This window comes from Pinus tabuliformis, chromosome 1_1, assembly GCF_031772625.1.
Source record: "Pinus tabuliformis cultivar Carrire ecotype Pingquan chromosome 1_1, CPIR1, whole genome shotgun sequence".
Lineage (NCBI taxonomy): Eukaryota > Viridiplantae > Streptophyta > Pinopsida > Pinales > Pinaceae > Pinus > Pinus tabuliformis.
This window is the reverse complement of record NC_142297.1, coordinates 202684134-202828312: the sequence shown is the minus strand read 5'-3', so window position 1 is coordinate 202828312 and position 144179 is coordinate 202684134. Positions and strand designations below refer to the sequence as shown.

The 144179-nt window shown below is 38.6% G+C and overlaps 1 protein-coding gene across 2 annotated transcripts; it reads left to right on the top strand.

Annotated features, from left to right (window-relative positions):
- Positions 1-42106: 42106 nt before the first annotated feature.
- LOC149212229 (chaperone protein dnaJ 6-like) lies at positions 42107-125202 on the top strand. Of its 2 annotated transcripts, none has more exons than XM_089391786.1 (8): positions 42107-42422; positions 53302-53400; positions 53507-53608; positions 53710-53769; positions 54021-54127; positions 54253-54335; positions 124066-124156; positions 124286-125202. In XM_089391786.1, exons 1-8 carry the CDS (start codon positions 42327-42329, stop codon positions 124488-124490), a joined length of 843 nt encoding a protein of 280 aa, XP_089247912.1. In that variant the 5' UTR covers positions 42107-42326; the 3' UTR covers positions 124491-125202. The 2 variants fall into 2 exon arrangements, with proteins under 2 accessions (XP_089247912.1, XP_089247911.1); XM_089391785.1 differs by having other exon boundaries at positions 42108-42422; positions 124280-125202.
- The last annotated feature ends 18977 nt before the right edge of the window (positions 125203-144179 follow it).

The following is a 144179-nucleotide window of genomic DNA, read 5'->3' as shown; positions in this document are numbered from 1 at the left end:
ATCCTCCAGATCACACTAAGTGCAAGAGGAGAGCATACTTTGAGAGGTTACCAATTTTCCTTCCTTGAAATTTTCTTGGTTTTTTTTTAAGAAATTGGCTACCTAATTTCACTTCCCCGGCAACGGCGCCAAAATGTTTGGTCAATTTAGTGTATTCTAAATTGCTATTTAAAATGTCAATCCGGGATTCGTAAACTGATGAAGTGAAGTGTACTATATGTACTAGATAACCATTTCCTTAGTCTTTTGTCGTTTTTTAGTTTGTTTTTGGATTTATCTTTTCCTAATGTGTGATAGCGAAAATGAAAATTAAGTGTGGATGGTGATGGTGATTTCTACGGTGATTTCCCCAAACTTAAAATTGATCAAAAAGAAAGCTTTAAAACAACTTTAATGAAATCAATTCTTAAGAGGAAGTAAATGTATCAAACAGTGAACTAATGACAATGGCCCAGTATCCTTGCTGCTGAATGAAAAGAAAATAAAAACTGAACTTAAAGCAACTCAAACTAAAAACAAAGCAACTAATTCACACTACTTCAACTCTTCGGATCCTTTACCCTTCAGCTCAATCTACCTTGTGGGAAGCAATCATGAACAAGTCAAGTAATATGATATCTAAATGGCAAGAAATTAAATTGCATAAAGGAAACTAATCACACTACTTCAACTCTTCAGATCCTTTACCCTTCAGCTCAATCTACCTTGTGGGAAGCAATCATGAATAAGTCTAAGCAATATGATAACTAAGTGGCAAGAAATTAAACTGCATAAAGGAAACTAATCACACTACTTCAACTCTTCAGATCCTTTACCCTTCAGCTCAATCTACCTTGTGGGAAGCAATCATGAATAAGTCTAAGCAATATGATAACTAAATCACACTACAATAAGTAATATTCTGATTCCTTACTAATAGAGTCACTTGACTATAGAAAGAAACCATAAACAAATGAGTAGTATGATGTCTAAGTAGCAGAAAAAGAAATAAGCAAATCACAACTTGAAAAAGGGCAGTGCTGGAATTAAACTTCAGAAAATGGAAATTAGCAGGAAGGACAAGATGATCTCATATGTCAATAGTTATCAAAAGATGAAAATTTTCCTGGGCTGCCTAAGAAAACCTGCAGAAAAACGTTGATCAGCTGACAGCTATAAGGAAACAACAGTGAAAATATAAACAACAGTGAATTAAAAACATCAAAACAACATGGTATATACAAGCTAGTAATTATAAAAACAGAAACATAATAAAATCAAACGACAACTATACAAGGCTTTAGTGCGCAGGGGCCCTCTGCCACCTCAGCTAATCAACGAACAGTCACAAGAACGAGCTCAAGAAAGTAGTCTTCTCATGTATTAAAGCAGCAGCAACATATATAAAACAGAGTACAGTGGGGTGATAATAGAAAACAGTTCAAAAATTACATTCCAAAAAGCCTCTTTACAACGTTCATCAACGCATTATTTACAATGAAAAAGTGTTGAACTGACTAATTGAATCCTATGCTATTAACTGCGTTGCCAAAGACACGTAGATCTCCTCAGCCAAGATCTAGCGTAACTATCATCATGCCTATTAAATCTTCGGAGTGGTAGCTGTTGGATTCAGGTTACGGGGATGATCTCCAGGTGTGCTGATGTCTCCGTGGGCTGAGGACTGGGCCACGTAAACTCTCACGTGCTCCAAACAGAGACATGCCACCGCTAAATACCTTGGTTGGCTTTGCCTTTGACCCTTTTTGACCGTGACCTTCTATGGATGATTTGGCAGATTTGAAGGGACATGTTCCATGTACCCGTCACCTGTAGCTTGCCCATGTGGCTCGTTTCTTCATAGGACACCTGTAGCATAGCTTTTAACAAAATAGCTGCGGAATCTTGTGCTAGCTGCGGAAACTGACAAGTTTCCGCAGCTGCCTGAACAAAAATCTAAACCAAACAACAGTCATAAGCATAGTTAGAAAACCATGTCAGAAGCTCTTTTTAGACTATAATGCAATGATTTAACAACTTGATGGATGAAGTAAGTGGGAAAAAGAAGGCTGAGAGGGTGTATAGGAAGATGCAGGTTTGAGGCTCAACAGGAGTCCCAACAATGGGTCGTACAGTAATGCCTTAACCACGGTTTCACATAGAGCAAGTAAGATGTACCTGTTGGTAATAAGGGTGTGACAGCTACAGTAAGTCAAGGAAGGTGCATGAGAGGTTCTAACACACTGAGGGTGAGGTGAGTGCGCCCCTTGGAAACCTGTAATAGTACGCGGCTTGGAAGGGTACCCACGAGCGAAGATGCATCACAAGTTGGAAAACAAGTTAGCAAGCAATCCAAAGTGATGGTTAAACCAACAACACATTTCAGAAAGATTCATACATGCTTATACAAAATAGTCCATACATGCATGCATAAGCAAACAAATACATATATCATTTACAGTAAACAAGATAGCTGGAATACAATACAACATATGCATGAAACGTGTTGGCTATATTGTATTAAGAAGCGTAAGTTCTAGTCATACAATACATCCATGTCCAACCACTAGTTCCGATAGCAGAATGTTACAGCCACAACCGCCTGCTCCTCCAAAGAGATATACTAGCTCTACGCAGTGGAGAAGCCAAGGCGCGTTACAATACTATCCAAGCTTTCTCTAAGATATTCCTATCGAAGCTTGGCTGACCAAAATCCCTTACAATGATTTATGAGGGACTATTTATTGCAAAGGGTAGGGTGGCCCTTGACATTCTCCTTTGTGACAGTTCATCTACCCTCATGACTCTTCATCTACTCTATGACTATTAAATCCAACTATCGACACTTGAACTTACACTTGACAAGACGTTACATTACAATGCACATGTAACCATGTGAGAATAAAAGGCTTGAGCAAGCCATGTAAGACATCACTAGAACTTAGACCATTATGGTGAGACCAACTCTTTGACATCCTTGTGATGGTCGATGGTGGCGAACTGATGCCACCCCATGATGGTGTCCTTGCACTCAATGGTGACATCTTGTCGAAGCGGATCCTTGCCTTTGTTGCATCCGGGTACATTGATATGGCTCCTCCGTCCAACTCGTCTGATAGCATGCGCATGGTCGTCTTAGGTGCGACCGAACCAGCAACATGTTGATGCATAGTGTCTGCGCTGATCTCCAAGCATGTGCTAGTGGCTATGCGCATCAACTTGTTGCAGTACATGATCAGCTCCAGTCGGACTTGCTTCTTGTCTTCGCTTCGGTGAGTGTGCTGAGTGGGTGGGATCGCATGCGTGCACACAATAACATGCATACTGCTGCATTCCCTTGCATGTGATCAATAACACTGCTCACTTTGTGTCCTCCATGCCAGCTGCTGGGCTGGATCTATAACTTGTACAGGCGCAGTTTCATACGTGAGTGCATGTTTCACCCCCTGTTGTACTTGTTCTTACTACAAATCATTCTCTTGTCTATGCAGCTCTTGTTCTTCCTTGAGTTGCTCCTTCAACACATGCAATTCCTTCTTTGTTTCGTTCTCTGCCTTCGCGCAATATTCATGTCGCATCGTCACCTCATAACCTAAGTCTCCAAAGTTTCTTTCATCACAAGTGGATCTACTTGAGCTTGCAACTTTGTTCCGCCTCTGTGTTATCAACAACCTTCCTCTTGCGTTCGTTGCATCTGGTATGCTGCCTTCAACTGCTATTGATGTTGTTGCATGCTACGATGATGTTGCCATCATATATTTATTTCCTTGTCGACAAACAACTCGATCTCTTCGTGGGTAGGCAAGTTCATAGACACTTCATCGACTGCATCCCCAAGTGTGCTCTGAACGGTGTCTTCAACTCTACTCTCCTGGAAACCATTGTACTTGTGCTGCTGAAAGGCAAATGAACACCTAAGATACCTGGAGACATGGCAACACTCATGGAAAGCAATATGTCAGTTGAAAACCAAAACGAACTTGAGAACTGACTTGCAACATACATGTGTGACTGATCATGAAGGTTGCGCAATTTCCACTGGGAGGTTGGGAGACTGACTGCCAAAACTGCGCCAGGCATAGTTTGGGCTATCAGGAGGCTGACTGACTGCTGGAACTGTGCAATGCATTGTCCAGCATGGCCTATTGAGGATTGAAATTGTGCAATGCACAATTTCAATCAGCAGTGACATGCAACCAACAAACTGCATTTCGCAGTTTTTGGCGCCAACAGGACACTGCCTCCAAGATTTGTACAATGCAAGCTTGAAGTCAGTGTTGCGCTAGACTTGCACAATTTCTGGAGGGAAGGCAGAGCCTTCGCTTCAGGAAATGCGCAGTGCTAGCCGGGCAAGGCACAGTCCGGGCCAAGGTAGCCTAGTCCGGGCGACTAAAAACATGAGAAGTCTAAATGGATGGTGAGATGAGTGCAAACAAGAGTGAATGATCATACTTGCAAACAACAAGTGAAGGATTCAGAAAATGAGAAAGCATGCATGTGTGTGAAGATGGTCGCCATGACAGCGACCGTTCGTGCAAAATAGTGTCATGCATGTGACAACAATGAGATGTGAGCGAAAACTAAAACGGTGCTTCTACAAGCTAACATACATCAAAACGACAGTAAATGCTCACTGAAATCAAGCAGATAACACTCACACAAAGCAAAACACAAAAAGTGACAGAAATGCAACACAAGACATGAAAGGAGGGCTTACCACAAAACAACTAAGTTAAATGTGATGATGACTCCTAAATGTAATGTGGGATGTCAGAGCTATAAGGTCGATGTGAGGAATGAGCTCTGGAGTGTCCAGTCGATGAGTTTTGATAAAATCGAGGTTGCGACGTGCATGCCACAAATATAGGAAAAGCGACACTCGGTGGGATATTTTTGAAATGATCCTTGCATGTAACCTCCAACTACTAAAAGTAGATCCCTGAATCAAGGGATGCCTTTGCATGTTGTCTTGGGAGAAGTATTCCATGCATGCAAATCAGTTTTGCTCGGTCCCTAAGGGAACTGGTCAACCCAACTGCACATGCAATAGTATCCTCAGCTGAGGGGAAAAAATGTACATTTTTGGGAGGGATCTGCGCTGGCTGCCTAAAGGGATTGTGCAATTTCTTGGTAAAGCAGCTGACTGTTTCCTAGAATTGTGAAATTTTTGGGCTAACTAGCCCTGCTGAGAGGAATTACGCAATTTTTCTAGTGAACAGTGATAGGCAGATTTGCGCAATTCTGGAGCCCAACAGGCTGCCAGACAGAATTGCGCAATTTATGGAGGGAAGGCTGGTTCCCCTCCAGAATTGTGCAATTTCTTGAGGGAGCTTCTTAGCCTGCAACTAGACCAATTCTAGACAAACATCTTGCGAGGGGAATGCAATAAGCTCTGATGCAGAGGCTAGAAATCTGCTAGAAAATCACTGAAGCTTGAGTACTTGACAAGGCAAGACATGCTGCTATGAAAGGTTGGTAGGGAGGCTCCAAAACAAAGCTAAGGCAAAATTTTGGAGGGTGGTTGTAGCCACTACAACACTTGGCGACACACTAGTAGAACTCCAGATCTCTGAATGGACCTTGTTCGCGAAAAGCAAGTCTAACACCTCCGAAAGTATTGTTCAGTTCTCAGCTCGTCTTAGTTTCCACACCTGCTTGATTGTAAGATGTAGCATCTGCTAAGTGTTTAGTCAATTCAGTATGTCCTATTGCTACATTAATTATCAATCCGGGAGTCACAAATTGATGAAGTGTGGCACACTATATGTGCAAGACAACCTCTTTCTTACTTTTTTATTGTTTTCAATTTTATCTTGTTTTTGGGGGTTTTATCTTGGTTTGTCTCCTAATGCAAATGGAAATCCTATTCCTAAGTTTTAAGAATACTTTAGAAGGCAAGTATGGGTATAGATCTTAAGGAAATTATGTCATTTATGATGACTTCAAGAACTTAACACTTCAGAGGATCTCAAAACATGCTAATGATGAAATTAATACTTGAACAAGAATTTAAATGTGCATCTATTTGAATCAAACAAGTGATGAACTACTGATCATGAAATATCTATCTTTGTTGCTCATCTAAATACAGAAATAAAAGTTAAGTTATTGCACTCAAACAGATCAAAAACTGCAAACTAATAAAAGGAAAACCAATTCACTTCATTTATAGTCCGATAGCTCGCCAAGTAGCTTTTTGGGGTTAATCCATGTTTCTGGAGATAACATCAATAACATGAGGAATTTGTATCTAAATTATCTTCTTGCAAATGAAAATAAAATCAAGTCTCTTCACTTATAGTCCGATAGCTCGCCAAGTAGCTTTTCCAGGTCAAGCCGTGGCTCTGGAGATAACGTCAATAACATGAAGAATCAAATCACTTCACTCAAAATCCAATAGCTCGCCAAGTAGCTTTTTGGGGTTAAGCCATGGATCTGGAGATAACGTTAAATGACATGAAGAATTTGATATCTAAACTAACTATCAACAACAAATGAATAAGACTGAAATCAAAGCATAACTGAAATTGAAAGCTAAGAAAACAAAGTCAGCAGAGAGGACAATCTCATGTCACTATTTACTGCAAAAATTGTATGAAAATGCCCGGGCCTATCCTAACCTGAAACACATTGATCAGTGTTAGCAAAAATATACAACGCTTGGAAAATCATGTATAGGAATGAAACATTAACACCATAACTGAAATGTGAAATATACACAAGTGAACAAACTACGAAATATCTACAATGGAAATAAAACAACAACATATGAAAACTTTACAGAAATAAAAGAACGAAACCTTAGCCAGCAGGGGCCCTCTGCACGGCCTTGGTTAACACGCTGTCAATCTGAGATTATGCTCACACAGTCATATAAAACAGAGTCTTATTATATTGTAAAACAAAGGAAGGATCCTCTCGTTATCACAGCAAGAATAGTATCACTGCACAATACATAAACTTAACAGCAATATTACATCAACAAAAAACTAGCTACATGCATTTGCAAACCCGTTATTTATAAGGGAAACTACATAACTCTTTTTCCTATGGAACTCCTTCAGCAGAAGACACGTAAAAAGACAGCATCTGTGAGCTTAGCGTGTTGGTTTCAATGATCATTCATTCTACTAAAAGGTGGTTTGTTGGATTTGCGTCGTGGAGGCAGTCTACAGCTGTCAAAATGAATCCACGGATCTAGGAACGGTCTTGGACCCTTTATGTGTTGAAACAGAGACCCGTTTGTCATAGAACTCCTTCGTTTGACCACCGTTTGACCAAGGCTTTCCTTTACGAATCTGGCTAAACCAATAGGACCTGGTCCATGTCTAGATCATTCCTGACCTGCCCGCGTGCCTTGTTTTTCTTGCTAACACCTGCATCCTAGAGATCAACAAAAACAACTGCGGAATCTCAAGTAAGCTCCGAAAAGTGGCTGCATTCTGCAGCTGATGAGAAAAATTGAAGTCAAATAGCAAACACAAAAACATAGTTAGAAAACCACTTAAATGCACTCTCGGAATCAATATGTAATGATTTTTTATAGCTTGTGGGGCACTGGTGAGGGGAAAATATCTAAAAAAGTGTGTAGAAGAGATTAGTTTCAGGGCTCAACATACCCCCACTGTGAAGGTGTTGCATGTCCTCATGCAACCAAAACTGTGACCATCCTCCCTTCAGTTCATGTGTTCTGAGACCTCTGCTAACACATCCAGCCTTCTTTTCTTCTTTCTTGGTACCACTGTCATACTCGGCTTCCTCATTAGGCACTTGAATTTGAGGTTGATGACAACTCTGCTCAACCTTCTGCTCTTTTTCTTCAATTTTCTATTTTTCTTCTGCCACAGCCCAAGATGCAACATGGTGTTGTCGTGAATAATCTTATCCAACCTGCTCTGTTCTTTCAATGTTTCATTTTCTCTTTTGATGTGTCTATTTAGGACCTCCAGTTCAAAAACTTCCTGTTTTAGTGATTGGATTAGAGCTTCCTGGGCTGTATTAGGCTGGGCAGATGAAGTGCCTTGATCTATGGCAGTCTTCTCCAACGACTCAATATAATCATACATTTCTTGCTGGGTTGGATCTATCTCAAGTGTAGTCTTTCTTGGGCTATCCCCAAAATCTGGTTGAGAAGGACTGATCTCAAAATCTGGCTGAGAAGGACTGATCTCAAAATCTGGCTAAGAAATAGGAGTATGGTGTGGGCTACGGCCAGGAGGGATTGTTGGAGGCTGTTCTGGTGTTTCCCCTCCTAAATCAATGAAGTGGGGCCCTTTATTTTGTACTTTCCTCAATTTTCCTTTAAGTCTGGAGCTCCTCCTTAGATTCTGTGAGCTAGTGTCTCCTTTCTCCACACTCTGTTTTTCTTTCTCTTTTCTCTTTACTACAGCTGATCGTTCCTGAAGGTAAACTAGTCTTTCAGAGAGTATTTGGTCCTCTTCTGAGGAAGGTTCTGGGGTTTGATAGACAGCTTCAATATTTCTTTTCCCCTTGAGTTTTCTTTGCTTCCTAACCTCAGTTCTTTCCTTCCTACTTTCAGACAGCTTCTCTTCCTTATTAGTTTCTTTAGCTATGTTAGTAGGAGTGTCCTGAATTTTCACACTTGTTTTCCTTCTCCTACTTTTCCTTACTGAGCTGCTCTCGGGTGTTTCAGGTGGATCCTGAAAGAAGTTTCTAACCAAAAACTATTCCCATGTGTCCCTTTTTTTCCTTCAACTGTTTTTCAATCAAAAATTTTACAAGGCCGTGATGGTACAGGTGGGGTTCTATATCCTCCAGATTCTTTTGAATAGTAATGGACATCTTTTTCAGGCTATTCAATAAAAAGTAAGGCAAATTGATGGTTTGATTTTCTAGAAAATTCATTAGCAACCGGGTATGGTACATATACATGGACCCAAACCGTCCTTCACATGTAATAAACTTTTGGATTATCAATAATAGACTAATCCATTTTTCCTCTAAAGCAGAGACAGGGATTCCACGTTTGAAAATGGTTATATCCATACCTGGATTACATAGGATAATCCTCCAGGCTCTCTCATCAAAGCTTTTGTTTTTGAACCACCGTTCCCCCTCCTATGGGAGTTCCGTTGCTGCTGCAATAGATTCCTCTGTGACTAAAAATTTAAGATCTCCAACCTCAACTTCCATGCCATTAAAAGACCTCACAAATGTCTTCGTAACTTCTTTATTGTAACCTCTGAATTTCTGGATGAACTGTAGCCACCGTGCCTTCCTTAGTATGCTTTTCAATTGTGGATACCCCTCCATGAATTTAGGCCCTTCCAGTTCTGCTCTTAGCAAAAGACCCATTCCTTCCTCCTGCCTTAAAATACGTCTGAGTGAGTAATGGATTGACGTAGGTGAAACGGTTGTGTTAGCAGGGAATGGAGAAGGTTTGTGGAGAAAAACCAGTAGTTGTAAACGAGAGGGTAGAGAATAGTTAATGAGAATGAGTTCACGGGGATGTAAACAAGCTAGAAATAACAAATGCAACTTCAATGGGATAGTATAGAAGTAGAGTGAGCTCGGATTTTGAGATAAAAGGTTGCGAAATAGGCGTGAGCATGTTCTCAAAATGATTGCAGATTTGTGAGGCGGGGAAGAGCCGTGATCAAATAGATTACGTGCTCATAATTACCCGGTTCAGCAGGTGGAATGCCAACGTACAAATAAACACGAGTTAAATTTGGAGGTGGATCATGAGGCCGTTAAAAAATAATGCAAGGTTCGTGGAGGAATCATGTAAAGGCCATGGAGCGGTTATGAAAGCTATCAATGATAATCATTACACATAATGGAGTCGTGGTTTCATAACTATATAGAATGTGCTTTAAAATTCTATTTGAAATGAATTTTGCTTACCTTAGAATTTCACCACTTCCGCTCACTGACCTTCGATTGGCTGCTTCCTGTTGGTACTTTAGGTGTTTTATATCTTCAACATATTTTCCTTTGTCATACCTGCATTTGGTTCCCATAATTATTTGGCTAACATCTTACTGTCAACGCTGAATAACAGAGTGTTAGCTGCGGAATCAGTTTTTAGCTGCGGAAACTGAATTCAGCTGCGAAAACTGACACAGTAAACATATGACTGAATGGAGATGGATGGAAATGAATGATGACTGAGTGAATGATATATGGAAACTGGTCATAAAAGGAATTTTATTGGCGAAATGTGATGATGAAATGAAATGAAGTGAAATGACTTGAAAATATGAATAAAATGAGGAAAGATATTTTTTTGGAAAATATAGGGCATCAAAAGTTTCTGATTTTCACCCTGTATTTTCTGTATAAGACTGCCAATCAATGATTGGTTTTCAGGCTTATACAATTTTATTTTATTTTTTAACAGAAAGAACAAAGACTAGGCTGGTGGAGAAGAAGGATTCTTCTTCACCAGCCTTATTGCAGAATTATCTTGAAAGATTTTGACAAATTCCTCATTTGAGAGTGGCTTATGATAGATCTTTAATCTGTGGCCATTCACAATAAGAGGAGTTTGATGTTCATCAATGGTTTTTATTCTTACCGCTCCATTGCTAAAGACTTTGTCAATCTCATATGGCCCAAGCCAATGAGTCTGAAATTTACCTTTGAAATCTTTAAACTTGGAATCAAATAGCAATGCCCAATCTCCTTCTTGAAACTTTTTTCTCCTTGATGTATTTTTCATGCCACTTAGCTCTTTGATATTGAACTAGATCAGTTCTTAGGATTACTTCTTGTCTGATCTCATCTAGCTCATTCAACTGCTCCATTCTATGCTTTTGGGCTTCTGATAGATCCATTCCCAATTGAACTGCCATCTTGAAGGTTCTAACTTGGAACTCAATGGGGAGCAGAACTTCTTTCCCATAAACCAGTTCATAGGGAGAATGTCCTGTTGTATTCCTCCATGTAGTTTTGTAGGCCCATAAGGCTCCAGGGAGCCTTTCTGCCCAATCTCTTCTGTGTAGATGAGCAGTCTTGGTAATGATGCCTTCAAGAACTTTGTTTGTAGACTCTACTTGACCATTTTCTTGCGGATGGTAAGGAGTAGATTTTCTGTGCTTGACCTTGTACTCTTCCACCAGCTTCTCCACCAATTTGGATGTGAATTGACCTCCCTGATCTGTCACAATTTCTCTTGGAACACCAAAGCGAGTAAAAATATCCCCATAAAGAAAACTAACAACTGAATGCTCAGTAGCAGAAAATAATGCTTTGGCTTCGACCCATTTAGTGACATAATCATTACATACCAATATATACTTTCTTTGTTTAGATGGTGGGTTAATAGGTCCAATGAAATATAAAGCCCATTTTTCAAAGGGTTCAATGAGTACCTGTGGTTGTAATGGAATTTCATTTGAGAGGGTAAGTTTCCCCACTCTTTGGCCGCTGTCACATTTTCTGACATATTATTTTGCATCTTTGAAGAGGGATGGCCAATCCTATCCTAAAGAGAGGATTTTATAGGCTGTCCTTTTGTCAGCAAAGTGTCCGCCGCATGGTTCATCATGACACGCTTTGATAATATCAGGCATCTCATCTTCCCTAACACATCTTCTGATCATAAGATCTGGCCATGTTTTAAACAATTCGTTAGAAATCCATGAATATTTTGAACTCTCCTGAATAATCTTTCTTCTTTCACCAGGAAATAAATGTGGAGGTAGTTACCCTGTAACCAAATAGTTAGCTATATCTGCATACCAAGGAGTCTTAGTAGTTACTGCAAATAAATATTCATCAGGAAACTTGTCCTCTACAGGAGAATCTCCTTTAGTATTATGAATCCCAGAAAAGAAATCAGCTACTGTGTTTTGTTTCCCTGGTCTATCTAACACAGTAATATTGAATTCTTGTAAGAGTAGGAGCCACCTTGTAACTTTGCCATTAATAATGGGTTTGTTCATTAGATATCTAATTGCAGAATGATCAGTATGAATAAAAGTTTCATAGCTTGTTATATAATATTTAAACTTATTGATTGCATGAACAACAGCGAAGAACTCTTTTTCAGTCACAGTATAGTTCAACTCAATAGGAGTTAAATTTTTGCTAGTATAGTAAATGGCCTAAGGAACTAAATCTTTTTGTCCCAATACAGCCCCTAGAGCTGTATCTGAAGCATCTGTAGAAATATGGAAAGGGAGTTTCCAATTTGGTCCTCTCAAGATAGGCGCTTCAGATATTCTTGTTTTCAAAGTTTCAAATGCTGATTGGCAATCAGGACCCCATTTGAATTCACAATCTTTTGTGAGCAGTTTGAAGAGTGGAGATGCTATTTTGGTGAAGTTTTCTATAAATCTTCTATAATATCCAGTAAATCCCATAAAACTTCTAAGATCTTTTTGACAACTTGGAATAGGTAACTTGGAGATGACTTCAACTTTTGATCTATCAACTTTAATCCCATCCCCTGAAATATGATGTCCTAAAACAATACCTTCAGTAAACATCATAAAGCATTTTTCATGGCTCAGTGAAAGGTTTGTTTCTTTACATCTTATAAGGACTTTTTCCAAATTTTCTAATGCCTCTTCAAACGAATCACCATAAACTGTAAAATCATCCATATATACCTCTACACAATCATGGATTAGATTAGAAAAAATTCATAGTACTGCTCTTTGGAATGTTGTGGGTGCATTACATAATCCAAAAGGAAGCACTCGATAAGCAAAAGTTCCCTGTGGACAGGTAAATGTGATCTTATCCTGATCTTCAGGTGCTACCTGAATTTGATTATAACCACTAAAACCATCCAGAAATGAAAAATACATTTTGCTTGCTAATGTATCTAATACTTAATCGATAAAGGGCAAGGGAAAGTGATCCTTCAAGGTTGCTTTATTCAATTCCCTGTAATCAATGCATACCCTCCATTTACCATTCTTTTTTGGTACTAGAACCAAAGGAGAAACCCATCAGCTATCTGAAATTGGGTAAATGAAATTTACATTGAGTAGTTTTTGGAGCTCTTCTTTCACTATCTCCCTAAGATTTGGATTCATCCTTCTCTGAGGTTGTCTGATTGGTCTACTGTTTTCCTCGATATAGATATGATGGATGCAAGTCTTAGGGTCAATACCTTTCATATCAGTATACTCCCATGCAAATGCAGTTGAATGTTTTTGCAAGATTTTGGTTAGCTCTTCCTGTTGTGACTTTTCCAAATTTTTGTTGATATTTAGTGTTTTTCCTGGAAAAATCTCAATGGTAGAGCTACCAAACTCTTCCATAGAGTAAAGAGACATTTGTCTTGATGATAGATATTCAATATCAGAATCTAACTGAAATTGTGTGTGGTCATATTTGAAGATGTTTCAAAATTTTCTAATGTGTTCAAAATTTGATTATCTTCACTAATTTCAGAGACAGTAAAGACAGGTTGTATAATATCTTCATCGTCGACCCATTCATTGTCTCCTACTTCTGTAATTGCCTTTGCTGGAGGATACAATTTAAATTTCTTTGTTGAACTACCATTAGAAATGTACATGTCTCCAGATCTACAACTAATGAAAGCATCAACTGTGGCTAGACAAGGTCTTCCTACGATGAGTGGAAGTCCTCCTAAATTACTCTTGGGAGTCAAAATCATGAAATCTATTGGATATTCCCAAGAATCTAAGGAGACTGGAATATCTTCTAGTACACCATTTGGTTTGATTATTGATCTATCTGCAAGTTGCAGTAAGGTGGGTGTAAAAAGAAGATTAGGAAGTTTAAGTTGTTCCATAGTCTGTCTACTCATAATGTTGATAGCAGCCCCTAAGTCAATCAAAGTGTTTGGAATTTTTATCCCATTTATATGTGTCTTGACAATTGGACTACCTGGATCTACATACTTCTGCATGGTAATTTTTCCCATCATGATATCTGCAATTTTTCCTACCAGGTGGATTCTTCTTGTATCTATTGGTTTCCTTCCTGGTCTTTTAAGACTCAACTCCTTTATTGTTTTCGCTAGAATAGGAATCTCTCTAATGGCTTGTAGCAAGGGAATTTTGATACAAACATTCTTTAATTCATCTAGAAAATCATAGTCAGGCAACAAGATTTATTTTTCCACCCTTTTGTCAATTTGTAATCTTTCAGGGAAAGGAGGCGTGGATGAAGATGCAGGTTGCTCAACTATAGGAGTTGTGTGGGTTGACTCTTTTTCTTTTTCTTTTTGAATGATTGGGTTTTGAAAAGATGCTTCCTCAGAACCCTTATTGCCTTTAAGAGTGATTCGGATTTAAGCAGGAACGCAATAGATTACAGAGATAACCATAAATACAGAGATGCAACGGAAATAATACTTCATTTCATTAATGGAGAATACTGAATTATGCTTACAAATAGAAATAACCCAGCTAGGGCGATGGTAGCTTATCTCTGAGAAGAGATGTGTCGGCTACATGCCTCTGAACTATTTCAAAACTGTGTTACAATGAGGCTCGAAGGCCTATTTATTGTTGAGAAACAATGGAAAACCCTTCACATCCCGAAACCTAACCTTAGAAGATGAAACGCCAAAATGTGGGCCCCGTTTGGGTAAATTGGTACATCAATTTCCTGGGGTCGTAACTTTGGCATACGATCTCCGTTTGACGAGTATGATAGCTCGTTAGAAAGATCTATCCGAGTACTACAACTTTGGGAGGCAACATCGGTCCATGAACCAATGTTGCCCCAGATTACAAAAAAACGTCGTTTAGGGCCTCAAAACGGCTCCGGAAGTTCAAGACCCGAAAACTGCTAAAAATAGTAAATTGTGCTACAATTTAGGAAACTGAAAAAGCTTAAAGAGACAATTGTGGGGGTCCAAGTGGGATAGGTGGGTGGCCACCAACATCCACCTGGATCATTCCTCCCCCCTTAGGAAGCAATGGTCCCCATTGCGTTGAGTTCCTCCATCTGCTGAACTTGTTCTGCAATCTCTGATGTGTCCAGTGATGGTGGGAAGCATGGTTGACGATGGTCCACATTGAACATTTGGTGCCGGCGAAGGAATGGAGGAATGATGTGCTCCAAAGCATTGTTTCCCATAGCCTTGGTACTGTTGTAAGGGCCATGTTGGAGTGGTTTGAGCTTCTGATGGGTCCTGGTAAGGCGTTCTTTCTGTCGATGCAGCCAGACTTTGTTGCCCACCTGAAACTTGTGTGGTACCCCTGTGGGTGAGGATAAGTTGTTCCTGTGTTCTGTCATGACCGTATCGCTTTGCTGTTGCTGCTGTGTAGAGGAACCCTTTGCAGGGGTCATGGATGTAACAACGATCTTCCCCTCACTTTGGGAGCGAACCAAACAGAAAATAAATTTCCTAGTCTGTGAGATGAGCTTGCTGCCTTTCTTAGCAGTGATCAAAGAGGTGGTAGTAGGTGGGGCTACCTCCGGTATCCTGTATAATGAATTATCCAAAGAAATAATGACAGCGCGAGGCCTTGACTCATACACAGCATGTCGCCTCCACAAGTATGGCTGGCCTAATAGTACATCACAAACATCTAGAGGTGTAACATCACATAATACTTCGTCTGTGAAGGGCTTGATGCTGTAGGGAAGGTGACACTGCTGGCGAACTTTGAGATCTCGTCCTTCGTGAAGCCACCCGATACTGTACGGCTGCGGGTGTGGTGTAGTCAGTAGGCCCAACCGCTTCACGACCTCTGCTGAAATGAGGTTCTTTTGGTTGCCACTGTCGACAATGAATTGCAATGGCGAACCCTTCACCCACATTTGTGAGTGGAAAAGACGTTCCCCCTCCTCTGGCTCTTTGGGCTCATTCTTCTGGATCTTGGCAGTGGCAATAGTGGCACTAGGATCCACGTCAATGATCTGCTTCCCTTTGCCATTCCCCTTGTCGGGTTCTAGCTCAGAGTCGGAACATGCATCTGATTCGGAAGCCTTCAACTAGGCCACGAGCGACTGCTTGGTCCGACACTCACTTTTGCTATGAGTGGGACTCTTGTGGAACTCACACCACTTTCCTGTGTCCTTCTTCGGCTTCGTGGTGGTGTTCTTTTCTTGTGGCTTCGAGGGGTTGTCTTGGGTCACCCCGCCTTGGCTTTGTCCTTTAGGCTTCGGATTTGTAGATCTAAAGTCTCGCTTCTTCTATTTGAACTTTTGCTCGATTTTGACATCGTATCGGTATGTTGTGCCGAGTGAGGAGATGTTCAAGAACTCCATCTCTTCCTGGATGTATATGTGTAGGCAGCCGCGGTATTTGAGTACCAGATGCAGCTCAGAATCTTTGATACCCAACTGTGTGCGAAGGGTATGAAAAATATTTGTGAACTCTGGCACATCTTGGTCTCGTCCCTGCTGCAGTGTGGTCCATTTGATGTATTTGTCCTCATAGATTTTGACAGGGTAGTACTGCTCCTTGATGGCATCCTGGAAGTCATTCCAAATGGGGGCGGCTGAAAAAAGTGAGCCTGTACTTTCATCCTTCTGCTCGCAGTATGTTTCCCACCAGTCCTTGACGTGGGGGGCTGCTTTGAGAAGAGCGAAAATAATCTTTTCCCAACTTGAAAATTCATGAACAGAAAAATACCCATCTAGCAGATTTAACCATTTATCTACGACATCTACGTCTATTTGACCCTCGAAGATGGGGATTTCAAAATTAACTTGTACCTTAAACGGTGTGGCGTTTCCAGAGTAGGTGTTGGAAGCTGATGCGTCGCCTCTGGGTAGCCGCTGAAGGATCTGCGCAAAGCTATCCATCATCGCGTTCCTTTGTCGCTCGAGGGCTTCTTCGAGCAATATTCTGATAGGATCTCCTGACCCCTCGTCTTTCTTCTCATCCGCCATGGGAGGTCGTCGAGATTTGCGAGGCTGGTCTTGCAAAGGTTCGACCAATTCAAGCCCTAACTCCTTATACCCCGACCTCGTTGGGGACATGCAAAGAAAAACAAAGAAAAAGCAGACTGCTCTGATACCACTGATCCGGATTTAAGCAGGAACGCAATAGATTACAGAGATAACCATAAATACAGAGATGCGATAACCATAAAAACAGAGATGCAGCGGAAATAATACTTCATTTCATTAATGGAGAATACTGAAATATGCTTACAAATAGAAATAACCCAGCTAGGGCGATGGTAGCTTATCTTTGAGAAGAGATGTGTCGGCTACATGCCTCTGAAGTGTTTCAAAACTGTTTTACAATGAGGCTCGAAGGCCTATTTATTGTTGAGAAACAATGGAAAACCCTTCACATCCCGAAACCTAACCCTAGAAGATGAAACGCCAAATTGTGGGCCCCGTTTGGGTAAATTAGTACATCAATTTCCCGGGGTCGTAACTTTGGCATACGATCTCCGTTTGACGCGTACGATAGCTCATTAGAAAGATCTATTCGAGTACTACCACTTTGGGAGGCAACATCGGTCCATGGACCCATGTTGCCCCAGATTCCCAAAAAAACGTCGTTTAGGGCCTCAAAACGGCTCCGGAAGTTCTGGACCCGAAAACTGCTAAAAATAGTACACTGTACTACAATTTAGGAAACTGAAAAAGCTGAAAGAGACAATTGTGGGGGTCCAAGTGGGATAGGTGGGTGGCCACCAACATCCACCTGGATCAAAGAGATTCCTCCTCAGAGGTACCTTGCTCTTGAACATCTATAGAAGGTTTTTCTAAAACCCTACCAGATCTGAGTTGAACATCATTAAGAGGAACAATCATATAGGTAGGAAATTGTTGTCCTTCTACCATGAAAGCATTCTGAGGATTTTTTTTGTTGGGATTTGGCAATGGCTGGGCTGGTAGTTGATTTGTCTTTTGTTGAAATGGAAGCAAGAGTTGAGAATTTGGATTTTGTTGAGAAGGTTGTTGTTGTGGGAATGGCAATGAAAGTTGTGGGTTTTGATTTGGAATTGGTGGATTTTGTTGATTTGGAAAAGATGGAGGATATTGATAAAATTGAGCAAATCTCCCATAAGGATTTTGCGTCCCTTGTGCCAATGATTGGTATGGATTTTGAGATTGGGGCCAAGGTGGTTGCCAAGAATTCCAATTTGGCTGGAGCTGAAAGTTCATAGGATTGTTAAATCCCTGATTTTTTTGCCCCTGCCACGGTTTTCTTGAAACAAAACAAAGGGACTCTATTGAATTTGGATCTTCTTGAAAGACAGCTTTGAACCCAGGGATTGAAGGACAATCCTTGATCTCGTGACTTTCTGAGCAAATCATACATGTTTCTACAACTTTTGCATCCAAGGGACATTCCCTTAGAGCATGCTTCTTTCTACATTTTGGACAAAAGATGGCCAAGGAATCAGCTTCTACTTTCTGCTTGTTTTGTATTTTAAGGGTGTCTATTTGTTCACTAAGGCTCCCTAGAATATCAGCTTTGAACTCATCAAGCATATTGCCAATCTATACCCTACTTACTGATCCAGTTGCAGATTTGTTTGCTCTAATAAGAGAAGAATCTCTCGGTTCTTTTCCAGTTTTAGATTTTCCCCTTGAGAGATGGACACATAGTTCTGCTATGTCACGAAGTGGAAGTTGAGAAATGTCTCCCTTCCCCATCATGTTTATGATATCTATCCATTCATCTCTAATGGATTTCAATAGAAGGGCTTTCAAGGTTTCCTCATCTAAATTACTCATTTTTGCTCTCTTTAAGTTGTATTGAAATCTTTCAAGTAAATCCTCCAAGTTTTCATCTTCTTTTTGCATCATCTTGAATACCTCATCCTTATGATTGGTGGGCATACAATAATCCAGGTATCTATCCAAAAATGTTTGTTCCATGTCATTCCAAGTCCTGATAGATTGAGTGACTAATCCCATGAACCATTTCAAAGAAGCTCCTTTCAATGTTGAAGGAAACAGTTTGAGTTTTTGAGAGTCTTCCATATAGTCATAGGTTCGGCAAAAGACTTCAAACTCAAATAGAAATGTTTCAGGATCCTCACTTCGCAACCCATAAAAGTTTGTGAGGACAGATGGTGAAATGTTTTTCATTGTTGTATGAGTTTCCTCATCGGCTATAGGGAATCCAAATGAGTTATCTCCATCCCTATTTCCCCCGTTGTTACCTCTACCTCCTCTGTTATTTCCTCTTCCTCTACCTCTACCCTCTCCTCCAAATCCATCTACTACTTCCTCTGTCATGATAGTTTCCCCAGAGTCTTCTGGTTCTTCTATTAATGGTGAACGAGGAAGAGTTTCTCCCTCCTCTTCTTCAGGTGATTCTACTTCTGTGATTACAATATGTTCCCCTGTAGAAGTGAAGAAAGGTTCTTCTCCTAGATCAGATTTAGTAGATAGTGTGGGAGAATCTCCTAATTTGGCTGCTGCCCCTTGAATTCCAGGAATCCTAAGGCTGGGAGTATGAGTCGGAGATGATGGAGGTGTATCTTGTCTATGCCTTGAACTCGCTGCAGTTGTGAAAATTGAACTTTTGGCCCTAGCTATAAACCTTCCCCTAGAATCTCTTGCTCTATGCATGCCATCTTTTTATTTTTATTTTTTTATTTTTAAGTCAGGCTAATATTCTCTTTCTGATCTTCCAAGTGACACTAGGTGCAAGAAGAGAGCATAATTGAACTAATAACTCTCTTTTCTAATCCTCCAGATCACACTAGGTGCAAGAGGAGAGCATACTTCAAGAAGTTATCAATTTTTCCCTTCTTTTTTTTTTGTAAGAGATCGGCTACCTAGTTACACTTCCCCAGCAATAGCGCCAAAATGTTTAGTCAATTTAGTATGTCCTAAATTGCCACATTAATTATTAATCCGGGAGTCGTAAACTAATGAAGTGTGGTGCACTATATGTGCAAGACAACCTCTTTCTTACTTTTTATTGTTTTCAATTTTATCTTGTTTTTGGGGGTTTTATCTTGGTTTGCCTTCTAATGAAAATGGAAATCCTATTCCTAAGTTTTAAGAATACTTTAGAAGGCAAGTATGGGTATAGATTTTAAGGCAATTATGTCCTTTATGATGACTTCCAGAACTTAACACTTCAGAGGATCTCAAAACATGCTAATGATGAAATTAATACTTGAACAAGAATGTAAATGTGCAGCTATTTGAATCAAACAAGTGATGAACTACTGATCATGAAATATCTATCTTTGCTGCTCATCTAAATACAGAAATAAAAGTTAAGCTATTGCACTCAAACAAATCAAAAACTGCAAACTAATAAAAGGAAAACCAATTCACTTCATTTATAGTTTGATAGCTCGCTAAGTAGCTTTTCGGGGTTAAGCCATGGCTCTGGAGATAACGTCAATAACATGAGGAATTGGTATCTAAATTATCTACTTGAAAATGAAAATAAAATCAAGTCTCTTCACTTATATTTTGATAGCTCGCCAAGTAGCTTTTATGGGTTAAGCCATGGCTCTGGAGATAACGTCAATAACATGAAGAATCAAATCACTTCACTCAAAATCCGATAGCTCTCCAAGTAGCTTTTCGGGGTTAAGCCATGGCTCTGGAGATAACATTAAATGACATGAAGAATTTGATATCTAAACTAACTATCAACAGCAAATGAATAAGACTGAAATCAAAGCATAACTGAAATTGAAAGCTAAGAAAACAAAGTCAGTTGAGAGGACAATCTCATGTCACTATTTACTGCAAAAATTGTATGAAAATGCCCAGGCCTATCCTAACCTGAAACACACTGATCAATGTTAGCAAAAATATACAACGCTTGGAAAATCATGTACAGGAATGAAACATTAACACCATAACTGAAATATGAAATATACACAAGTGAATAAAATATGAAATATCTACAATGGAAATAAAACAACAACATATGAAAACTTTACAGAAATAAAAGAACGAAACCTTAGCCAGCAGGGGCCCTCTGCACGGCCTTGGTTAACACGTTGTCAATCCAAGATTATGCTCACACAGTCATATAAAACAGAGTCTTATTATATTGCAAAACAGAGGAAGGATCCTCTCGTTATCACAGCAGGACCAGTGTCACGGCACAGTACATAAACTTAACAACAAGATTACATCAACAAAAAACTAGCTACATGCATTTGCAAATGCGTTATTTATAAGGGAAATTACATAATTGTTTTTCCTATGGAACTCCTTTAGCAGAAGACACGTAAAAAGACAACATTCGTGAGCTTAGCGTGTTGGTTTCCATGATCATTCAATCTACCAAAAGGTGGTTGTTGGATTTGCGTCGTGGAGGCAGTCTACAGCTATCAAAATGAATCCACGGATCTAGGAACGGTCTCGGACCCTTTACGTGTTGAAACAGAGACCTGTTTGCCGTAGAACTCCTTCGTTTGACCACCGTTTGACCAAGGCTTTCCTTTACGAATCTGGCTAAACCAATAGGACCTGGTCCATGTCCAGATCATTTTTGACCTGCCCACGTGCCTTGTTTTGCTTGCTGACACCTGCATCCTAGAGATCAACAAAAACAGCTGCGGAATCTCAAGTCAGCTGCGGAAAGTGGCTGCATTCCGCAGCTGATGAGAAAAATCTAAGTCAAATAGCAAACACAAAAACATAGTTAGAAAACCACTTAAATGCACTCTCAGAATCAATATGTAATGATTTTTGATAGCTTGTGGGGCACTGGTGAGGGGAAAAAGTCTAGAAAATTGTGTAGAAGAGATGTAGTTTCAGGGCTCAACACCAAGTTCTTGGTTAAATGATGCACATTCCAAGCCAAGTCAACACAGTTCTTTCGATTGGGGTTGAGAAGTATATTGGTTCACAAGTAGTGTAGTCGTCAGAGTCTTAGTTTCATCTCTGGTGTTGCTTCGTTTCCAGCAAGCCTGGACAGTACCCCGACGGAGTCATGCAAGAACACAAGCATCACTCCACTGCCAGCGAGCCTGGTCAGTACCCGGTCAGAGTTACTAGCATCACCTCTCTACGTAGGAAGCCTTTCTCTTCTTTCACCTTATTCATTTTTCATTTTTTAAAATTTTCACTTTTCATTTTTGAAATTTTCATTTTCATAACTGTGCATAACACTTATTCATTTCAGAGGCTGGAGAGGGATCCCAACTTATTGAGAGAAAAAGAGGTTGTTCCTTCAGATAAGTAGTTTATTATATATCTCTAACGTGCCTGTTAAGGTTTTCCCCCTCACCTTACTCTACTTGACTGAGCTGAGAAGGATTAACCCAAAAACAGTCGACCATAAAAGGTGACACTAGTTAGCGCACAAGCATTGTGTTTTCACCAAGGTTCACTTCGAACAATACGTATTTTCCATCGACGTATCATGAACTAAAAGTAACAAGTTCATCATACAGAGGCAAGATGACAGATAACCAAGTAGTGATAGCTGCACAAGGCCTCTTGTACTTTTACCCAGCTTGTTTTAAGATTCATGCATGGTTTCATGCGAAACTAACCTACCAACAAAAACAAGCAAACAAACAACAAAGCAAAAGCAGAAGCAGAAGTAAATGCGAAAGAAAAGTGAGTAAGCAAACACATAAAGAAAGAAGCAAACATGCATGCAAGCAAACAACTAAAAAAAACAAACACTACTCCTACTCCTAAGCTAACAATGCATGGGTCTTCTCACGTAAAGTGATACTTCCAATGCAGCCACTAGCGCATTGGTTGACCCATGTCGGTGAAGGCATGGTTCACGAACAACACAACTGCATGAACTAGTAGACGTGAAAGATGCAACAATGAAAACAGACACACTCTGAGCTTACAAGCGTCCACAGAACAAAAATGAGTGAAAGTGCATGACATGCACTCTGTGGGCTTGTCATGGTGTTGTGCTACACTGCGTGTAGATGTTGAGTGTATGCATTCCCTTGACCGTGACATGCAAGAAAACGTGAGAAAGGTAGACCACTTATGTTGTGCAAGTGTGCTTGCTATGTAATATTCCTCCAATGCATGAGCGATGAGATCGCGTAGTTCGCTTGGAGGAAGTGAAATATGAGCGTTGGATTGTTCTTCAGTGCATAAAAATGAGTGATGAGGAGCCTCAAGTGTTTGAACAATTTCTTTATTAGAAGTGAGAACAACCTCAAGACAGTGAGGGCCTCATATAACCATCAGCTCGGGCTGAAGTGCCTCGACAGTCTGGGGGGGTTTGGACTTTGTAAACAGATAGATCATCACAGACCAGTGGTTTAGGCGGATTAACAATGAGTGACCTACATCGTGATTAGATGATGAGGTAAAGAGATCACGACAACCAGGATCAGAAAAATCACGATGTTGGTCAGAATCCTCATGATTTTATGTGTCATGCAGAGGGGTATATGAGAAGAAAGGATGTTCACCCTCTACATTTCTGGAAAAAGCAGATGAAAGATCACATGGATTTTCAATGAATGATTGGTCCTCTTTGTTGTTAGATGATGGACTAATATCCGGTGTGTCCTGCGAATGATCAACAATGGGTGCATCCGTGGATGGAGATGCACATGAAAAATCAAGGATGGCAGGATCATCAAGGATATTAGGAAAAAACAGAGGAGGTACGGACAAACAGGGATGGTCCCTCGCTGCCGGTGGATGTTCAAGCTCCCCATCATGCTCTTCATGAATGCCATTGCATGTTGGTTGTGCAACACCAACTCCGTTGATAGATCGATCCTTGTTCAAAACAATTGTAGAGTCTGGAATGGAAGAACACAAGAGAGTGTCATCCGGAGGATGATTAGAATATGAAGATGGAGGTGGAGGTACAAAATACATGTGACGAGGTATGGAACTGACGACCAAGTCTGTGCAAAAATCGGAAGGAGCGATGGTGGAGTTGTTTGACGAGGGGACGACGGACAATCACTTGTGACAGTGACCGTATCCGTTTGTGATTGCGCAACTCCATCACTAAAGTATGTTGAGCAGGGTTTGAGCTTGAACTTATTCTTGTGATGATCATATTTCTTAAGACAATACTCGAATCTATCCCAAAAATAAGGAAATTTCATCTAGCTCTTTGGAGCTTGAAACTGCAAATCACGGAAGCGCTACCAAAAAACCATAGGCGATTCATGCAGAGCCTTCCATTGTTGTAACAGTTTTTGGTCAATATATTATGGATCAAAACGATAGAAAGTATCTTCAATGACATCACATAAGTGCTGAAGTGAGTGCATGCTGTCAGCCGGTAGGCTGCACAACCAACTATGTGGAGATTTGCGAAGTGTGTATGCAAGAAGCAGACTGGCCTATTCGTCAGAACATCCATCTTCCTCATGAAGCATGGCAAGGAAGTCATGTAAGAACTCAGGCCAAGCCAGTTCGCCTTCACCATCATACATGTATGTGGACAAGAGATCAAAGAACTCCCTCGTGATGGTGATAGATTCAGCATGCAAAAATCATCGTGGAGGGAGGAGAGTGCAAGACTCCATGATAGATGTGCAAAGGTTCAAAACAAGATGAGAGGGCACAACTTGTCATCTGGCCCTCCTTCTAGCGCCAGAAATGTTGACGATGTTGGACGCGCCAACATGTCAGGGGATCTCCTTAGTAAGAAGTCCCAATTAGACCTCAAACCATTTGGTGTAGGAGTCCCAACAGTGGGTCGTACGGTAATTACTTGACTGCGGTTTCGCATAGAGGCAAGTAAGTTGTCCCTGTTGGTAGCAAGGGTGTGACAGCTGCAGTAAGTCAAGGAAGGTGCATGAGAGGTTCTAACACACTAAGGGTGAGGTGAGTGCGCCCCTTGGAAACCTGTAATAATACACGGCTTGGAAGCGAACCCATGAGCGAAGATGCATCACAAGTTGGAAAGCAAGTTAGCAAGCATTCTAAAGTGATGGTTAAACCAACAACACATTTCAGAAAGATTCATACATGCTTATACAAAATAGTCCATACATGCGTGCGTAAGCAAACAAATACATATATCATTTAGAGTAAACAAGATAACTAGAATACAATACAACATATGCATGAAATGTGCCAGATTTGTTATATTAAGAAGTGTAAGTTACAGTCATACAATACATCCATGTCCAACCACTAGTTCCGATAGCGGAACGTTACAACCACAACTGTCTGCTCCTCCAAAGAGATATACTAGCTTTTCGCAGTGGAGAAGCCAAGGCGCGTTACAATACTATCCAAGCTTTGTATAAGATACTCATATCAAAGCTTGGCTGACCAAAAGCCCTTACAATGAGTTATGAGGGACTATTTATCACAAAGGGTGGGGTGGCCCTTGACATTCCCCTTTGTGATAGTTCATCTACCCTCATGACTCTTCATCTACTCTATGACAGTTACATCCAACTATTGACACTTGAACTTACACTTGACAAGACGTTACATTACAATGCACATGTACCCATGTGAGACAAAATGGCTTGAGTAAGCCATGCAAGACATCACTAACACTCAGACCGTTGTGGTGAGACCAACTCTTTGACATCCTTGTGATGGTCGATGTTGGCGAACTGATGCCAAGCTTATTCATCCATGATGGCGTCCGTGCGATCAATGGGGACATCTTGCCGAAGCAGACTCTTGCCTTTATTGCATCTGGGTACACTGATATGGCTCTTCCATCCAACTCATCTGATAGCATGCGCATGGTCATCTTGGGTGCGACCGATCCGGTAACATTTTGATGCATAGTGTATGTGCTAATCTCCATGCATGTGTTGGTGGCCATGCGCATCAACTTGTCGTAGTAGATGTTCAGCTCCAATCGAACTTGCTTCTTGTCTTCGCCTCATTGAGTGTGTCCAATGGGTGGGAACACAATGACATGCATATTGCTGCATTCCCTTGCATGCGATCAACAACAATGCTCACCTTGTCTGCTCCGTGCCAGCCGCTGGGATGGATCTATAACTTGTACAGGCGCAATTTCATATATGAGTGCATGTTGCACCCCCTACTGTACCTATTTTTGATGTAACTCATTTTCTCATCTATGCATCTCCTATTCATCCTTGAGTTGTTGCTTCAACACATGCAACTCCTTCTTTGTTTTGTTATCTACCTTCGCACCATGTTGCGCCATCACCTCATAGCCTGAGTCTCCAAAGTTGCTTTCATCATAAGTGGATCTGCTTGGGCTTGCAACTTTGTTCTGCCTCTGTGTTGTCAACAACCTTCCTCTTGTGTTCGTTGCATCCGATATTCTGCCTTCAACTACTGTTGTTGTCATCATATCTTGATGTCCTTGTCTACGAACAACTTTATGTCTTCGTGGGTAGGTAAGTTCATAAACACTTGATCAATTGCATCCCCAAGTGTGCTCTGAACGGTGTCTTCAACTCTGCTCTCCTGGAAACCATTATACTTGTGCTACTGAGAGGCAGATGAACACCTGCGATACCTGGAGACATGGCAACACTCATGGCAAGCAATCCGTCAGTCAAAAACCAAAACAAACTTGAGAACTGACTTGCAAGATACCTGTGTGACTAATCATGAAGGTTATGCAATTTTTGTCGGGAGGTTAGGAGACTGACTTCCAAAATTGCGCAAGGCACAGTCCGGGCTGTCAGGAGGTTGACTGACTACTGGAACTACGCAATGCACAGTCTCGCCTAGCCTGTTAAGGACTGAAATTGCACAATGCGCAATTTTAGTCAGCGGTGACATGCAACCAACAAAATGCATTGCGCAGTTTCTGGGGCCAGCAGGACACTGCCTCCAAGAATTGTGAAATGCAAGCCTAGAGGTAAGTGCTGGGCCAGACTTGTGCAATTTTTGGAGGGAAGGCAGAGCCTTTGCTTCTGGAAATGCGCAGTGCTAGCCGAGCAAGGCACGGTCCATGCCGAGGCAACCTAGTTTGGCCGAATGACGACTGAAAACATGAGAAGTATGAATGCATGGTGAGATGAGTGCAAACAATAGTGAATGATCGTACATGTAAACAACAAGTGCGGGATTCAGAAAATGGAAAAGCATGCATGTGTGTGAAGCGAGTCGCCGCGACGGCCGCAGATCGTGCAAAACAGTCATGCATGTGACAGTAGTGAGATGCGAGCGAAAATTGAAACAATGCTTCTACAAGCTAACATACATCAAAATGACAGCAAGCGCTCACTGAAATCAAGCAGATAGCACTCACACAAAGCGAAACACAAAAAGCGACAGAAACGTAACACAATATATTAAAGGCGAGCTTACCCCAAAACAGCTGAGATAAATGTGCCAACGAATCCTAGATGCAATGTGGGATGTCAAAGCTACAAGGTTGATGTGAGGAATGAGCTCTACAGTGTCCGATCGATGAGTTCTGATAAAATCAAGGTTGCGACGCGCATGCCACAAATCTAGGAAAAACGACACTTGGTGGGAGGTTTATGAAATGATCCTTGAATGTAACCTCCAGCTACTAAAAGTAGATCCCTAAATCAAGGGATGCCTTTGCATGTTGTCTCGGGAGAAGCATTCCATGCATGCAAATCAATTTTTCTTGGTCTCGAAGGGAACCGATCAACCCAACTGCACATGCAACATTCTCCTCAGCTGAGAGGAAAAATGCGCATTTCTGGGAGGGAGCTGGGTTGGTTGCCTTGAGGGATTACGTAATTTTTGTGCAGAGCAACTGATTGTTTCCCATAATTGTGCAATTTCTGGACTGAGTAGTCCTACTGGGAGGAACTGCGCAATTTTTCTAGTCAACAGTGACAGGCAGATTTGCACAATTCTAGAGCCCAGCACGCTGCCAAATAGAATTGCACAATTTATGGAGGGAAGGTTGGTTCCCCTTCAGAATAGCGCAGTTTCTTGAGGGAGTTTCTCAGTCTGCAGCTAGACCAAGTCTGGAGAAACAACTTGTGAGGGAAATGCAACAAGCTCTAATGCATAGGCTGGAAATCTGCTTGAAAATCACTAAAGCTTGAGTACTTGACAAGGCAAGACATGCTGATGTGAAAGGTTGGTAGGGAGGCTCCAAAATAAAGCTAAGGCAAAATTTTGGAGGGTGGTTGTAGCTGCTACAACAATACCTTATTTTCCATGTTGTAGAAAACTTTACGAAAATCTTGCTCATTCTCGATACGGGCATCATCATCTTCCATTTTCCTTCTTCGTTTTGCATATCCAATCTCTGGGTCAAAAGAATTAAATTTTCCTTCACCCTTTTTGAGTTTGGCCATGGTTATCATCGACATTCAAAATTCACATTAGCAAGAAGACCGTTTTGATACCAAAACATGATTCAAGATCTTTTCTTCGGTGATGTTAGTATAATTGCATAAAAGAGCATGTAAAACAATAAATACAAAACACTTAAAGAAGAAGCAACATATAAGGAGACCCTAAAGACAATGCAGCCAATGTTTGATAACGTAGTTCGTCAAATGTGGACTACGTCCCAGGCCTAGCTTTAATAGTGGAGAGGCCTCTTCATTCATCCCACCAAAAAGAAAGGTAAGTATGTGGCGAAATACATCATTATACCTCAATCCTGTGAGTGACCTGCAAATGGGCTACTTAAATCTCGAATCTGACTACACTAGTGAAATCTTTGCAAATTTATGAGTAAAAGGAGTATAAACTTAGTGATATTCCACCACAGTTATCTCTGAAACCCCCAAATAATCTTAGAGTTTCCACAACATAATTTATAAGGAATATTCTAAGGAATGTACCCTAGGAATATTCCCTTTTCGAAATGCATGCCTACGCAAGGTTCAACCAACAAATTTTCGTCAGCCCTCCTGGTTTTGTCACGGCTCCACGTTTCACTTGTTCCCGTCCCTCCTACGCTCTCGGGTTGCTGCTCTGGTCAAATAAATGAGTCGGGTTTATATACAAGGGCGCCGATGGTCATTCTAAAAACCCGCCCGATGGGCGGTTGGCTAACATGTCTATGTCTAGAGTGTAGGTTACAAGGTTCATGGGTTCCAACCCCACTGACCCCAACCAGTTGTGAAAATTCTTCGAAATTGCAGCAACTGGAAATCTATTCTTCTAATTGATTAATTACGTAGTTTATTTGTTACAACAAATAACGAATAAATCACACTGCAATTTTTTACAATAAAATTACATTGCAAAAAAATAAACTGGAAATCGAGAAATAGATGCATGCATACATAATAAAAATGACACTAATATTTTTGGACAAAAGTCCCTAGAAAAACCCAACTGGGAAAACCAGTGTAGCAGATGAGGATTTATTTTATTATGTCTTCAATAAGGAATGAGAATACAATATATGGATTCCAAATTATTGGCAATCCTCTGACTATGATATCTCCACTGCCTCCCTTGCAATATCCACACCAAAATTGGCTTCATCAGCTACCCACTAAAGCTCCTCTTCCTGGCCATGCACAAGTAATGCACAGATTTGTGCACAAGACACTTTGGGATTAATAAAAACTGACGAAATTGAGTTGTTGCCTCCTGGAAAATAACTCTACCCACCTCCATAAATTATTCTTGACAATTTGGAGCTCAAACTCCCTCTAAAACTGCCAAATTGAACTACTCTCCTTAACCCCCTATGCAGGCTTCTCTAGCCTCTGCGCAACAACTAGAATAGTTGACAAACTATAGAGAATTTCCCCTATAAATTCTCTCCCACGATCCTTTTGTTGACTCTCAAGATGACTCTACCTTGTGAGCTCTGTTGTTGAGCTGAATCATTGCTCTTCCTGCAAATCGAACTCCCTTTGGATATTTTTGTGTCTTCCTCTTGTGCTCAAGTGTGTTCTCTTCATCCCCATCAACCTGATCTTATAATCTCTCGTTGGCTCGCCAAAAACCCTGATTAAATCACTATCAACGACTACGGTCATCTCAAACTCAATTTGTGTGGGTTTGGTAGAAATGCTCAGATTCATTATACATAAGGATCTGGTATTGTTGTGGTTAATATCACATAGTGTTGTTGGCCATGGACTGGCTTGTTATAATGTTTCATAATAGCTGAAATTATCTTTGTAAAATATGTTCCATCACTAGTTAGCACTTGAAATGAATAATGCTTGACCTGAGGATGTATTCGTGTGAATGTACATGTTTTGGATAGAACCAGGCTCTTAGGAGAACCTTGGTTAAATACATAAAACAATTAGAGAAAATCTTGGAAATCTTTTTGAGCTAATAAGGAAAAAATCGCCTTTGTATCTGGGTTGGATTCAGGCTATCCAAATGTATCGAGGAATATAGATATCCAAGAGAAATGGAAAGTGGTATTACATGGTAGGACCGAATCTAGATGGGCTAGATACAATTGAAAATGGATGAGTCAAATATATTTGGGGTGGGTCATATTTTGGGTAATCCCACGAGGTTGGACGAGTGAGCCAAGTTGGACATCCGAGAGGTGACATGTGTGGTTTTTGAGTCAGATGGGCCAAATTAGCAGCCAATTGATTAGTGATTAATCCCGCATTGCGCCCATTGTCAAGCTAAAACATGTTGGAGGAGTGGCGCTATTAACAGAAGGTGCGTGGCATAACACTTTTCCATCACATGACGAGAAGATTGCCATCACGTTGTGACTGATTTAGGTATAGGTCTTCCTCGTGTCTCGACGTGCTAACGTGGAGGAAAGGCATGTGTGTTAAGCATGCACCCCCCAAAAATTCTTATAACATGAAATTATTGATTTACACAAACAACCGAGACTTGATGGGACCTAAGCTTGGGCTAAGGTTGATAAGTGATGTGGATAGACTATTGACGTGTTATGACATGTGGCATGTGGAATTGGGCCAATTCGATAGCCAAATGATTGGTTTTTAGGTGACACATGGCACCCTTAGTGGATGCCATCTGGCACGACGACCTCATCATGACGTTAGTAGGACACAACCTGGGTGTTGGGGCAAGGTTGACAAAAGGCACAATGGGTATTTATCTATTAATTGACGATTTTGCACCCTCCGTCCAGTGGCAAGCTCGGTTGCGCCTTTCCTAGGTTTGGGTACAATTGACAGAGAGTGCATGACAACAATTTGTTCGTCAATTGATGTCGTGCAGTTGATGAGTGTGCCCACACTTGTCCCCCCACCCAAAAAAAATGCATTATCCACCAAAAGGTGGGGGAGGGGGAGGGCACAATATATATAGGTGTTAGTTTAATGAGGTGGCCACATGGATAAGGGCAAGCAAGAGGAATTGCATGACATTTAGTTGCATATGTGATGAAGTATGGAGGGGGACCACACTTAATGGGAGCCATCGGTGTGTTATGTTACATTCAACCTATGCTGCCCTCAGCGAGTAAGTTGTAAGAGGTTTAATCCAACGCTCTTATAAAACAATTATCACGTAAAATGTTGGTTTTACACACTAAGGGTCGGGGTCATGGGGCCCTTGGGGCAAGTAATTTTGCACGTGCCACGTGGGCTTAATCACAACCACGATTCATGCCATGGATGATGTGGAGCCACTTGGTGAGGTGGTGGAACCACATATGTTATGTACCTAGGGGGGATAATATGGGGTACTAAGGGAGGTACCCAAGATAATAATGTAATAATGGGATGGGCCATAGTAATAAATAAGGTGGTTAACCCATGTCATGTAAGGGACCACAAGTAGTTAATAATAATGTAAGGGGCCCATGGTATTAGTTGATGGTATGAGGAAACCATGGTAATGATACATGGTATTGTATGTATGAGGCCTATATAAAGGCTAGAGACTCCACATGGAGGAGATGAAGATGAAGAGAAGTATTCTTGTATGAACAGGCATATGGCTTGTGGAGTGTTCTCCTTCATCCAGACTCCGATTCAACTGATTTTTTTTTGAATTCGACTATTTTTGCACAAAGAATCCAGATATGTAATTATATTTTACAGATCTTGCACCCAAATGTACAGATCTGACCTGCAAAGTCGCCACCCCCGAAACCCTGCAAAAAAAAAAAAAAAAAAATCTCCACTATTTGCCCAAGAAAGTGCTCTGATACCACTTGTTGTAGATCTGATCCAAAAGATATATGAGAATAGAAATAACCCAAGAATAACAAGATCAAAATAGATATAAATGATTCACTTTATTGATATTGTTGTAGCTCTGATACCAATTGTTGTAGCTCTGATACCAATTGTTGTAGATCTAACCCGAAAATACTATAGATCTGATATCAAAACATAATATAATGCAAAGAAACCCAAGAATAAGATGAAATGATTCTTTATTATCAATACCCTTATGGTAGGGCAACACCATACATTCACTCCTTAAGGAAGGAGAACACTCCACAAGCCATATGCCTGTTCATACAAGAATACTTCTCTTCATCTTCATCTCCTCCATGTGGAGTCTCTAGCCTTTATATAGGCCTCATACATACAATACCATGTATCATTACCATGGTTTCCTCATACCATCAACTAATACCATGGGCCCCTTACATTATTATTAACTACTTGTGGTCCCTTACATGACATGGGTTAACCACCTTATTTATTACTATGGCCCATCCCATTATTACATTATTACCTTGGGTACCTCCCTTAGTACCCCATATTATCCCCCCTAGGTACATAACAACATATGTGCCACATGGTAGCTCCTTGCTTATGTGTGATCTAAGATGAAGCAGATCAGTAATGATGTGCTAATTCCCCATTCAGAATAAAACACAAGATGCTTATCCTTTGCTTAACAAGTGCTTAAGGATTCAATACTTTTGCTTAATTAACTGATTCCCATGAGAGTTTCTTATGTAAATGTTATAAAACAATTTAACATAAAAATATATGCTGAAAAGCAGCAAAATAACAACAAAGAACATCAAAATACAACACACAACAAGCACATGATAAAGGAGTTCACCCCTCTAGGGCTACATCTCCTTGGTCCAACTTCCAATGGCTTGGGCTTCTCTATTATGCTCAAATTACAAAAAAAATGTGTTTACAATGCTCAAATACCTCTGAAATTTATCTCAATGAGTTCAAAATATTCAAAAATGGCTATCTAGCCTATTTTTGCATCCCCTTTAGATAAGAACTGAAGAAGTCATGACTTCTCCCAGTTCTTCCACTATTTGTTCCACAAAATGCTCCAAAACCGACAAAAAAACCCCTTTTCTACTCCAAAATCCGCCAATGGAGCGAGAAATTCATCGTCCGGCAGCCTATATCTTGTCGGTCGTATCCAAATCACAATCGGCAAGTTCTGCAAGCTTCCAACACAAAAAAATGTCGTGATTGTCGTATTGCGAACCAATCGGGGATAGTTAACTACAACATATATAATCCCGTGATCGGAACCTCCTGCTCATCGTAATTGGTGAAGTTCAATGGCCAAAGGTCTTGCTAACAGGGGAACACTGCGATTGTGGTATTGCGGACCCACTAGAGTATTAAACTGTGATATATAAAATCCTGCGTCCGGGTCTTATCGCAATTGGCTGCGGGTACATAACTAGTGCAATATGACGGACCCACCGGGACGTTAAATTGTAACACATAAAAGTATCGTGTCCAAAAATCTTATCGCAATCGGAACTTTACCGTTGGTAACAACATAACAACAGGATGTTTGGTGTGATTTGCAGGGGTCGATTCTTAACCTGAGCCTTCTTTTTTTCCCGATATGCAATATGCGATATGCGGGTCCCAGTGGCAACCTGCCACTTGGTGCTTCCCCATTCACTGGGATCCTTGCCATGTCATCCAATCCTGTCACATAAACAAGTCAAACTTGAACTTTGACATGCTCTATCTTTTGCATACGAACTCATATTTGAGTGTTGTTCGCACCTTTGGATTCAGAATGACGAGCCCTTCAATATTAAGCTGAGTTTGACAAGATTTTGACACTTTGATTTTCAAGCATAATTTTGAGCACTTGATCAATGTGGTAGGGATAAAACTACTAAACTTTAAAAGGGTATAACTTCTAATTTGGGTATCGGATTGAGATAAAAGTTATATCATTGAAAATCTCTTGACGAACTCGATTTGACCGTGGTATCAGAATTTGATTTTGAGAACTTTTGGAATTGAGGAATTTTGTAACCCCATTCCCATAATGAGACCATGGAGGTTGGGTTAATTGAAAGTAACACTTCCCATTTAATGGAAGCATGGTGGAAGGGAGCGTTACAACATTTCAGAAGGGGATCCACAAAAACATAAATTTACTTTGGCCTTCTTTCATTGCATTAGTTCCCATATTTTTCTCTCATATATTTATTTCTTCTATTATTGGAATTATCACTACAACTCTCTCTCCTTGCAGTTCCACCCAACCACCCAATATAACCCCCACTGACCTTTTCACAATGAGTGCCTTAACAATGCACCCCATTCACAATTAATCCAGAGAACTTATACATATTGTTGAACAAAAAAACACAAGAATTGCTTATATCACTTTGACCCAATCTAAATGTCTAGATCTACACATCCTACACTTATCCATGAGATCTACATCTGTTCTTCATGTCAATATTATTATTTCTATCATAGTCTAAAAAACATACCACTACCAAATTGCAACTGACTATGAATTGAAAATTCTAGAATTATTAAATACAAATCTACTACCAGAAGGTAGTCATACTTATAACTAGAGCTAATATATTTTCAAATCTACCATTTTATCATAAGGCTAAGGCCTATAGGTCTCAAGGGTTGAAACCCGCTCTAATACCATATGTGATACCATAAAATAAGAAGTCCAAGGTGTATACCTTTATCTAAAGACTTGGATTTTTCAGCTCCTTCCTACTGCTTCAACAAATAACAATTAAGGTATAGGGAATAACTCTCCTTCCAACCGTAGGCTCAGCTCAACTGCTAGCCACCCCTAAGCCTCAATCTATTATTTTCAGTCTTAACATAGTCTTTCCTCTCCCCCAAAAACAATTCCCTCTTCTTACTTCCCCCTTTCTTATATAGAGCCCTTCCAACATAAAGCACTCGATCCCAAGACTCCACTTGTCATACTTTTTTTTTAATTATTCGTTTATTTTTATATTAAGTTGTCTTTCTCCATGTCTTTCCTTGTGTTTTATTTTTTTTTACAATTTGTTAATTTAATTGATTTGGGGCATGACAAAGAGCAAACAAACTCATTGTTGCTATCGTCATTGCCCACTATATTGCTATAAAGGATGTGGCCATGCTAGTAGCAACATATTTTATTAACCTTCAATACAATAACATACATAAGTTTATTGTGAGTCGTAAACTATGTAATTTATATGGTCATGTGAATTTGAATATAAAAAGTGATGTAGAGAAGGAAAACTTTACTATTATACTTGGGGTGCCTTTTGCATCTTGTTGCATCATGAAAGTTGATCAATGAGGATGAACAGGTGAAGACATGTTAAATATTTATAATTCTAACTTTGAATTGGTTATTACAAAATATGAACACATGCGTCAAGCCTTTTGTTAAAACATCCAATAAAGTAAGTGGAAAAACATGCCTTTAAGTAAATATTGGACAATAAGGAACATTGTTTGTCTCAAGCATCTTGGAAATCTCCTCGCTAGAATCTTGTGCCCTTTTAAATTGTTCTTCAATCTCTTTTATAACTTTTTTAGAGGAAAAAAACATAATATATCTTCATTGTAAATGAAGAATGTTTTACATTTGCATGGTTCATTTACATTCACCATATCTTCCTAGGGGCGGGCCTGGATGACCAAAATCCTATTCAAAATTCAAAACAGAGAACCCCACTAGAAATGGGAGCAGTGCAACAACCATTCTGTTAGATCATCACCACAGAATAAAAGCAGACTGTATATGACACCAGAGCACAACAAAAATTAAACCATACAGTCCAAGGAGGGAACTCAGGGGGGAGGCAAAAACTACAGGAAAACCAACTATGAAATCTCAAAAAAGCCATGTCCACAGATCTTACCATCAACAATATATTCAAAAGACATAAACCCAGGGGAAAGAGACAAACCCTATTTGGAGAGGGCATCTGCATCAATATTTTGTTCCTGATATACATGTTGGAAGGAGACATCGATTAAAGCAACCTTTAAATCCTTGATACGAAGCATCCAGTTGCAGAGGGAGGGGACCTCTAAGTTGTACTTGCCTAGAATCCATTGGATCAGGATAAGAGAATCCCCAATGATAGAAATCCGCTCCATGCCCAACCATGAAGAAAATTGCAAAGCACCCCATAAAGCGATCATTTATGCCCTTATGTTGTCTCCCCTGCCTCCAGACCAACAAAATCTGTAATGTGATGAGGGATCAATTCTCAGGAACACACCACAACCACATATGCCTCCAGAAGTAGCCCCATCAAAGTAACAAATGGGAAAGATACCAGACAGATCAAGCAGAGAAATGGTGTGGGAGTGAGCCTTAGGGATCCAAGGGCCAATTTCCATGAAGAAGGCAACAATTTTCAAGGCAACCTGATTTGTATCTGAAAATTTTCCTTCGAAAATGAGATCATTCTGAGCCCTCCATATCCCCCACAGTACATATAATGGAACAATCCTGTAAGCAATAACACATTGAGCCCAAGACATGAGGCAGGCTGCAATGGAAGATACATCTCGAGTAATAGATACTCCCAACAATAGTGATACCTCCATCCAAACAACAGAAGCAAAGGGGCAGTGTAAGAATAAGTGAGAGCAGTCCTCCAAAGCCGATTTGCAAAGAATACATCTTCCAGGGCCAATAAACCCCTTCTTCATTAAGGTGTCCCATGTGAGAATATGATTATGGACCGTAAGCCATGCAAAGCATTTGATCTTCAATGGAGCATCCCAACCCCACATTCTTGCATACCAATCTCTTTGATAACTTTAAATAGAGATAAACAAAAGTTTAGTGAGAATATTTCAACTCCACATAGGTGTTTATTTATTTAGAGAATAGGAATTGGAAATTCTTGTTCGAGATATTGGCAATTTACAATATATAACTAGTGTCTCAAATGTAATGATAATATGCTTAGATATACTTTCAAATGTAAACATTTCCTGAAATACAACGTGGCCATGTCTTCTTTAGAGCTTCAGATTTGAAGCTTTGTATAAAGCTAAGTAAACATTGATTTGGATTGGATATTGATGCTTTTAGAGAAAAAATGTACAAATCAATTGAGAGGCCCATTTTTACCAGTGGGTCTCAGTTTGCCAAATTGGGGTCTAAGACTTTCAGAGGGAAATTTGAGGCATCAAATGACATTTGTTGGGGGTTAAAACATTATTGCTTAAACAATTTTCCTTTTAGAGCTATTCTACACATAAATACCTTTCTAATAATGCAAGAATTGCCTCTATCAGAGTTTGAATGCAAAAGTTATGCCACTTGGAAGTTGACTTTCTTGTTTTGACCACCATAATTCGAGAGAATGCCACATCAATCTCCATTATTGATGGAAAAGGGGCTAGCCACGTGATCATGATGAAAGAGACTCTAGAAGAGTCCATGTTATAAATGTAGTTAAGAGTTGAAGGAGTCAAACTTAACCACTAGTACCCTATCTGATTGTTTCAACTAAGCCATTGGGAGGAAAATGGGTTCCATTCTATTCGAGTGCATTTTGTTCCATAGATAAGCAGAGTAGTCGAGAATGGATAGGGAGAGAGAAAACATCCAATAATGACGTTGTGTAATCATGTTACATTTTGGAGTTTTGGCTGGAATGTGACAATTTTTTTTGGCCATTTTTTTTTAAATGAGTTTTTGATTGAATATATGGATTCAACGCCCTTGAAAACCCTAAGGCACTTCGATTGTGGAGAGTTTACAACTCAAACTTGTGATTCTAAGAAATCCTTGCCGAATTCTAGATAATTTAAACCAAAAAATATGCCCAAAAACCCTCCAAAATATAGAATAGATAGACTCCACATTTTTTAATTAACATATTTTAAAGGTTTTATATTTTTTATCTAATAAATATTTGTAATTTTTGTTTTTGGAAGTATAAAAGGCATTTGTGTTATTTGTTTTCAGACAAGTTGTAAAGATTTTTTTTTTCTAAATTATGCTAAATTCTATTACTGAAACATAATGGTACACTAAGGCCGTAGCCTTTGCCTGTCCATGCCATAGTTTGGGCCAAAAACTAGCAAAACAAGGTCTGGACTGCCCATAATGGGAAACCAGTCCAGTTCAAAAATAAAGTTGCAGGTGTTATCTTGCTGCCCACGCAGGGGAAACCAACAATTATGCATAGTATTTAACCAATTTTTCAGAAAAACAAAAAAATCATCAAAGTAACCATATGACAACAAATTTTCCTAAAAACCCCGAAAAAATCAAAAACCATAATTCCCGGAACCTGAGACTTGAAGCCACGTGGCGAATTGTGTGGCCGGCCAGGTTGCATGCTAGCAAGCTAGGTGTTGCATGGTGGCGACGGGTGTTCCTCAACAACGAAACATCTGTATTCATCCATGTCGTCTTCTGCCTGTGTTGCACCCGTGTCATCTTCCCGCTGCTCCGGGTGTTCCTCCACGACAAAACATCTGTAAGGATCCATGTCGTCATCTGCTTGATGGTCATGGTCCTTCTCCTCCCCAGTTTGCTTGTCCGGAGGAGTGTCCTGCTTCGCCCTAGCACAGTGTGTGCTCCTTTCGACCCTGGCAGGCTCCGCGCTGGTATGGCGTCCACCGGTTGTGGCTGGCTCCTCCTCGTGGAAGGTAATGGAGATGGTGGCGGTAATGATGGGCTGGTTCAGGGAGCAGCGGTAGATGAATTGGGTTGAGCGGAGGGACGACTGAGAACTTGAGGGAATTTCACTGGGTGGCGAGTCATGGTGCATCGGGTGGAGGCGGAGAGGACGTGAGTGGTTTCTGCCACTGCGGGTATTTGGGTATCGGCTTGAGGTCAGTTGAGCCAAAGGGGAGGAAGTGTCAGAGGCCGAAGATGGAGGAGAACGGGGCAATCTACCTCTGCTGCCCCCTCTGCGACTGCGCATTCGATGGCGAGTTCTGGGCATATTGACAATAGGGGTAGGAGAAAGACTGAAGGGAGATGGCTCAGAGTGAAGAGAGGGCACAACAGGTTCAGAGGTCGGCTCAGAGGAAGGATTAGCTGCAGACGCAGGGTGGAAGATGAAATTACAGACCAAGCTTTGAGTAAAATGAATGCCCAGGCCGAGATTAATGCAGCAAAGGATGCTGCAGCGCCTGCCCGTAGCAGTGCGAGAGCTTGGTTCCGTTGCTGCTAGAGGACATTGACAATGTAGAGGCAAGGGATTAGAGACTGGGGCGGTGGAAGTAAAATCATCAGAGGTCATCATTGAGCCCAACCGAGGTGGGTAGATGTAGTCGGTTTGAAGACACTGCCGACTTAATTGCCATTTATGGCCATTGTTAATGCAATTTATGGATTGGTGTGCAGGATTACGGAGGGCCATGTGGCAAGGCCATTTGTTGTCCTGTTCTGCCGCCATTCTATTAACTGTGATGTGCACTTGCATCCGAGAAGACAAGTTGTAAGGTTACTTGGCATTTTTTTTTTTTTTTTTAAATTAAACAATTATATATATATATATATATATATCTTAATTTTTTTTGTTTACTAGGTAAAGTGAGTTCTCATATGGAGGAAGATAGGTTTTGGGATTGGCGGAATGGCGATGTTAAGGGTTTGCGCAAGCAGGTTCTCTGGTGCCGCAGCATCGAATCCCAAGCACGCCCTAGGGGTCGATCTCGAGCCAGGTACTGAGACGACAGTGAACAATGCGGGCAACTTGCCATTCCCGTAAATGCTCTCAGAGAAAAGGCATGTTCATGGCAGGGAAGCGCCTTACAAACCTCCAAACCAGAGCGGCCATACTTTGGGGATATTCGCTGCCGATAGGAATCATATACCCTTGCATCGAAATGAAAACTTCAGCCTTCAGCGAGAATGGGAGGCGAGGGTAACAACGGTGATTTATTCTCTCAGCTGGAAATGCGAAGAGACCTGGCTCTTGCAGGAGAATGAGGCCCTTAACAGTTTTTGTATACAAAGGAATTGCCGTGACGTATGGACCTCAGAAACCAGCCACCGCCAAACCCAGAATGCGTGGAAAACCGGCAGGGGAGGGACGTATGGGGCATATCCGAACCCCCCCACAGCGCAGGTGCTCAAACAAAGTTGTCTCGGCTCAGATCGAGCCACTATCCGAGCACAGTGTGCTTCCAGGCAACAGATCGAGGGTTCAAAGCATAGATCGAGCAAAGTATTACCAGACCCAGAAAGTTTCAAGGAAAAACAAACAAAATCGGCATCAGATCTGGAGGTTTGCCCACAGCGAGAGCAGGTAAAAACTTCTTGGTTTCAGATTTTGATTAAACCTCCTCAAGGAAAAACTTGTGTAGTATGGATCCATGCAGATAGCACCTCCTTGGAGCTGAAACAACAGATCTGGGCAGAAATGGGATACCCAGTACAAATCCAACACCTGGTCAATGGAAGGTGGTCTCTTCAGGATAACAGGACGTTGGATAGCTATGAGATCGGACCAGGATCAACCATTTCTCTAAATTTTAGATTGAGAGGAGGGGCTCCATCTCAGGGACAGCCAGGCTCCTTAGGGGGAGACAGGGGTAAAAAACCTGCTCCCCAGCACCAACCCAAGGGAGGGCTATCCTACAAAAATATTCTCCAGGGCAGCAGAGACACAGGGTCCTCTTCAAACCAAGGCGGGAATATACCCAGGCCTTACATTGTAGATCAGTCAGAGACAACCCCAGTTTTAAATTTAGATGCACCAGGGCTCGACGATTACGTTAGGTCCTATGAAACGCAAGCCCTCATATGCCGTTTCAACAGCTTTTGGCCCAAGCCATTGGACCTATTCCATTGGATTTTCACCAGCTGGACCATGGAATGCGATATTCATTTATGCTCAAAGGGGTTTTTTATAGTAAGATTCACATCCAAGGAAGTCAGAGATACAGTCATCAGTTCTGGGCCATGGTTCTGGGGCACATCGGGGCTGTTTATGACCCCATGGTTTCCAGATTTTGATCCAAACAAAATGACCGTAACCAAAATGCCGGTATGGGTTAGATTATTCAATCTTCCACTGCATTTTTGGAATGAACAAGTCCTGGAAAGCATTTGGAACAGCATAGGGAAATATATCAAAACAGACATGGATAGGATTGATGAAAGGATCTATACCTACGCACGTATCTGCGTGGAGGTAGATTTAAGCAAAGGGTTGCCGGAAAATATAAGGCTGATCTACAAACAACAAAATTGGCTGCAAGTACTGGATTATGAAAACACTGCTTTCAGATGCAGGCTTTGTAGACAGACAAGTCACCTACAAAGCACATGTCCAGACGCCAAGAAGTTAAACAATAAAAAGAAACAGAAGAAAGGATGGAAATTTTCATCCCCAGATTCAGAGGAAGAAGAATCAGAAGCAGAGGTGGAAGAGATTCCTGCAGAGAAGACTGAGGTATCCCCAGAAATGGAGTGTCAGAAGGAAACCACCCTAAACAACCAGACAGAGATGACAAGAGAGGATCCAGCTTTGGGAGGCATCAAACGACAACATCAATCTGATTCTTCAGACTCAGACAAAGAAGCTGGACCTCCGAATACAGAAACTCAGATAGTCATAGTACCGACCGAGCCCACTCAAGGTGAGTGGCGTAAGGTCGAAAAGAAAAAAGGGAGAAAGACTTGAAGCGCGAGTCTTTCAGTTTTTCTACCTTTTTTCTTCTCTCTTTCTCTCTTTTCTTCTTCATTTTTCTTTGTGCACGTTAGTCTTCTAACGTTGTGGGGGGTGCGAAAGCATCCGAGCCTTTGTGGCGTTTATCTGTGCATATGATGTAACTTTTCATTATCTTATTCATAAAAGTTACTGCTTTTTTCTTCGGAAAAAAAAAGTGAGTTCTCATATGATTGGGATGCCTAATCTTATGACCAGGGGTATCTAAGTCATCAAAATCACTCAAAAATTGCACCAAGCCTAGGCCATACCAACCCTTAGCATGACTAAATTTTTGCCACAAAATTTCAAACTAATAACTTTTTGACCATAAAATACCTTGTCACGATACTCTAAACCTCAATAAGTTTTTTTCTATATATATTCACAATTTTTGTTTTTCAACCCATCAAAATTTTAAAATTTTATGTTTCAGAAATAAAAATAATATATTCCTTTTACTTATAATGTTCTCATAATCATTTAACATTACAAATGAATCATTAAAAAACTAATAAAATTTCAAACCACAACCAAAATTGATTTCTATACTCCGTGCTTGAACAGCGACTAATAAACTAATATAAAAGCAAAGCAAACCCCTAATGGGAGCGCGGAGGTACCCTCCACTGGGCGCCTTAAAATATTTTTTTTTGGAGCCAGAAATACCCACGAAATATCTCTACCCAACACAAAATGGGCGGGAAAGAACTCTTTTCATCTGGATTCGTTCAAGGCAAGAGAGATTTTTATCAGCATTTCGGACATCTGTGTACCAAACACATTTTCTTCCCCGCTTTGCATTTCCTCGAGATACAAACACAAGATGCCGAGGAAGGCTAGGGCAGACGCCGTTGATGATCATGTGCCACAGGACGAAGACCCTACTCCCACTGATTCTGCCGGAGGGAGCCTCTATGAGGTCAGATGCCTGCGTTCTCAATACCATTTCTCTGAATCATTTTTAATTTTTGATTTGTTTGAAGCATACACAATGTATATATATGCACCTTCGTAGGGGAGCCACTATGAGCTCCGATGCTGGCGTTCTTAGTACCCACTTATCTGAATCAATTTTTAGTTTATTTTGTGTTTGAAGTATACACAATATATTTATGCCTTAACAGGCGAGTTGTGATTAATTCCATTATACCCTGGTGGTACTGTGAAGTGGGTTCTGTAGTATGCTGGGTATAACGCTGTTGACCACCCAAATGAATAGTATACCCTGCTAATTCGATTTTTGTTAAGGGATACACACAATGAATATATATCTTTTCAGGGGAGTTGTGGGTATTGTGGTAATTTCATTGCTATCGCAGTAGGTATTATGTCGAGACAGTATCGTGAATTGCATCCTGTTGTATGATGGGTATAATGCCATTGGTCACCCAAATGAGTAGTATGCCTCCTAATGGTGTGGGGTTATCTGGTAATTTCAATGGTATTGAAATAGTTCTGTCCTGTTATGTGGAAAGTTACGAACTGAAATAGTTTGTGGGAAGTTACGAACCTAAACCAGCATGACAAGGAAGGGGTTCTCTGACATTTGACTTTGCATTACTAAACCCAACAAGAAAAGGGTTGTATAAGATTTGATTTTTTATTATGTGGAAGTTATGCACCTGAGTCAACATTCTTTGTTTATGAATCTAAATATACATTAATAATTTAATAAGAAAGGGTTTTTTATGAGATTTGATGTGGGAAGTTATGAACCTATACCAACATTATAAAGAAAGGTTTCTTGAACCTGTGTCAACGTTATATAACTTTGTATGGATTGGTTGTTATATAACGTTGTATTGGTTGGTTAATATATAACGTTACATCATTGATGTAGTAAATTAATAAACTAACTATATATATATAAAAGATGTCCCCCAATTCCTATTTCTGGGGGCATCATGTCGTGCTTAATACTTGTATTTACGTGTCCTTTGTGTCCCATGTCATGTGACTTGGGTTTTCTCCATTACTTCATATTTTTCATTAGTGGTGGTTGGTGGTAAGATGGGATGCCGTTAGTGTGGTTGGTAGTGGATGGATTGTTTCTGCCATTAGCGGTGGCCTACTCCTTGCCCATTGTAGTGTTTGGGATTCTTGCACTGCCCAAGCATGCTTTTGGTGTTATGTTGACAATTGAGATTTATGGTGGTCATGATATTCTTGGTTATTTGCTTGATACATTTAGCCTCCTAGTTCAGGTGTGTAGCTTCGGCTTGCAATATTCGACCTTGCAATTCTCACAAATTCCCAGATTCTTCTCATATGTGAGCTATACAAGGTCAAATTTCAGACTTCTTCTTCTTTGCTTTGATTCTTGTCTTGTTTTCTAGCCTACGGTCTTGTTTTGCTTCAATTTTTGTTGCAAATCAAATTAGCTCGATGATGGATGCCAAATAGGTTGAATACTCTTTCCTTTTATACACTTTTCATATGTCGAATGGGCCTCTTCTTGGCCGACTTCATTGGTAGGGTCGACTTGGTGTTGGGAGTCCAAATATAACACTTTTTAACTCAAAAATAATATTTATTTCGTAATATAATTTGCCCATGAGGGTCTTTTATATATGACAAAGACTCAAATGACTCAGGAGACCCTAGGTGCATGAAGAACATGCTTGACCTAGTTGACAAATGAAAAGAGCATGAAACTCGTGTTTCAAAAATAATTTTCTTTTTCTCTTTTATATTTTTTTTGCAGTAAATATATAATGACATAAATACAATTAAGTTATCGGAAACGCGTGAAGAATTTGCCGGAAACACGGATCCCCGTTTCTGAAACATAAACAGATACGACCCTTGTTTGAAACATCGTAAAAACGTTTTTGTGCTGTTTCAAAAAATAAAAAAACTTTAGATTTGAAATCTGGATACGTTTCCAATGGTTTTACATTTTTTTGGATCCGTTTCCAGAATTCAAGAAACAAAACTACAAAAATTGTGATTGGAATCCATCCTTAAAATGTTAAAAAGTGTGAAAATTTGTATAGCCATAAATAAATAATAAAAATGGAGAAATCAGATTTGCAAATAAACTCATTGTAAACACAGTCTCATAATGCCTCTTCTAAATCTTTAGAAACAACAACACTCCATATATTTATCAAGGATTCATACTACTCAAAAAAAGATAGATGTTCAAAAATGCAAATAGAAGGGTTTGATGAATGTCTTCGTAAAGATATTATTCGAGCGATTAATTTTCAGTTTGGTTAAGGTTTTATTAATTGTCATTGATTTTGCTCTTTATTTCATAAATCCCTCCAATATAACAAATCTTCTCTAGCCAATCTTTTGCTTGCATATAATTAAGAGACCAAACTAACATTGAGAAGATTGAAATGTTCAAATAGGTTTTGACAGAATATCCCAATGATTCCATGGGCCTTGCAATTGCCATGCAAGGAAGATAGATACCATTTTCCATGAAGATTGAAATGTTCAAATAGGTTTTGACGGAATATCCCAATGATCCCATGGGCCTTGCAATTGCCATGCAAGGAAGATAGATACCATTTTCCATGCATGACACGTTCTTTGAAGGAGTTGGACTCGAAAGCACAAACACTGTAGCATTTTTGATTACATTACTATATGATGAAGACAATGTTTATGATGAATTGATGATGATGATTTGTTTATGTTGAATTGATGATGATGATTATGTATTTTTAGATATAGAATCTAGATTTTAAAATATGAACAACAATATGAAATTCTTATATATATATATATATATATATATATATATATATATATATATATATATATATGCCGTATTGTATTTGGAATTTTTGAAAATTTGTCATATTTGTTTCAAACCCTGTATCCGTATACATTTCAGTGCAACTTAGAAATACAATAACAATTATGAAGACTGAGCATAGTTACATTTCTCAACATAATCTTGGTAGACTTGAGGAACTAGAAGTTGACAATTGCCAATCTTCTTAGGCCAAACAAGTCTCTATTTTAGTTTGTGGTTTGGCTTATTGTGCTTATTTTCCACTACAATGGTTATTTCAAGCACCATCTAGAAGTGTTGTGTCTCAAAGCTCACAAATGCTTAGATTCAAGTTATGTTTAAATTTCTTGTGACTGCTTTAGTGGTGACATATGGATATTCTATAATGGAGTGACATCGTAGCTTAGCTTAGCCTTGTGGTTGCTTGGAGTTCTTATGTGGATCTTTGATGGCATTGTCGCTTGAAGTTATTGATCCGAATGGGATCCTCAAACAATTCCATGATTGTTAAGAATGGATGACAGACTACAATAAATCTTCTAGCTATCAGAAATAACCTTTGAATAATGGTAATTTGCAGCCAGCACAGAGCAACGAGGACCTTCGGTCAAAGTGCGCTGACCGTTGGCCCACGGGGATTGTGCATGGCACAAAAATGGTAGTTGGGAAGCTCAAACCTAGAAGTGGAAGTTGTTTTTGATAATTGCGTATCGCTAGGCAAGCCGCAAAACCCCTTGAGAAGGAAAAGCCCCGAGCGCTCGGTCACAAGGGAAACCAGAAAACCGTGGGAAAGCGCTAAAATCGACAAGCGGGTCCCGCGCTCAAAACCGACGGAATATCGGAGGCACTTTGGGCGGTAAGTGGGTTTGGTCAAAGAACCAGCGATTCCATACACCGAATGATGCGTGTTTGACGGGGAGAGAGAAAAACTGCTTACATCGTGGACTAACGGTTGAGCAACTCAACCGTGCAAGATAAGTGAAGATTGTAGGATCTGGGGGCTCCAGATCAAACGACGAAGGTTCAACCCGATGGATGACTTGACCTGAGGGAGAAATAAGCTACGACGCATAAAGATTTGAAGTTTGATTTGACCAATGAGTCGACAAAAGGATTCGTTTTGCAGGCATTTGGGAAATAACAGAAAAGCCAACAATTTAGGAAGAACTGACACTCAGTTTGCAAGAAGACAGGTGGTCACCTCTTTGCGAAGCGTTACGCAGCAATGATGATGCAGGGCAGAGAAGTCCCAGCGGACAGAGGCAGGCGATCCAGAGAGCCAGGAAGCCGAAATGAACAGTCGGGGAATGAACTGGCTTTAAAGCCACGAGCTGACAGAGACAAGAGGGAGAGACAATGAGGCAGAGAAACAATGAAGAAGCTGAAGGCCAAGAGACATAGAAGGAAAAACAAAATTGCAGAGAATAGAGAAGCCGAGCTGACCATTAGAGTAAGGGCAACATCGAGCAGACAGAGACCAATTGAGGTCGAAATTTAGTAAGGAGAGTCTATGAACTCTAAGGACTTGGGAATTCCAAGTGCCATCCTATTGATCATCCTCTATCAAGTGAGACTCAGATTGAGCTCCTTATTGTAAGACTCTGCTTTAAAAACATAATAAAAAGGCCACCACTGAAAGCTGGACCAGGAGACGTAGCCTAGGAGGATTGGGTGAACTCCTTATTAAATTTTGTTGTGTTTCTGTTTTGCTTACTGTGATCTCTTACTGTTTCAAGTGTTTGTTTATTTTGCAATCTTATCGATCCATTGCCTAAGATAACATAGACACACACACCAACACATGAGTCTGTAATACCTTCATTAATTTCCTGAGGTCACCTAGGGGTGATTTCAGATCAGTTACTCAGCCCTTATTAAAGTTTTGGTCATGTTGTCGCTTGGATTGTACAAGCACTGCGGCAACGCTCAGGACGAGGGTTGTCACTTGCCCACTCTGTTCTAGCTGTTTCCCAACAACAGGCTATGGGGGGTAGTCCTTATGGAATGAAGTGAAGGAAAGCAAGCTAAGAATCAACTTACTTGGGAGACTTGGATGAGTGGCCTAGCCACTTGGTTGAAATTAAGCAATATTATTAATTAAATTAGATTTTCTATTATGAAACCAATGCCTTAATGGAGTCACAAATTCTTGCTTCTTATGAATTGAAACCAAATGACAGGATGAACACTTGACTAACCTATATGATATGAAAATCCTAGGACTTATGTGAGATGTTGTGATCTTGGTAAATTTTAGTTAAATGCGTAGTCTAACTGTAACCTTCTTTTAACTATTTTGAAGCTGGACTCCAAGGTAGGTTGTGGGAAGGAGGCTAACAGGAAGCAGGCTAGGGCTTGATTAATGATACCTTTTGTTAGACTTCTATCACTCGATGCCTTCGACACTGTAGAGACTGTGGCTCTGATGACTTCAAGGTCACCATGTTAACCACCGAAGAGTTGTTGAGGCCCCTCAAGCTAGATAAGGGTTGTCCTATGTCTCTATCATACTAGCTTATTCTAGGAGGTAAATTAGCAATGCTAGCTTATGCTAGGAGGTAAATTAGCAATGCAAATCTAGACCTAGTATGTTTATGCAAGAGATTATGAGTGAGATTTATCTTGATTTAAGATTTTTTTAAGTTGGCTAAGTACTTAATTAGAATATTTTTAAGAGTGTTTAGCAATAGTGAATTGCAATCTTAAAAAAGATAAAATGTTTAGAGATACAAGTGCAAATTTCAACAATGTTTCACAAGATACCAAGTAACCCAAGATGCCAAATGCTAACAATAGTCAGTTAAGATGTTGATCACAGATTTATGACAGTTTATACTGGCAATACTACTTTAGAAAAATCAGATCTTATCAATGGATAACAACAATGCATAAACCCTAAGTTACCAGGATTCAGATTCGGATTTGGATATGGATCTGCCAGTCTTTTGAAAACGCAGGATCTGGAAACGACAAAGAAGCGGCAAGTACAAGCAAATATAAGATATTTTATAATTTTTAAAATTAAAATTTATATAAATATAAAAATAAAAACTAAATTTATACAAATATTAAAAATAAAAACATATACTAATTTTTTAATATATAATTTTTTACATACAATAAATAATTCTTAATGTATCATTTATAAATATTAATTAAACATTAATTAAATTTATATAAAAATAAAAAAGCATATGTGATTTTTTAAATATATAACTCCAATTTAATACTTTTAAAATAATTATTAAATTAATCATAATATAATTAATGCATCATAAACACTAAGTTATAATTATTTATATTAAGCAAATTATTAAACTTATTTTGGAAAAGTTACTTTTAAACTTGAAAAGGAACTTTAAAATTGATTAAAATATAAACTTACTTTATGAACTTTAAAATATCTTCTAAATAAATAAGAGTTCACGTCACATGTATTAAAGTTTATAATGTCTTTAATACTATTAAAGTTTAATAAATATGAGTTCACGTTAGTCACTTGTATTAATGTTTATAATAAAGTTTATAATGTCTTTAATACTATTAAAGTATATAACATGGTCAACATAGAAATACTAAATTGTCGCTACGAACTTGCATTAAAGTTTATAGCGTCTTGTATGTCGCCACGAACTTGCATTAAAGTTTATATCGTCTTGTATTAAAATTTATAATATGTTCAACATAAAAATAATAAATTTTATGTCACCCAACAATTCCCTAGTTTATTTCCGCTAACAGATTTATTAATCTATTTCTTACCATTCCATTATCTTGCATTGAATTTCTCATTTTGGAATTTTGTGCTCCTATATGTTGATGATCTTTTGCCCACGAAAAGAAGATAGGCGGATCTCTGCGGATCTGGATCCGAATCCGTCTCTGATTCGGGGATCTGCAGATCTAGCCATTAGGCCCGACGGATGCGGTAACATAGAAACCACTTCAAATGATGAAACTTGCCCAACACATGAAACATAAAATTTTCAATTTGACCAACAATGTAAATTATCTTCTTTAACACACTTTATGATGGTGTATTCAGTGATATTTCAGATCTGATTTTAAAATTATAGCAGTGAACAATTATAGATGAGCAAGCTAAAGATGCCAAAAATAGATGGTCAATATGCCAAAAACTAGTAAAAATGCACTAGAACTCGAAATTCTCAATTTTTAGGGCTTTTAGGATATGTGATTCAGAAATTTCAGAACTGATAAACTTATTAGAACAGTAAATTAGTTATAGATAAGCAAGCTAAAAATACTGAATATGTTGCTCAGAATGTCTAAGTTTTTGCAGAAACTGAAAATTTCAGTTTTTGGCCCTTATTAAGTGTTTGATTCAGAAATTTCAGATTTGCAGAAAATATTAGTTATGCAGAAAAATCCAGCAAGCTTGAATGTTAGATCTATGCCAAAACTAAAATGCCCAAGAGGCCAAAATTTGTGAAAATGAAGATTTTGCAATTTTAAATGATTTCGACCATTTAGTTTATGATTTTAAGGCCTAATTATTAGTAATTTGTTTGCTGTACTAAAACTGCAGAAAACAAGGGTTTAGAGGTCAAACCCTAGTCTCAAGGCCTTGAAGATCCCACTGTTGAAAATCGTTGAAACTTTGGGATTACTTTCCCACTTGAAAAATAAATTTTTTGAGACCTCAATCCTTCAAAACTGCAAAGTATTTAGCCTTAAAAAATTCATCTTAGGGTTTCGGGTCAATTTTGGGGTAAAAGAGTCCCAGATGCGGGTGATTGACAGGCTAAAGGGTACGTTGGAGGCATGTCGAGTGGGCAGGTGTCAGTCCAAATGCGCCATGGGTAATGGTTATGCGATGGCGAGCTGGTCTCGCACACCTCTATTTATGGCAGCATTAATGCTGTCCTTCAGTCTCTTGGTTAATTGCGCAATGGCTCTCAGTATGTTTGTCACTCCCGCGGTTCCGTTGCAGGCCTTCGACTCCATAAAGGTCGCTGCTCTGAGTGTTTCCCTGAGCCACTCTGTTAGTTCGTTTCTGTTCGTCAATCTTTTGCTCGGCTCAAGAGCTTTCTCCATCCTCGTCTTTCGCTTGGCTCTGGTTCCAGGGGCTCACGGACTTGTATGGGCTCCATCTCCGCTTCTCTCTGAGCACTCGTTTCTTTGTCATCCCTCTCTGTGCATTCGCTCCTCTGTCAAGCCTCGGTATAACAAAATGCCGCGAGAAAGGCCTAGAATGGGGAGTAGGCGAGGCGGTTCCCGCGGTCGCGCCACCCATCAGCTGTCCACCCCCACCTCGGACCCATCCTCGGATGCGTTGGAATTTGGTCGCTTCAATTATCCAGCCACCAGAAGTGGCAGAGGCAGGGGAAGAGGGCGAGTTAGGATTGATGACTGTGAGCATAATGCACATCCCACTGCCCGTTTCCGCATTCCGTGTTCCCTGGCAAACTCCTCCTTCATAGTCTCGGTTACGATTGAAAAGTGTGAGAATGCCAGGGGTTCGGGAGCGGCTCATCCTGGGGTTCCTGCAGATCAGAGGACGACAAATCCAAATGTTAACCAGCGCCAGGTCATAGGAGGCCTTTCTATGGTGAATTCTGAAGCCAACGCAGGTCCGAGCGCGCCAGCAAGAGGAGAGCCTATAGGCTCAGAGGTCCATCCATCCGACTCTGATGACTCAGCTCAATTTGGGTGTCGGGTCGTTGAGGAACCGTATACCTCAGAGGACGAATGAACCAGCCCGTGCCTCCGTTTTGTGCTGCTTATGAAGAAGGAGTTCGCCTCCCTTTTGAGTCTCGGTGTTCATGTATGTTTCAGGTCTCTGTCAGTTAATGTTTTGTTTATGTTTAGCGATGGATAGCTGTGTGTCAATTTTGAGTTTTATGGAAGTTAAAAGCACTGTTGTAGGTCTTCCGTGGACAAAGGTCAAGATTTTTTTTGTAAAATGCCAACTTCATGGCAAGAATTTTCAAGGCAGTTGCCTTGCTGTAACACTTTTTGTATAAATAATAGGAGTAGACTGATTGAGAAAAAAAATAATTTAGGGGCAAAAGAGGCCAAGAATTGGAGAACAAGGCTAAGGGAGGCAAATTTGCGGGGATAAGTGGGCTGAAATGGTAAAAGGAGGCCAAAAACTGAAAACCCGCGTCTCGAAAATTTCCGGATTTGAATTTTGCCGTCAAATCTTCAGTAAATATCCCTACAAAATTGTCTAGAGACTAGATCTAACTCTTTTCTCACTTAATCTTTTGATCCAACCTATAAAAAATGAAATAAAAACACCCAAACCACAAATATATACAAAATACTAAAAATTCCCAAAACCTAAGTTAGAAAAAATAATTTACAAGTTAGATCTACAAAATTATTAACAAGATTTACAAATATACAAGGGTTTTAAAAAATTTAAATTTTTGAAAAAAATATTTTTATGGAGTTTTTTCCTTTGAAGAATCGCTAAGTAATAAAAATACTTTAGAAACCCCAATGTATACTATAGCCTTAGCGAAGATTTAATCCAATATATAAATATTTGGAATCCAAGCAACAATGATTCTTGCACAAGTTTGTGAATTTTGAGGCCAATGACTGAAGTACCTGCAAACACTATGAATTTATCTCAAAATATTTTGTTAGATCACATGGGGAATCAAACCACCTAAGTTTAACCCAAAACTATCAATAGTATGGTTCTATCTCCATCTAATGAAAAAACAAATCTTACCAATATTCAGCACAACATAGAGATGCCCGTACTCAGCACATACCACAAATCTATAAATAAGAACACCTTGAACTATATAAGCAAGAAAATATAAGCATTCTGATGTTGCTTAAAATAGATTTTCCGCAAAAGTGGTTTTTCCATAAGTATAGCACAATTTATGCTTGGCATGATATGTATATGTTTCCTGGGAACTATTGTGAGAAATATTTTATGAACTGAGGAGAAGTTGTATAAGCTGACACAATATTATGTGAACGGTCTGAATGCTAACCATCATTGTCATGCAGGCTGGAGCAATATGAATGACTTGGCCACAATAAAGGCCACAGTCAGATATTCAGTATTCAGGGGTGTAGTGAGCCTGACAGGATTGGAACTTGGGTCATTCTCATGAAAACTTCTCTAAGTTGCTGCTAGACCACAGCTCAACACACACACACACATTCTTGCTTTGGATAAGGTATCAGCTCTGAGGGGTATCTATTTTACCAAAAAAGTTTGGGACTTGAACCTGTCCTTGCTGGTAGAACACATCATACAAGAATGGAACCTCAGTGAACTAATGCCCTGTTGGGTTACCTGACAAATGTTTGATTTTAAACACAGAGCTGGATCAATATTAGAAAATAACTTCTCTGTCTGATGTTTGGGAAAACACAAAATCAATGTGACATAAAAACAAGATGTGCACCAAAAATACTGCATTGGAGTCTCATAGTTAAGAACAACTTTAGGCACCTGTTTGAAAGCATTGTTTTTCCATGCAGCTAGAAACTTGCAACAAAAGTAAAATATGTTCTCAGATCATAACTAGAAAAATACACAGGATCATGGCTGGATATTGAATTCAATGTGAACAACATAGGACATGATTTTTTAACAACTGACCAACAATAAGTCATTCTTACTTTTTCCTGTGTATATTAGGGCCACCAACATTAAACTGATCAGAATACAGCAATTTCTTAAACCATCTATGTAGACTTCTATTCTCCTTGACATCTGTGGGCATTCCATCCCCCCTCTTTGTTGTGTGTTGTCTTTTTGCAAGGAGGAAAGGTCTAATGAATTTGATTTTGTGTTATCAGCTAGTTGTGTGTTAGCATTGTTATGACAAACTTTACATATCCTCCATAACCATTTATTTGGGACAAAGGCACTAAAATAGAATAGAGTGCCTTTGCCATGTGTCAAAGATAAAATATAACTATAAGTAAAACGTTTGCCTCTGGAGACTGCATTGTTTTTTCACAAGGTATACCTCTAATTAATTTTACATTTACGAGCACAGAATGCTGGCCGGAATTTATAATTTTTGGTGTTTGATGGAGATTGCAGGTTCTTGGAGTAGAAAGGACTGCATCTCAACAGGAAATAAGAAAGGCGTATCACAGATTGGCTTTGCAACTTCATCCGGACAAAAATCCCAACGATGAGGTGTGTGAGACATGGAGGATATTTGAATTTGTTTAGTTATTGGAGATTTTAGCCATGCTTCAGACGTTGCATTAGCTACTGGCTGAATCAGTTTTTGAAATTGCAGAATGCCAATGAAAAGTTCCAAAAATTACAAAAGGTTATATCAATTCTTGGAGATCCAGAAAAAAGGGCACTTTATGATCAGACTGGTTGCATTGATGATGAGGTGACTTATGCATTGTCTTGTCATTGAATAAGTTCTATGCTTTTGCTCTTTTTTTAGACTGGTTATAAACTTATAGATTTGAATATGGATGATCTTTTCAGGAACTTTCCAAGGATGCAGTCAAGAATCTGTATGAATTTATGAGATCATTTTTCAGAAAGGTGATGCCAATGCCACTTGAATGCTATCTTGTAAATTATGCATGCTGGTTTAATGTGCTTTGAAATTTAGATTATTGCTATGGCTGGAGTATCAAGGACAAGTAAATTGTTAAAATAGGGAAAGTGGTGTTGATGTTCTTTGCGGTTCATGTAATTTACCTTTTAAATTCTTTTTTTCTTTGTTATTCTCTTGGTGGTTTTTTGGGAATTATTTTATTATCGTTAACACGAGTCTTTGTGCTCTGACAAAGGTTACTGAGGAAGACATTATAGAGTTTGAAACAAACTATAGAGGATCAGAGCAGGAAAGAAAAGATCTTCTGGAATACTATAGGAAGTGTAAAGGAAAGATGAACAGGTGTTAGTTCCATTTCTCTTATATTTTTAAAGAATTGATTTGTAAATGCATTTGTGCTTCTATGTTACATATTTTCTGATGACAGACATATGAGCAAATGGCTGATGCTTAGGTGAACTTTACAGGGTCTATGAATGGGTGCTGTGTTCTGATCCGAAGTTGGATAATCATCGTTTCAAAGATATAATTGATAGTGCAATATCTGCAGGTATGATTTCTTTATCATACATCAACCATTGTTTTTCAAGGAGCAGTGTGTTATGTTACAATAAGATCTAGCACCCACAGAGTGTGAAGTCCCAAGCATGAAGCACTAGCTTAAACATAAGTAGGAAGGCTATCACTTTTACCTTGGTAGCTCTTCCTCTCTCTTCTCGTTGTCTCCCTCTCTCTTCTCGTTGTCTCTTCTCCAACTCAAGGGGGGCTTTCCTAAATAATATTTCCAAGGGTGTGGAGTGTAGGCTCTAGGTGATGCTTGAAGAGTAAGTCTTAACAAAATAAATGGTTGTAGTATAGATAAAATGATGGATGTTGTGAGAACAAAAGATGACGGAAAACACCAGGACTAGTGTCTCCCAAACCTTGGGCAAAATAGAGTCAAAGAGGCACGTATTTAAAAGGGTGAAAGCATGAATATGCAAGGCAAATAAAAATTGCTATGCATGCCAAAAATCAGCCTTATTTTATAAAAAATTAATGCAAAAAACTTGTAAAATCCCACTTTGACAAACTTCTGATTTTCTTTAGAAATTTCTGAGTTTTTAGTTGGAGTTTCATTGAGATATTTCTTCTAACAGTTCGGTTACACTTTGCTGTAGGTAATGTTTTCATAAATTGGCCTCACTGTACATTGTTATTTTTTTCTTTTCTTGTCTCCAAATAAATTTGTAAATTTAATTATATATTCAGAAATACAATGCAGCTGGGAATAGACAATAGTAGCTACAGGAAAGGCATTTTTTTCATTCAACAGTTTGAATATACAGAGGGCAGACTTGAGAAATTAAACCTGGCAATGAAGATAAGCAATGAGAGTAAATTCCAGCAAGGACTTTCAGACCCAGAATGCTGCTCCAACACTTGCTCAGGTCACAGGCATTGGAACGAGTCTCCAGCATGCTGAAACAACAGTGATAGACCTCCTTACATGTCCAAATACTTGACAAACTGTACAGTGCTGGTCCTCTGGCTTATATCAGTCAACAATACAGTGTTTTGTGGCCCCTACAATGTCAGAATAAACTCCACGCAGAAGGGTAATCACAGCTATGTCCAGCAGAGGTGGTGCATTTGACCCACGTTCCAATTGATACTCACGGGCTGCACCAAGTTTGGTTATCTAGCTTCCACGCACAAGAGTAGGCCCCACGTCCAGCAGAAAATATACAGCCTGGGAACAATAGAAGATAGGCCCCACAGATGTACGTTCAACTCATTCTCTCACATGCAGTCCACAGATAACACAGAAACTGTTCAGCAGTTGGAATAACCCATAGTTGTGGCAAGGTGCTAGAGCTGCTCTTTCCAAGAGGAAAATCAAACCATTTCTTTTCACAGTTCAATGACCACAATGAGAATAGTGCTCTCGAGATTTAGATTCAGCCTGTGTTTGTTTCTGAAGTTTGATTTCCAGGGTTCAGATGGAGCTGGTTTTCTCGGACTTTAATGACTACTCAACCTGCAGTGATATAGAGAATATGCAATAATTTTTTTAAAAATCAACTGATAACACAGGAATACCTCAACATTTCTCAGAAATCTCGTTCTCCATTGAAGCTCAATGGTGAAATCTGAATGACTTCACTCTCATATCTAGACTAGGGGGTCTCGTTGCAACACCGAAGTCTGCTATGCCAGCTAGGGCTCCAAAGCCCTCAGCTTCCTCTTCCCACTCTCTCCAAGATCTCTCTCTTCAAACTCACACAATGCATGAAATGAATTAGAGTCTCCTCATTTCATTAGGATTGTCTTTTCATTTTCGCCTTCCCTTTTGTCTTTTCATCTTCACCTTCCCTTTTCTCTCTTTATTATTTTTTCTTCTTTTTATTAAATTCACTTTTGTAAAGTCACTTTATGATACTCCACTTTATAAAGTTAAAGTTACATCCAACTTGCCTAGGAAATATCATCCTTTCTCCTTCTTTAACAAAGTCTCCTTGGGCAAATTTAAGTCCCCTTATTAATTATTTCATCGCTTTAGCCTATGGGAACCATGTTAGGCTAACGGACTCCATCATAAGATTCCTATGGGGACAGGGACATTACAGTCCTCCCCGCCCAAGATTTCTTGTCCTTGAAATTTCAATAAGGGATGTTGATAAGGAGTGGTTATTACTGCCTGCACACCCTCCTTGAGTTCTATAACATGTTCAAAGCCTCTATCTGGTGGTATACTTGGAGGAATATCAACAAAAACTTTATGATATTTACAAAGTAATACTTGTATGTCACTTGAGTGTGGTCATGGCTGCTTTGACTATTTGTTATCTGTAATAAGGCACTCTACTGCCCACTCGATATTACTGTGTTTCAATACAGCCTCCATGTGATTGGATGACACGAGCTTCGGCGGGTATTTATGCATGGCTCTCAAGACTACCTTGTTGCCATCTATTGGATCATTGAACTCCATTTCCATGTTCCACTGATCTGTGGTGTACTTTCCTATTTAATAAATCCACTGACACCCCAACACTACATTAGCGTTTGACACATCCACTACAAAGAAGTCATTTGTCATTGTATAGTTTCCCGTGGTGAGTTGTAGCTTGGGGATGTACTTGTTGCAGTCCATCTGATGTTACTTGGGTATGATGGCTGTAAAACCATCAAATTCTGCTGTAGGATTTGCTCTTCGTTCCACCAGCCCTGCATCTATGAAGTTGTAAGAAGCCCCACCATCTACCAATATTGTCACCTTGTGCCCGATTATAACCCCTCTAACTTTGAAGGTATGGTATCTAGGGAATCCTGACATAGAGGCAAGAATAGGAGCTTGGCCCTTTGCGTGTAAGGACTCACCTCCAACGGTTTGGTGCCCTTATCTTTGTCCTTGTGCTGGTCCTTGTAGCGGTCCATGTGCTTGCTCCACATCACTGCCATCATTGTCACTCTCTAAGTACACCTCAATGTAGTGGGCCTTGCTTGCTCTGTCTTTGCGTGCACACTTCTACCCTGGTGCCCAAGGTTCTTGATAGTTGAAACAAAGCTTTTTCTTCCTCAACTATTTTCGGGTCTCCTCATCCAACTTTGGTTTCCTGATCCACTCCTTTTGAAAGGGCGGGCCTTGCTTGCTTTGTCTTTGTGTGCACGCTTCTACCCTGGTGCCCAAGGTTCTTGATAGTTGAAACAAAGCTTTTTCTTCCTCAACTCTTTTCGGGTCTCCTCATCCAACTTTGGTTTCCTGATCCACTCCTTTTGAAAGGGCTTGACCTCATTACCCTTAGGAGTGAATTTATTTTTGGAAGCTGCATCCTGTAAGTCCCTGGTTTTATTGATTGCTGCACAAAGTGTGGTGGGTTCAAAACTCTTGACCCATCCACGTAGAGGTTCTGCCAACCCCTCTACAAATAGCATCACCAATCTGGCCTCTGAAATATCTGTGACCATGACCGCTAGTCTCTGAAACTCTGCAATATAAGCCTCCAGACTACCCGTCTGCTTGAGTTGTGCTAGCTCTCTAAAATGTATCTCCGGATCCTTCCTGTCAAAGTGCTCAATAAGCCTTTGAGTGAACTCTGTGTATGAGGTGATGTTGTTATGTCCCAATGTCACCAACCCATGGTACCACCACTCATGGGCCTCACCATCCAAGTGCAAGGTGACCAATTTGATAACCTCCTCCTTTGTCATATGACGTACTTGAAAATAAGTGTCTAATTTTTTCATCCATGATCTTGCTGAGTATTTGGACGACCCATCAAAATAGGGGATGGTCACCTTCCCCAGTGTTTTCTGCAGCTCATGATTTTGCCTTGGAAACCTCTGAGATGGTTTGGGCCAACTCTTTAGTTGAAGATGGCAGAAAATAGTGAAGCTCATAGCAGCGTGGAAATCCCATCCTAGAGATTGATATTGTTCCATGTAATTTGCATAAGGGATTCCAAAATCAATATGATCTGTTAAGTCTTCTGTAGCCTACTACACAAATTGAGGCATATTGGGTCTGGCCATTTTGCTATCAGTGCGAGATGGGTTTTGTACACAAGTCCAAGCGTGACTGCTTTCAACACTGTTGGACCCTTTCCCGTTCAATGGCTCTTTTCCAGTGGGAGCCTTTGTGTGTGTCATACCCTTCAGTGCCTCCACCATCTCTTTTTGGCCCTTGGCCAAGTCATTTAAGGCCTTGAGTAAGCTATTAAAATCTTTTTCCTCCTTATCCCCCATATTTGGTCTTTCAAACTCAAGTGTTTTCTCTGACCCTTTACCCTCTTCTGGCATCTCTTTACTCTTTGTATCAGGGATATCATCCTCCGAAAGGGGAGTTGGTTCTTTGTAAGTATGCTTACTCCTATATGTTATCCTTTTGTATGGATTTTCGTCTGTCATGAATTTTCCAGTCAATTGTTTTCAAGCCAAACCCACAGGCTGGGCCAAGATTAAGGCTTTGATACCACTGTAAAATTCCGCTTTGACAACCTTTTGATTTTCTTTAGAAATTTTTGAGTTTTTAGTTGGAGTTTCAATGAGATATTTCTTCTAACAGTTCGACTACACTTTGTTGTAGGTAATGTTTTCATAAATTAGCCTCATTGTACATTGTTCTTTTTTTCTTTTCTTGTCTCCAAATAAATTTGTAAATTAATTATATATTCAAAAATACAATGCAACTCAGAATAGACAATAGTAGCTACGGGAAAGGCATTTTTTTTCATTCAACAGTTTGAATATACAGAGGGAAGACTTGATAAATTAAAGTTGGCAATGAAGATAAGCAATGAGAGTAAATTCCACCAAGTACTTTTAGACCCAGAATGCTATTCCAACACTGGCTCAGGTCATAGGCATTGGAATGAGTCTCCAACACACTGAAACAATAATGATAAACCTCCTTACATGTCCAAATACTTAGCAAACTGTACAACGTTGGTCCTCTAGCTTATATCAATCAACAATACAATTTTTTGTGGCCCCCACAATGTCAGAATAAACTCCATGCAGAAGGGTAATCACAACTACATCCAACAGGGCTGGTGCATTTGCCCCATGTTCCAATTGATACTCACGGGTTGAACCAAGTTTGGTTTATCTGCTTCCATGCACAAGAGTAGGCCCCACGTCCAACAGAAAATATACGGCCTGGGAACAATAGAATATAGGCCCCACAGATGTACGTTCAGCTCATTCTCTCACACACAGTCAACATATAACACAAAAACTGTTCAATAGTTGGAATAACCCATAGTTGTGCCCAGGTGCTCGAGCTGCTCTTTCCAAGAGGAAAATCAAACTATTTCCTTTCACAGTTCAATGACCACGATGAGAATAGTGCTCTCTAGATTTAGATTCAGCCTGTGTTTGTTTTTGAAGTTCGATTTCCAGGGCTCAGATGGAGCTTGTTCCCTCAAACTTTAATGACTCCTCAACCTGTAGTGATATAGAGAATATGCAATAATTTCTTTAAAAATCAACTGATAACACATGAATACCTCAACATTTTTTAGAAATCTTGTTCTCCATTGAAGCTCAATGGCGAAATTTGAATGACTTCACTCTCATATCCAGACTAGGGGGCCTTGTTGCAACACTGAAGTCTGTTATGGCAGCTAGGGCTCTAAATCCCTCAGTGTTCTCTTCCCACTCTCTCCAAGAGCTCTCTCTTCAAACTCACACGATGCACTAAATGAATGAGAGTCTCCTCAATTCCCTTCTTTAATGAGTTTAGGATTGTCTTTTCAACTTTGCTTTCCCTTTTGTCTTTTCAACTTCACCTTCCCTTTTCTCTCTTTATTTATTTATTTTTTAATTAAATTCACTTTTATAAAGTCAGTTTATGATACTCCACTTTGTAAAGTTAAAGTGACATCCAACTTGCCTAGGAAATAACATCATTTCTCCTTCTTTAATAAAGTTTCCTTAGGCAAATTTAAGCCCCCTTATTAATTATTTCACCGCTTTAATGTACGGGAACCATTTTAGGCTAGCAGACTTCGTCATAAGCTTCCTATGGGGACGGGGACATTACAAAATTATCCCGTGAGAGCCATATATGCTACTCTTAAACAAAGCCATGAAGGTGATGTTATATTAGTTCAAGCAACATCCTATTTTGTTAGTTGCAAGCTATTATAACAATGATGAATATAATAACAATCATGAATAAATAAGGATGATATCTTCACATTAAATTAACCAAATAGTAAATACACCAATACAAATATTTCCACCAGCTACAAGGGTTTCCTACAAAATAAACACGTGAAAGAATTGCAAAAACTAAAGCCTCACACAAGATAGATTCAATACCTCCAATTTTTCATTAAACTTGCCAAAATGATGTACAATGTAGCTCAAGGGTAGAGGTCCTTAATCCCCAAAATCCCTACATTTATTACAAAAGAGACAACTCCTTTTTGTAAAGTGATTCTCGTCTCTCTTACAATAAAAAATCATTTTTCTTTTAACTAACTCCATGATTAGTGTAACAACAAAACTTATAGCTTGTTGACTTTATTTGTAAAAATACACAGGTATTTTGTAAATAATATTATATTAATATATATAAATGTACAAGGATATTGAATGTTACAATGAGGGCTTGCATATATACCTAGGCAGGTGCCCCTTGATGAATGGCCATGTCTTTTTAAACATGCCTTTTCATTAAATCAATGACTTATTTAAAATAATCTCTTACTTTGATTATTATTTACATTTATTTTTATTTATTTTATTTGTTATGAATTATATTCATAACATTGCCTCTTTCTTCGAAAAGCTTTGTCCTCAAAGCTTAATTGACGACAATTTCCTTCACGTTGCCTACTCCTTGCATTTGTAAGTGGTACTGTTGAGCTTAATCCATGTTCCTCTTGCCCTTTCTTTCTTCTCTCACTATTTTTTTTTAAAATTATTATTATTATTTTAAATAACTATTTTTATTATAAAATATCTTTATAATTGAATAAAGTTAAGCTATAATATCTTTATAAGTTATTATTTTTTAAATATTATTATTATTATTTTTAATATATATATATATATATATATATTTGAATTATAAAAAACTTTATAGTTAGGTTTTATATATTCCTCACGTCAATGGCATAAAGGTTCCACGAAATGACAATCAGAATGCAGACGGTTGTATTCGTTGAATATTCCACTAGAAATATCAATATTCCACCAGAAATATCATTGTTTGACCATTATTGTCGAATAGTTGTTTGCGACTGCTGGAATTGGATGGTACGGTGGATGTTTATGGCATTGGTGTTCACACAGTTTGACGAATTCGGGCAGCAATAGGGTTCACACCGCTTGACGTGGAGTGTTGACTTGTGGTAACTAGAACGACTGGCAGCAGAGTCTGATGACAGGCGTGTTGGGAGGTGTTGGTGATAGTGCAAAGTTTGACCTGTAACGATAACAACAAACAGGGAGGTTTCATTCCGCAGTGGCAACCAAACACAACGAACAAGAAGAGCCCGAGATCCGATTGCCTGAACTAAGAGAATTTGGGGTACGGTTGCCTAAAAAGGAGGAACGCGAGGCATGGTTGCCTGAATCGGAAGAACTCAAGGCTCGGTTGCTTGAACTGGAAGAGCTAGTGGTCTGGCTGCCTGAATAGGAGGAGCTCGAGTGTGGGTTGTCAGAACAAGAAGAGTTTGGAGGGCCGTTTCTCTTGCATCAATGACCTCCAAAAGCTTTCTCTGGTATTTATGCCCTATTACACGTATCTTATCACTTGTGTGGATCAAGGAACTTCTTTACAACACCCCAAAGTATCTTGAAACTTGGACCACCATTGATGATGAACATCTGATGCAAGGTCTCAGGGTAGTTGTCCCCATTAATTTTTTGTAGACGCACAACCAGATCGAGTGCAACCCTAGTAAAATTCTTCATGCCCACACCATGCACATCCAATATCGTAGTAGTTGAATCTATGTGCCTTTTCGTTGCTATAGAACAAGCAAGCAATTTTTTAATTAGAGCATTTCAAATCCCTTTTCTAATCTCAAAATGCCATCATCCTTTTAGAGCATATTCGTTCCATCTTAAAAAATTGCAAAGGAAATTGAGTTTGAAATGTTGCTCTGAGTCGGTCCCTTGTCTAATATATTGCACTGAAACTGTTTGTCAGGTGATCCCACAACATTTTCAGTTTTGACCTTAGCAATCCCAAAGTCACCCTTCAAATTTTCTCGAGGATCCTCGCCTTCAAGATCAATCTGTTTATGAAAATTAAGTTGGGTGTCTTCCCTGTCAAGTTTATCATTCTGATTATCCACCAAAATAGCTCTGTTCTTACTCTCACCTTGACCTTGTACTGGAAAGAGATGACTTGCATTGGGCCTATCCAATATCATACCATCTATCCTCTCATAATCTGCCACAACCTCAGTTCTAATTGCTGAACTCAAGTCTTTGTCAATTTCATTAGTAACAAGAGTTTGAAAAACGTCTGCTTTATCATAGCCAAGGATGGCCCTTGATACATCTTCATCGTTATCTATTTCGTGACTTGCCAAATGTGTTTTTTCGTCGGCAAATTTTGCAAGGCGCGTATCACTAAGATATGCATTATCCTGCCACGTAGATTTTGACTCATCTGCAACTCTTTTTTTTGTATTAACTGTTCGAAAGGTTGGTCTAAACTTTTCATAGTTTTCATCAATAGGTCTAATAGTAATACTCAACCCTCTTTCTTTTGCTGCCATGCTTTTATTTGCGGAGGATGACTCTACTGAAAAGGAATTGTCATGAGGTGGCCTCAAAGGATCGCCAATATCCACTTTTCCATCATTTTAATCTTCTATATATTCATCTTCCTTATTATGGATTTTTGCATAACTTTTCTTTAGACATGCTGTAACTTCTGCACATGATTTTTCTAATCGCTGAAATGCTTGTTGAATTTTACTAAACTGCTCAATGAATTCAGGGGGAAAGTTTAACGACATATTGTGTGACGGATAACGTTCAAAGACTCGCATGGCTCTTATACTACTGGAACAACAAAACTTATAGCTTGTTGACTTTAATTTTAAAAATACACAAAGGTATTTTGTAAATAATATTTTTATTAATATATATAAATGTACAAGGATGTTGAATGTTACAATGAGGGCCTACATATATACCTAGGCAGGTGCCCTTTGATGATTGGCCATGTCTTTTTAGACATGCCTTTTCATTAAACTAATGACTTATTTAAAATAATCACTACTTCGATTATTTTTTTTTCCCTTGGAAAAAGTCGTAATTTCTATTAACTTAAGAAATTACATTTTGTAGATGCTGAGGCATATGCATATGGAGGCTTTACTTGCCTTATCAGGAGACATATAAGTCTGTTTACAAAAATTTTGACTGCTGAGTGGTAGATCTCCTCGCAGGGAGTCTGGAGTCAGTGTTAATCAAAACTGCCCTCAACAGCTAGAGGGAAAAAGAAGCAAAATATATATATCTTCTCTGTACAGAGAGAGTACTATGTCTGTCTATACATAAACTGTTTTTACAACCGACTGATAGAAAAACTAATACATGTTTTTACAATAAGCACTTCAAAAAACATGGGCTTAGAGCCCAATTTGTCCCTGTTCTATAAACGGTCTGTGGTAATATTGATGGTGGGTACCATCAATCTCCTCCTGTATCAGCCAGACATTGTCCTGAAGATGCGTTGCCTCTTTTGAAATTTGGTCAGCCTCCGTGTTTTGTTCCCTGTAGATATGTCGACAGACAAAAGAGTCAAATATGTTTATCAACCTGTGAGCTTCCTCCATAATATATCTGAGAGAATATGCATTGCATTGAGATGTATTATTGAGCCAATTACATACGATTTTTGAATCACGAAATAACTGCAGATGTGTACAGTGATGAGATAATGCAAAATGTATGAGGTGTTTTGCAGAGCAGAGTTCGGCAAAATTGTTCGTGCCCATCCCCAAGTTTATTTGGATTTTGAAGCAGTGTTTATCATTCAGGTGTAAAATCAGTCCCCCTCCACATCCAGCTTCCTGGGCTGAGCCATCAAAATATGCCCAAGGTTTAGATTTATCTATGATCTCCGGGGAGATGATGCGCTGAGGGGCAACGGGGTCCTCTTCTGGAAGGAGATCATAATCTGAGATTATGTGCTGAGTGATGGATGGCCAGTGTGGTTCTCTGAGATTGAAGATGGATTGATTCCTAGCTATCCAGATGGCCCAGTTGACAAGGAGAGGCATGTTCCAGGCTTTGCCTTTATGAGCAAGGCACCATGAGTTCCAAGCATCTTGGATGTTGTTGCCTTGCCAAGGGAGTAAGGAAGGGTAGTGAGCAGATATACCGTTCCATAACTCTTTAGATGAAGAGCAATTCAGGAAGAGATGTTCGGTGTTCTCATCAGCCATACGACACAGATGGCATCGGAAGGGGTCGTGGAAGGATCTCTTCATCAGATTGGCACCCGTAGGGATCTTGTCTAAGAGTATATTCCACATTAACAGGTAGGTGCGTGGGGCGGCCTTGAGTTTCTAGAAGGATTTCCAAGTAGGGTCAATAGATTGAGGTTTATGGGGTTCCATAAGGCAGATGTATCCTTCTTTCGGGGAGTAAAGACCAGACTTGGCAAGGGCCCAGATGATTTCGTCGGGTTCCTCTGTTAAGCGAATGTGGGCCTGTGTGAGGGCTTCAATATATAGCTGCCAGTCTTGTCTCCAATGCACAGGTATGTCCAAATCATAAGCTGTTTTCCAAGCTTGTTGAAAGACAGTGGTGTTGTTGTGGTCGCCAATGTGCTTGATGTATATGATGCCTCTATCATTTAGGTAGCTAATTAAAGCGGCAGGTAACCTGTGAGCGTTTCCGCATCCTACCCAAGGGTCCGATCCAATGCGGACAACGTTTCCTTCCTTAATTCTCCAGGTAATTCCAAGTCGCAGCATGGGGAGAGCGTTCATCATTGCCTTCCATATGTTGGAGATATTGCTAGCTGGGGGACGAGACTGTCTGAGCCAATCCATCAAAGTTGTAGGCCATATATATTTCGCTAGTGCTACCCGGGTCCAGAGACTATTAGAGCTGATGAGCTGCCAGCCCAGTTTAGCAGCCAAGGCTTTCGAGAATAGCTCAAGCCTTTTTATGCCCCATCCTCCCCATCGTTTAGGAATAGCGATGCGATCCCATTTTACCCAAGCAAAAGTTTTCCCAGGTTGATTTCCCTTCCATAAGAATCTGCAACAAATGTTTTGTAGTCTGTTAAGTATGCCTTTTGGAATCCATGCAAGCGTCATCCAGAAAACTGGAGTGGCCTCAATAACAGCCTTGATGAGAGTTAATCTGCCAGCCCTGGATAGATATTTGTGGTACCAGATCTGTAATCTTTTCTCCACTTTTGCAATAAGCCATGTCCAGTCTGCTATCCTATAACCGAGAGGCTTTAAACGGAAGCCCAGATATTTAAGCCCATCATCCAAGTTAAGAGCAGAAAAAGGAAAACGCTGGGTAGTATAAATAGACTCATGCTGAGAGCAACCAATAATGGTGATGGTGGATTTACCTTCATTAATCATCATGCCCGTAGCCTGTTGGAAGAGCTTGAAAATATTGTACATAATTGAAGAATCTCTGATGCTTCCGTTTAAAAAGATCAGAACATCATCAACAAACAGAAGATGAGTCAGATAGAAATTATCCGAGATCTTGATGCCAGTAAGCTGATGTCTGTCCTTCGCCGCAGTGATGGATCTGCTCAGACCTTCCATAATGAGGAGGAAGAGTAGCGGGGAGAGGGGACAACCCTGTCTGAGTCCCCTTTCTGATAGGAAGAAGGGGGTAGCTTCACCATTAAGGAGGACACTATAGGAAACATCCTTGATACAACTCATAATCCATTTAATGTAGGCATAAGGGAAGCCAAGGTGGGTAAGAATTAATCTGATGTAGAGCCAATTTGCCCTGTCAAATGCCTTAGAGAGGTCCACCTTGAGAATCATGCCCTTCTGCTTCTTAGTCTTCAGAGTGTGGAGGAGTTCTTGAGCAGTGGCAATCGCTTCGTGTATCTGTCGATGTTGGAGAAAAGCAAATTGTTCAGGGGATATATGACCAGGCAGTATAGGCTTCAAGCGATTTGCTATAATTTTGGCTATAATTTTGTATAGAACATTACAGAGAGAGATGGGTCTAAAGTCATTAAAGGAGGTAGGAGAATCAGATTTCGGAATAAGGGCAATGAAAGTGGACTTGATGGCTGCATGAATACTACCTTTCCTCCTACTGTCCTCCACGATTCTGAGTAGATCATCACCCAAAATGTCAAAAAATGCAATAAAGAATTCGATGGTCCACCCATCCGGTCCAGGGCTCTTGTCTTTTTTGAACCATTTAATGGTGGCCTCTAGTTCCTCCTTCGATACAGCCATCGTCAGGTTCTCCGAATCCTCTTGTTCCACAAATCTGGGGAAGTATTCAGCTACCCGCATTATCTCAAGTATGTTTTCCATACCGGGTGCCTTGTAAATGGATTTGAAATGTTCGTTAGCAAGTCTAGCTAGACCCTGCTGATCAGTAATCCTCTGTCCCTGAGCATTTTGTAGTTCCCAGATGGTGTTAATGGCTTTTCTGCCATTTGCAAATTTGTGGAAGAACTTAGTGTTATTGTCTCCATCAGACAGCCATATGGCTCTACTTCTAAGGCGCCAGCTCTCCTCTCTTTCCTTTAGAATTTGTGTGCGCTTAGATATAAGAGTAGAATATAGATCCTTGTTTTCTGGTGCTGTGAAGGTGCCATCTGACGAGTCCTCAAATGTTGCAATGGCTCGTTCGGCCTCCTTCAGTATCTTGTCATCATTAATCCGCTTCAGGTGAGCCCAATTTCTGGAGAGGCTTTTGAGTTCAGATAATTTCCTTAAAAAACCAGTAGTATGCTCCTCCTCTTCCGAGATAGGATTTGATCTCCAATACTCCGATACAAGCTGATGATAGCTGGGATCCTTGAGCCAAGATGCATTGAATTTGAAAGGGCTTTTAATCCTCGGGGTATCCTCAGAGAGTTCCAGGAAGATAGGTCTGTGGTCAGATAAACCCCCGGTTCCAACCCACTGTCTAATGCGAGGGAGGAGAGTGAGGAAAGCCTCTTTTATGAGGAATCTGTCTAGTCTCCTAGCTAGGCTCTGATCACCACTTCTATTATTGGACCAGGTATAATGTAACCTGACAGGAGGGATGTCAACCCAATGATGGTCTTCAAGTAAGGTGGAAATCAAGTCGGACAGGTTATCCGCTTGGGCCGAGTGTCCCCAGGATTCACAGTGTCCCAAGGAGAAGTTCAAATCTCCTCCCAGGATGATGTTGTCTGCCCGGAAGAGTTCAGAAGCAAACAAGGTTCTCCAAAATGGTTCTCTGTCCACACAAGGTCCGTAAACGTTGATGATACGAAACTCAGTGTTGAGAGAGCGGTCCAATAAGTCCATACCAATGAAGCCTCTGCCTCCCCAGGAATTTCGAAGAACCAAGGATTTATTACAGAAACCGATAGCAATACCCCCCGATCTCCCAGATGCATCCAAAGCATGGAATGTCCAGTTCGGAAGCCAAGAGTGAAGAATAGGAATGAGGGTGTCAGCCGAGCAGAGGGTTTCCTGAAGAAAGATCACTTCTAGGGCAGTCGAGGTGAGCAGTCTTCGCAGGGCTAGTTTTTTATGGGGGCTAGCAACCCCTCGACAGTTAAAGGATAGAACTTTCATGGAGGGATAGGCTGAGGGCCGTCTCTAGCTCTAAGGGCCCTGTCAATCGTTTGTTGTCGCCCAAGGGCAACTTCTTCCCCCGCTGTATGTCTGGCCTTAGTGAGTCGGGAGGGGCGGCCTCTAGCCGATTTAGAGGAGGTCGGGGGGTGAGTAGGTTCAATGCCTATTGCGTCGGCATCCTTTCCCTTTGTTCTGGATCGCAGAGGGTATCGAGGGGAAGAGGGAGGGGGATGGAGGAGGGAGTGAGGGGTGGTAAGGTGGGTAGAGGGGGGGGTGGAAAGGAAGGGGGGACAGAGGGAGGGGGAGAGTGAGGGAAAGGGAAGTGTGCATAGGAGGGAGGAGGGGGGGTGATACCCAGTGGGAGGGGAGGAAGCTGGAGGGAGCTAGAGGGGAAGGGGGGGGAGATACCCATGCAAGAGAGCGATGTAAAAATATGAGATATGCCAGATACAGATGATGAAGTAGGGAAAAACGTACCCGCGGTCGAGGCGACATCTCTAGTGGTGCCAGAGCTGATGGGCGGAGGAGGCGAGGCAGGTATGGAGTCCGCTGGACGCTTATCAGCTGCCTTTGTAGCAGAAGTGCCCTGTAAGTCTCTTGGATTGCCTGGTGCATCATCCGCCGGTAGATGTGATGGCTCTCCTTCCTTCTCCTGGGGCTGTGATGGTCCACCCTCCGTCGAATCCGGATCTCGGTTTTGCTCAGGGCCCCTTTTTTTGTGGAGGAGGGGGCAGTCCCTGAATAGGTGCCCAACCTTGTGACATCTGCGACAGCGATATGGAATGCCTTCGTAATCAATGATCTGCTTGCGGGATGTGTCCCGCCATTGGATGGTGATGTATTCCAATAGGCCTCCTCTGGTGTCGAGATTAATAAGAATTCGAGCGTAGGCCATCATACCTGTTTGCAGATATGATTTGTCGTATTCCATATAAGTGCCGATGGCGTTACCAATCCGTTTGAAGATGTCCTCGGACCAGTATTGCAGAGGGAGGCCCGACAATCGAATCCATACAGGTCCAATACCGATCTGCTCAGTCTCTGGGTCAAAAAGTGGTGTCCAACGCTTCAGCAATACCGGGGCATGCTCGAAATGCCAGTATGAGGATAGGACCCAATTTGTGTGGTCGGCACGAGCGAATCTTAGGGCGAACCATCCCCTCACAAAGGTCTGCACGAATGGGATGTCGACCAGATGGTGACCCCATACCTCAGTTGCCCAGGTCTTCAGTCGCGCGGCCGAGTAATTTCTTCCCCTGATGCGACCGACAAGGACTCTGTCCGCAAAGTCCATGGCTTCTCCCCACTGAATGTCCTCTTCCAGTCTCAAGAATATGTCGTCTGCCTTGGACTTAAAGCACTTATGCTTCTTCTTTGAACCCTGTGGGGGGTGGGGGGGCGGAGCCCCGATATGGGACGGACTTGGTGTAGAGTGGGTAGGTCGGCAGCTGTGCGAGGAGGGGGGAAGATTGGAAGGATCCGGCGAGCGACGAGACAACGGAGTAACTGCCGAATGGGGGAGCCTGAGAAGTGAAATTGTACGATGCAGTGAAGTCGGTCACCGGAAGCAGAAGACTAGGGTTTGAGCCCGGGAAAGGGGGGTCTAAACCAGGGTTAGGGTTTAGACAAGCTGAGACAAACCCAAGTGTGGATGGAGATGCCGGAGGAGTGGAGAGAGCTGGCCAGGTGGGGGGATCGTCCGACAGGACCACAGGAGGCCGGGAGGGTTCAGCTAGGGAGAATCCAGAGCTGAATAAGCAGGTCGACGTGGAGAATGGGGTACGCCAGATGGAAACCCCTTCCAACGGGTCGTCGGAGTAATCAACGACATCCAAGTCCTCCATGGTGACAGCTGCGCCTAGGAACGGAGAAGCCCTTCTTTCGACTGCAGGAAACGGAAAGCAGGCACCCTCGAACCGGTCAACACAGTAACCGCAGGCACGCCACGAGAGGAGCGGTTGAGGAGACAGAGAGAAAAAGACCCGTGAAACCCGCACAGTACAGATGCCTCCGGTGTAGCGACCGCGACAGGTAAACTGAGGGCGGAGAGTAGCGACAGAAAACAGAATGCGAACCGGGCGGGATACAGCGGCCGGTCTGAGTAACCGCTGCAGAGAGAAAACCCTAACCGAAACCTTCAGTTGCAGACTTCATCCTTCCGTCATGTATTCCACTACTTCAATTATTATTTACATTTATTTTTATTTATTTTATTTGTTATGAATTATATTCATAACAACTAGTCAAACAAATAGTAAAATATTGTAGTAGTTAAATCTCTACTCAATCATTAACTATGTTAACATCATGTGATCAAAATCCTCTGGAGAACAACCTAACGTTATCCAAAAATAATATCATGTGTAGAGAGTGTCCAACTAAAAATAGGCACGAGAACTAGGTCAATATGAAAAAGGTCCAAATGAAATTCACCCTCCAAGAATGCATGAATGCAAAATATAATAAAATATTTTTACATAAGAGGGGGTGTTCTATATAAGAGGATTTGCTCCAAGGTCCTCTTAGAATAACCCAACTAGTGCAACCTCCAAGATGCATTAGATAATAAACAATATATTAATCCTCCTAGGAGAATGCTCCATAGCAACCTCTAAAAACACCAAGAGGTTCACAAGGTGCATGCAACCAATTCATATGTGTGAATTTTAAGGTAATCAACTCCATGGATGATTGTGAAGGATGCCAAGTAGTTGGAGTGCTCCACAAGAAATGATGTGGTGAAGCCCCAAAATAGAAAGTAGAAGTCTCCACAAGTGTACCCTCCAAGTCAATTTCTGAATATAGAAAGGAAGAAACCTTCAACATGTGTGCCCTTCAAGAAGAATCTCCAAGAATAGAAAGAAGAATAAGTAGTATGCATGCAAAAGTTGCATGTATGGCCATCCAAGTATGCTACATGTCTTTCAATATATGGCCTCCATAACCACCTCAAATAAAATAATATATGCCGTAAGTCAAAGAGGTGAGGGTGTTCTCCAAGAAGGTCAAAAGATGCCACGTGTAGCTGAAATACCCATGCAGTAATTATGAGAAAGCATGTAAGAGTGGTGTGCCCTAGAAAAGTATGCCATTGAACTACTTCAACTACCCACAAATAATAAAATACTCCAATGAAGTGTGCCATAGGAGAATGAGCCAAGGTGGTTAGAACTCATCAATAATCACCATATTGCCATGTCTTAAATATGTCCAACCAACCCAAGAGAGTGTGCTCGAGAGATGTGCCAACCTCTCCAAGAAATAAAGAAAAGTAAACTAACCCCTTCAAGTGTAAAAAAGGAACTAATGAAATAGGGCACAAAGGTTAATGTTGAAATAAAACCATAGTCCACCCTCCAAATAATCACCAAATGATTAAATCACCATGAACACGTGTACCAATGAAGGGTAGACTCTAATAAAGTGTTGTACCATGTAAATAAAAATTGTTCTTCATATCAAAACACTACCTTAATAACAACAAAACATAAAATGCAACCTAAGTTGCACCACCACTAAGGGATTATTACATTGAAAATTATCAAATCATATGTGGTACACCCCATTAGGAAATAACATATAAACACTTTTCCTCTAGGTGATGTCTAGCAAATGTTACATCATAAAGTTAAATCATCTAGGGAAATCCCATAAAGGTAACATTAATCATTCCATCATAGCAACATCAGAAGAGAAGAAGAAATAAAGAAGTGCTAACCCATCAATCATCAAATATGTTCCCCATCACACATCCAACACATGAGGACCATGTAGAATACCCCCTCCTATGCACCAAAATCATTCATGAACACATCGAGTCACAAATGACACATCAACAACATCATGAAACATCTATCTCCTAACACCATCATCTAACCCCTTTGGGGCTTAGAACATCGTCCATATCTAAGATAAGCATATAGACCAAACCAGAACATAAGGAGATAATATGCTCCACGACCATCCAAAAGTGCAACTAAGGGGTGCTCAACAAGGCAAACATATTTGAGAACACCATTAAATAACAAGCATAATTATCCAACCAAGGAGAAGTGAGACTCCACCAAGTCAAAGCCCTTCGATGGATCGACAACAAATCTCCATCAATGTGATGACAATCATAGAGTGGAACCTCGTACAATATGAGTTTTAATAGTGTATATGCTTTTTGAAGCTTTTTTTCCTAGTCCAACATTTTTATTGTTTTGAAGTATGTCTAAATTTTTGCTTTATAAAATTAACTTGTAAAAATGTTATAAAAAATGAGTGCTCAATGTTGAGATTCTTGTGATTTTTGAAGCTTTTTTCTTAGTCCAACATTTTTATTGTTTTGAAGTATGTCTAAATTTTTGCTTTATATAATTAACTTGTAAAAATGTTATAAAAAATGAGTGCTCAATGTTGAGATTCTTGTGATTAAACAGTGGTAAGAGCTTTTATACTCACTGTTGTATGGTAAAGAAGGTTTCCCATTGGACTTGAATTCTTGCAAATAAATGTTCTCTATTTAAAAAACTAAAGTAGCTATCATGTTGAATTATTAGGCAAACATTATATTTAAGAAGACATGGTATCAAAATCCACATTGAATATTAGAGGTTGGCTCTTATGACACATTGTATTATGTTGGAATTGATTAAGGGTGATGAGGATTTGTCCATGTCTTGAAAAATGTCATAAGAAATCACCATTGGTTTCACCTCTTCACTTCAAATTATTAGGATAAGGCTAATGTTCACCTTCTCATGTCAATGTTTTTAATGGAGCTAACTCTGTATTTTGAGGAAATGATTGGTGTTATAGATCATGGCATGCATGCCAGGAAATGCCCATGATAAATCATAGAAAGGGAGAATAAGAATACACTTATTTGGAGAATTGAGGTGTTTCATTCAATTGATGCCATCACATTAGCAGGTTGTAAATATGTTCCCTTAGATTAGTAGGTTGCAGATATTTTGACGAAGGCCTTGGGTAAGGCAAAGTTTGTCTTCTTCAAGGATAAGTTGGGAGTAGTGGAGAACACCTTCCTTGTTAATAGGGAGTGTTAGTTTTTGGTAGCTTGGTCAAGTGTTCTAGTCTCTATTGGTGTCTATGATGCCAAGGAACACATGAGGATAATATCTCCATCACCCTTAAAAAGTTTCTAAGATTGTCGCTGTTGGTTGTTCAATGAGAATTATAAGAGCAAATTCATGGGTCATTGGAGATCATTTAGAGACAATGAATTACAACGATAACAAGGGCACAATGATAACACAGGGGAACCATCAGATCGAGATCAACAATGTTTGGAGACAAGATTGTTGGAGGATATTCATCACAATGATTTTCAGAGTTTACCAAAGATTAATTTTTTTGCAGAGAGATTGATTTTCCAATGGTGCAAATTGCTTCAGAGAGGATGAGTTATCGGAGGAGGGAGATAGATTGCACAAGAAGTGATCGATTTGCACAGGAAAGTCGAATTTTCTAGTTGAGGTCAAAATCTAGTGGAGGCAAAGTTCATTTTCCCAACAGTGCGAGTTTGCCAAAGATGGCCGAGTGCTAAGGTTGCATGTGTGACTAGTTTAGGAGCTAGATGGAAGCCAAATTGTTCAGAAGGGGTTGAATTACTTCCAAGAGGCTAGATCAACTTGCTAATTTACGACAAACGATTGTAATTTGTCCATCACAAATTTTGCTAAAGAATTAATAAAATCACTCATATGCAGAATTGGTTTTCCCCACACTAGGGTTTTTCCAAGGACAATTTGTTTGAAAATATTGTTGTTCATTACATTGTGTGTATTATTTCTCAGTTCCTGTTATTATTTATGAAAATTGCAGTAATGATTTATTCGTTATTTGCTATGATTAATTTATGAGGACAAATAATTTGCATAAGGTAGAAGAATAAATTTTGGTAATTGCAATTAAGGAAATTTCACAAGGAGATTTTAAGATGCATGTCCAAATGCGATATTTCCCTCTTGTTGTGTCCTTTTGTCTTCTTAACGTTCACTTTTGAGTGGGTAGAGACAAATCGAGAAGACCAAGTGCTAGGAGATTTGGCAACAAGTTGTTTTCCTTTTTCATAATGAACGGCGTAACTAAAGAGGATTTGATTTCAAAAGGTTGCTCTTATTGGACGAATGAGTTTGTCAAGGTGGCAATAGGGGAGGTGATTGGCCCTTGTAGTTTCTTTTGGCTGTTTGATTAATGAACTATCCCAGAAAAAGGCTTGTTTAGGATTCCCCCCCACCCATCATTTGCAAGATTAGGTTGAGCACGATGGATGTTTGCTATGTTAGGGGAGGTTGTAAGGGGGCATTTGCAAGGATGATGTTGAAAATGTATTTTGGAAGGTGATTTTTCATTGGTCAAGTGCCATGACATGTAGTAAATCACCAAATTTCTCTCACAATTGAATTATTTAAATATTTTTTAAGTTTGGACCTTAGGCATAGAATTGGTAATTTAATTTTTGTTTTTATTGGCCACTTTTTTATAAGTTAAGAGGTCAACAAAATATTATATCATGACAGTGGATTTCAAGTGTGGAGGTGCAATCTCAACCCTCCATCGCTTTGGAGATTAGGTTAGAAAATTATAAAAAAAGAAAATGGGCTATTGGAGAGATCAATTTGATTTGGCACAAAAGTGTTGAAGAATCTAGGACAGTTAGCATTAAATAGATTCTTCTGTACTTGATAACAATTTGTGAAATGCTTTTACTATTTATCTTATCTTGATCTTCTCCTTATTATGAGTGTGTGTTTACTTCATCAAACTGCTACCAAAACAAATAGACAAGGACACAAGAAGTTGGCATTCTGCCAGGGCCAAAACCTCTCCCTTCTGGAGAGGAAAACTCGCACATAATTCTTTTTATAGAGATTCTAATTGATGAACACCAAGACCATTATACTTGACCCTCTATGCCACTCCAAGACCAAGACACAAACCCTCATCCTTTGTTACTATTGATATCATCATCATAGCTACTTCATGACTGCTCCTTTATTGAAATCTTCAATGAGGTTTCCCCATATATGACTGATGTCTGTGCTTAACTTCACCGAGATCATGACTGTATCATGGTTGCACCCTTAATTGAGATTATAGTCTTATGACTGTGTCTTCATTGAGATCATATTACTGCACTCTTGAGACAGAGTATCTTCCCATCATGTTTATTGCTGAGACTGTTTAACACTATAATGAGTTAAAATTAGTAACTAGGGCCAAACTCCATGTGGGTCATCTTATTTATGGCAGTTGATATTTTTCTTGGATCCCTCTCATCGATAGGTGTAGGATTGATCTAAAGATCATCCGATTTCGATAAGTATTCATGGAGTCATGAATTTATTTGTGTTGATAGACAATTCGTCAAGGTCGGCTAGTAACCAAATAAGCCCCACATGTGCTCAATGTTTTAGTATAAAAGGAGATGACTTGAGAGTCATTTTACACACACTTCACTCTTGATTTCTCTCCACTTGTTTTGGGTTTTAGTGGAAGAGAAATCTAAGAGAGGAAGCCCTAAAACGCAGAAGGTAAAGGAGCCCTAGTATGAAGCCCTAAACGCAGTCTCTACAAGCCCTAACGCAGTCCTAAGGAGGATGCCCTAATGCAGTCCTAAGAAGGAGGATCTACGCAACTATGGAGGAGGTCTTAGCAGCCCTAGCCACAGTCCTAGCAAGCCCTAACCTATGACAACTCTACGCATCCATGTGTGGATATATATCTCTAAGTATAGCTCTGAAATCTGCGTGGAGAAGGAGGCTTGGAACCGTGGTTAGGAGGCTGCCCTAGACAGCGTGGAAGGGTTGTATGGACAGCGTATTTTTGAGGTAAGTTTAAGGGTTAGACAAATTTGTTTGGGGTTGTTTCAAGTGCAGATTTAGAGCAGGGATTGCAGGAGTCTTAGTCGCAGTTTGAAGGGCCAAAGGGATAGCGTGGGGGAGCTTAAAGAGCAGCATGGTATTTTTGTGGAGAGGCCGAGTTGCTGTAGGTTACAATGGGCTGCTTTGAGGCTTGTTTGAGAGTCGTCTTGGGTGCAAATTGCTGGGCAAGGAAGGCTGCAAATCTGGAGGAGAAAACAATGTTGTTTAAGGGCTGTTTGGGTGGTGTATAAGGGAGCTGCAGCTACAGCTAGTTGCTGGGCTAGGCCGCAGGCCATAGCTAGTAGCTAGAGGCCATCTATGTGCTACATTTGAGGTAAAACAAGTAGACAAAGGCAACATAGGAGTGGAGGCATATTCCCTTGGTAAACCATAGTCTTTTGGAGGGTTGATTGCTGAGTTGTGTGAAGGAATAGGGCTGTAGGTGATGCCCTAACTAGAGAGCAATAGTGTAGTGTGATGGGACAACAGTGCTAGCAGCAATGGCATAGTGCAATGATGGCACAATTGGGATAGCAAGCTGTGATGGGACAACAACAAAACAATGGGACAACAAGCAAACATGGAATGGCAATGTCACTAACAGTGGGACAACAATATGCCACATGGGACAACAGTGGCTAGCATGGTGCAGCTATGGCACATGGGACAACTGTGGTAGCATGGTGCAACAATGGCACATGGGACAACTGTGGTAGCATGGTGCAACAATGGCACATGGGACAACAGTGGCAGCATAAGGTACAACAATATGATGTGTGCAACATGGTTATGAGGTCCAACATAGTGATGATGGGTGCAACATGGTGCAACACGGTGAGGTGCAGCATAATGACGAGGTGCAACACAATGATAGGTGAAGGAGTCACCTTGGAGAATCAGTTGAAGCAGCATGTCTTCAACTGAGTTCAACTATCTCATGTATCATCTTCTTAAAGATGATTTATGCTCTTATTAAGATAAGTCAAAGTGTTGACTTTTGTTGTAATTGTACTATCTCTCTCTCTCTCTGCTGAACTATTGAAGAACATATAAGAATAATTGATCAAGGGTTTCCCCACATTGGGGTTTGTCCTTGGTTAGCGCCACATCTTGTGTCCTCTTGTCTTGGCTTGTCTTCTGCGATCTATATTTATGTTCTATTTGCAATTTACTTTAATGCTAATGTGATTGCTAATCTGGAAAAGATATTGAGCTAACTGCGAAAATTGAAATAAATTGCTCTAAGCACAGAACATACCTAAATTTAACATAATGCCTATTTGAAAATCATAGTGATCCAAGTTTGTTGCACCACTGTACCTTGTTTGAAATTCTGTTCTTCTTGCACCACTATACCTTGTCCGAAATTTTGTTCTTCTTGCACCACTATACCCATCCGAAATTCAGTCGTGCGCCCACCCGATATTGCAGTCTTGCACCCATCTGAAATTAAGAGGAATTCGAGTTCTTGCACCTCATACGAAATTTCAGAGATGTCCGAAATTTTGTTGTGTAGTTTTGCGGATACCCTAGTTGGGTATTTATAGTAGTTTGTCCTCCATAATTAGCCGACGTGTCCAGGTGAATTGTTGTGTCTTTTATATGAGCCGACATTACATTAATGTACATATTTTGAGGCCAACATGATGTTCTCTTCATTGTTTTGCTTGCAGTCTTCTTCTTTGAAGGATGGTGCTTGTCTTGGAGGGTTGCTAGACACTATGTTGACCCATTTTCATTACATAGATGCTCAAGTAGAGCTCTTCAATATAATTTTGACTCTTTGACTTTCCTAGACCTATGGAATGAGCAAGAAACTCATTCATATTACTTATAAAAATAATAATTCTTTTTCTTGACAAGTACAAAGATCAAAATTACATTGACATATATTGAACCTAGTTACACTTTTCTTCAACACTCACTCTTAACTAGGGAGGTATTTACAATTTTACTTGGTCGTTCTCAATTTGAAGAATTTCTCATAAGAAGAATCGGATTGGTAATACCATCTGTGTAACATCATATCAATCAATATTGTCATAGTGCAAGGCCTTGACTAACAACTCCATCTCTCCATGAGACCATAAGCTACAATGCTGGCGAGACAAATGATTTATAGACACCTTCATCATTGTCTCTCAAGGTAGATACCCACCTGGGTCTTTATTGAGTATGACCTTCTAGGACTATTCTTATCTTGGGTTCCCAGCCCTCAACGAATATCGGTCCTCTTGCCTACTCTTAACTTGGATGCCCTACACATCCTCAAAGAGTATCAAATGTCGGATGATTACCCAATCCTCCCATTCTTTCTTCCCAAGTGAAGACAACAATGTTGTGTCTATCATGTGTCTACATTTCTATTCATGGCCTTCATCTAGACTTACAACTGTTAGTCCTATTCTAGTGCATGCCACATGAAATGGAAAAACACAATTGTCACTCCTTTGTAATCAAGGGTGATCTAATTCAAACTCCCTCTTGATTAGGGATCTATCAGAGCTCCCTCCTAGCTAGGGACTCTTTTATACATCAACAACTTCTTCTTCATGGGTCTTTTAGCTGCTTGGTCAATTTCTCTATTTGATGTCATGAGATTTAGTTGAGCTTCTTCCTTGTAGGGCAACATCCATCGATCACTTTCTTCCTTAGTTCGTCATGTCATTCCTTCTTCATGGAAAGTGGCTTTCTTCATATCTGGAGCCTATGTTATATGACTACTTCTTTCTCATCATGCTTCTTCGATCCATCACATGAATGCTAGTTGTACTTGTAATTACAACTCTTGTTCGAGTAGCCCTGCATTATCCAGATATTATTCAAGAAATCAAAACATCATATTAAATCAAATTATACCTTATGAGATGGCTCTTCTTCATGACATCTTCTTGTAGGCATCAACATCTTGCACACATATTGACACATCTCCCAAAGATACCCATTGTCAAGTGCCTTCATCTTTTTCAGACTTTCATCAGAGTCTTCATACCTTTTTGGGAGATTTCCTAGTCAAATCTTCTTGGTCTTTTGGATGTTGATTGACTTCATCATGGTTGCATATCTCACGATCTCTTCCTTCCTCACACATTTCATTCCCAATAGCTTTCATTCAAAGTTTCTTCATTGTAGTCAATCACCTCGTACTAGGCTCATGGTGCTTGCTTGAGGCCATACAAGGATTTGACAAGCTTGCATACTTTGTGTTCCTGACTCTTCACAACAAATCCTTCTGGGTGGGACTTAAAAACATTCTCTTTCAAATTTCCATTCAGGAAAGTAGTTTTTACATCCATTTGATGGACTTTACAACCTTTTTGAGCTGCCAAAGCAAAGAGTGTTTGTATGGTAGCCCATTTTGCTGTGGGGGCAAAAGTCTCTTCATAGTCGACCCTTTTCTTCTATGCAAAACCTTTTGCCACAAGCCTGACTTTATGCTTGTCAAGTGAGCCATCTGCTTTATAGTTGTTCTTGAAGACCCACTTGTAGCCAATTGGTTTGGTTCCCAGTGCGGGATCAACTAGCTTCCAGGTGCCATTCTTTATCAAGGCATCATATTCTTTTGCATCACTTTCCATTCATCATGAGAAGCGACTTTTTTGAAGGAAGTTGGTTTAAAATCTGTAGACAAATTTAGTTCACAATAATAAGAAACATCCATATCAATCGATGAATCAGGATTGTCTACATCGCCTCCATTTTGACTGATTGAGCTTCTTGTTCCTGTCTTTACAACCTCATCAGGACAAACACTTTCAAGTGCCTTTGTCAGCCATTTTGGAGGAGTTTTTTGAGATGGCCCAGGTTGCTCAGTTGATTGAGATGGGGCTGAATCAAGGTTTAGTCTCCCAATTTTGTTAATCACATCACTCAGAGTGTCATCTTGGTCTGTGGTTGGAGCTTCATGCGAGGGAGAGAGTACTTCAGAAGAAAATTGCACAGATTGATCTAGTATAGGAATCCCTCCTTCAAGATGTGGAATTTCATTATCAAACTCTTGAAAAGATTTTGCATGTTCGAATCTATCCAAGTGATCAAGTTGCTGTTCAACAACATTGTCAGCCTTGAAATATTCAAGAAAGATCACATTTCTAGATATTATAGACTTCTTATTGACTTCATAGAGACATTATGCTTTGGCGGTATTTGAGTACCCCAAGAAGATACATTTGCGACTCCTTGCATTGGGTTTTTTTCTTTGTTCCTTGGGTATCAAGGCATGACAGGTGGAACCAAAAACCTTGAGATGCTTCACCAAAGGAATGTAGCCATGCCACATTTCATAAGGAGTCTTGTTTTTGATAGCATTAGATGGACACCTATTCTTTATATACACAACACATAGAATTGCATCAACCCAAAACATCAGTTTAACATTCTTGAAAAACATCATGGAACGCACATATTTAAGATTGCCCTGTTCATTCTTTCAGCTACTCTATTCTGTTGGGGATTATAAGGCACAGTGGTTTGATGTTTGATCCCATGTTGGCGAAGATAGTTTTCAAATTCATTTGATGTATATTCTTTTCCATTATTAGTACGAATAGATCTAATATGAGATTGTGCATCATTTTCAATCCATGCATGAAAATTCTTGAATGTTTCATAAGTTTCAGATTTGTTCTTCAATAAATAAAGCCAACACATTCTGGTGCAGTCATCAATAAATGTCATCATATATTATTACCATTTGCAAAAGGAACATGCATTGAGCCACACAAATCAGAATGAATGAGTTCAAGTTTTATGTGTGCTCTAGAATGAGAATCATGAAAACACTGTGTTGTGCTTTCCTAAGATACAAGCATCACATTGCTTAAGTTTCCTAGGAATTGTAGGCAAACCAGTAACACCATTTTTCTTCAACAAATGGAGACTGTCATAGTTCAAGTGTCCAAATCTAGCATGATAGAAAATAGATAGAGAGCAAGAGATTGATTATATGCACAACACCAAAACACACTATGATGTTATTGATCTCACAAACATTACATATATAGGACATAACACACTTACTTCGACACATCTAGATTATGACTCCAACTGATAGCATAAGAATCAACAACTTCTAGATTGACTCCTCGTAACTCGTAACGATTATACATGACATGGAAGCATTACTTCCAACACCGTTCTTTAATGCTTACATGGAAAACACATACTACAACAACAAGCATAATTTTTCTGACTGGTCTTCATCAACACTCACATCCACTCTGGAATCTCGCAAACACTGCTCTTAAACCACCACATCTTCGAGTTGTCACTTGACCTCCATTTAAATCGTAGCCGCTTCAAACAATCATTGATGTAATTTGCAGAATTGACGCTTCTCAACCTCCTAGAGCGCAACGGGTCAGTCTCAATACTGGACCATCTTATGGAATTGCCACCATCTGTGAATCCACGACCCTCCGCAACCTTCATCAGTTATCTAGGATAGCATTTTGGGTACTAAATGTCTTCAGCAGAAAATTCTACAACTTGACCTTGTATAAATAACTTGTATTGACGCTCTCGGAGCACGATGGGTCACACCAGCTTGATCTTATTAAGAACTACCTGTGACTAATGCTCCAGGAGCACGACGAGTCACATTAATCTATTGAATAGTTGGTCTGTTCTTTGTGGTTCTGCATCATTTGATTCTTGAATAGCATACTACTACTTCAACTCACACCACAAACTTGGGACAAAAAATCAATACAAAATAAACACTATATATCACCATTAATATTTCTAAACTCAATGGCCTCCCAAGATCTTCGTCGCCACTTTTCAACCTGAGAAGAGTTATGACAACCAAACTAATCTCAAAAACAATATTCTGCGTTTGAAGCCAATGCATAGTACATTGAAAGCAGTGGAGAAAACCTCTAGAAATAGCTGGTCTCGTGAAGTGTTTCCTGTGCAGCAGAAGTGTCATAGATAAATGCTTTATGGATCGACTATGTTACTTCTTTTTTCCGTCAACCCTCTTGTGATTTGGGGAAATTAATTTGCATGAAAGAGCTGGTTGTTGGAACCACACCCCTGTAAAAGGGAGTATTATAGACAAAAACATCGAAAGGTAGAGACATGGCTACCGTCGAATAATATGGTCTCTTGTATCCCCAATAGAACTTAACCTCCATCAATATACTCCGATGCTTTCCAATCAAGACAAAACTCTGGCTCAAATACATTCCAATATCTTTCATAACGCCCATTCCAACATCTAGACCAAATGTTAAAATGCTCTGAAGATAATCATTGAAAAAACGAACACAAACCGGACCTTAATAACAACGATTCTAGCTCAAATTTTACCCAAAAAGGTCCACCAAAATTCTTGAAACACAACAAATAGGATGACAGGGCAGGGTTCGATGTCTGATTCACCAACGTCCCGATATAATTGATGGAAAACGTGCATACTCTTCTCAACAGATCTGGCCTGGATCTTACCTCAATTCGCTGAAATGGTTGATCTTTAAGCAATTTCACATCCCACGCTCGACAACATTACAGGTTTCGAGAAAGAGTTGGAGCGTAGAAACCTTGATCTTATCAGATCTGAATGTGTAGTCAGTGACGACTGTTACTCTCCATCACAACATGTTGAAATTGCACACTGAGATTCTAGTGAATCACAACGAGCGAAATTTCCCGCTTCGACGAATCACGTATAAATGTGTTGAGCAGTGGTCACTTCCATTACTTTCACACCATCCTTCGACTCAACAAACGCTCGACATGACAACTCAATACTCTACATGCAAGGTCCTGATCTACAAAATATCAGTGAATTCACAGATCTTCTATAGGGACACGTCTTGGCCAAATCTATAGCAAGCAATCCAAAGTTTTGCTTTTCATATATAACAGACAATCTAATTGCAACACCACTTATAAACATAAAATAAAATAGAACTATAGATCTACACACAGGGACACAAAAGACAACTATTTTTTCTACCACATCATAAATTGGCACACTCCTATACTAATATGTATAGAAACAATAACATTGAGGCTCTCTCACATCTTCCTGGCCCTCCTGTGAAGGAGTCATGCCAGAATAGGCTCTGATACCATGATAGAAAATAGACAGAGAGCGAGAGATTGATTACGCGCAACACCAAAACACACTATGATGTTATTTCTCTCACAGACATTACATATATAGGACATAACACACTTTGACACATCTAGATTATGACTCCAACTCATAGCATAAGAATCAACAATTTCTACATTGACTCCTCATAACTCATAATGACAACTATACATGACATGGAAGCATTACTTCCAACATAACATGCCATAAAAGACTTTATGGAAATGTACCTTCATCATAATGAGAACTGTATGAAAAGATTTGTGCATTAGCAAAGGTTCCTTAAACTTTAGAAGTCTTTCTTCTTTTATCCTAGTCATGACAAGTGAGTGATTTGATGCTTTTTTGACCTCGACCTTGCCATCAAATATATGAATGGAGTGTCCTTGCTGGCGGATGTGGACCAAAGACAACAAGTTTCTCCTCATCTTCAGGAGGTATAGAACATCATGTAGAAGAAAATTTGGAAGACTAGGTAGTTTGAGTGTGATGGTGCCAAGCCCCGATGGCTTGAGTTTTGCTTTGTCTGCAAAGTATATTGCTCCATCAACATTATCAGTGAATTCTTCAAAGAAATCTCTCCTAAAAGTCATGTGGCAAGTTGCTCTTGAATCAAGCAACCAAACATCTTTCCATGAAGCAAGTGAAGCATTGAATAAGTCTTCAGTTACTCCAATGTTGCAATGTGCCACAACATATTGAGTGGACTCAAGTGCTTTTCCTTTCCCTTTGTCAGTTGTTTTACCTTTTCCTTCATTTCTTTCCTGCTCAATTCTGTCCCAAGGCAACTTACATGTGGATGCATCATGTCCATCTCTATTGCATCGTGTGCAATGAAGATCAAACCTTTGTCCTTGGAAATGTCCTCCTCCCCCCTCCCCACCTCCAAAATTTTTCCTTCCTCTTCCTCTTCAGCCACCACTTCCTCTAGAAGAATCTTGTGCATGATTCTTCTCTTTTTGTGTAAGGCATACCATTTTGCAGTAGACTAAGGCGCTGTCTTCTTTCCAAAAGGCTTCTCTCTCTCAACAAACTTCTTCTCAAGGGAATCAAAGGTAATCTCATTAAGGTTGCCATTTGCTTGCAATGATTCAAGATATTGTGAATAGGTGGGATATAGTGCCTTGACATAAGCTATGAGAGGGATATCTATTTCAACACCAGTGGCTTTTATGTCACACATAATGGATCTTACTTCTGATGCTAAGGCAAGAGGGTCATCATTTTCAACTCACGATTGAACGACTTGATCATCAATTGAACAACTTCAAGTTCAGAGTGTGTCATACAATTCCTTCAACTACTGTAAGGCTTCAAAAGCCTTTGAAAATGGATAAATATGGCGACTCACCTCTTCATTTACTGACGCTGCAATCAAGGCATAGGCCTTGCTGTTCTTGTTTCCCAAATGACAAACTCCTTATCTGAAGTGGGCTTTTCTGGTGCATTGTCTCCTTCACCTTGTAACGAATAAAATATATAAATAATATAAATATAATGTAAAAGATAATAATCATAAATAATAGTTAGTTAAGCTAGTAATTAGGTTGAAGAGGCATGTCTAATAGGACATGACTCTTCATGAAGAGACACTTGCTTGGTATATAAGCAAGCCTCTCGTTCTCATTTGTAATTCATTATCATTCTTATTCTTATTCACATATTTAATATAATATTTATATCCTTAATGGATATCTATATATTCCATGTTTTTTGGAGTAATTAATCTTAAGAAGGAACTTTGTTCGCTTCATTTGGTATCAGAGCCACGTTGGCTGATCGCCAGGCCTTTGGCTATCAACCTATCATCAACTTCGTTGCTGTCATAATTGAAGCATTTCGCTACATATTGGGGGATTCTCCATTTTTTAGGTCTTTGGCCATTATTTAAAAAAAATAATAATAAAAAATAAAGAAGAAGGGTATATAAAAAAAAAGAAAGGAAAGGAAATAATATATTCCGAAGAAAAAAAAAGTGAAAAATATATATATATATATATATATATATATATATATATATAAGGGTTTTACATTATTGATAAAAGTGCATAATAAAGATAAGCGAGAATCTTTTCAAGTATATTTAAAACTTTTTACGTGGAGAAGCCCGCGGTTTTAAAAACAACTGTTGACACCTAATCCGAAACGGATGGGTGAACTGGACAGTCATCAAGAAGATGAACTGATCCGTCATGTTTATGTATATAAATGTGTGTTAGCTAATGAATAATAAATCAGTTTTCTCTCCCGCTCATTCTGGAGTTACCCTGGCCTGACATGGTATCAGAGCACAGGTCCCAGTTCCTAAAATCGCTGTAACTCCTGCCTCTGCCAGCGCTCTGTCCTCTGCGTGATTCCCTGCACCTCATTGAATCTCTGCGCATCTGTTTTCTGCTGCCTCATGACCCCTCTGTCCTGAGACTGAGCGCCTCTGTCCTGAGACTGAGCGCCTCTGTCATGAAGACTGCGCACTATACATCCGTTGAAGCGTCACTGCATTGGTAACGCCCTTCCCTCTTCCCTCACGCCGACTGGAATCATTCGAAACCCTAGCATTCTAGAGGTTGTAGCTCTGCGACCAATGTTCTTCAACATGGAAGTCGGGTTACATGCATCTGTACGTTTTTGCTCAGCCGAGAGATGACAAAGAAGGTGAACACACAGTCCCTGCTCCTGGTCGGAATTCCAAATTAACGAACAGTGAGTTTTCTGGAGAATGCAAAATTATATTATGTGTTTAATTAAAATGCCTGCCGCCGAGATCCTTTCAGTTATTTAGCAGATGTAGAATTGGGTATTGACTGTAGACCGGTTGTCTGTCATCTTTTCCATTCAAAGCTGGGACGTCCGCGGGTTTGATCGCGGGACCTGCCCGTGGCCCTATGAAATGATTTACCATACTTTATATCATTTTCTCCATTGCAAAAAGTATGCATACTTGTCTGTCATCTTCACTCCATTGCAAAAAGATATCTCCTTCTCGTTTTTGAATAGAATTAAAGCTGGATTTGACAGACACCCCTTTGGTGAGCCAGCGGAAGTGGCGCAGCGGAAGTTTGGTGAGCCCTTGGCTTCTTAAAGCTCCAACAATCATCCTCTGTGCGGTTCGGGCAGAAGTAGGAGGTCTTGGAAAGGGAGGTTCCAAATCTTTATCAGAAAGTAAGCTGAGAAGACTGTCATTCTCATCCAATGCACGGATATTATATTGACTATGAATGATTCGTAGTGCTTCACAAGCAGAAGCAGGTTTCCTAAAAACTGCTAACGCAATGGTGTCATTTATTCGACGAATAACAACTCCATGAACTGTAAATGCCTTAAACATATCCTCCAACTCCCTTGTTGAAACTTTTGGAGAAAAGATATCTCCTTCGTCGACTCCTACTCGTATAAGAAGCCCCCAATTCTGAAGTCTTCCTACGCCGTCCTCCCACGTTCATTTCTCTTTCAATTCTATTAAATTCCACTGTATTACTCTTGGGCACGCTGGTTATCTGAAAGAGCTTTTGAATATTATTGATTGTTTGCGGACGGGTACCCGTAACTGCCACCATTATTTCTCTTCCTATCGAAGCAATCGTTGGCGCATTTAAATAGGCAGTTGCACAGTTTTTTATAATGCTGTATTGAAGCATAAAGTGATATAATATTTCAATGAAATTCTGATGCCTTCTGTCACACATTAGAGGGATTTGTAGAAAATATAAGTGCATAAGGCTGTAAGGAAGTTTTTTTTTCAAGCAGAAGTATTGTTTACAGAATGCATTCAATCATCTCTATGGTCGGAATAGTTCTCACTGGCAAGGAGAACTATTCTGAATGGTCTCGGATGGTAAAACACACCCTCATCTACAATGAGTTGTGGAAGGGAGTGTGTGTCAGAGAAGAAGACAAAGACCCTGTGTAGCCTACATCAGACAAAGAACTCGCCATTTGGGAAAACAAGAACAACAAAGCCTATGCATTGATCGCAGCATCTGTAAATGAAGAAGTAAGTCGTAATATTTCATCTTATTCCACTGCCTTTGAAGCTCTACAAAAGCTGAAAGAACTCTATGATACACATTCTGCACTAGAAGTTGTTCAGCTCATGATTAAACTCTTCACTCTTGAACTGAAAAATAATGATCCTCTTGCTCTTGCATCTGAAATAAAGTCTATAATGCATGATATTAAATCCACTAAGGTTGAGCTGGATATCTCTCTTATTGCCTTTCTCAAAGCACTCTATCCTACCTACTCCAATTATCTTGAGTCTTTACAAGCAAATGGAAACCTTAAAGATATAACCTTTGACTCTCTTGTGAAAAAGTTTGCTGAAAGAGAGAAAGCCTTTGGAAAGAAAACAGTCCCTGAATCTTTTGAAGAGACTGTTTGCCTTGCTCATAAAGAAAAGCATCCTGCTCAAGATTCTACAAGAGGAAGAGGTGGACGAAGAGGAAGAGGAAGATACTTCAGAGGCAGGGGGGGCAGACATTCTCAAGCAGAAAAGGCAGATCTGCATTGCATTCGCTGCAAACGAAATGGATCACATGATGCTTCTACATGCAAGCTACCATGGGACAAGGTTGAGCAGAGAAGAAACTAGCAGAAAGGTAAAACTGATGACACAGACAAAGGTAAAGCACCTGAATCCGCTCACTATATTGAGGCACAATGTAACATTGGAGTAAATGAAGACTTGTTTAATGCTTCACTTGCTTCTTCGAAAAATGACTGGTTGCTTGATTCAGGAGCAACCTGTCATATGACTCATAGGAAAGATTTTTTTGGAGCAGTACTCTTTGCAGATCAATCAAAAATCAAGCCATCAGGGCTTGGCACAATCAGGCTTAAACTGCCTGGTCTTCCAGACTTTCTTCTGGATCATGTTCTATATCTCCCACAGCTCAAGAGAAACTTGCTGTCCCTGGTCCACATCCGCCAGCAAGGTCACTCCATTCACATGTTTGATGGCAAGCTTGAGGTAAGAAAGGCATCTGACCACTCACTTGTCATGAGGGGTATAGAAGAAGAAAGACTTCTTAAACTGCAAGGAACTTCTGCTCATGCACAACATTTCTCATATATTTCTCATCATGAAGAAGGTACACTTCCATCAAGTTTATTATGGCATGCTAGATTTGGACATTTAAACTATGACAATCTTCGCTTATTAAAGAAAAATGTGTTGCTGGTTTGCCTACAATTCCTAGAAAACATAAGCAATGTGATGCTTGCATTCTAGAAAAGCATAGCAAACAGTCTTTTCATGATTCACATTCAAGAGCACATAGGAAGCTTGAACTCATTCATTCAGATTTATGTGGTCCAATGCCTGTTCCTTCTGCAAATGGAAATAAATATATCATGACATTTATTGATGATTACACCAGAATGTGTTGGGTTTATTTATTGAAGAACAAATCTGATGCTTTTCAAACATTCAAGAATTTTCATAAGTGGGTTGAAAATGATGCACAATCTCATATTGGGTCTATTCGCACTGATAATGGAAAAGAATATACATCAAATGAATTTGAACACTATCTTTGCCAACATGGGATTAAACATCAAACAACTGTACCTTATAATCCTCAACAGAATGGTGTAGCTGAAAGAATGAACAGAACAATTTTGAATATGGTACGATCCATGCTTTTCTTCAAAAATGTAAAGACTGTTTTGGGCTGATGCTGTTCTATGTGCTGCATATATAAAGAATAGATGTCCATCTAGTGCTATAAGAAACAAGACTCCTTATGAATTGTGGTATGGACATGTTCCTTCGGTAAAACATCTCAGGATCTTTGGTTCCACCTGTTATGCTTTAATACCAAAGGTACATAGAAACAAACTTGGTGCTAGAAGTCGTAAGTGTATCTTCCTGGGGTATTCAAACACATCTAAAGCATACCGCCTCTATGATGAAGTAAATAAAAAGTTTGTTTTATCTAGAGATGTCATTTTTCTTGAAACATCCAAATCTGACAGTGTTGTTGAGCGGCAACTTGATCGCTTGGATAGATTCACAAAACCGAAATCATTTCAAGAGTTTGATAATCAGATTCCACATCTTGAAGGGGGGATTCCTATACTAGATCAACATGTGGAATCTTCTTCTGAAGAACAATCTCCCCTGCATGACACTCCAACAACGGATGATGCTTTAAGTGATGTAATTGATAGAATTGGGAGACTCAATCTTGATTCAGACCCAACTCAATCAACAGAGCAGCCTGGACCATCTCAGAAAGGTCCCCCAAAGTGGCTGACAAAGACCCTTGAAAGTGTTTATCCTGATGAAATTGGAAAAATAGGAACCAGAAATACAAACCGACAAGATGGAGGTGATGTAGATAACTCTAATTCCCCTGTTGATATGGATGTTACTTATGATTGTGAATTGAACTTGTCTACAGATTTTAAACCAACTTCCTTCAAAGAAGCTGCTTCTCATGATGAATGGAAAGAAGCGATGTAGAAGGAGTATGATGCCCTCATAAAGAATGGCACTTGGAAGCTGGTTGATCCTCCATTTGGAACAAAACCAATTGGCTACAAGTGGGTCTACAAGAACAAGTACAAAGCTGATGGCTCACTTGACAAGCACAAAGCTAGGCTTGTGGCAAAAGGTTTTGCACAGAAGGAAGGGGTCGATTATGAAGAAACTTTTGCCCCCACAGCAAAATGGGCCACCATCCGGACACTCTTTGCACTAGCTGCGCAGAATGGTTGGAAAGTCCATCAAATGGATGTAAAAACTGCATTCTTGAATGGAGATCTAAAAGAGAATGTTTTTATGTCCTAGCCTGAAGGATTTGCTGTGAGAGGACATGAACACAAAGTATGCAAACTTGTGAAGTCCTTGTATGGCCTCAAACAAGCACCACGAGCCTGTTATGAAAAACTAACTGAGCATCTTTTGAAACTCAACTTCAATCATTTTGATCTTGATGATGCAACTTTATTTGTCAAGAAAGTTCGCAAAACAGTTGTATATCTTGTGGTATATGTAGATGATCTTTTAATGACAGGGAACAATGAAAGCTATATTGCATCCATAAAGAAAGAATTAGGAAATTTTTTTGAAATGACTGATTTGGGCTATGTTCATTACTATCTTGGCATTGAAGTAACCCAACATCCAAAGTCCATATTTCTTTCTCAAAAGAAATACGTTGGAGATTTGTTAAACAGATTTGGCATGACAGAGTGCAATCCCCTTTCTATTCCAATGGAACAAAACTTGAAGCTCACATCTATTGAAGGAAAGGAGTTTGAGGATGCAACAAAGTATAGACAGCTTGTAGGAAGTCTCATCTACCTCACTACTACCAGACCAGACATTTCATTTGCTGTTGGAATCCTCTCCAGGTTTATGCAAAAGCCTTGTGAGGGACATTGGTCTGCTGCAAAAAGAGTTCTAAGGTACTTGAAGGGAACTCAAGACCTTGGAATCAAGTATACACAGGTGGACGACTTCAACTTGATTGGATACTCTGATTCAGACTTCGATGGAGACAAAGAAACTGGGGTATCTACTTCAGGATATGCTATGAGTCTTGGATCAGGAGCTGTCTCCTGGAGATCACACAAACAATTAGTACCAGCAGATTCCACAACAGAAGTAGAATACGTGGCAGCAGCTGAAGCAACGAAAGAAATTGTGTGGCTCAGGAAAATTCTTGAAGACTTGCAGGTAAAACAAACACAATCAACTCCACTCATGATTGATAACACCTCTGCAATAAAGTTGGCCAAGAACCCAAAGTTCCATGATCGTACGAAGCACATCAATACTAAATATCATCTGATCCGACATCATGTTGAGGCCAAAACAATCCATCTCCGTCATTGTTCCACAAACGAGCAAATTGCAGACATCTTCACCAAAGCGCTTGGAAGAGAAAAGCATGAAAGATTTAGAACGATGCTTGGACTCACCAACATCCCTTCAGATTAAGGGGGGGAATGTTGACACCTAATCCGAAATGGATGGGTGAACTGGACAGTCATCAAGAAGATGAACTGATCCGTCATGTTTATGTATATAAATGTGTGTTAGCTAATGAATAATAAATCAGTTTTCTCTCCCGCTCATTCTGGAGTTACCCTGGCCTGACAACAACCCATGGTAATTGCCCATGGTATTTTAGAAAGTTAAAAGAAAAAGAAAGAAAAACAAAAAACAAAAGGAATACGTTTTACTTTTTACGTGGAGAACATTTTAACGAAGGTTTTAAAAACAACCCACGATAATAGCCCATGGTATTTTAAAAGTTAAAGAAAAAACAAGGGTACAAAAGCTCTTACGTGAAACGTAAATATTACTTTTTACATGAGGTTTTAAAAACAACCCATGGTAATAGCCCATGGTATTTTAAAAATAAAAAATATTTTGATAACATTGGAGAAAAAAGGTGTGATCTAAATAATTTTAATCGTTCAAATCTAAAGATTGTGACTGTACCAAGAGTCACGTCTCATCCAAATTAGTCACGACTCATCCAAATTCTAAAAAAAATATTATTTTAATTATAAAAAAAGATACTATATAAGCCTTATATAGTTACATATAAAAAGAAAAGTGGGTCTCAAAAAAGTATATATAAATTTTATATAATTATAATTTTATAATATATATATATATATATATAAATTAAAATTATATAATATATATAATTTATAATTATATATATAAAAATTGTTATTATATAAGAATTTTATTAAAAGAGTGAACAAAAGAAGAAGAAGAAGAGAATATTTGAAATATATATATATATATATATATATATTAGATTTTTATAAGAGAGAAGTGGAAATATATTTTATAGATTAAAATAAAAAGAGAGTTAAAAAAATATTATATATAAAAGAAAAAAAATCCCAAGTTCATCTTAACAAAGAAAAAATGGAGTCAACCGATAAAGAAATTGAGTGTAGTCCAAAAATGAGAGATGAAAGGTTTCCTGAAACCTTTGGTAAATATGTTGATACATTATTTCAAATCAACGGATCGCTCGCAGGAAGGGACATCATAATCTCTATTTGTCTTGCTGAAAGAAGTAATTATGTTAGTACTAAATGTGTTAACCAATTGGTGATTCCCTGAATCAAATATAGTTGAAACAAATATTTTTGGCAAACAATACAATATAAGCATTTTACACCTAAATATTGGGGATTATACTTTTATCTCAAAATTCACCGTGAAAACCTTACGTTTTGACGATATTGACATTGTTTTGGGGTTACCTTGGATAGAAACTCTAGGTTCCTTTATGCTAAATACAAAGAAGAAGTTTTTAACATTTTCTTACAAGAAGAAGAAAATAACGCTCCAAGATTTTACACTAAAACTAAATTCAGTAACACCACAAGATATCTCAGATATTTCAAAAGTAATGTCTCAAGAAGGTAAAAAGCTATTACAAAATATGCAAAAAGAAATTGACAAAATCAATGTTGACAAAAATGAAGAAGTTTCTCGATTTAAAAACCATAGTGAAAAATTGCTGACACAAATTAAGAAACTTAAGAAGGATAAGAAGTCATTAGAAAGCCAGGTCCAACAACTTATCAAGAAGGAAGCATCAAATGTAGGAATTCAAGTTGAGGACAAAACAACAAATATCGATTCAGTGAATGTCACAACTCAGGAAGAAGACGAACAAGTTGAAGAAAACACACGCTTGGATGTTGCAGTTCAAACAATGAGCATCCCCAGTGAATGTTTCATAACCAACTCAACAACATCTTCGCCAGAGGAAAATATAAAAATTGGCACATGCCCAGTAAGGAAAAATCAAACAAAAAAGGTTCCATATCGGCATCCAAATCATGAGAACAGACGAATCAACCATACTACATATTTGAACCAGTCAGAACCGAAACAACAAACTAATGTTCCAAAAAAGAGTAATGTAACCTCAACCCAGTACTACGAGGACAAGTCGTTACAAAGTTTTAGTGATCAAAATGTTATACAGAAGATTAATCTAGGATGGTCTGATCCCTTCTCAATGCGACAATTTTGTTTGTCACTAAGAAGATCATATCAGCTTGTATCGACGGAGATGACTGTTCCAAGAGAGAAAGACTTTCAAAGCCGAAAAAGAGATCAAGCTTTTTTTCATCGACAAGCTTTGAAGACAAAGCTTTTTGAGGAAGGAGGCAATGTAACAAATAAAATATATAAATAATATAAATATAATGTAAAAGATAATAATCATAAATAATAGTTAGTTAAGCTAGTAATTAGGTTGAAGAGGCATGTCTAATAGGACATGACTCTTCATGAAGAGACACTTGCTTGGTATATAAGCAAGCCTCTCGTTCTCATTTGTAATTCATTATCATTCTTATTCTTATTCACATATTTAATATAATATTTATATCCTTAATGGATATCTATATATTCCATGTTTTTTGGAGTAATTAATCTTAAGAAGGAACTTTGTTCGCTTCACTCCTTCACAAATTCCTTTCCACAACTCATTAAAAATTAATGTGTGCCTTATCTTCCTCGACCACTCATGATAGTTCTCTTTGTCGAAGAGAACCACTCCAACAATAGATACAAGTGAATGCATTCTAATTTTTTTTGTCTACTTTTGGTTTCCAAAATAATTACAACCTTATTTCTTGTCTTCTTGATAAGGTATGAAATTGATAAACGACAAAGCTTTTAATGTAGCTTATGTAATATGTGACTACTCTTCAATATAATATGACACCACTCCATAATATACCATGTGCCATATCTATTTCATTCAACTCACTTCATATATTATATGCCCATTACATATGGCTCAACATATAAATATTGTTTTTAATGCATGAAACATAACCAACACATAAAGTGCTCTTCACTCTAATCCACTTAACATATGTGAGCACCTCACACACTAATATATGACTATTCACCATTAAAAAACAACACCATACGTTCCATCACACTTCGCCATTAAAATACCAATCGGTCTTCATATCAATACATCATTCAAAAAAAATATTCAACACATCCATAAGAAAACTTCAATGCAGATCAAAACTCACGTACGTCATTGCACAGTAAGGTTGTCATACCAACCAAATTCACGTAAGGTTCACTGCATCCAGCTTGACAGTCAAGGTTACAATCAACTTTTTGACCAATTTGCAGGGGTTTCCACTAGCGTTAAGTCATAGTCTTGACAATCCGCAACAACTTGACCATTTGACACAGAGAATAGGTTCGACTTTCAATTTATGCACCACGATCTTCAACTCGATTTAACCAACATTTTGGCCATATGAGCTTGCTTTGCTTCTGTAATTTTTTTTTTTTTTTGTGAGGAAAAACTCGAACTCGAGACCTCAAGGAAGAACTACCAGGCTACCAGTGAGTGAGATTGGGGTTGGAGGCAGTTTGGGTGAGTGTGCAAACTCATTACAAAACTCATGCAACAATTAAGTCACGATTTTTAACAATCAATTCGGACAGGACGAAACTCAGAGAATGATAGCACACAAAGAAATTGACAGAAATGACAGATTTTGGAGCTGCTGAAAACATGGCAGAAGGGAGTTACAGGGGCAAAGGGAAGCTAAAATGGGGCTGGCTTTGCTACCATGTTAGACCATGAGTAACTACACAAATTGAATTGAATTTCATTAAGATAGAACATGAATATATATATGGAGAGGGAGACTATAGGGTTTCATCTCCCAATGTCTCTTCGTCTTCCAACTCCCTTTTATTTTTACTATTTACAATATTTACATCAATTTACCTAATCCCAAAGATTACGTGTCAACAGTTTGAAATTTGGATTGATCACCAAAGACTTGGACAAGTGCTTTGCCCCTTGGGTGTATGGATTCATGGATGTCAAATATTAGCCAATCTTGTTCTTAAGGAGGCTGAAAATTAATGCCCTAGCTCAATTTGCAAGCATTTACCCACCGAAGGAATAATGGAATTTATGGGAAGAGCTTCAAAGAGTTTCATCACTGGGATACTTCTTACAATGTCATGTATGAATAATGCATGCAATTTTCTTCTAACTAGCATTCAATAGATACTTATCAACAATTGTTGGGCTAATTTATGTTACAAAATTAACACAATGTTTACTTATCAATCCGGGTTTGTTTTATTCTTAGAGGCAAATTCACTATATATGAAGATCTACAAATCTTTGAAAGATAAATGATTAAAACTAAAAGAAATACATTTCATTATTCCAATTCAATCAGCTTAAAAGAGAAAACATGGAAAGAGTTCTTGAACTTCAAGATGTCTTCTTTACCTCAATTAATGCTTAAGGAATTAGAGATTACAACTAAACTCAAGATGCATAAATCAGATGTGAATTAAGCTCTTAACTTAAGAGACATGTACAATATCCAATCATAATTTATTCATCTTAATTTCTAAGTCTAAATGGAAACAACACTATTTGCATGTAAACAAGAAAACTAGATCTGCTTCACCATTTCATAGAGGGAATGCCCAACTTGAACATTTGTTTTCCAACTGAATTAGATGATGAACAAATCATTAATAAATGAAATAAATCACTACTCATAACCATGCAACAATCTGAAATAAAACTTGGAAAAACTAAAGCTACAATTAACTAGATTTGCAATGAAATAAAACTAGTCTAAATTGTAAGTGCACTTAGCTTCGAGTGGGGGCCCTCCACCCTTGCCTTGCACACTTGTGAAGATGATCTCAAAGCTTTATATCAGTCACAAATCCATATATTGAACAGCAAAGATGATAGTAACACAAGTCTCCAAATCAATTCTCCAAATCCAAAATATTACAGCATAACAATATCATAAGTCAATTGTGTTGAGCCATCAAAGTGTGGCTCTTAAATAAGGAGTTCATGAAACCAACTGAACTATAAGTACTCTAACAAACATATCTACTCCCATACACCTATCCAAGTCGAATCCAACTCCCTTATCCCAAGAAATATGGATAATATCTTGGAATATCAAAACAGCCCTATTTAAATGGGATTTCTGGATGACTAGTCATGGTTGACTAGCTCCAAAAAGGCATAAGAAAGCTCTTTCTGTTGTAACCAAGCATAGGTGGCTTGGTCCTAGTTCCCAAGCTTTGCATTTATGTATCCCATTCGTGCTCAAGTGGCCTGCATCCATATCAACCATAATGTGATTACGGGAATTTCTGAAACAGCCAAAATTGCACTTAAAATCAAACTTTAATAAAAACTTTAGTATTTGACAAATTAAAGTTAAATACCTGTTTAGACTTCAAATATTCATCAAAATGTAATGGATGGAGTGGAAATAAAGGATAAATAGGTGTCTAGGTAGGTTTCTTAAAGCAAAAAGAAGATCAAAACTAGGGCCCAACATCTCTCCCTTGCTTATGTTCAAGCATGTCCCCATGCTTGCTTGCTCCTTTTGGAACTCCTGCCCTCTGAAGTTGATGTTGTACCTGTAGCTGCACCTCTGTTCACACAATCAAAATCTGTTCCCTGCTCAACCTTTAACATTGCTGTTTTTACCTTCTGTTTTTCATACTTGGCTTTCCACATGTTTTTGTCTTTCAACCAATTAAATGCCTGCTTGGAAAGTAGCTCATTCCTTCTTTTTAACCTGCTTATCTCTTCCTGCAATTTTTCATTGGTTTTTATCAGATGAGCATTATCCTTTTTGTGTGCCTTATTTTCTGTTTTCAATTGTTTCTCCACAATTTTACTTATCTCTAGCTGATCAGTCAAGTCTTTGATTTTAGCCAAGTCAATTTCTTTCTCAAAATCTTGTGTGGTTTTTATTGCATCATTGTCATATGTGGAGTCCCTGTCAAATTGTTCTTGCTCAATACCATGCTCTTCTGGTTTCCCAGGGGAATATTCTTCTACTTCTTTCTCAAAGTTAACAGAAATATCATATTCAGGAATAGATGTTTCTGTCTCATGAATAGCTATATTCCTAGCTCTTGTGCGTGGATACAAAGGAGAAGTCATCAAGTTTCTAGTTTCCTGTTCTACTCTTTCCTGGATCTCAATAACCTGTTCAGTGAAATGGTTTTTATGCATAAACTCTTTCCATTCTAGGCCTTGTGACCTCACTTGGTATTCCACCAAGATTTTGATCAACCCCTGGTGATATATCTGAGCTGTCCTTGGCCTACGTTCTTGTTTCACTGCCTCAATCATTTTTACTAGACTCTTGTACAAGAAATATGGTAAGTTCATTTTATCCTCTCCTTTGATATGTTGTAAGAATCTAACATGATACAAATGAGCTATACTGTACCCCCGGTCACATGTTAAGAACTTTTGTATCACCAACACTAGTTCTCCCCATGGTTCATTGAACCATTCCCTGGGTATGCCTTTGGTTCTATCAAATGTGCCTTTGCGGTTCTTCTCAAGGAAGAAGGTCCATGCCTTCTCCTTGAAGTGCAACCCTTTATAGTACTTTTCTCCTATCAATGGCAACTCTAAAGCTTTAGATAAGTACTCTGGTGTGACTGGGATAATGACTTCACCTACTTGTGTTTGATCTTGGTTGAAGTTATCAATGAAAGCTTTTGTTATCTGATCTGAATGGCCTTTAAACTTTTGCAGAAACCCTATCATTCCAGACTGATATAATTTCTCTATTGTGTCTTTCCCCCAGCTTTCTATTTGGAAGGTTGGTTCTACCCGATTTGTCATTATGTCTGTGAACCAATCAATGTAATCTTCTGTGGTTACTAACTTCATTTTGAACAAAAATTATGATTATTGTTTTCAAATGAAAGCTTAGTAACACGGGGCTTACCTTTCTGCTCTGACCACTTTACCCTGTTTTGATGCCGACCTCCTTAACCTCTGCTATCTTTCTCTGCCCAAACTCTGTTTAGATTCCCTGTATAAGGCAAACAATCAGCTGAATATGCTCTACTAACACATTATCCTCTGTTTTGTTTTTGAAGAAAAGATATATTTTAAGTAATAATCATGTTCCCTTGAATCAATTAACATGTATTACAAAAAAAAGAAATTACTCTCTGCCTCTCAACAAATCTTCAAAAACATATCTCTGCTCTCTGCCTCTCAACAAATCTTTTAAAAACATATCCCTGCTCTCTGCCTCTCAACAAATTTCCAAACACATATGGACAAATGACTGTATATAATGTACAAATTTCTCTCGGCCTCTCATGAAAATTGAATTATATCACAGCAAAGTGTTCTGCCTCTCACTGATTCCTCAAAAATAATGACTGTATGCAAGCAAATAGCTCTCGGCCTCACCGAATTCTCAAAATGATGACTGTATAAAAACAGACAAATAGCTCTCGGCCTTGTAAATTCTTCAAAAACGATGACTGTGTAAATAAAATGCTTGCGGCCTCAATCAATTCTCGTTGTTTTTCAAACAAATTTACTGTGTAAATGCAGGGTTATAACCTAGAGGTCTCATCACAATCGCTCACCTCATTTCCTCACTGTTTATACCACACAAATGTTCAAACAAATAAAACACAGAGTCCATAAAACCCTCGGCCTTAAATGACAAACAATACAAATTCGGTTTCAAGTAGGATTTGCAGTCAATACAACACGTTGTAGACAATCCTACGCATTTCAATGGCACAAATATATGAACATATAAGCGCACAGTGAAGCATGAATGCGTTTGACTCGTTGACATCCACCCTACAGCATTCCTCTGTTCTATTGACAGTCCTCACGGCATATCTCAATGCACACTCTGTTTATAACTCACACATATAAACAATCAACACTTCGAAATCTAATGCAACCACAACACTCTGTTCTGTGCAACTATGTATTCGTGTGCGCATATATGACGACCATGACCTCGGCGTTTTCTATGACTGCCACTATGATCTATGCATACCAAACAATTGCATTTATGCCGACGGCTAAAGACTAGCGCGCAGGTCGACAAGTGTAAATGCAACGAGTGCAAATGGCGGTTTCAACTAGCAACGGGTATGGCACTCTTTATTGCACTCGTCGTTCAACAACCTCCGCACTATATGCATCGAATCACTGGACTGCCACCGTGTTATGCATGCATATTAACCTTTTTAAATGCCGGCGATTTTTACCATAAATTCACACCATGATCTACGCATTACAAACTGGTCAATCCATCCATACACGCAGTAAACTTGGGTTATCCCGGATTTGAATGCTTACCTGATCCTCGACGGCCGCGTGGAATACAAACAACGTTTCAATCCCTCCTTTGTCGGTCTTTTGAACTGGTGTCACAGCGATCCAGTCCCGTGAGTTTAATGGCACTCACCTTATCTTTAGTTCCGGGCGGATTTAACTCACTCTCCCACCTTATGTCCTCACAGCACTCAGCTTTGTATTCAACGCTTCAAATCTCTTAAAACTCTCTCTCACACAGTCTTTCTTCTCCCTTTGATAACTCTCGGCCTCAACACAACTCACTGAGCGTTTTAGCAATGAAGAAATGTGGTTTGAATTCATGCCGAGAGGGTTCTTATGACCGTTTCCTTGTACCCTGCACGTTCATTACCTGATAGCTGTGTTCTCATGGCTGTACCTCCGCTGTTTCATTACCCAATGGTCAAACGATGCCTTACCACCGTGTCCTCCTCGTACCTGTATGCTGTCCATCGTGGCACTCATGGCCGATCATTCCATGTAGCGTTGCACTGGTTATCAGTTGCCGTCGTCGTGCGTTCTCATTGCACTGACCTCTGCATATCATATTTCATTATGTGGCTGTTGCATGGCTGTATGGTTATTACCATATTCGTTATGTAATAATATGCCAAACAGTTGTTATGATATTCGGTGAAGGTTTAAGGTTATGGTTGTATCATTTAAATGTTATACCATGTATACGACCGTCAAACCATATCATTACTCCTTACCTCTTACGGCTTCACTTGATTGCTGTGTTGTTCATCATAACCCGCGGCCTTTTCATCACCATGTTATATGCCTTTGTTTGTTGAATAATGCGCATTAGATTATAAACATTAGGTTATAATATATATATCCTCTTGACTTGTTATTGCATGCGCAATATGTTATACCATTTCGTTGATATATATATATATATATATATGTGCATACCATGTTTGTTTGCAAATAGTATTAGGTTATGCACAAAGTTTGAGCGCTCATATAATTATAATGTATGAACCTTAGCGCTCATATAACCTTTGATATTTATGCTCAATACTTTGATATTCTCTTAGCGCATTTCTTTATATCAATTTTATAATTTTAAAATGACCATTGGGGTCATGTTTAAAATTATAACCATTCTAATGCTTTTGGGTTCATGTGCAGGTATAAAGATGTTGGTTTAGCTTGATTTCTTTTGCATTTAAGGAAAATACCTAGGGAATTTTATGTATATGGAATGGAATGAAAAAGGGAATGTAAATGGTATTTGAATAGGGAATATAGATGGAATATGAATATCAATGAATATTTGCAGGTACTAACGTCAATTAATACTAGAAGTTTCTAAAAAAAATTTAAATTTCAAGCACAAAAATGACTTATGAATATACTCCCTTGATGCTATTTGTACAGGTGGAATGTTGAATGCTTGTTTGTGCAGGTGGAATGTTGAATGCTGTGGATAAATGAAAAGTAGACTTTTATTGCTTCCTTGTTTACTATGCTCTATTTCTTGAATTGTTCAGGTCCCTTTGAATAATATTTCTCTTTTCAGGTCCCTCTGCAATGCTTCTGATGTCCCTCTGCAATGCTTCTGATAGATTATGTCGGCTCTGATCTGGTTCTGCTGCAACTAAGTTTGCTTCAGGTCCCTTTGAATAATGTTTCTTGTCAGGTCCCTCTGCAATGCTTCTGATAGATTATGTCGGCTCTGATCTGGTTCTGCTGCAACTGAGTTTGCTTCAGGTCCCACTGAATAATGTTTCTTCTCAGGTCCCTTCTGGTTCTGCTGCAACAAATTTGCTTCAGGTCCAAAGTGAACAACACAATCCCTTAGCTGTAATAGCTAAAAGCTTGCTTCAAGACTCTCCCTTGTTGAATGTTTGACTTGTCCTCAAGTCAATTGTGGAAAGGTCCTGCATTGAAATGATGTGAGAATAGGAAAACAAGAATAGTGAATTCATAGAGTCCAAGTTTTCCTGGTTTTCCCCTATGAATTCGTGTTTGCTTAGTGCCAGTTGCCTGGTTTTCACCAGCAAACAATTTATTTATTTATTTGTTTGTTTATTTTTTTTTTTCTTTTTGTTTTTTTGTTTGTTTTTTTTTTTTTTTATATATATATTTTTTTATTCTTTTTCTGAACTGGAAGATGGTTGAGCCATAACTTCCAGTCCTGATTCTTCTACCAGTTGTTTCATGAATGTCTCTTTACTAATAGGCTGATGATAAACTTTCAGCCTATGACCATTTACAACAAATGAGGTGGGGTCCTGGTCAATGGTCTTTATCTTCACTGCTCCATTATCAAAGATTTCCTCGATTTCATATGGCCCAAGCCAATGTGTGGTAAATTTTGCCTTGAAATCCTTGAACTTGGAGTCAAATAATAAGGCCCAGTCTCCCTTCTGAAATGTCTTGGTTTTAATATATCTGTCGTGCCACTTCATTCTTTGCTCTTGTACCAATCTTGTATGCTCTATAGCTTGCTGACGATGCTCATCCAATTGATTCAGCTCCATGATCCTTTGTTGTTGTGCTTCTGTCAAGTCTATGCCCAATTCAGCTGCTAGCCTAAATGTTTGTATCTGGAACTCAATAGGCAATAAGGCTTCTTTCCCATAGACCAACTGATATGGACTAAACCCAGTTGTATTTTTCCATGTTATTCTGTAAGCCCATAATGCATCCTTTAACTTCTCAGACCAATCTTTCCTATTCAGCTGCACTGTCTTAGTCATGATGTTTTCTAAGACTTTGTTTGTAGATTCTACCTGACCATTTGCTTGAGGGTGATATGGAGTAGACTTTCTGTGCTTTATCTTATATTTCTCTGTCAAATCCCGCACTAACTTTGAGGTAAACTGTGTTCCTTGATCGGTCACTATTTGTCTTGGAACTCCATATCTTACAAAAATTTCTTCAAAGAGGAAGGTAACCACTGTGTCTTCTGTCGCTCTACTCACTGCTTTGGCTTCTGCCCATTTTGTTACATAATCTGTGCATACCAGAATGTATCTTTTTCCATTTGACGGTGGATTAATGGGTCCAACAAAGTCAAGTGCCCACTGTTCAAATGGTTCAATGAGGACTTGAGGCTTGAGCGGCATTTCATCTGACATGATAGGTCTCCCTATTCTTTGGCAACTGTCACACTGTTTGACATATGCCTTAGAATCTTTGAAGACAGATGGCCAGTAATAGCCCAGTTGCAGCACTTTGTATGCTGTCCGTTTGTCTGCAAAATGACCACCACATGGTTCGTCATGACATGCCCTGAGTATATCTAGTATTTCATCTTCACGCACACACTTTCTAATCATTAGATCTGGACCAGTATAAAACAAATCACCATTCACCCAGCTATATCTAGAACTTTCTCTAACAATTTTCTTTCTTTGCTTACTTGTGAATTGAGTTGGAAATTTTCCAGATGACAAGTAATTAGCAATATCTGCAAACCAAGGTGTTTTAACTGTTATGGCAAACAGATGTTCATCAGGGAAGTTGTCTATCACAGGATTTGGGTCTTCTGGTGATTGGATACGGGAAAGAAAGTCAGCCACTTGGTTTTCTTTGCCTGGCCGGTCTTGGATTGTAATGTTAAATTCTTGCAATAACAGGAGCCATCTAGTAATTCGTCCATTAGTGATGGGTTTGTTCATCAAGTATTTTATTGCTGAGTGATCTGTGTGAATAAAAACTTGATATCCTGTAATGTAATGCCTGAATTTATTTACTGAATGTATAACGGCTAACATTTCCTTTTCAGTGACTGTATAGTTTGTTTCTGCAGGTGTCAAATTCTTACTGATAAAGTATATTGCATAATTGAACATGTTTTCTTTCTGTCCAAGGGAGGCACCGATTGCAGTATCCGATGCATCAGTGGAAATATGGAATGGCAAGGACCAATTTGGCCCACGAAGTATGGGTGCTACTGTCAGCTTATCTTTTAAAACTTGAAAAGCATTCTGACAGCTAGTTGTCCATTGGAATTCAACATCTTTTGCTAACAGTTTAAACAGGGGTTGAGCTATTTTGCTAAAGTTTTCTATGAATCTTCTGTAATAGCCTGCATAGCCCAAGAAACTTCTGACCTCCTTTGGAGTTGTAGGTGGCATCAGGTTAACTAGGACTTGGATTTTAGCTGGATCCACCTTAATTCCGGAACCAGAAATATGGTGTCCTAGAACTATACCCTCTGTTAACATCATGTAGCATTTTTCATTACTTAATGACAGATTTGTTTCGATACATCGTTTTAAGACTTTCTCAAGATTGTTCAGACAATCGTCATATGTGTTTCCATACACTGTGAAGTCATCCATATAGACTTCTACACATTCATGGACTAGATCAGCAAATATTGCCAGTACTGCTCTTTGAAAAGTTGCAGGTGCATTACATAAACCAAATGGCAAAACATTATATGCATAGGTTCCCCATGGGCAAGTAAATGTAGTTTTGTCTTGGTCTTCTGTTGCTATTTGAATCTGGTTATACCCGCTAAACCCATCCAAGAAGGAGAAATACTTCTTTCCAGCCAAAGAGTCTAGAACCTGGTCAATGAATGGTAGAGGAAAATGATCTTTTAATGTAGCTTTGTTTAACTCTCGATAGTCGACACATACCCTCCACTTTCCATTTTTCTTTGGAACAACAACTAATGGTGAAACCCATTGACTATCTGAAATAGGATAAATGAATCCAGCATTTAACAGTTTTTGCAGTTCTTCTTTCACTATTTCTTTCATCATTGGATTCATTCGTCTTTGAGGTTGTCTAACAGGTTTAAGTTTATCATCTGTATAGATGTGGTGGATACATGTGCTAGGATGGATTCCTTGCATGTCAGTGTAATCCCAAGCAAATGCTTTTGAATACTTCTGTAGTAATGCAGTTACTTGTTGTTCTTGTTCAGATTGCAGCTGATTTCCAATATTTAAATGTTTTCCAGGATGTACCTCAATTGTTTTGGTTGTTGGATTGCTAAGTGCATTTACAGGAAAGATGTTTGTCAAAGAATTTTGCAGGGTTCGAATAGTGCATGTTTCCTGAAAACATTGATTTAAAAGTTCATTGGCAGCTTCATATTGAACTTTCCTGAGCTGCTCTGAAATACTTGGTTCTGAGATAAAAAGATCCATCAAATCCTCATTCTCCTCCTCTTCTCTCAAATCAAAGAATTGATTAATACTTAAAACTGCTTTTGTTTGTTGTTTCTCCTGAGTTTCAAGTATTGATTCTAAAGAAGTGGTTTGTGCAGGTGAATAGAGAGTGATATGTTTCTTTTCATCTCCATGTGAGATTATCATACTTCCAGATCTGCATCCTATGAAGGCATCAGCAGTGGCTAACCAGGGCCTGCCTAATATTAGAGGATGTCCTCCCAAGTTTGTCTTTGGTTGCAGGATCAAGAAGTCAACAGGATATTCCCATGAATCCAAGGAGACTATGATGTCTTCTAACATTCCTTCAGGAACAACTTTAGATCTATCTGCTAATTCCAAGACTGTTGAGGTTGATCTAATGTTGTTTAATTGCAAAGTTTTCATTGTCTCCATTGTCATTACGTTTATAGCTGCTCCCAAGTCTATTAATGTATTAGGTACAGAGAAATTATTTATTGATATGGTAACCATTGGAATACCAGGATCAATATATTTTTCTATTGCAGTTTGAGTAGACATGAGACTTGCTAATTTACCAATGACTTGGACTGTTACAGGATCCTTTTTCTTTCTTTCTTTCCGAATGCATAATTCCTTTATTGTTTTGGCATATATTGGTATTTCTTTAATAGCTTTGAGTAAAGGAATCTTAACATATGCATTCTTCAACTCATCTAAGATATCAAATTCAGGAAGGGTTATTTGATTTTGAGTTTGTTTTTCTACCAACCTTTCAGGATAAGGTGGTGTTTGCGTTGTAATATTTGTCCCCTTCTGATTTTGTTCCTTAGTTTGTGATGTTTCAGATGATTCTCCTTGTTCAATTTGCTCTTCTATAATTGGAGGAGAATCTTGTTTAAGTATTTTTCCAGACCTTAAATGGACATCATCTAGAGGAACAATTGAATATGTAGGATAATATGCTGCTTCCTCTACAGTATATGCAGGTTTGTCCATTCTATTATTTGGATTAGCCACCGGTTGGGATGGCATTTGTGTTGGTCTGGGTTGATTTGAAGGTAGCTGTAACTGTTGTGGTTGTGGTAATGATGGTGGTGGATTCTGCTGTTGGAGTGGATATGCAGAATTTTGTTGCTGAAATGGCATGGATGGAGGATATGGTGGATATGAAAATGGTTGCTGGTACTGTTGCTGGTATTGTTGTTGATACTGTTGAGACTGTTGAGGCTGTTGGTTTCCATAACCATATCCCCTCCAACCTTGTGCAGGTTGTTGTTGATATTGTTGTGGAGGCCAAGCTTGCCATGGCATTGGATGGGTCCAAGGATTATAAGGTGGATAAGCATAGTTTTGCTGAGGGATTTGTGGCTGGTTTGGTTGGGGCATTCTAGGTGGCCATGGTCTTCTTGGTGCAACATAATAGAAGCCTTCTGCTCCTTGCATCTCTTCCATTGAACTAGTTTGTAATTCTTTTAATGTTGCACAATTATCAGTGGAATGATTGCCTGTACAAAGACCACACACTTGAATGCTATCTAAAGGACAATCTCTCAAAGGATGTTTCTTTTTACATTTTGAACAAAATATTGCTAAGGCTTGTTCCTGTTCTTCTTTTCTTTTATTTGCCTTTAGCACATCTACTTGTGTTCCTAATGTACTCAAAAGATCTGTTTTGAAATTTTCCAATAGACTTCCTATCTCAGCCCTTGTTATGCCTCCTGCAGCTGACTTTGCCGCTTTAGAACTTAATTCCCTTCTTCCGGTTTTGGATCTTCCTCTAGAATATTTCTGACATAACTCGACAATTTCATCGAATGGAAGGTTTGAAATATCTCCTTTACCCATTACATTTAAAATATCAAGATACTCATCTCTTATACCTTTGAGGAAGATTGTACGAACAGTTTCTTGGTTTAGGGAATGTTGTTTAGATTTCTGAAGATTATATGCAAATCTCTCTAAATATTCTTCTAGATTTTCATCTTCTTGCTGCGTCATTCGAAATATATCTTCCTTTGAATCTCTAGATCTACAATAAGGCTGATATTTCTTAAGGAAGACAGTTCGCATATCATCCCAGGAGGCTATTGTTTGTTCTCCTAAACCCATAAACCATTTTAAAGCTGCTGCCTTTAATGTTGCAGGAAAAAGACGGAGCTTATGAACATCATCAGTATAACCATATGTTCTACATAAGATATCGAATTCAAACATGAATGAATCCGGATCTTCTGTAGACATTCCATAGAAGTTTGGCAACACAGAAGGTGGTATGTTTTTCATTTTAACGTCTTCTCCTAGTATTGCACTTGTATCTATTATGGGAAAACCGAAAGTGGATTCTTGATCAAGTCCATCTTCTTGTCTTTTCCTATCATTCTCTTGTTTCCTATCATTTTCTTGTTTCATCTCTTCCTCTCTCTTCCTTCTCCATTCCCTAACTTGTCGTTCATTTTCAATTCTTTGCTCTTCATCATTAAGATGAACGGATCCATGTCCTTCCGCCATTATTTTAGTTGTTTCAATTTCAGGTGGAGGTTCTAATTGTGGGAAGATAGGAGGATCAATGGATGGAAAAACAACTTGTTTCCCTTTCTCTTTTGGTTTTCCGGAAGTGGAGAATTTTTGCTTTGCTTCCCAAGCTGACAAAGTTTGCCTTTCAATCAAGGTTAATCTTTGGCCACTTCTCTGCTTTTCTACCAGCTCTTCAATGATTGGATTACCAGTAACAGGTGTATGTGATGGTCCTAATTCTACTTGTGGGGGGTTTTTGATGAATCTACCTTGAGGATCTCTTACTCTAGGCATAAAGAAGCATAATTAAAGAAATGAAATGTAACTAATGTTTTTGTATATTTTGGATTTTATCTCTCTATTGACTATGCCGATTTTTGCCTCCCCGGCAACGGCGCCAAAATGTTGGGCTAATTTATGTTACAAAATTAACACAATGTTTACTTATCAATCCGGGTTTGTTTTATTCTTAGAGGCAAATTCACTATATATGAAGATCTACAAATCTTTGAAAGATAAATGATTAAAACTAAAAGAAATACATTTCATTATTCCAATTCAATCAGCTTAAAAGAGAAAACATGGAAAGAGTTCTTGAACTTCAAGATGTCTTCTTTACCTCAATTAATGCTTAAGGAATTAGAGATTACAACTAAACTCAAGATGCATAAATCAGATGTGAATTAAGCTCTTAACTTAAGAGACATGTACAATATCCAATCATAATTTATTCATCTTAATTTCTAAGTCTAAATGGAAACAACACTATTTGCATGTAAACAAGAAAACTAGATCTGCTTCACCATTTCATAGAGGGAATGCCCAACTTGAACATTTGTTTTCCAACTGAATTAGATGATGAACAAATCATTAATAAATGAAATAAATCACTACTCATAACCATGCAACAATCTGAAATAAAACTTGGAAAAACTAAAGCTACAATTAACTAGATTTGCAATGAAATAAAACTAGTCTAAATTGTAAGTGCACTTAGCTTCGAGTGGGGGCCCTCCACCCTTGCCTTGCACACTTGTGAAGATGTTCTCAAAGCTTTATATCAGTCACAAATTCATATATTGAACAGCAAAGATGATAGTAACACAAGTCTCCAAATCAATTCTCCAAATCCAAAATATTACAGCATAACAATATCATAAGTCAATTGTGTTGAGCCATCAAAGTGTGGCTCTTAAATAAGGAGTTCATGAAACCAACTGAACTATAAGTACTCTAACAAACATATCTACTCCCATACACCTATCCAAGTCGAATCCAACTCCCTTATCCCAAGAAATATGGATAATATCTTGGAATATCAAAACAGCCCTATTTAAATGGGATTTCTGGATGACTAGTCATGGTTGACTAGCTCCAAAAAGGCATAAGAAAGCTCTTTCTGTTGTAACCAAGCATAGGTGGCTTGGTCCTAGTTCCCAAGCTTTGCATTTATGTATCCCATTCGTGCTCAAGTGGCCTGCATCCATATCAACCATAATGTGATTACGGGAATTTCTGAAACAGCCAAAATTGCACTTAAAATCAAACTTTAATAAAAACTTTAGTATTTGACAAATTAAAGTTAAATACCTGTTTAGACTTCAAATATTCATCAAAATGTAACGGATGGAGTGGAAATAAAGGATAAATAGGTGTCTAGGTAGGTTTCTTAAAGCAAAAAGAAGATCAAAACTAGGGCCCAACAACAATTAAGGCACAATTTAGCATAGATTAGAACTACCCATTCCATACATTGGACATGAAAAAGAAAGATATTCAACAATAAGACACTTACAAAATAATATAGCAAGAAGTTCCATCTATTATGCCAAGAATAGCTCCAAAAGATGTCCAAAAGTGAGCTCCAAATATCAAAATGCATCCAATCATCCAAGAATGCAAGAAAAGAACAAGTGTGAGTCTCTTTAAGGAGGTTGAAAATCCCAAGTGATCTGATGATGAGAGATGAAATGACATCTCTCTAATACATGAGTCCTAACAAGTGTATTTTAGCGTATAAGCCCCTAAAGTCATAAAATATTGGGCAAGAAAAGCCTCTAGGTCATAGGTCGACCTGGTAACCAAATGCAAAAGAGGGTCAAAATGTTGACATCATGCATGCGTAGACCTCTAGTGGGCATGTGTTGAGGCCTTCTTGTGTTGAATAAAGTGTAGAGGGCCTCTAAAATAATGGAGGGGTTGACCCCTTTGGCTTGGTGCAAATCATCCTATGGCCCTGTATGGTTTGGAGCACAAAGTTGGGTCTCATGGGTCTCCATGCGGTTGAATCTTTCTCTTTGCTCCAACGTTGAGGGCACTGAAGGTGGTGCTATCCCTCCCATGTCTCAAGGCATGAGACAAACCTCATATGTGCCCTGGATAAATTGCCAAACCTTGTAGTGTTGCTAAGCTGACTAGGGTCATGCTAGTCTAAGTGCATCATTGCATGAATAATATAGGGCAAAGCGTAGAAGCTGTGGGGGCCGAAGATTCCCATGAATGAAAATGATGCTCTATGAATGCTCGGGGACCCATGGCTCTCAACGTGGCACTTGTGGGTGTCAATATGATCCTTTGGTTGACTTAGGCCCCGGTTAAGTTGCCCAACCCATAATGAAACCACCTGCCAATCACACACAATATCTAGTGCTGCAACTTCTGACATTAGATATGTTTAATCATTTTTGCATCTAAGTGAACCAAGCTTGCAAGTAATGGACAAAGTGACACTTCATAGGAGGTTCCTCTTCCAAAATTGGGGACTTAGTCACGTAATGGTGTTACCTCCCTAGGTAGGAGTGGCTAGTAAATGACCCTATAAGGTGTTTCCAACCTCCAAAGGGAAGTGCTATGTCCTCGGTCCTTCCTTCAACCAATAAGTGTCATATGAATAATGATGGAGCGAAAGAGGAGAAAGGGGTCTCAAAGCCAAATGCCATGGTCAAAAGGGTGGCAATAATGAGAAATTCCACATATTGTGTGTATAGATGTGAGGAGGGAGCAATTGTGGATGCATGAGTTACCTCGGCTTTTGTTTTTACATCCCTCTTATTGCCTTTTGCTTTTTCTTGTTTTTTCTTTATATTATTGCTCAGAGCTCTAGGAAATGAGAGCATGCTTTGAATGATGTATATCAATAGTTACTCCTTAGTAGTGGGCTAGTTCATCACCCACTAGGGGTTGGGACATGCCAGGGATCCTTTTTAATGATGAGGGGGCAACATTGGCCCCAGGAACTGGGTGATGGCCATACTGAGAAAGGGTAGAACTCATGCTTAGCTTTTGCCCATGTGCTAATGTGACTTGACTTGTGATATACATGATGCATGGTGTTATTCCCGCGATATTGTTTGCCATTTGCTTTGATCTTCAATGTTCCACCAAGACATCGGGATGAGGAGACGCACAAGGGGAACGTGTGGGAGTACCCTCAAAATCTAGAGAAATTTAGGGGGGATAGGGAGACGTTGAGGTATACAATTTTTTAATATATATATATATATATATATATATATATATATATAAAATTCATATTCATAATGAAAACATAAATATATTGGTCCATACATAATTGAATTAAGTAATGAAATACAATGATCGATATTCATCATTCATATTGGTACATACGTCATTCATACTCATCATTAATCCATAAACCACGAAATCCAACAATGAAATACATTGATCCATATTCATCATTCATTATTCTAGAATGCAAATTGATTTAAAATTTAAATTCATCATTCATCATTCTAGAATCTAATTACTACTAAGCAAAATAGACTATAGTAGATACCAATGTTGTTTGAATTGAATCGAAAAACCCTCTCAATCGAGAATCAATCAGAATTGGTAAAAAAACCAGACCAAAAAATTGGTCAACCAAAAATACATAAATATTCAATTTTTAAATAAAAACATATATATTCATGTGATACACAAATTGTTGAGAAATCTAGGGCATCAATATTAGGAGATTTCTCTTTGATGATAATTGCTTGTAAATGCTTTTTACTTCTTTAGATTAGGTTCTTCTTTTGACTATGATTATTATAGTGTTCTTCTTCATCAAACATATACCAAAAACATAAATAATAGTGAGACAAGAGACACAGGATGTAGGTGATCAGCGAGGGTCAAAACCTCTCCAATTTGAGAGGAAAACGCAAAATGAATTCTTCTTCGTATAGAGACTTCAATTGACGAATACCAAGACCAAGACCCTTGACCTAATGATCTCTCCCGAGACCAAGTCAATTACTTTCTGTACTCGCTTCCTTCCTCCTTCACCCTAGATCTTGCAACACAAGACTAAAGTTCTCAGCCTCTCCTTTTGCAATTTTCGAGAGTGTGCAATATACTACAATTTCCCATATGTGACCTATTTAGGGCTAATTAACCTCGTATTCTCCTTCGCTTAACAAGAGTTGGCTTGCTAGTGAATTTGGCCTTCAAAATAACTTGGTTTCTTGTCTTGATTCAAACTTCTTAAGATTTGAAATTGCAGGAGAAAGGAAACCTTAGTTTTCCTCGCACGTGTGAATGAAAATGACCCAAAAACAATCCTCAAATGTCTTGTTCTTCCTTCGATCTTTTTCCTCCTTTCTTCGCTTGAATGTGAGGTATCTTCTTATCCTTCTTATCGCTTCTTATGTGTTAGTTGTTGAAAAATGTGTAACTAGGTTTGGTCTTCATAAGTATGAAATGTATTTTTGATTCTTGTAAATTGTAAAATGAAAGAAAAATTATTATTATTATGTTTTGGAACATAGGTTTCATTTTCAAGGTCTTTTATTTTATAGGTCAAGAACCCATTGGGTGCTTTCAGGGTTTGTCCTAGGTCAAGAAGTCAAAAGAGTTATTGTCATAAGTTGAAGACCCCATTGGGCACATTGTAACTTGTAAAACAAATTATTTTAGTCTTTAAAAGTGTCAGAATACCCTCCAAGACCAAGTCGACCTAAAGGAAGAGCCACATCCACATTTGAAGAAGGCTATATATAGAGAACTTGTCCTCCATTTGACACACACTCTCATCACTCATTCTAGCGAAGAAGAGGAGGAAGAAGGCAACAAAGAAGAAGGACGAAGGAGATTTGTTTTGGGCTAATTCTCTCTCTCTCATGTGCTAAAGGGAACTAGGGTTTTTGCGTAGACCTAGGGCATCCATCTACAAGTTCGATCTTGGAGAAAAGGAAGCAAAGAGGTCAAGCGAAGGTCACCAAGGGTCTGTCTTAAGTTCTAGGAGTCAAGGAAACACAAGTGAAGGTTGGCCAAGGGATCTAGAAGAAGATTGAAGTTCCCACACGTGGCAGCAACAGTTGCAGGGAGGCCAGAATTTCAGATCTGCAGTAGGAGGCCGAAAATATTGCAGCAGGAGGCTGAGAAGGTGCTAAGGGAAGGGATTTGATTGGGTTTGGCTAGATCGAAGTTGGCACATGATCTCAAGAGGTTGGTCTTGTTCTTGGAGGGTATTGGTCGTAGTTGTAAGGTCATGGAATTCGTCAATTGAAGAAGCTATAAGGAAGAGAAGATATTTAACAGTTTTCCTCTCAAGATGAGAGGTTTTGGCCCTGGCTTGCAACCTATAAACTGTGTCATTATTCTTATTGTTTTGGTAGCTGTTTGATGATTTACACATATAATAATAACAAACAAAGCTAATAAGTAAAAAGGAAACATAAGCAATCATCAAGTAAAAGAGAATTAAACTAAATCATTGCCTATTGAATTCTCAACATGGTTCCAGAGCTAAGGTTGGCTAAGGGCATCATGAAGATCTTCTCTACATTGAAGAAGTTCATCAAGAAGTGTTCCAAAGTAGCAAGCCATTTCAAGAAAGGCATCAAGGAAGTATGAAGTCTCTTATTCTCTTCAAAGAAGGAAGAAATCAAGGAAAAGGATGAAGGTCTCTTCTCACGCCTATTGGCACATTCCAAGTTGAAAGCATTTGGGTAATTGATAGTGGTGCATCTAGGCACATGATAGGTCATCACAAACAATTGAAGACCTTATCAAAGTGAAAATCTTCTTATTTAGTGGAACTAGGAGATAACAAAATCTATCTCGTGAGAGGAATTGGATCAACCTCTATAGAGCTGGTGTTAAAATTGGCAACTAGGGCCAAACTCCATGTGGGTCATCTTATTTATGGCACCTGACATTTTTCTTGGATTCCTCTCATCGAGAGGTGTAGGATTGATCTAAAGATCATCCGATTCTGACATATATTCATGGAGATATGAATTTATTTGTGTTATGGGACAATTCGTGAAGGTCGGCCAACAACCAAATTGTCCCCACATGTGCTCAACGTTTTAGTATAAAAAGAGGTGGCTTGCTAGTCATTTGTAAACACTCTTCTTGTGATCTCTTCCCCTCCACTTGTCTTTGGGTTTTGGGGAAGGAGAGATCTAAGAGTCAACGCTGCCCTAATGGAGAAGGCTCGACGCTATCCTAGGAGATGAGAAAGCTCTACGCTGTCATGGAGGACAACCCTTATCTCAGCCTTAAGAAGCCTTAATGCTGCCCCATGGAGAAGCCCTAAACCTAGTTGCAATGATGCCCTAAACACAATCATGATTCTCAAAAGAAAGACTCGTTGGAGGAGGATTCTCTTGTGCCCTAGTCGCAACAATAATGAGGAAGGAACAACATGCTTTGAGCTTGCTGTTTTTCGGGGTCCAAGTTGCTGGGAGAGGGGCCGAGGTCCCTTGGAGGAAGGCCGACACTGTTGAGAGCATTATGGATTGTTTTAGGGTCAATATGAGGGTTGTTTTGGTGGGTTGTAGGAGAGATGCAACCAACTAAGGTACGCCGTAGGCCTAGCCTCCCAAAACAGGCCTAAATTTGGGTTGTTAAGGGATGACAATTTCCCAGAACAACAAACCACAAAGAAGGTGTACCTCTTGGCCTATGGCGCAACAAAGAGAGGGTTTTCAAGTCAGTTTATGAAGGGAAGTTGCAACATTCACTTGCCCTAACCAGGACAATAGTACTGCTAATCTAGCATGGGCAGATTTGAGGGCCGTCTCGAGCCCTTATCTTCAGGGTGGAGGATGAGAATATCTCCTTGCCTAGTCCACAGTTTTTGGAGGGCTGTTCGAGGACTGTTGAGAGGAGTTTAGGGCTGCAATAGTATGCCCAAGTGCCCTAACCAAAATAGTCAGGAACAACAATGTGTCAAGCAGATTTGGAGCAGTGTTAGAGGTGCTTTGGGTCTAGGATATTGATCAAATTTGGATCAGATTCGGAGCAGCTTGTGGGAGCCACATGTTGGGTTAACATGGAGTGTTGAATACCTCAAAAGGGGTGCAACATGATGTGATGGATGCAGAAGCATGGTATATTGCAGCAACATGGTGTTGTAAGGTGCATAGAACAACATGTTTAGAAGCAGTAGTTGGATACTGCATGGTGTTCGAGACATCTGTGAGTATGCAACATAGTGCACAATGATGAGGTACAACTCAGTGATGGTGCAACACAATGATGATGTACATGATATGATGTGTGCAACATAGTAATGAGGTCCAACATGATGATTGGGTGCAACACAGATAGGTACAGCTAAGTGATGGAATCACTTGTGTCTAGATCAGCTATCTCATGTGACATCGTCTTAGAGAAGATCTTTGCTCTTATTTAGATAAGTCAAAATGTTGACTTCTGATGTATATGTACTATCTCTCTCTCTGCTGAACTATTGAAGAACATATAAGAAGAATTAATCAAGGGTTTCCCCACATTAGTGTTTGTCCCTCGCTGGTGCCACATCTTGTGTTCTCTTGTCTTGGCTTGTCTTTTGCAATCTATGTTTATGTTCTATCTGCATTTTACTATCATGCTAAATGCGATTGCTAATCTGGAATTGATATTGAGCTAATATGGAAAATTGAAGTAAATTTGCTATTAGCATAGAACATACCTAAAATTAACAGTTGGAGAATGGAAGCAACATTCACCTCAACAATATCTTATTTGTTCCAGGTTTGCATAATAACTTACTTTCAATTTCAAGTCTAGAGGATAAGGGTGATAAAGCAACTTTCATTGATGGAAAAGTTGTTGTATGGAGTAAAAACTCAAGCATAGAGAATGCTCGAGTAATTGGTATTCGTGAAGGAAGACTTTATAGGTTGATATCTCTTGTAGCTCAAGATTTGGTTCATAGTAGATGGAATTCCTTAATTAAAAGAAGATCATGAAGGAGTATGTAAGGGATGTGCATCGGGTAAGAATACCAAGAGACCATTTGGAAGCAGTGCTTCATGGTCAAAAGAAATCTTGGATGTCATTCACTCATATGTATGTGGTCCTATGACTCCTAAACCAATTTGAGGTCATCTATATTATGTCACATTTATAGACGATCATTCAAAAAAGGCATGGGTTTACTTAATGAAAACCAAGGGCGAAGTATTTACAAAACTTCAAGAATTTAAAGTTGCAGTGGAGAACTTTATAGAAAGAAGAATCGAGATACTAAGATGCAATAATGGAGGAGAGTATACATCCAAAGAAATTATTGCATTTTGTAAGGAATCTAGGAAAGAGGGAGCTAATAGTCCCATATAATCCCGAACAAAATGGAGTTGCAGAATGAAAGAACCAATCCATTAAAGAAAGTGAAAGCAATGTTACACGATCAAGATCTACCAAATTTTGTGGGGAGAAGCCACGAAGACCGCTGTATATATTTAAAATCGAAGTCCCCATATGTCATTAGATAACAAGACTTTAGAAGAAATATTCACTAGGAAGAAACCTGTAGATCATCTTCGAATCTTTGGTTGTCTTGTATATATTCATATACCGAAGGATAAAAGAAAGAAGTTGGATCCATTAGGCATGAGAAGAACATTTTTTGGCTACAACAAATCCTTTAAGGCCTATAGAATCTACATAAAAGGAGGACACCATATTGAAGTCAATCAAGATGTCATATTTGATGAAAGTATTGCATTCAAGAAATCAAAAGAACTTCCCCTGGAATCTGATGATGAAGAACTTCCAGTATTTGAAGAGTAAGTTGATAGGGAAGAAGAAGAATCTCGCCATGAAGATGAAGGTCCTAGTGAACCTGTTCAACTTGTGGTCATTCCAGAATCAAGAAAGAGACGTAATTGGTTGAAGTCTACACTACTTGATGCAAAGGGTTTGGAGTAACTCAAGGCACATTTAGGGAAAGCAAGAAGCCCAAATGATATTCTGGGTATGCAACATACATAACAAAACTAATAGAAGCAAAGCCATCCACATTTGAGGAAGCTGACAAAACCATAAAGAATGGAAGGATGCCATGAATGAAGAATACCAATCCATAATAAAGAATGGAGTTTGGGAGATCGTACCTAGGCCCAAAGACAAATCTATGGTAACTTTCACATGGATTTGTAGGATCAAACATGCGGCATATGGAAGTATCTATAAGTGTAAGGCAAGATTTGTGGCTAGGGGTTTCTCTCAACAATAAGGAATCGCCTATGAAGAGGCATTTGCTTTGACAACAAGGTATATGATGATTTGTTCACTGGTCTCTCTAGTAGCATCGATGGGATGGAACATCCATCAAATGGATGTCAAGATTGCATTCTTGAATGGCACAATCGATGAGGAAGTCTATATAGAGCAACCCTTGGGATTTGAAGTTAAAGACAAGAAGGCATATGTTTGCAGATTGAAGAAAGCATTATATGGCCTCAAGCAAGTACCAAGGGCATGCTATGCCAGGTTGGATGCATACCTTCAAAGATTAGGCTTCACAAAAAGCTATGTTGATCCAAACCTTTATGTTAAGGTTGTGAAGAGTGAATTGGTAATCATTCTTCTGTATGCAGATGATCTTCTCTTAACAGGTGTAGAAGGTCGAATTGAAGAACGTAAGAAGCAACTAGCAACATAATTTGACATGAAGGATCTAGGGCTAATGTATTACTATTTGGGACTAGAACTCTGGCAAGGACCTAATGAGATTTATCTGTGTCAAGGAAAGTATGTGATCAAGATGTTAAAGAGGTTTGACATGTTGGATTGCAAACCAATGACAACTCCGATGATCACAAACTTGAAAAGACTAAGGAGTTCTGAATCGATCCTTGTGGATCCCTCCAAGTATAGACAATTGATTGGCTCATTGATGTGAATACTTGACCAGATATATGTTTTGCAGTAAATGTTCTTAGTAAATTCCAAGTGGATCTGAAGCATGATCATTGGATAAAAACAAAACATATTATGAGATATCTGCAAGGAACCATCCACTATTGCTTGAAATATGATAGGAGGAATGATGTCCACTTGACGAGATATACAGGTTCCGACTGGGGATGCAGTGAGTAGGATGGAAGGAGTACAACAGGAGGATGTTGGCATTATGATGCATGTGTTGTCCTTGATGGCAACTCACTTGTAACAGAACAAGTATATGGTAACTAGATGTATCTACAGGTCAGATCAGAGGTGACAAAATGATGGAATAGAATAATGGGTCAAAGGTTTACGGATTAGAATCAGAAGCTTGATTGTTGGTATTATGAATTAGGTGTTGTCCTTGATAGCAACCTACCTGATGAGTTGTCCTTGATGACAACCTATTTGATGAATGGACTACTTGATAAAGGTATAAACAGGATGTGATAGAATGCATGGCAGTTGTGTTTACAGATGTGACAAAATGCAAGGCAATTCAGAGGAATCAGTTCAGAAGTGATGTATGATGGCAACTCACATTGTAACAGGGCAATTCAGAGGTAACATAGTAATGGCACATAAGAACAGGATGATGGGACAAAGGATTACAGACCAGAATCAAGCAATTGAAGGAAAATAATGTTTTAAGTTGTATGCGGTGTTTAACCTAGTCCAAGTGGCGTATACACGCGGGTTCACAGAATAAGAGGAGCGTGTACGTATGCACGCAGTTTCACAGAAAGAAAAGCGTGTATGGGATGCAAAATTAAAGTTAAAGAATACGGGGTTCCTACCATGGTATTGGCCATAGTAATGAGTGCGGCAAAGAATATTGATCCCGTCAAAGAATACCATCGACATAACTATGTTATTGACTCTAGGTATTGAAAAAGGCTAAGACTATATAAGGAGGTGAAGATCAAAGTGTAAGGGTGTGCAAGTGATGCAAATTTTATGAAGGGTAAGATTAAAAGCAAATATACATGTTATGGGTTATTGATGCTTTGTTTGATATGAGCTAAGTATGCACTTGAGTGTTTAATGATGGATGAGATCTAATGATGTATTAGAATCATGAGACCTAGAATGACTTATCATTGTATGATCTGATAATGGATAGGCTAGATTTGAGTACTAACATATGTTTTATCCTTTATATCCTATGATTTGGGTATATTTGAAGTCTTGAAAAGCTGCAAAGTTATAAATCATTATTTGCAGATATATACGTAGGTTTGCCTTAGTGAAGGTGCGTATACATGCAGTTTCGACACTTCCAAGTAGCATATGCAAAAGAAAAGCTTGTTGTTTAGAAATCACTGACCTATCTCATCATTGCTACTGTTTTACTAATGTTTGTCAATGATGTCTTCATTAGATCTAAAGTAAATTTGATTGTATAAGGTGATTAAGTCTGACTGATTGATTGATTGAGTAAGAAGGGTGATTTTTGCGACTATCTATCTAGAACTCTGTAATATGACTGTAGATTTCAGAATGTCATTGGTTGGTACAGTTTTTGGTTCAAAAAATTTATGATTCAGTATCTTTAGAGGTATACATAGGTTGGGTAGAAGAAAGTAGCATATACACGCAGGTTGTCCTCATTGAAGTAGCGTATACATTTTGACATGATTTTTGAGGTTGCAGTTGGTTATGGTTGTTGACGCAGTGTTCTGGGTTCAGTTCTGTGTACTGGTTACATTGATTTGACTGTTCCAATTGATTGGTTGAATTTTGATTAAGTGTCGGTTGATTGGGTTTTGAGTGAATGGTTGATTCAGTTGTATCATAAATTGATGATTGGGTGATTCATTTGTGTCAGAGGTTTCAATGATTATTTGATTCAGTTGTGTCAGAAGTTTCAATGATTGGTTGATTCAGAAAATGGTGATTGGGTTTCAGTTATGTCAGATATTTGATGATTGGGTTTCAGTTATGTTAGATATTGATGATTGGGTTTCAGTGATTGATTGATGATGGATGGATGTGTTATAGAGATTAGTTACAGTTTGGGTTTTGATATTGAGCTTAAGTGTTGATAATGGGTTCAGTATGAAAATTTGATGAAACATGGCTTACAAGTTGTGATGTGTTGAAGCTGGTGGATCCAGTCTGAAAATTTATGAAACACGGTCCATGGAGGATGCTGAGGGTTGGAGCCTTCAGTGAGGAAGTCGAAGCTTCTTGCTAGTAGTAGGTGGTGATTAGATCAGGGAGTTGTAGCTCCTTTCCAATAGCAGCTGGAGAATGAGTGAAAGTTGTAGCCTTTTGTAGACCGATGCCTACATACTGGTAAACATATCAGCCAATACAAGAGCTAGGGGGTTGTAGCTCCTTTCCAGTAGAAGCTGGAGAACGAGAGAAGGTTGTAGCTTCCTGCAAGTGGGTGCTTGCGTATTGGTATGAGTCTGCGCCAGTATAAGATTGTAAACAAGTTTTTCTTTATATTAAAAAGAAGACAGAGACGACAACAATAGGTGGTTTTCTCCCACATTGGGTTTCCACCTTAAATCCTGGTGTTCATGTGTGTTGCTTATGTGTGATGGTTTATCTTGTTATTACAGCACATGGTTATTGTTTATCTAATGTTTAATAAAGTACTAATGCATTGGTTGAAGACAAACATATGATGGATTAACTAAATCATAAGTTCACTAGATATATGCTAATTTTCTTAAGAACAATCGCGTACACATGCAAGTTCCATTCAGTAAAGTCGCGTACACATGCAGGTTCCATTCAGTAAAGTCGCGTATAGAAATCTGAATATGAAATGTAAAAAGTTATTGATTTGTAAATACTGATTCACCCTCGCAGCCCCCCCCCACCCCTCTCAGTGTTTTTTCCAACAGAGGATGTTTCAACTTGGGATCCTCCATGATCTCATGGATGAGTAGAAAGCAAGATATAGTTGCTTTGAGTAGTGTTGAGGCTGAATATGTTGCAGCTTGTGAAGCAAGCAAAGAAGCGGTCTAGTTGAGGAAGTTGCTATCTGCCTGTTCAAAGGATCGATGGACCCTATAGTAATACTTTGTGACAACACCAGTTGTATATGTTTGTCTGAAGACCCAATATTTCATGGAAAGACAAAGCATATAAACAACAAGTATCACTATATACAAGAGCTAGTACAAAATGGTGTGTTGCAGCTACAATGTATCTCCACCGATGAGGAGGTAGTTAACATATTGACAAAATCTCTTCCTAACAAGAAGCTTGTGTACTTGAGAAACAAGTTTGGCTTGGATGATATATCCCTCCCTAGTTGAGAGGGAGTGATAGGCACATCATTCTTGTCTTCACTTGGGAAGATCGAATGGATGATTATGTAACCATTTGGCATTTGATACTCTTTGAGGATGTGGTAGGGCATCCAAGACAAGAGTACTCGTGGGCCGATATTCTTTGAGGACTAGCTATCCAAGATAAGAATAGCCCAAAGGTCATACTCAGTGAACACCCGAGTGGAGTATGTACCTTGAGAGACAATGATGATGGTGTTTATAAATCATTGGTCTCGCCAACATTGTGCTTTGATCTTGTGGAGAGATAGAGCTGTTAGTCAAGGCCTTGCTATGTGACAATGCTGGTTGATATGATGCTAGACAAATGGGTTCCCAATCCGACTCTTCTTATGAGATCTCTTCAGATTGAGAATGTCCATGTACCTCGTATAAATACCTCCCTAGTTAAGAGGGAGTGTTGAAAAATGTGTAACTAGGTTCGGTCTTCATAAGTATGAAATGTATTTTTGATTCTTGTAATTGTAAAATGAAAGAAAAATTATTATTGTTATGTTTTGGAGCATGGGTTTTATGCCCAAGGTCTTTTATTTTATAGGTCAAGCACCCATTGAGTGCTTCTAGGGTTTGTCATAGGTCAAGAAGTCAAAAGAGTCATTGTCATAAGTTGAAGTCCCCATTGGGCACATTATAACTTGTAAAGAAAATTATTTTAGTATTTAAAAGTGTCGGAATACCCTCTAAGACCAAGTCAGTGTGGAAGTTGTCAAGTCAGCCTAAAGGAAGATCCATGTCCACCTTAGAAGAAGCCTATATATAAAGGAGACCTTGTCCTCCATTTGACACACACTCTCATCACTCATTCTAGTGAAGAAAAGGAGGAAGAAGGCAACAAAGAAGAAGGACAAAGGAGATTTGTTTTGGGCTAATTCTCTCTCTCTCTCTCATGTGCTAAAGAGAACTAGGGTTTTTGCGCAAAGCTAGGGCATCCATCTACAAGTTTGATCTTGGAGAAAAGGAAGCAAAGACGTCAAGCGAAGGTCACCAAGGGTCTCTCTTAAGTTCCAGGAGTCAAAGAAAGGCAAGCAAAGGTCAGAGGAGGGCTCTAGAAGAAGATCGACGTTCCCACATGTGGCAAAAACAGTTGCAGGGAGGCCGAAATTTCAGATCTACAATAGGAGGCCGAAAATCTTGCAGCGGGAGGCTGAGAGGGTGCTAAGGGAAGAGATTTGACTAGGTTTGGTTAGATCGAAGTTGGCATCTCATCTCAAGAGGTTGGTTTTGGTTTTGGAGGGTATTGGTCTCAGTTGTAAGGTCATGGAATTCGTCAATTGAAGAATCTATAAGGAAGAGAAGAGATTTAAGGGTTTCCTCTCAAGAGAAGAGGTTTTGGCCCTAGCTTGTAGCATATATATTGTGTCATTTTTCTTATTGTTTTGGTAGTTGTTTGATGATTCACACATATAATAATAAGGAACAAAGCTAATAAGTACAAAGGAAACAAAAGCAATTATCAAGTAAAAGAGAATTAACTAAATCATTCCCTATGGAATTCTCAACATTAGTATGTATTCCTCGAATGAGGTCGAGTGCCTTATATATAGGCCTCTTCCTTCATCTTGAAGGCCGACTTGACTAGGATCTAGGTCGACATGTCTTTTTGGTGTAGGCTCATTGCTCCATCTTAAGGCCGACCCTCTAGAAGTGCTTGAGCTTGGTCTTGGAGGGTCTTTTGACTCTTATAGTGACTCAAATACATATGTAACATGCCCAAGAAGGGTCTTTCATTGACCCAATTGACTATGACCAATCCTAATAGCTCTCAATCGGAGCTTCATCTATAAAAATAAATCTCCTTGAGCATGAAACCCATGATTCAAGCATATAAATAATTTTATTTTTCTTCTTTACATCAATTACATAAAATCATAATTACACGTAATGATGAAGACCAAACCTTGTTGCATATTTCAACACAAATAAACAAAAGTTTTCATTTATATAGCATGTAAGGGTGCACATAACCAAAATAACACCAAGTACAATCGATCTCTGAATTGAAAATACATCAATAAATAGGCTCTAGATGGCCTCTTGCATCCAAACAAAATCATGTTACAAAAAATACCTATCTATCAACAAAATCACTTCATATATTGTGATCTTCGTCATCAATATCACTAAGCATTAAAATAATATAGGAAAATAGCATGTCAAGTTAAGATTTTGTTTGAGTGATGGGTACATTTTTGGTAGGGTCATGATAGAGGAGTTCGACAACCAATGCCACTAACATCATGGTACATAGAGGGGTTGGTTCTCTTGATTAAATACTAGTTCCATACCCTCGTACATGTCAAAATCCAATGGAAATATTGCAATCCCTCGATCCTAAAACCTTGAAAAAACTATTAAGTCTGCTGGATTTTGAGTGAGATCTAAAATTCTACTTTCTCCATATGAAATCCAATGAAGTCGGAACCATTGTCAGACATCCTGAGTCATTTCATGGTAATGTTAAAAATTTAAGTGAAAGGATGAAAATGAAAGATAAGGATGGTAATTTAACATTCCCATGGATTGCATAGCAATAATAGGGCCATAGGCTTGAATATTAGGCTTCCCCACACAAAAGTTCTTGAAACTCAAAAGGGGTGCTTTTGAGTGTCCCACCTTTGAGGGGGTATGCCTAGAAGCACCCCTTTTGGGGAGACGCGTCCCCCACATTGGGGAAATGTTTCCCACTGCGTCTCCCCACGTCTCCCCAAAAGGGGGATGCGGGAAATGTTTCCCCAGACGTCCACCCATCCCAGGTGCGTGGGGTGTGGGGTGCGTGCACCCCACCTCGGGGGATGCGTCCCCTTGGAACACTGAATAAGGTAATTGAGTGAATTTCTTTTGGAACAGAGACTCAGGTGGACCAACAATTGTGTTCAAATGTCTGGTTGATTTTGCCATTCTCGAGATCATTGGTCTTCCCTTTTTTGGACCAAGTGTCAATTTTCTTACAGAAAAAAAAGTTTAGACTGCTTTAGCACCAGTCTGTTTATTCCGGCATGTAAATGGCAATCATGACTAAGAGCCTATTTGTGACTAATTCCGGCTATAAATGCAACTTGTTCTACATGATTCTTCCCGCTCTGCTTTGGGCACTTTTAGATTTGAACAAATTGTTGATGATTGGAGAGCTACTTGAAGTACTTTTTCTTATAAGCAGAATTTTTTTTTTTTTGTTTTTAGCAATGAAAAGGTGAACTACTGTTAGTATACAAGATTGGTGGGGTGCAATTCTCGTCTCTCATGATGCTGCTTTTCTTGCCTTTCTGAATTTTGTTTTCAGTGTTAAAAAACAATAGCTGCCTTATATTATCAGTTTTACGGTACTTGTAGCCATGCTTTTATGTTAGACATAGAACACTGATTTTCTGGGAAAAGCCAAAATAGGATTTGAGCTTTAAATAATATGGATGCAAGTGTAGTCTGTTCAATCAGGCCATGAAGGTCTGGTTTTTATTTTGGAATTAGTTTTTTGGAAGTGCTTTGAGAAGCATGTCCTCAGAGGCTTCACTGCAAAAAGTGTACTTTCTTTTTCATAATTACCTGGTCTGGGAGGTTTATTTTGCCAAAAACACTTCAGACTTGTGCCTGATCTCATTTATTTAAAAGCTACGAATACAGTTGGGGCAGATCACAACGAGATGGAACACTAGTGGATGGTTTACCGCTATGTGACTTTGTTAGTGAACCCATGTCCTGCCTGCAGTTATCTTGAAAATTTTAAAATGAATATGTTTGAGTTAGTCTTTATTTTCCTTACAGTCACTTATGGATAAGTTGTTTCTATTTCAGGAGAGCTACAGGAATCGAAAGCTTATCGCCAGTGGGCGGCTGAAGTAATGAAAACACGGCCACCTGCAAACCCTCTCAAACGTCCTTCGAAGTATTTTCTGATCCCATATTCTATCATGTTGTCTGCTATATATCTGGTTGATCCTTGTTCATTCCCTAATTTTCTCTATTTGAGGTCTTTAATCTCAAAGCATGTTACTAATCTTTTTGCAAGGAAAAGGAAAGATGCTGAAATGGACATCAGAGCACTCATATCTCAGAATCAGGCTAACAGGAAAAAACGATTTGATTCATTGTTCTCATCAATTGTGTCTGAATATGGGAATCCTAGTGATCAACCTGAGCCAACAGAAGAAGAGTTTGAAGCTACACGCCAAAAAATGGAGGCTCAAAATCTGAAGAGGAGAACTCATAAGAAAAAATGAAGCATCTTTACCAAATACCATGATTTCATCTTCTCTGTTGCCAAAGTCATCAGTAAACATTACATATCTGCCATAAATTCAGATAACTTTATGTAAATCAATGAATAGCCCTTTAAAGTGTCAAAATGTATTGACTGGAGAATATCAACTTTGATGGTTTGCTGTAGTAGATGCCTTTTTTCTTTTGTAAAAAAAGTGCCTCTAACTATTTATAGAACAGTGTTTGTACCTGAGAGGAATTGGCTTTCCAATTGAATATTTCATAGAAAAATTTGTGTTTGTCTATAGCTTCAAACAACATTCTGCTGGAAGCTGTCCACGGTAAGATAGATCAGATGAAAACATCTTTTAAATGTGTTTACGTATCTGTTCTTCCTGAATTTCATCTGATATTCGGGACAAAGGCTACTCTACAATGTGTTTGTATTTATCTCTATTACATTTCAAATAATATGTAAGGTGGGAGATTTTAGTATTTCACAAGAGTCTCTGATTTTGAAATACAGGTGGTAAGGACTAAGACCGATGACCACTTGTAATTTCAGACAGTTTTGACTATAATAAGGAGCCTGGAAATTAGGATGTCAGGTGAAGCATACACCACACACCATGTGCAGTTTTGTGTTCCAACTTCCAACATTGATTAAGTATCAAAGTACTATGATATTTTATTTTTGAAAAATATGCTATTATTATTATAAATGGGCAGACCTATTCTAGTGTCCTATATTTTGTACTCTGATTATAACTGTCCATTGGTTGCATGGGCATTAATGTTGAAATCTATATCAAAATTTAACTTTTACTGTATATCAACCCTTAAATGATATGTAACAGTACATAAGAGAGTTTCAAAAAGGCATCGAAAATATTTAGGAAATTTTGTAAGTGCGCTTGTCCCTATATATGTTCTAATTTGTTTTTTCGAAAAACAACATGCAATTTTTCATACAAGTATGTTAGGAGCTTTTTTTACAGGGGAAAATAAGATTATATGTAATCAAATTCAAGTTTCTGTGATCCATATTTAGATATTTGAAAACATTTTTGGAAGAAATCACATTGGTAGATTTAGGCTGATGCATTTAGAACCAACCAGTGTGGTTCATCATCAAGACACGATGAGCCACACTGGTTGGTTCGAAAAAATTATATGTTCTAATTTGATTTTTTTGAAAAACAATATGCAATTTTTCATACAAGTATGTCACATGCTTTTTTTACAGGGGAAAATAAGATTACATGTCAGGTATGCTTTTATCACTTTTTAAAAAATTATTTGAGTTCTCTCTATATATGAGCAACTTATTCCGTACTTTGGTATATTGTGGTTCAATGCATGTTTATCGCTATTAAAATGAAGTCATTTTTATTGGTAAAATAAGAATTTACATAGTTGGCTTTGGTTATCCATATATGACAGAAATTAGACAATACAAGCTTTTACCGTGATACAAGAATGGTTCAACCACATTTTATTGAGGTGCATAATATAGAGTAGCTCTATATCATTTATTTGCATGTTGCATATGTTGCAGTGATCTAGAAATGTCTTTTATTCCATGTTGCTGATTTTGTACTGATTAATTGTTCTCTAGGGAAGTAAACCTTGCCTTTATTCGTTTATTTTAGTTATTGCCACTTTTAGTTGCCCAGAGGAACCTAGCAGCCTGCCTGACATCTAGCTATTTGTAAACCTTTGGGGTTCTATGACCTGTCCTCCTTTTACCGGGTCACAATCGGGAGTATTTAAATTTTGGATTTCTCGGTTTTCTCAAAACTCACATTACTTTGATCACCAATTGAACTGTACCCTGGGATGCAGATTTATTTAATTGTTATTATTTCGTCGTGTCATTTCCTTTATACCTTCATGAGCTGTTAATATATATTACACATTCATGCCCATGGTAATTGTCTTCCTCAATGAGCCTATTACCATGTTGCACATATCAGGGCATTTCTTGGTTACGCCTTAGAAAAATGATTGTAATTCTTGTTTTCTAAGAAAAGATAAATCTGTTCTTTGACTTGAAAGGCCCCAAGGCTTCAAATTTCAATATTACAGTTCCATTTTTTTCTTGTTCCCTGAAGATTTCGTACCCTTCATTCCTTCCACTGGCTTTGCCTTTTTCCACTGATCTTTCATGTCTAGCGGTGAGTTCTTAATTGGGAATAGGGCAAGCCCATATCCTTTGCCTATCAATTTAACTTGAAGATTGAAAACATTTGCTGGAGAAAATAAGGCACATTCTAAAGCGGAGTTGTTTTGGTAGCCTTGCGTTTGTTTCCAATGACTTAAACATCATATCGAGATTGATATGATAGCTATTAAGTAGTTTCCTTTTCCTGCACCACCTAAAATTATTGACCCAACCTTCACGAGCTCTAATCATCTGGTAGGTGTTGCTCCTTTTATGTTTACTAGATAGGTACGAGTTTTCCACTTGTTAGGTCGCAGTTTAATCCCTGTGCTTGCTAATTTATTGGCCAATTCAAATCTGTTCTCTATTACATGATTTAATTGTCACATTAGCTGTGTAAGTTACCCGCTCGTTCTCTCATGAAAGATCATGGAGCTTTAATAAAGTTACCGCTTCGTTTTGAAAGATATCAGAGCTTATTGTTCCCATTATTCTAATTATTGCATTGATAGAAGCAAGGTGCTTTTAGAGCTACAAGGGTAGCAGGGTAGAAGAGATGTTGGATCATTGTTGATATATGTTGATAAAATGTTACTTTTTATTAGCATACATCCTTCCGTGCCTAAGATTATTTAAGCATGGAGAAGTTTACGCTTAATTTTATTTTTTATCCCTCTTGTTGCTCCATAAATTTGGGATTAAGGAAGATTTTAAGTACGGAATTCATTTTCAAAATAGGTTTTCAACTATAAATGTTTTTGTGTAATGTTACATATTATCAAGATTAAGAAAGATTTTAAGTATGGAATTCATTTTCAAAATAGGTTTTCAACTATAAATGTTTTAGTGTAATATTACATATTATCAAAGTAATATTAATAATGAAAATAATAATTAATGAATAATAAAGTGAAGTTCATAATTAATTAATAAATAAATTTATTTATAAAAAATAAAAGATTAAAAATAGCAAGAATAAATTTATGAAAAAAGTCAATAAAGAGTAGGAGAATAAAATAAGAGTAAATTATAGGGAAAAGAACAAAGTTGAGAAAAATATAAGACAAAAAATAAGAATTGTGAGATGATGCATGGATATGTGGATGAAAGGTTTTTTTCAATTATTGAAACAAGTTTTATTTAATGGACGAGGAGGACATGAAACATTCATTTTTCCGAGGAGAATTCTAGGATAGGAGGGATTCATTGGCAGTGGCAGTTGATTGAGGGCTTGGTGGTGGATAATTGTAGAAAGACACAATACAACTAGAATTAAGGTTGGGTAGAGTCCTTTCCAACACATTGGTTGGGGTCAACAATATCACAATAACTCAATGTTCACGAGTTGTAAGTTGAGTTCATAAACTCCTAGGTATGATTCATCTCGTTCACACATTATTAACAAATTGTTGCATGTTAATTAATGGTCTCAAATTTCTACAAGTAATTTTGTATTTAATTATGTTTTAATTTTAGTTCATTGCATTTTGTTAATTTATAGAATCATGTTAATTGTGAACCCTAAAACAGCTTTTAAACAAGATTCATAGTCATCTTGATTACTAACCCTTGAATGAGTGTAATATCATTATTTGTCTTCTAACATTTGTAATTTATTGGATTTTGGTCACTAAATTACGTTTATATTTGAAGTTGTGAAATTGAGACTGATTATTTTCTGGTTTGACTTTTATAGAAAAAGAATATTATCAAATGAGCAAATTAAATGTAAAATAATTTGATAAAGGAAAATTACTGTCATGATTGTTTGTGTTCATAATTTGGTGAAATTTGGGAGGTGATAAATCACAGTGACAGCGTATCAACATGTTATAATGAACTTTTGATTTTAAATAGGAACAAATACCCACTAGTTGCACTACACATCACTTTGTCAATCAATTCATTTCTTTCTTAGTCATTCCAATAATTGGTTCCATTCTATTTTTTGTTTCCTTGCGTAAATGTTTATTGCTATCCTCTTCATGTACCTAACATTTAACATTTAGATTTTTTGACTATGCCTTTTTGAGATCTACAATTTTGAAGCTTTTTTCCTTTAGAATTATTTTTTGATGTCAAAATTTGTGGTCAACTTAGTATCGTTGTGAATCCTCACCAAAATTTTTGTAATAACAAAAGACTTGAGAATTTCGTGTGTAGGCACTTTCAAAAAATAAATGTTGCAAGTTGTTTATAGTGTATTTAACTTCGAAACTGCATGGCAATTACATAACATAATGCAAAACTTAATAACACAAAAGAAAAGAGATATAAACCTTAAAAAATGTTTCTTTCATAGTTAGAAATAGAGATCTATGTTCACTTGTCCCTTGGAGGGGGCAACCTTAAGCACGATTATTTCAAATACAATAACAAATCTTAACAAAACATTACATAACATTTCACTCAATATATAATTATCCCTAGATAATTTTCATTACCTATGGATGCCTTATAATGAGTGTTAACTAATTAATTTGGGTCTTATTAATAAAACTGATTTTTATTACAATGAGTGACTATTAGATAACTATTTAATGGATATTTTTCAAGGAAGGTAGCCTCATATATTAATAAAGTATTTAAGGGGCTTAAGGTAGGACCTTAACATGCATTTCTCCTTTGCAAGTAGCGTTATCCTTGAGGTTGAAAGTGAGGAAATTGTTGTAGACTTGTTGTTGGTTTCCATGTGCCATTGCATGTTTTCCATTGGATTAGTAAGTCCTTGATTGCACATTGCTGTAATTGACACTCTTTGGTATGCAATATTGTTATACATGGAGCCAAATGGAATTTTCTCTGTCAAATTTTGGTAGGTTGGTCTATGCGTTGCAATTTGGTCCCACATTGACTCCTTCAAATAGGACACATGAAATACTAAGTGAATTTTGGAATGGATTGGAAGTTCTAACTTGTAGTTGATTTGATCAATGCATTGCATGATCTAATAGGAACCATAGAACTTTGGAGCTCACTTTTGGGGAACTTTATTTTTGAGTGATGTTTGTTCAAAAGGTTGTGAGTGAAGAAACTTGTTATCCTCTTCATTAAGAGAATGTTTACATTTATGCTAATAAGTTTGTTGCTTCATTTGATTTTGTAGCATAACAAAGTTATCTGTGAGGATACAAATGATGGCTCTGCTAGTGTGAAGTGTTTTATCTACTGCAAGAACCTTGGAGGTGCTTGGTACCTTGGATGCCACTAAATAGGGGCTTATGGTCATAAACAACTTCATATGGTGTCATTTTGGTAACTCTATGATAAACAATTTTGTACCACAATTTGAACGATACAAAACACCCTTAAGCTCGTTTTTGGGGAACATGGTGTTTATACTCGACCTCTAAGGTTGCTTTATGGGGTTGGAATAACAACATTTATCTTCCTTCAACTACCTTAAAACTCTTTTTTGAGATATTTGTTGTCTTCAACTTGTTAAGAGCTTTCCAACTGCTACATTGGTATCTATACGATTATCATATGGCAATCCTTTGCTCTCATGTCACCATCGTACAATGCTACATACACATGTGGTTGACATATGTGAGTTCTTGTCCACGTGTCGCCATTGCATAGGGTCATGTCTTGATAAAGACTTGTCACATTTGTTTCAAAATTTCCACAATTTTTTGTATTAAGGTTTTTTGGATTTTTCGATCTTTTAAGTTTAGTCAAATATGTGATTTTCTTTTTTGTTTTCACTTTTCCCTCTTTTTTCATATTTTGCTCGATTAATAGTCACATTCAAATTTGTGGAAATAAAAAAGTCCCATTTAAATGAAAATTTTGGATTTACAAATCTCTGTTATTCAGAACTTTTTCCATTCACATCACTTCCATGAGGTTTCCACTTGGGCCTTCACTTCAGCATCGCTATGCCTATGATTCATGTCAAAACCCTCCATGTTAGCTTGGGCCAATGTGGGACAAACTTCCACTCATTCAAATATTTGAGTTTTTGACTCTTTTGGATTTGTCTATATCCATTTTGGATATAGAAAAACCCAAAAGGAATTATAACACAAAATCCTAGATTTTTGAATTTCCAAATGTCACTTGCATGATAGGTGACCCGTTGATCACTATGTTGACTCTTGTATCGCAATTTGCCACATCATCATGCCATGTTAACATGTTGTATTTCCCAAAACATGCCCTTTGTGTCATGCTAGCATGACACATCATCATGCAACATTAGCATTCACTTACTTGTATGGTCGAGGGGTGGTCATGTAGGCTCCACGTAACATCAATTTGTTTTGTTGTGTTGGTTTTTTTCCAAGGAAAAAAAGCGAACTTTTTTATAAGGAATAAAAAAGTTACAAAGCATATGAGTTAACGTTCTGCAAAAAACTGCTTGATAAGGAGCAAAGGCTCCTCTGAGAAAGATCATCAGCACCCCTACAGAGCGCTAACAAAGTCTCCTGTACTCGGCCTGAACAGCCATAACCAAAAAGGAGCTGAAGTCCACAGTGTCTCCTGGGTCTCCTTTCATGAGGAAAACAACCCAGAAAAAACCCATACAGTAAACAATTCACAATCCGCTCTATCAATCCAGAGCATAACAGTATATAAAAGGAAAAAACACAGTTGACATATGCCACCGATATCATATGAAACACAGATAATCTAGTGCATATAAGTGGAAAACAAAAACATTATATATTTGGAGGGAGATCCGACACACGGATCTGATCCTGAAATTGTTCTGTTACTCTCCAAGTGCCCACAGCTTGCTGCAGACCTTCTTTAGAAAGCCGATCTGCCTCCTCGTTGCAATCCCTGTAGATGTGGTCAATAGAAAAAACATTAAACTGCTGTTTTAAGGTTTGTATTTCTTCTAGTAAAGGCATCAACATGTAGTGCTGGCATCTATATTTCCCATTAACCCAGTTAACAACATTCATCGAATCTCCATAAATCTGAACTGTAAGAATATTTTTGTGGATGAGCCAACAAAGGTTTGTTGTGTTGGTATCTAATATGGGTTTTTAATAAAACCCTCTAATTGATTTTTTGGATGTCTGGACTGTCACTCCTTGATAGACTCTAGTTGTCCATCACTTTATAAATTTCGACTCTCATTTGTTGCACTTAGCAAATGTCAGATTCTCATCTCTTTTCTAGGTTCAATCATCTCTTTTCTTGGTTCGATTGAGATATGTGAAGTAGTGGACATACCTTCATCAAGCGATGGTTTTGTTAATTGGGCAATGTGAGGATTAGATAATTGGTCATCGAGAAAACACACCATTAGAAGAATCACACAATCTCCCTTCTTCCTTAAGCCCATACTGGTTGACAAATCGTCAACTAATGGAATTCACCTTTCCATTAGTTGAATTTCTCGTTATCTAGGCTATTGGGACACTAAGGTTCATGCAACTCTCCCTTACAATTTAAGGTTAGTCTGGTTGGCAGATCACTGGACCATCAACCGTCAGGAGGACTCAGTGTTGTCCCTTATACCTTGTGGCTAATCTAGATAATGGACCTTTGTGCATAAGCCCCTTTTGTGGCTAAGCTCTTGGTAATGCCCCCCTCGTCAACTTATGTGAAAATGTATTAAGGCTAAAACCTCCAATCCCTAAATTTCTAAACCCCATCCTTGAATTTCTAAGGAATTTGCAGCCTTTTGGTGGCTTTTTATCTTGTTTAAGGGATTTATCTATGATCTTGATAAGGAAAAAAATTGATGAAAGAACCTTTTTTTTTAATGATACAAAAATGTTGAAATATGGTTGTCATTGATGTCAACCCAAGTAGCACTAGGAGATGCCCCGCCTTTGGTGACAAATATGACAAGGAAATTTAAGGTCTTTGTGGTTAAGGTCACCTTTATTGGATTCTCCTTGTCATGCCGATTCCAACGTTATGTGGCACGTCACGAGACTCTTTTCCGTTTGAGAAATATGTCAAATTTAACTTGATGACCCCACCTTGTGGTCAGAAGCCCCAACAAATGGATGATGTAGAAACATATCATTGGCTAGTCTATGGAACAACTCATAAGGATAAGAAGATGTCCTTGAAGAGGTAAACGTTGGCATTATGACTAATGTGTTGTCCTGGATGGAAACCTACTTGATGAAGATGTCAACAAGATGTGCTACATGTGACAAAGAGTTTGGTCAAAGGCATAACTGTTCAGAGACAAGAATAATAAAGATGAGGTTTCAAGAAGCATATGCAAGTTTTGTGACGCAAAATCGCGTACACATGCAAGTATGAAGAAGGAAATAAGCGTACAATTTCCGCACTATGGTATTCTAAATACCAAGGGTCTTTAACATAGTATTGACCCATGGTATTGAGTACAACAACAGATATTTGATCCCACAAGAATATCATCGACATACGTGTGATTTTGACCTGTGGTATTGGCTAAGGGCTAAGCTATATAAGAAGATAAAGATAAAAGTACTTTGGTGTGTGCAAGTAATGAATATTTCATGAACAGTTAGATCTGAAGCAAGTGTGCATGTTATGGGCTATTAATGATTTGTTTGATCTAAAACTAAGTATGCTTCGAAAATTTGATGATGGATCAGATCCAATAGATCTGAAATGACTATCTTGATAATGGATTGGTTTGATCTGTGATATTTATGCCTGATGCATGTTTTATTATGTATGTCGAGAGATGAATTTGTTCTGAAGATCTGATGTGCAGTAGAGCTTTAAGTCAGAATTTGCAGATCGTCACGCGAGTTTTATAACCTGAAAGGCACGTACACACATTAGTTTGATGTTGGTAAGTGGCGTATCTATTCAGAGTTGTACGCGAGTTTCATTCTTGAAAAGCACGTATACACATGGAAATGCTTTCTAGAAAGCACATATATAAGCTAGGGTTTTGCTGAATAAATTGTTTTATTTGTCTAATCAGTCTTGTTGTGTTTCTGTTGTCTATCAATGAAGTCTTACCTGATAATCTGAGTTTAACAGTGATGTTTGAAGTTGAATTGATTGATTGAAGAAGTGATGATGTTGCTAGCTATATGTGATTGAAGATTTGTGATGGTTCTGTGATAGTTTCAGAATGATTCAGTGTTTCAAGGTTTAACTCAGTGTGTGTTTCAGAATAACAATGATTCATCGACGTAAATCACATAAAGAGAGACATTTGTCGACGCGTTTCGAACCAACCAGTGTGGCTCATCGTCAGGACGATGAGCCACACTGGTTGGTTCGAAACGCGTCGACAAATGTCTCTCTTTATGTGATTTACACCGAAGTTCTACTTATAAATATTATGGATCACAGAAGCCTCAATTCAACAACAATGATTCAGTTTTAGGGTTCAATGTTTTGATATCTTTATTCGAGTATGCCTCATGGAAAGCGTGTATATACACGGATATGCTAAAGCAAAGTAGCGTATATATTTTGATATTTTATTGATCAAGGTTTGTAGTGACAAAATCTGGTTTCTGTGATGAACAATATGTGGATTGGTATTCTAGTGAATGGGTTTATAATGATCTAACTGCTTTGGTTGTTTGAGATTGATTTGGGTCTTAGTTGGTACAGTGATTAAGTGATTTGATATGATGATTGGTTTTAATTTTATTATTTGATGGTAGTGGGTCCAATCTGAAAATTTGATGAAACGTGGCCTACAGATTTGATGTTTTGTATCAGGTGGATCCAATGTGAAAATTTATGAAACACAGTCCATGGTAGTGTAGGGGGTTGGAACTCCCTTATAGTGGGTGATGGGAAACGAGAGAAGGTTGTAGCCTTCTGCAGGTAGGTGCTTGTGTGTTGATATAAGCCTGTGCCTGTACAAGGCTGTAAAAATTACTTCATCAGAACAAAAGGAAGACAAAGACGACAACAACGGTGGTTTTTCCCCACACTGGGTTTCCACCTAAAAATCATGGTGTTCATATGTGTTTCTTATGTGTGATGCTTTATTTTGTTCTTACTAAATATGTTTACTGTATATCTAATGTTGATGAAGCATTAACATACTGGTTCAAGATAAAATTTGCTGAAAAACTAAGTTGACTGGATATACGCTAGTTGTATGCATTAAAGTCGCGTACATATGCATGTTTAATTTAGAATAGTCGTGTACATAAATCATAATAAGAAAATTAAATCAAGTTTTGTTAAAATACTAATTCACCCCCTTTATCGTTATTTTTCCTAACAATTGGAATCAGAGCAGGTCCTTTAGAAGAAGCTTGATCGCTTGAAGGAAGATTCATCAAGATGAGAAATCAAGAGGGGAAATAATCTATTAGGCCACCATTGTTCAACGAAACCAATCTAGTTTTCTGGAAGGTAAGAACAAGAGCTTATTTATAGCCACTTGGAACATGTGAAGTAGAAAAGAATAAATATGAGACCAATGCAAAATTTGTCAATGCTCTGTTAGGAAGCTTGGTCGAATCATAATTTGTCAAAGTCTTGTAGTTGAATACAACAAAGGTTATATGGGACAAGATCACCCAAAGCTACGAAGGTGACACCAAGATAAAAAGTGTCAAACTTCAAACTCTTAGAATTCAATATGAAATTCTCAGAATGCACAATGATGAAAGTATCACAAGTTTCTTTCTTAGGGTAGATGAGATCGTGAATTCTATGAGAAATCTTGGTGAAGAAATAAAAGAATCATCACTAGTTGAAAAAATATTAAGGTCTCTAACTCCCAAATTCAATTCAAAAGTTTATGCCATAGAAGAAATGCAGGACTTGAAGAATCTTACTATTGAACAACTTCATGGGATTCTAACAACCTATGAAATGAGAAAAGTGGGTCCCGCAAATATCATAGAAGTTGCATTCAAAGATACTGTAAAAGGAAACAAAAAGGAAGAATAAGGTTATGTATAAGAAGAAGAAGAGGCAAACTTCGTAAAGAAACTCCAAGTGGGTACTGGAAGATTCAGAGGTAAGCTTCATTTCAAGTGTTTTGCTTGTGGTAGATTCGGTCATTATGCTGCTAATGTCGCTATAGAGAAAATCATGAGAAAGGGAAAGAAGTTGCAAAAATAAATAGGAGAAGGTTTCAAAACAAGAGAAGTATTTATACACCTGAAGATAGTGATGGTCTTTCAAATGGTGAAAAAGGTGAGTCTGATCAAGAATATCAATTACTTATGGTTTTTGAAGATAGAAGTAGTAATGAGTCTAATGATAATTTCATGGATGCCCTAGAAGAAAAATGTATTTTTATTAAAGAAATAACCTCAGCTTAATATTTGTTTAGAGGAAGCTAAATTAGCAGAAGAAACTTTGAAGAAACAAATCTTAGAAAAGGAAGAGCATAATGAAAAGATAAAATGTGAAATAATAAGTCTAAGGAAAGAAATTGAGAAAGAAAAAAGTTCTAATCTTATATTTGCTAAAGGATTTGAAACCTTAGATGAAACCATGAAAGTTCAACGCTCTCCTCTTATAAAGACATGTCTTGGATACAGTGAAGAAACATCAAAGATTGTAAAGTCTTCTACAGAAACAAGAAGTTATCTCAATGTAGTAAAAAGAAGCAGTCAACAAAACTCCAGCCTACAACAAAAGAATAAAGGACCAAATACTTCACAGGTAAATTCTGCTTGATTAAATCAAAAGCAAAACAACACTAGAAGGTATTATACTTTCAGAAATTTCTACTTTAATGGATAACGTTTTGCTTGTCACAATTTCGGTCATAAGGTTGCTCAATGTGTTGCTTACAAAACCATCATGACTAGAGAAGCAAGAAAACAAAAGAATGAGTTTGGGGTAAAGAAATACTCTCACAATGCCTTCTCTCCTCTTCAATATGAAATTGAATGCTCTTTTTGCAATAACTTTGGGCATAAAGAATCTGAATGCAGGAGAAAAGGACGATCAACACCTCAGAATGAGAAAATGGAAACAACATCTAAGGTATGGAAGAAGAGGACCATCGAATCTTAGAACTGTGGTCTAGCTTTATACGCAGGAGATCAAGAAAACTTGTGGTACATGGACAGTGGATTCTCAAAACACATGACATGTGATAAAGATAAGTTTATGTCTTTAATGAGATAAATAAAGAAGAGAATGTAACATTTGGAAATAATTCACCTACTACTATCAAAGGAAAAATAATTGTTTTGCTAAAAGAAAAGGTTAAACATGGAAATGTTTTATTTGTTGATGGGTTGAAGTATAAATTGTTAAGTATTAGCAAGATGTGTGACCAAGGGAATGAAGTTGTTTTCAGATCAAATAATTGTGTGGTTCGAAACATCGATACATGAAAAACCGTGATAAGAGGAACAAGAACTCCAGATAATGTCTATGTCTTGGAAGGCAGTCTAGAACAATGTTACTTAAGAAAAGCAGAAGAAAGTTGGTTGTGGCACAAAAGATTGGGACATCTAAGCTTTACTCAAATACATAAGACAAGCAAGCTAGGAGTAGTTCGTGATTTTCCCAACATCTCTCTACCAGAAAATACTATATGAAAATCATGTCAATTTGGTAAGAAAACCAGGGTACAATTCAATGCCAAAGAAGGTTCCGCAAGTAAGCCACTTGAACTTATTCATATTGATTTGTGTGGGCCAATGAAGAAAAAGTCACCTAGAGGTGAACAATATTTCATCTTATTTATTGATGACTTTACTAGAATGTGTTGGATTGGTTTATTAAAACATAAAGATGAAGCATTTGATAAATTTAAGGTCTTCAAAGCTTTAGTAGAGAATGAGTTAGACTTAAAAATCAAATGTCTCAGATCTGACAGGGGAGGAGAATTCATATCAGATGAATTTTTTGATTTTTGTGAACAACATGGCATCAAGAGACAATTCTCTATAGCTAAGACTCCTCAAAAAAATGGGGTAGCATAAAGAATGAACAAAACAATTCAACAAATGGCACATGCCATGCTTGATGAGTTTGGGACACCTCATACCTTTTGGGGTGAAGCAACACATACAATGGTAACTATTCTCAACAAAGCTCATATCCGTGTAAACAATGATAAAACGCCTTATGAACTTTGGTTCGGTAAGCCTCCAACTATCAAGCATTTTAGAGTCTTTGGGAGTAAATGTTACATAAAGAATAATAATGATAAGCTTGGAAAGTTTGAAGCTAGATCAGATGAAGGAATTATACTTGGTTACTCCTCTAGAAGTAAAGGATACAAATGCTAGAATAAAAAAACTTCAAAAGATTGTTGAATGCATTGATGTTGTGATTGATGAAGCATCCACAGGTACCAAAAGGGAAGCACCAACAGATGACGAAGATGCTCCTACAACAAGCCAAAAGAATGTTGAAGAAAGAATCAATGAAGCATCAAAAGAAGGAAGTGACAATACAAAAGCATAAGAAAAGACTCCATCAAGGTATGTTCAGAAAAATCATCCAGAATCTCAAATCCTAGGTGATAAGGAAACTGGAGTACAAACTAGAAGAAATCTTGTTGGAACTCCTAGTTATCTAGCCTTACTATCCACAATTGAACCAAAAAATGTAAATCAAGCTAGAAAAGATGAATGTTGGGTTAAGGCTATGAATGAAGAACTTGACCAAATAGAAAAGAATCATACATGGGAATTAGTACCTAGACCTCATGATAAGAATGTTATTGGGAAAAAATGAGTATTAAAAAATAAATTGAATGAGAATGGAGAAGTAATTAGAAATACAACAAGACTCATTTATAGAGGCTCTTCTAAAAAAAAAGGAATAGACTTTGAAGAAACATTTGCACCTGTAGCTAGGCTAGAAGCCATAAGAATGTTTCTTGCCTTTTCAAGCTTTCATCATTTCAAAGTCTATCAAATGGATGTTAAATATGCATTTTTAAATGGGGACCTAGAAGAAGAAGTCTATATTGAACAACCTGAAGGGTTCATTCTAGGAAATGATGAAAAACTTGTTTGCAAACTCAAGAAGGCATTATATGGGCTAAAACAAGCCCCTCATGCATGGTATTATCGCCTTGACATGTATCTTCAACAAGGCTTCACTAAGGGGTCTACAGATAGAAAACTATATATAAAAGTGGAGGATGGTAAACTTTAATTGTTTTTGTTTACGTGGATGACATCATCTTTGGTAGTAATGAAGAATCCATGAGTCAAAGGTTTGCCTTTGTCATGCAGGAAGAATTTGAAATGTATTTACTTGGAAAACTAACATACTTTCTTGGTTTACAAGTACAACAAGCAAATAATGGCATTTTTCTCTCACAAACAAAGTACCTCAAGCAGATTTTGAAGAAATATGGAATGGAAGATTGGAAATTGGTATGCAGACCAATGGTGACATGATGTAGTCTTAGTTCGTATGATTATTCTCTTCCAGTCAACCAACCAGAATACAGATCCATGATCAAAAGTCTACTTTATGCTACAGGAACAATACCATATGTAATGCATGTAGTTGGGATTGTTGGATGATTCCAAGCTAATCCAAAAGAAACTCATCTTTAGGTAGTCAAAATAATATTCAAATATCTATAAGGCACTAAGGACTTTGGATTATGGTATCCCAATTATGCAGATCTTACTCTTCATGCTTACACAGATGCAGATTGGGCAGGAAATGTTGATGATAGAAAAAACAATATTGGAGGAGAATTATACATGGGGCCCCGCTTAGTATCATGGTTCAGCAAAAAACAAAGCTCAATTTATTTATCTACTGCAGAAGCAGAATATGTTGTTGTTGCATCTTGCTGCACACAACTTCTCTGGATGATGCAAACATTGCAGGATATTCAAATCAATTGTTCTCCACCCATTTCCATTCTATGTGATAATACAAGTGCCATTAGTATTTCAAAAAATCCTATTATGCACTCCAAGACCAAGCATATTCCAATTAAATATAATTTTCTAAGAGAACATGTGCTTGAAAAAAAGGTCAAACTGGAATATGTTCCCTCAAAAGAACAAGTTGTTGATATATTTACAAAACCTCTTCCACATGATGCATTTGAATATCTCAGACATAAATTAGGAATGGTCCCTGCTTCATCACTCTGTTAATATTTCAAGATCAGAGGGAGAAATGTATATGTTGTCTTGGTGATGATTCTCATGGTTTCTTTTGATATCCATATTTTTATTACTAACAATGCATCTGGTATAGTCACAATGAACAAGATCAGATATTACAGGCTCAGGGGGAGCCATAGTTGTGAAATTTTAGTGCTTTACCTTCTATACGCAGATCCTATGAATAACAATCACATATATACACAAGTTCTGAACTAAACAATCACGTATATTTTGCTATGATGAAGAAACAAGCTCCAATTTTGCTTGTTGGTTCTGGAATTGGTTAAGTATAGTCTACAGATATGGCACAGGTTTAGGGGGAGAATTTGTTATGCTTCTAATAATGCATTGTTGGCATTATTTTTTCTTTAGAATTCCTTGGTACATAATGATGGTTATCAATGATGATGTTGGTTATGTTGTTGAAGTTCTTGATTTATGATGCAAAAGTGCATGTTTTTGTTCATGTTGCTGCTAACAGATGCTTATGGTGCAGATCCTATATGGTATATGATAGTTGTTGATGACTATCATGGTCTTATTGAGGTCTTTTGTCTTGATTATAAGTGTCATATATGTCATTTGATGTAAAGTTCATGTAAAGACCTATGATGTAATAATTGTAAAATTCAGTCATATATGGACTATTGTGGTCAAGTCATGTAATAACATATTCTTGAGCATATCATGTAATTTGTAACCCCACTGTGATTGGGTGGTTGATGTAAGTATGAGTCCTTGGTGATAGGAGAAGTCATATCCAATTGAGTCATAGAGTCATGTATTTCATTGCACATCCTTCATAAGTTTCAACATGTGCTAAGGGGGAGCATGTTCTGTATTCATTATTCATACTTAGCAGCCCAGATCTATAACACTCAAAAGAGAAGCCTTCATTCAAGATTGGTCATCCCTTTGCCCTTGATGTCAAAGGGGGAGAGTAGCTTGGTGTTTGAAAATCTTAGTGTATCCACATATATGTTTTCAGGTATCTACAGGTGGTGGTGACCAAACACCAAAGTGGTTTCCATCAAGTCCAAAGGGGGAGATTGTTGGCATTATGAATAATGTGTTGTCCTTGATGGAAACCTACTTGATGAGTTGTCTTTTGATGGAAACCTACTTGATGAAGATGTCAATAGGATGTGTCTACATGTGACAAAGAGTTTGGTCAAAGGCATAGCAATTCAGAGACAAAGGAATGATAAAGATGAAGTTTCAAGAAGTATATGCAGGTTCTGTGATGCAAAGTCATGTACACACACATGTATGAAGAAGGAAATAAGTGTACAATTTATGCACCATGGTATTCTAAATACTAAAGGTCTTTACCATAGTATTGACCCATGGTATTGAGCTCAACAATGAATATTTGATTCCAACAAAGAATACCATCGACATAAGTGTGGTTTTGACTTGTGGTATTGGATAAGGTCTAAGCTATATAAGGAGATAAAGATAAAATTACTTTGGTGCGTGCAAGTAATGAATATTTCATGAATAGTTAGATCTGAAGCAAGTGTGCATGTTATGGGTTATTAATGATTTGTTTGATCTAAAACTAGGTATGCCTCGGGAATTTAATGATGGATAAGATCCAATAGATATGAAATCACTATCTTGATAATGGATTGGTTTGATCTATGATATTTATGCTTGACGCATGTTTTATTATGTATGTCGAGAGATGATTCTTTTATGAAAGGCGCGGGTTTTATAACCTGAAAGGCACGTACACATGCTGGTTTGATGTAGGAAAGTAGTGTATATATTCAGATCTGTACGCAAGTTTCATTCCTGAAAAGCGCATATACACGTAAAAATGCATTCTGGAAAGTGCGTATATATGCTAGGGTTTTTTTGAATAAAATGTCTTATCAGTCTAATCAGTCTTGTTGTGTTTTTGTTGTTTGTTAATGAAGTCTTACCTTATAATATGGGTTTAACAATGATGTTTGAAGTTGAATTGATCGATTGAAGAAGTGATAGAGGCTATAACCACCCTTCAAAATTTTTGTCTATTCTTCGTTTTGGAGCCTTCCTCCTAAAATCATAGCAACTCATCTCGCACTAACCCATGTACTTGTGCTTTGATTGAGCTTTATCTTTTGCATTTTGGCTTTTGTTTTCTCACTTGGTTTACTGTCTAACCCACAAGCTGATATCTTGACTTGGTTTCAACCCAGTTCCAGGCTTGCCTTAGTGAACTGCACAATCCTTGAGGGAAACCAACCTTGCTCCTAGGAATTGCGCAGTCCAAGTTGACAATGAGCCTTCAGCTCCAGAATTACGTAGAGATAGATGGAAACCTATCTTCAGCTGGGAAATTGCACAGAGCATGAGAGGCAGCCCAGATCTACTCATCCCAAAAAATGCGCAGAAGCTTCTTGCTCAGAAGTTGTCCAGTGCATGAGCCAGTGAGTTTCCCAACCTTTCCTAGAACTGTGCAATCTCTTTGGGAAATGCATGACAATTTTTCCCAAAAAAGTAAAAAATAAAAAGTGAAAAAGCATCCCTAAAGAATAGCGATCTATTTTTAGCATCCTAGAGGAAACACTTGAGTTATTTTGTAAACTTCTGCCAAGTGTCGCTTTTCCCTTGATTTTTGGCCTTCGCGTCATAAACCCTAAATTGACCAAATCTATTTAATTTTCGTAGCCAAAGCTCATTTTCAAATTCGATTTTGGAGCTCTAGAATTTAGAGGAGATCAAGGAACCTTCAATGCGATTGTCTTTGCTTTTGTGGGTAAGTCTTGCTTTTCTAGTCTTTTGTTGTTTTTTTCTGTCGCTTTTGTTTATTTATCTTGTGAGAGTGTTGTTTCACTCACTACGCAATCTCTTCGGGCAATGCATGACAAATTTTCCAAAAAAAAGAAAAAAAAAGAAAAAGTGAAAAATCATCCCTAAATAATAGGGATTTATTTTTAGCAGCCTAGAGGAGACACTTGAGTTATGTTGGAAACTTCCACCAAGTGTCGCTTTTTCCTTGATTTTTGGCCTTCGCGTCATAAACCCTAAATTAACCAAATATAATAATTTTCGGAGCCAAATCTCATTTTCACATTGGATCTTGGAGCTCTAGAATTCCCGAGGAGATCAAGGAACTTTCGGTGTGATTGTCGTTGCTTTTCCAGGTAAGTCTTGCTTTTCTAGTCTTTTGTTAGTTTTTTATGTCGCTTTTGTTTGTTATATTGTGAGAGTGTTGTTTCACTCATTTTTTTGAACGACCATTGGCATTTAACATTGTTTTAGCTTGTAGAAGTGTTGTTTTAAGTTTTGCATTGCCTTTCCCAAGTGTTGCATGCATTATCTAGTTTTTGCACTATCGGTTGTCATTGCGATGACTCTCTCCCATGCTTCTTTCTACTTTGTTTTGATTGATTCCTACACTTTTTTCACTTGCACGCATTACCATTCACTTAGATTTTCACTCAACATCATTCACTCCTTCAGATTTGTTTGATTTTTCACTTCCCTTAGGCAGATTTGGGCTTCCTTGGCCAAGATATCATCTTCCCAAGCATGCACTATGCATTTTCGGAACTGAAGGCATCAACCTTAGCTTCTGGAATTGCACAGAGGTTACCCAGGCCTAGCTCCAAATGTTCACTGCGCAGTTCCAGGAGCCAGCCCTAAGCCTTGGCCACTGAGACTGTGCAATGTGCAATCACTTCTAGCTTGTGCCCAGACTGGGTTGCACATTATGCAGTTCCAGTCAACAAGACCTCCCCACTGACTGCTGCGATTACGCAATGCGCAGTACCAACTGACAGTCAGTCACCTTTGAAATATAGGATTACACAATCCTTCCCAGTAGTTCCCAACTTTGTTGTTTGGTTTTTTCTGGAAGTGCTTTTGGTTTCAAGCTAGCATTCTCATGCCATGAGTGTCCTCTCTGTCTCCAGGTAAAACATTTGTTGATCAAATATCTAGGAATTACACACAACATCACTTTCAAGAGAGTTGCATCAAAGGATATTGTCGAGAGTAGCACTGGGGAATTGACCAGGTGTTGGTGAATTTTCCAGTTTATGGAGACACTCAGTTGTTCATTGAGAAGGGCATGAAGTTAACATGGCAGGAAATCAAGAATCTCTTTGGAGGGGACTTCAAGGAAGATACAGAGGATCAATATGTTTATATCAATGTCCACTAGTCATACTTGCATAAGGTTTCACACAGGTACCCTACCTTCCCATGTGCGTACATCATCCACTGGATTGTTTCACACACAGATCCAGAGATTGACATTGAGCAGTGCCAGTGGGAAACAACTTGCCAACTTCAGGGCGGAGAACTATCAGTAGATGTATCATTTACCTTAGCCGATGAACCGCATGGATTCACTTTTCTATGCCACCCACAACTTTGTGAACACTAGAGATATTATAAACCATTGGGTGAAAGAGTCTTCGAAGTTTAGAATGAAACCCAATCATGTTTACAATACAAATTCTCTCAGGAAGTCTTACTAGTTCTTGATAATATTTGCATGCTAATTATATGGTCAAGAGAGCACGAAGACCTTTCTTGAAATT

Excerpts from the sequence above, each read along its gene's own strand:
- LOC149212229 (XM_089391785.1), top strand. The coding sequence starts at position 42,327 with ATGCCGAGGAAGGCTAGGGCAGACGCCGTTGATGATCATGTGCCACAG. Across the intron at positions 53,609-53,709 it reads CTGGTTGCATTGATGATGAG|GAACTTTCCAAGGATGCAGT; the intron begins GTGACTTATGCA and ends TGATCTTTTCAG. Across the intron at positions 54,336-124,065 it reads TGATAGTGCAATATCTGCAG|GAGAGCTACAGGAATCGAAA; the intron begins GTATGATTTCTT and ends TTTCTATTTCAG.